This window comes from Colletotrichum gloeosporioides (assembly GCF_011800055.1).
Source record: "Colletotrichum gloeosporioides strain Lc1 chromosome Unknown consensus_38, whole genome shotgun sequence".
NCBI lineage: Eukaryota > Fungi > Ascomycota > Sordariomycetes > Glomerellales > Glomerellaceae > Colletotrichum > Colletotrichum gloeosporioides.
The window spans coordinates 534-108351 of NW_025544683.1; the positions used below are offsets into that span (position 1 = coordinate 534).

Here is a 107818-nt window from a genome sequence, read left to right on the forward strand (position 1 = left end):
CTAACTATAGCCTATAGCCTCTAAATACCTTTATATAGGTGAGGTTATTACGAGCTATAAGAGAAACGTAATATATTCAAAACATAAGCTCAGGCCGTGTTCCCTATATTGTCTACAAACTAGCATAGAGCAAATATATGCGAGTGGCTATCTCATTAAAACTATAGGGTTTCCTAGCAGCTAGATTAGTTTATCTAAGGTTATCTTCTTTAAGTTAGGTGCGTAAGCAAATAGAGCGGCTGTCTAGCAGTTAAGATGAGGATTAAAAAAGGCTCTCCCCTTAAGGATTAATATTACCCATCAGCAAAACTCGCCCATATGTAGGACACTTGTAGCTTCCGACAAGTTCGAGGCAGGTAGGTTTCCTAGGCAGGCAATTGAGGGCTTAAGCAGCCGCCGCGGATAACCACTGCAACCTGTGTTATCTAAGACTCCCGCCAAAGTCAAGTATAAGTAGTAATAATACTCTAAGCCCTGCGACATTAGTAAACAAAATGGCATCGTTTAGTAATGCTCGCTCCTCAAGTGAAAGCTGCTTTCACCTTGTTGCCCTCAGCGACATTGCTACGTAGCACTACTCGCAGCATCAAAAAAGCACAATACAGTTACCTGCCCCAACGTATCCATCTCAGAAACCTAGGGAATTGACAGGCAGTGAAGACCAGGCGACGTTTCCCACTTAATTCCTATTTCAGAATACTTACCTAGGGGGGGGATAACTGTCGAAGATCTACCTGTAGTTTGTGGAGGTGCTCCGCAGTTCTGCATCTAGATTGCCTCGCCGCAATCATCTTCTCCGTCAATTCGAGGTCACGAGTGTGATTCGTATGCCACTTTTTGTGACAAGAAAGCTAAGATACGTCGATGAAGCTCAGCCTTGGTCTGATGCTGGACGCCGCACTTAGCGATGCTTGTCTCTGGCTTCTAAAGGGTATTCGTCACGAGGTATATGCATGAGGAGACTTTCAATTTGAGTCATCCGCGAAGAGGATATGCCAATCTTCTATTCTTAGGAACCACCACGCACACGTTTCGCAAGTAGAGCGTATCATCGCCGAATATTCTAGGCCACGGTAGTTTTGCATCCGTGGTTGAGACTTGATATACTGCCTTCCGCTCGATATGCTCTTCAAGACAAACCGTATCTTCCAGCTTTGCTTTCAATGGAGATGATCATGATGTACCTCTTATATCCATAATATCAGGCGCTTCGACATAGCACGGTCAGGTTTCCCATGCGGCACTAAGTCGTCGAGGCCAAGCACACACCACCCGATGCGAACTCTCGAGCCTCACCATTTTCTTTGAGAAACCAAACTCATCAAGCGATTTCGACTTCGCATTCTTGTCCCCTCAATTCACGTTCCGTCAAGTTACTAGAAACGGTAAGTCTCTAAGGCCCCACTTATCGCCGTGATCCGCAGCTTGCCGGAGCACATGTGGATAGCCGGACCAGGGCATGAAATGACTCCGCAACTTGCCCACAGTGTCGAAAAATTCAGCAAAAATTGAAAGGAGCCAGATCCAGGCTCTTTTGACTCCTCGACGGGGAATTGAACCCCGGTCCCCGGCGATCGTGAAATGACAAGCCGATATCCTCACCACTAGACTATCGAGGATTGTGATCTGATGTCTCGGCCTTGAGGTAAAGGCGCTCAGGTAGGTAGTGTCGCTGCGCGGAACACCCGCTTCTGAGTTGGCTGGCTCCCAGTCTTATACGTGAAACAACACGACGAAGGTTTTCTACCTTTGGTAAGGGACTGCTGTGTTTCCCGTGTCTGCGTGGCCGTATTTTCTGTGCGCAACCATGCGGCCAAGGTCGCACAGAGATGAAGGACGACAACGGAGGCGACGACAATGGTAAAGTTATAACGGTCTTGTAATAGAAGTCGCTATCGCACCAGAAGAATAGGTGGTTAGTTTAATTCCAAATTGTTGGCATTGTTCAATAATCATCCTCACGAGGAGTCATCAAATGTTGCACCACACGGAATCGCATCATCCGTCTCCACCGACAACGGCCTTGGCCAGTCCAGAACATCGACCTGACGAGGCTTCATTGACGTCAGAAGACGAGAATTCCAAATAGAGATCTTTGATTGATAAGATGGGAATGCGTCAAGCGTGTCGTGAGAACCCTTGCGGAAAGTCGGCCCCGAGACCGGAATTCGAAAAAAGCATGCGTTCCGCTCGGAGTTATGTCACTCGGGCGAGCCTCGGTAAGTGGGGTGTGACTTGGCGTGGCCGCCCGGAGACTCGGCGCTTAAGTAATCCAGCACAGCCGGCGCTCCGATTGCGCATTTCTTGGTGGCCGTCCGCTAGAGAACCCTGAGTCGCGCCGCCGCCCGAAAAATTCTGGAATCCACCATCGCAGGGCCAAATCCCGGCAACCATTAGAAATCCAACTGCAGCACAGCTCCAACCGTCCTAGCCTTGCGCTGCAATTCCCACTTGGAAGCAGTCGCCGTCCAGTCAGACGCCGTCTTTGACTCTGATAGATAGTGCGTAGCAGCGAGCAGATATCGTCAACGATAGCCACGAGTTGTAGCTTTGCGAGGAGCTGATTGGGAGAGAGAGCAGAAGCAGAACCCGCCTGGTGTTTCGTTGCGTTGCCCCTCCACTCCCCGAGGACGCCCCTCCCTGAGGTGACCCCCCTTCGCACTGCGTCTCTTTTTTCCTTTTTAAAGATACCCCGCCATTTTGGAGAGGATAGTGCGTGTTCCGAACGCGCATATCACCGCCAAACTGTTCTCTTCAACCCTCAGACGAACACTTCTTCGCTCCAGCGCGACCGGCCTGTCCTTTGCAGCAGCCACTACCACCCTGAAAAAGAACACCGCCAACCCCGTTGATTTTAAAACAACAGCCCGCAGCATGCATTCCAAGGTCGTCAGTAAGTCGTCACCACCGTTGCTGCCGCTCCTACCGTTACCTCTACGGCCCCTCATCTTCCCCCTTCACATCGACTCACGATGGCTTCACTGCATCCATGCTTGCCTGCTACCCTCAATGCAGAGACCCCATGAACTGACAATGCCCTCCTCCGCACAGTCATCGGCTCCGGCCCTGCCGCCCACACCGCCGCCGTCTACCTGGCGCGCGCCGAGCTCAAGCCCGTCCTCTACGAGGGCTTCATGGCCAACGGCATCGCCGCCGGCGGCCAGCTCACCACCACCACCGACGTCGAGAACTTCCCCGGCTTCCCCGAGGGCGTCATGGGCGGCGAGCTCATGGAGAAGATGAAGGCCCAGTCCGCCCGCTTCGGCACCGAGATCATCACCGACACCGTCGCCAACCTCGACCTCTCCTCCCGCCCCTTCAAGTACTCGACCGAGTTCTCCCCCGACGAGACCCACACCGCCGACGCCATCATCCTGGCCACCGGCGCCTCCGCCCGCCGCCTCAACCTCCCCGGTGAGGACAAGTACTGGCAGAACGGCGTCTCCGCCTGCGCCGTCTGCGACGGCGCCGTCCCCATCTTCCGCAACAAGCCCCTCTTCGTCATCGGCGGCGGCGACTCCGCTGCCGAGGAGGCCATGTTCCTCACAAAGTACGCCAGCCACGTCACCGTCCTCGTCCGCCGCGACGTCCTCCGCGCCTCCCAGATCATGGCCAAGCGCCTGCTGGCCCACCCCAAGGTCACCGTCCGCTGGAACTCCGTCGGCTCCGAGATCAAGGGCGGCGCCGACGGCCTCATGAGCCACCTCGTCGTCAAGGACACCGTCACCGGCAAGGAGGAGGAGGTCGAGGCCAACGGCCTGTTCTACGCCATCGGCCACGAGCCCGCTACCACCCTCGTCAAGGGCCAGCTCGAGACCGACGCCGAGGGCTACATCGTCACCAAGCCCGGCACCCCCCTGACTAGCGTCGAGGGTGTCTTCGCTGCCGGCGACGTCCAGGACAAGAGATACAGACAGGCCATTACCAGTGCAGGTGAGCTTTCCCGTCCCTTTCGCCCGCAAAGCCATTGGCTGTTGTTAGGCCGCGTATGTTGTGGAACCCCGACATTTGCTGACATTGATATCGCTTTTAGGCTCCGGCTGCATGGCCGCCCTGGACGCCGAGAAGTTCATCGCCGAGCTCGAGGACGGCGACGTCAAGGACAACAAGCAATGACTTGACCATCATCTTTGAGAGCCACTCTCTGCACATATTCCACTAGAGCCTCTTAGACCATTTTAGACAAGTAGGAGGTAAAAAAAGAAGAAATAGACTTTTATGATTTCACGCGTAACCGAGATTGGAAAGAAAAGGGGTGACATTCTAGATCCCTTCCAAGATCCAGATTCCCGAAGATTGATGAGATGAGATGTTACCCGCTCGGAGCCAGGTCCGAGGCACCGAAGCCGGGACCTCGGAGATATAAGCTGCGTATCCCACCACCCGCACCTCTGATCGAGAGACATTTTTCAACCTAAGGCCGGCCGGGCGTTCCCGGTTCTCGCTGCATGTGGGCGCCGTCCATTGGAGCATGCGTTCTCCAAGAACCCATCATCGGCAGCGGCGGCGACAGACAGACAGGTACCAGGAGGAGGGGGGGTGGTAGTGAAGCTTTTCCCACGTTCACCTTTGACCCTCCCTCCCTCCCTTGCCCCCAATGCGCACCCCTGGACCGCCGTCGTCGCCGTAAAATCCAAGTTGCCATGTCGTCCCAACCTTGCCCACATCCGAGAGCCACCACCACCACCAACACTGCGTGTCCCTGTTGCTTCTGTCTGCCCGCCTGCCTACCCACCCCTCGGACGGCTTTCTGCTCGCTTCGTCCCATAAAAACCAGCTGCCATCAGCAACAGCGGGCAGCAAGCAGCAGCAGCAGCAGCTCTCACCCAGCACCCCCACATGGAGCTTAAAAATACCCCCGAAGTCAGGCCCAGACGCAATGCCAGCGCATGGCTTTACGGAATGTCATTCGCCTATTATTTGTCTGTCGCCTCGCTCGGCCCACGAGGCGGCGGCGGCGCACATCTTCGCCCTGCCCACTTTCCCCCGTCAGCCCGCTTGGCTGCTTCTACTGCTGCTGCTTCTTGCTGCTGATGTGGTTCCTTGCTGCCGGCAGCTAGCTTCATTCTGGGTCCCCGCGTCCCTCCCTCCCCAGTCGTCCCATCGTTGATGTGGTGTTGTGATTGTTGGTGTATCCATACCCAACCCCCGTCCAAGGCATTGACGGCCAGACTGCCAAAAAGAATACACGCAGCTCTGCCCGAAAAGTCGTCCGTGTGCGTGAAGGGTGTGTGTGCGCGCGGGCGCGTGTGTGTACGCCCGTGTCGTGCTATGTGCCTACTTAGTATGTCTTTCGTCCAAGGGCGGGGTAATAGGCAAGCGTATCGTTTCAAAACACGCATCGCCATGATCAGCCCATGTGCCCGTAAAACTCTCTCGTAGGTGTGTATAACTCGTCGTGGGTTGGAGAGAACCATTGCATTCACCTTTCCCATCTCCACCTGGCCGCTAAAAGCTGCCTGCTTCTGGTGCCTTTTAAAGTGTCCGGCTATCCCCCTTTTTCTCAACTGTTTTTGCCCCTCTCTCACACGCCAAACTTGCCCCCTGTCTGTCTCGTGAACAACGCCAACCCCGACGAAAGCTCCATCGAAACTCATATCCTCCGATTCTTGGATGAATTGAAGCCGCGCTCGAGAAGGATCAAGATATCCGCCGCCAGCCCTCCCCGCCCACTATATCGACACGAATTCAACATGCCAAGCAACAAGGGGTACACTTACAAGAGTTCGGGGAGTACCAGCCAGGTAAGAAAGAAAATCTCATCCCGGAAACTCTAATCTCGCGATGCCGAGGCTTCGGAGGATGGAGGTTTCCCATGCTTACAATCAGAGAGACACAGGGCAGCCAACATATCCCCCGCGACGCCGGCGGCTCTTCTTCAAAACAAGACGGATACCACCATCCCAACAGCATGTAAGCTCTTCTACCCCCCTTCAAACGCCTCTCATCACGGCAAACCCACGGTTCCGGCTAGGAAGACGACGAAGCAGCAAAGACTGATGGGCAGGAAATTCGCGCAGAAACGGCTCTTACCATTACGCCAATCCCAACAACGGGGGAAAATATGACGGCAACGGCGGGTCGACGTTCACCTCGGCCAGTGGATACCGGACGTGCTCCGGATACGGAAAGAAGTAAGTGAGATCTTATCTAACGGAGCCTTGTCACTTGAAGAATTTCTTTTTTTGCGGGGGCCGATCACACAGGAGGGGCGCGAGGTCCTTGGATTGGGGGAAGAGGGGGCGTTGGTTTGCTATTTCCGTTTGCCGCCGTGGGGGTTTCTTTTACTTCTTGTTTTCTTTTCTTGGCTTGAATGAGATGAGATGCTGACTTTTTTGGTTTGTCAAGCGTTGGTATGAAATGATTTGATGGTCCAATGAACGGGATGACGGTTCTGATGATGCATATGGGGTTTGGGGGAAATTGGTGTGGCTTTTGCTGGCCTGCTTTTGATTTTTGGTTTGGTGCAATATGGGAGGGCTGCCTGCTTGCTTTCTTTATTCGCATATACCAGGTGCAAAATATGATTTCTACGTTTGATTGGAAGCTATTAGGTCCTCAATTTCAAGTCATTGCGTCGGGTTTTCGCTGGAAGGTAGCTCGTCAGTGTTGGGGCATCTGAGGTTGTCCATACGTTGGTACTCGTTCGGAACCCCTCACTCTCCAGTTTGAGTACGACTCAGTCAGCAAGCTTGCGCGCCTAGCTGACTCCGTGAGTTTCTCACTTCTCGACCACGACTCAAGAATCCTAATGTTCAGTTGAGCCTCGGCCTGGCGTCTTAGCTTGACTTTCAAAAGTCTCCGTCGGCACCTATGTTGCTGTCCCGAGCTCGACATACCAACCTACCCCACGGCTTCAGTGTTCGGTGAGGTTGCCAAGACGTACTGGGATAGCCCTGCCATGCAAACCTCACGATAGCGTCAAGTCCCTGGCGCGGCAGGGTCCTGATAGACGTCACGCGGCCAAAGCTCCCTTATCACAAGCTGCTTGTTGAAGAGCGAGCTTCAACCTCTCAACATGCTTTCTGTTTGGAAAGTGCTCGCTTGTCAAAAAAATGGCGCACCGTTGGCTCTATCAAGCAGAGTTGAAGACAGAAGGTTAGGCGCACGGCCTAATTCGCCGTAGCTTCCCTTTGTTTGCAGCTTCCCCTGCAGCAACAGGAAGCTTCCCTGTCCCAGCAATCTAAGATGCGGGGAGGAAGGCTTGATGGCTTGGGATCCACCTCCTATTTAATTCCCCCGCCTCTCTAGATAGTCACTCCCCTGACTCTCCTCCAACAAGCCACTGACCAGGAAGCAAATCAACCTCACCTCTACACTCACAGACTCAAGAATCTCTGAATAACCTCCAAGATGCCTAGCAACCAGGGATACTCGTATAAGAGCTCCGGCACCAACAGCCAGGTCCGACCTCCTCAATCTCACCTGAGCCGACACGCTGGCTGACTATGACGGGTTCACAGGGCAACCACTACTGCGCCCGCGACTACGGTAGCAGTGCCTCGAACTCGAACTCGTACCACTACTCCAACTCGTAAGTCCCCATTGTCTTGGCCTGGTGGTATCGGGCTGACGTTTGTCGGATCAAATAGTGACGGATCGTACTACTACTCCAACCCCAACGGAAGCACCTACTATAACGACGGCCAGGGCGGCTCGACCTACACCTCGTCCAGCGGCGACAAGTCTTCTTCCGGCTACGGCGGTTCCAGCAAGAAGTGAGGTAGCTGCCGGGATCTCTATGGGCTAGCAGCGGAAGAAGCAGACCTCGGGACGTGTTCGGCAGGCCATGTTGGCCGACGAAGACGGAGTACACAGCTAGATGAGCATGAAATGATAACGCGACACGATTGACGCATGACAACAACTCTTTGTGACATGACATGTCTTGATGTGTTTGGCAAAAGCTGGTTCTGAATCCACGCGAAGAAACAGACTTTGGTTTGGTAGATCATAGTGGTAGAACATTAACTGATGGTATTCCTTTTACCCCAACGCCGCGCATTCACCAATGAGAAACGGTCCGAATCACTTCATTAACCAACACTAGACATCTAGACCAGAAACGACAACTGCACTGACAAAGTCCTTTGGATGCCCGAAAGTATCCGACACACCCGTGCCATTCTTCAAGTAGCAATACTCGCCCGGCGTCTTGATCATAGCCACAGACCGGCAATATCCCCCCTTCGCCACGTCCCCGTTGCCGAGATTGAGGTAATACGCCTGGTTGTGCGCCGCGCACAGTGTCATGCATTCGTCAAACGTCGAGACGTACGCCTTGAGGATGTCGTAGATGCCGGGGTTGCCATAGGCCGCTCCGCCAGGGTAGTTGACCTCGCACAGCTGGCGGAAGATCTGGCCCTGGCCGTTGCTCAGGCCCATGGCCTCGCCCTCGGCATCGAGCGGGGTGAAGGTCGTCGAGTTAATCTTGGGGCATCCGCCGTCGGTGGGGGCGGGGAGAACGCTGCCGGAGGCTTGGGCGGTGGCCGCGGCGGAGGTTGCGGCTGTCGTGGTTGCCGATGGGTTGGAAGACGCGGAGTCGGCGGTTGACGTTGGACTGCTGAAAGTTTAGCTTGGCAAAGATTCGAGCTCGGTTCGACTTGACTTACTCGGATGAGGCGCTGGCCTTCTGGGCTATCAGACCGCCTGCGACGCCGCCGGCGAGTCCTGCAGCCAGGACAATCACCAGGGCAATGACAAGACCCCAGAAGACAGGCACAGAAAGACCGAGAATCCGTCGCTTGCCAATTGGCGGTGGCGGTGGTGATGATGTTGACTCAACTGGCACGGCGTAGAGTTGGCTCTCCAGCCACTTCGCGTCTGAAGTGAGCGTTTGCCCTCCAGGACTCAAAGCTCCTGGGCTCACAACTGAGCTCTGCCCCGCTGGACTCTGAACGTCATGTGTTGTGTATGGGATCGGAGCGTTGGACCAGCGTACTGGCGCCGGCTCGAGACCTGGCTGCTCGTCGAGCAGAGTCTGTTGCTTGCTCTGGGATTTCTCGTCGTCGTTCTTAAGAGTTGTCAGGGATGTTTGCTGCAAAGACTTGGGCGAGTGTGGCGGCGGCGGCGAGGAAGATGTTGGCGAATGTGACTGCCCCTCATCGTCGGGTCCTCTAAGCTGCCGCTGTCGTTGCACCTGTTGTTCATGCTTCTTCTGATGCCATTCGAGTTGCTGCTGGTGGTACTAGGCCTCGCGGTCGTCCATCTTTTTGCGCGCGGAGCAATCTTGGCTCGAGGTACGATCGTTATATGCCGAATTCAAGCCAAGAGCACCCAGCTAAGGGGTTGACTTGCAAACGCAAGGCTGAAGGAATAACTTTTTGAGGATATTGACGTAACAGACAAGTGGTTAAGGCGTCAAGGTGTAGATCTGGGTTGGTTATGAGTCTTAAACAGGGGTCGCCGGGGACGAGACTGGCTCCAACGTCTCCCAGTATCGCAGAATTAAATTACATTTAGGTGCTAGAACGCCGCTTGGCTGGCGCCCGCAGGAGATGCCATGGCCGCGGGATAGCAAGCTCCGTCACGCATCTGCCGAAAGAGAAACGGCAAACGCCGTGGGAACCTGAATGGAGCTTTCTTCTTCCATGTTGGTGCTTACTGCTGCATGAATCTGGCCTGGGCCCAGACCCAATTGAGACTGAGCGAGATTGATCCAGCGATGACTATCGCCTGACAAAGAGAAGCACCGCGTAGCGCACAACGCTCGTTGTGAGCCGCAACCTGGGGCGCCGGCGCGAGTCCATGCAGCTTGGTACGGCCCAAAATGGAGAAGAGTCAGCCCTGGAGGGCGCTAGTGTAAGGGGTTTCCTGGAAAGGACGCCATGAGCCACCTTCAGCGCTTTGAGTGGCTGGATCGTGGTGGTGTCAAGGCAGAGCAGGAGAAGAGCGAAGAGAGGATGCCCGAGTCTGTGGTTCGGAGATACCAGAAACGTGGTTCATGGTGGTCATGATGGTGTCTGTGCCATTTCTGGGAGACCCTGCTGACGAAGTCAGTCATCCGTTGTACGTAGGTCTCGGCCACACACGTTCAATTGGCCCGCGGCTAATATTGAGAGCGATGCCCACTATCATTGAAGCCTCATGTTCATGATGGAATCACCAGAGGCAAAAGATCGCGGCGCGTCAGGCGATGATACGCTTGGCGGACGATAAAGAGGCTGATGCAAGTCGATGTTTGTAAGGTGGATGATTGAGAGAAGACATGTCGGCGGGTAGGGGACGTGCTAGAATTCAGGCATCCGATGAAATGTGATTGGTTGACTCGTAAACTAGTACGTGAATAAATATTATGCAGCGGCACGGCCCTCGGCTTGTGCATAAGCCGCATAAGTGGTTTGTCTGATGGGGCCCCCCTTCCTTCTTTCGGCAATCCTGATGACTTGCTCATGTCCATCTCCCGCCGTCCCGAATCCTCCAGCCTGGAAAGGATCAACCCCAGCTTCCAGATCTTGTCCCGACTTCAAATGCCACCTGAGCGCATGCGCGCATGCCGCTCCTTGGTTTCTAGGCCTTCACCCGTCGTTAGCACCTCGCGGTGGCTTCAGGTCGACCAACGCACCGTCGGCATCGACTTGGATTGTCAGAGCTGGTCCACGCGTTGGTGCCCTCATGTCTCTCTATCTTGACAAGAACAGGCAGCCAGGAATGGCAGGATCATGGCATTTATTGCCAGCGCCAAGGGGTTCGTTACCCTCCCAGCGACTCCTGCCAGCCTTTTCAGGCGACTTGACCATGTCCCCACGATGAGATTTGGCTCCGCGAATCGTCGTTATTTCGTCCGTCAATACCCTGAGGCCTTCCTTCGTCAATGGCCAAGCTCGTGTCTGCCTTGGGTATCCGCCAGCTCATGTGTCGCTGCGTGTCCCGATACCTCGTTGGGGACAAAGTGCCCTTCCGGCTTGCCCCAGTGCGACGGCGTGCTCGTGTAGGGCTGCTGATTGAATCCGGGCTGTTGGCCGTATCCAGGCTGCTGATATCTCGCCTGCGCCGCTCTTGACCTCTTCTTCTCGCGCATGAGCATGAAGGTCAGCGCGCCAACCGCGAGGGCCAACGGCAGACCAACGCCCACCCCGATGCCGGCCGCCGCGCCTGTCGAGATTCCATTCTCTGTAGCCGGACATGTGGAACCGGTCACATCACTTGAGGCCGTACTTGAGCCGCTCGTGCTTCCACTGGTGGCTGACGCTGTTGCCGTCGTTGCGCTATCGGCGAGGTCCGTCGAGAGGGCCACATTCATGACCGCTCTGTATGCTCCAACAGTGAAGTTCTGCTTCGAGCAGTTATCGAGACTGGTGCAGGCGAAGACTTTTGAAGCGCATGCCCACACTGCCGCATGACGATTCGGTGCTGCCAAACCGAGTCAGTCTTCATCTGCCAGGCTTGCGCCTTTGTCGCGACTGAACCTTGAAGAAATCGACTTACTTGCGCCTACAATATCAGTTGTATCGCAATATTTCGGACATCCCGTCTGCTGAAAGTCTTTGTCCGTACACCCACCCCGATACCAAGTTCCTTCAGTTGGCGATAGGCAAAGGCCGTTGGTCATACAATAATGATTATTGAAACAGCATGCGGCAGCTTCGTTGCCCGAGCCCACCGAACAGGCCTGCAGTAGAGGTGCCGACGAACCGCTTGGCCAGTAGCATGTCTGTGTCTGTCCAGCCGCCAAGGACGCCAGCGGGAGCGTTGCGAGAAACCAGCACGACAGTTGCATTTTCACATTGAGTTGGAGAAAGATTCGGGCGACAAGAGAGGGGGGGAGAGAGAATAAGTCAAACCCGGGACGAACACTGATAAATACCAAAGGTACCGCGCGGCGCAGATCACTGCAATGAACCACCGACGTTGCTTTTGCGTTGTACTGCAGCTTCTTGGCGGCTGGACTTACCCCTGTTTCCCGCCTTCCGCAAATGCATACAACACCGGTTGCTCGCGCTCTGGTTCGAAGACTTGCGGTCATACAAAACTGGGGTTGCTCGCCATGGGATTCGCATCCCTGATCGCTCGCCGGCTCATACGACGAATCACGTCGCGATTGTGGCAGCTAGAAGGTTTCAGCAGCACACCGGCGCCCCTCAAATCGTCCCTACAAGGCGAATCGAAGTCGGCGGGACCTCAATCTGCTCCTGTAATTCTGCCTTAAATAAATACGCCAACGAGATGATGCAGAGGTGTGGAGTGGCTTGCTACAAGCTCCCGTTGATGTCTCTCCAACAGCCGATAATGCCGCGGGTAAGGCACACTTTATTTTCAGCCCCCGAGCGCCATCGATGGGGCCAGGGGTCAAGGGGGAATTGCAATGTTCATTTGAGCAATCGTATTTCATATTTTAATCCTCCACTTGTCTACAGCTACGCAGCCTTCTTTACTTTGACTGATTTCCACTCCATGAAGCATGCCGCAATAGCTGCTACCCCTGCCAAAGGGATGGCCGCTGTGAAAGTAACCCTCAAAGCATCATTGTACACCGTCATCATTCTGGGCAACGCGCTTGCAGGAACTACTGTACGGAAAGCTGTGGCACCAGCTCTAAGCACCGCGCGAATGTTGACACCAGGAACCAGATTCTTAGCCGCAGCGCGCAGGAGGTAATTCTGGAACAGCATGTTGCCCACAGAGACGAAGATGGCGCCTCCCAGAGACTGAGAAGCGACGACAGCAGCGGTGCCAACAGAAATGTCATCTGGTGGGAGAACGGCTTGCACCGCAGTCAAGCCCTGCTGGATCGACATGCCAAAGCCTGCAGCCACGAGGATCTCGAAACCTATCCAATAGGCGATCGGTGTGCTCGGAGACAGCAAACGCAGAACGCCACAGCCTGCTGTGCCGATCATGCCGCCCACGACTGCCGGGGGCACGGGATAGCCGACGACCGATACGAAGACCGCTGAGAGCAGGGAGAAGATGCCAATGGTCGCCACGTAGGGTATCATGTCCACGCCGGACATGATGGCATCCTCGCCGCGGATTGCCTGGAACCACAGCGGCAGGAAATACGTATGGATCATGAGCGCGCCGTACGTGGAGAAGGCAGCGACGCAGGATGCCGCGACTGTTCGGTGGGTGATGATGGCCGGGGGGATCAATGCTCCGTCCTGCCTCCACCATTGCCATGCTGCGAAAACGATAGCGGTCGCCCCTGATCCCGACAAGAGGCCGATGATCTTGATGCTCGACCATGCTTGGCCACGGTTGGTAAGTTCGAGGGCCATGAACAGCATCACGCAGGCGCCCAAGAGGAAAATATTGCCGAGGAGGTCGAGCTCCAGAATTCTGTCGAGGAACCTCGGTCTCACGCGAGGGGGCTGTCTGGGATGAAAGAAGACGAGGAAGATGATCATGTTGGCGCCTACGACCGGCAGGTTTACGAAGAAGTTCCATCGCCACGTCTAACGCTTTATCAGTCTCATTTCAGGGAACTAGTTAGATTGGTTGACTTACGACGAGTTCAGTGAAAACACCACCGAGGAGAGGACCAACAGTGGTTCCAATTCCGAACCTGCAGGAAGTCAGCAAACATTGGGTCTTGTGGTGGGGGACGTCTCATACATCAGTCCTACGATGGCTGTGTAAGCCGGTCGCAGTCTCGACGGAATCGCAGTTGCAACTACAACGAAGCTGCCCGTGAGAATGCCAGCGCTTCCAGATCCAGCCACGGCACGGCCGATGATGAGGACCATCGAACTTGGAGATAGGGCGCATATGAGAGATCCGCCAAGGAACATCAGCATGGCCAGAAGGTACGACCATTTGACCGAGAAGAGCACAAAGATTCTGCCAAAAAGAGGCTGGAAAGCGCAAGCCGTGAGAAGATATGCTGAACCGTACCACCCAATATCCGACGTGAACTTGAATTCTGAGGTAATTTGAGGAATTGCCTACTTGTGTCAGCATCGCGTCACCCCAACACAGCCATTCAACTTACAGTCGTGATAATCGTCCTGTGCACCGAGATTATAAACACCACAAGGCAGATACCGATGATGAGGAAAACCAACGGCCACCCTTCAACCCATTCCTCCTTCTCGCAAAATATGTCCGCCGCCAGCACTTGCGAGATTCTCTGCTGTGCTCTGAGTGCCTCTAACCTCCTCACCTGCCGCAGGTAATCCTCCCCGTCATCCTCGTCGATATCCGGCTCAAACGGCCTCGTGAAGCGACTGATCCGCGCCCCAGCCTTTCCAGGATGCCGCTGCTCAGCAACAGGCGTGACGATCGACCCTCTCCTCACCGGCGAGCCCAACGACCCGTTCAGAGACGGATGGCTCGCCAGATGCCGCAGCGATGGCGCAAAGATTGACGAGATGATCGATGCCGTCTCGGAGCGCGGCTCAGAGAAGTTGTTGCCGTCGCTCTGCACGTGCCGCGCCACCTGCACGTCTGACATGGCATGCGAGGGAACCCTCTTCACATTCAGTGGGAACGCACGCTGCTCCGAACAACCAGCGGCGGCGGCGGCTTCCGAGGCGGCCGCCGCCTTGGGCGACATTGGCTGCACGCGCGGTGTTATCCGCAGGGAGCCGTGCCGCTGCGGCAGGGAGGACTTGCGCATCGGAATCGCTGGGGCGTTGGCCAGCGTGACTGACGAGGCGCGGCGGTGGTGCCCGCAGTGTGAGCAGCGGGACACGGTCGAGGTTGCGCTGCCGGTGCTCTTCCTCCGGTCTGCCTTGTCGTCGGGGAGGACTACGACGGTTTCTGATTCTCGGCGGCGGCGGTCCTGGAGCGTGTTTGCTTGGGAGAAGCGGGACATCTTCTCCTCCCAGTCCTCCGTGAGGGATTCAGGAAGAATCTCCTCGTCGTCGTCATCGTCGTCGCCGTGGTCGGAGTAAGACGACGACCGGGACGGTTTTTCGTCGACATCGTCTAGTTCTGGAGATGAGCCGGAAGTGCGGTCGGTACGCTCGTCTGAGTCCTCTGCGATGATGGAGATGCGGGAGCGCTCAGCGCCCAGGAATTCCGAGGACGGACGCTCATCTCTCGACCCCAGAGACGGCCGCCGTAGAGACCCGTCGGGTGACTTGCTGTCGTCGTCGCGGGCCATGGTGGGTGAGTCTTGAGGCTTTCAGCCACTCTAGCAAGAGGAATTTTGCGACGAGACAAGCCTTCTACTTGAGGCGAACCGACGAGTTTTGACTTGGATGACGGATGTCAGTGCTAGATGGTGATATGACAGGTCTGTGGGCGTGGTGGTGTCCTCATCCAGCTTAAAGAAACAGAGGCCCTTCCCCTCCTCCACACACAAGCACACACACACACACACACACACACACACACTCACGTCCCCTCCACAAATCTCACTCGGCAATCGACCTTGTCTCGCCTGTCCGGACGCTAATCGTGACGACCTCATCGTCGGTGGCGCCGCGCGAGGACTGAAGGGAACGTCTTCAGCTGGGCGGGACGGTGTTTGACTTGGTGTCATCGCTTTGGTGGCGTTTTGAGATAAGCACCGGCGTGGGGACGAGATCGTCGTTTGTTTGTCTCGGTTCTTGCCCGGGGTCGGGTTTGTGTGTAAGTCAGGTCGGCATGCAGGTCAGCCGGGGCCGGATGACCCTGCAGACGGCGCGGGTCTTTGGCCTGGTCTGGCCTATCTCTTTTTGCTGCGTAGTTTTTCGATGAGACCCCAAAGTCTTACGGAGTGGTCTCTGATTGGGCGAACGTGGGCCGCAGAGCTAACGGGGGACGAAGCCAGTGGGCGATTTGATGGAGGGATTGGGTTTAGCGTTCACGCGCGGGTGGAGGGGGAGGATGTTTCCGGGAAAGGGTCGAGAACCAGTGGGGAGGAAAACGGACTAGTTGATGTCATTGAGTTGAGGGGACGAACAAAGGAGTCCTCGGGGGAGCTAAGGGATGGTGAGGGGTGACTCGGCGACAGAGGCGCGAGCCGGTGCTGGTGGGTGACTTTGGGAAGGCCAATTGGAAGGACGGGAAGCTGCCTTGGGGTCATTGAGAAAGTTGGAGCTATTCTGGGGTTTGAAGAAGGTGAAACTTGATTGTTGACAGAGAAGAATGGATTGATGGTTGGAATCTGGGGTTGGATGGAGGCTTGGATGTGTAAGTACAGGTTCAGATGCCTCTGAAAGAAACACACGGGTGTAGCCGCTGCGAATGGCTCAAACGAAAATGATTCAACAGATTTGTTACAACACAAAACATGTGTTTTCTTTCTCTTTGGCGGGAAACGAAACATTTTTGCTAGCCAGGTAGCTGCAGGAATGCAAGCAAGGCACCAGGAACGCCGGCTCGATCCGCGTCAAATCGGCTTCGAGCACAAATCATAGCTCTCTGCCGAAGATACACTGGATTCACTTCGACCTTGCGCCGGTTCAGGGTCTAATGCAGGTCGGAATACCTACGAAAACTTCCCCAGGCAATGGCGACAAGACGACGCCGAAGCGCCGTGCGGGAGGCCGATGGGAAGCGTACTCGGACCGGGTTCCCGGACGGTACGCACGCACAAGATCGACGGAAACAGCCGGTTTGCGTCGCAGGGAACGGACGAGATCTGAATGCTATGATGTTGTTCTGCTGCAGAACCGTTGTGCCACCCGAAGTCTTTTCAAGTTTGCCTCGAGAGAACAGAAGTGAGGCTGTGTGGCTGTCCGGCATATCTCGCGAAAAAGGATACGATGAGCCCAAGGCTGCTTATGCGCTGCACACACGGACGCAGAGCGGGAGTGACCGATCCGAAGAGCGGGCACGGTGTCCCAATGTCGCGATTATCCGGGCCGCGCTTATGAAGATCTCGATGCTCGCGTTTCTCCCCAGAGGTTGAAGAATGCGAAGAGTACGCACAACAGGGGGATGCCTGCTGTCGATCAACCCGCCCAGTGGGCGACTGCCGGAGTCCACTCCGGAGCGCTTACTGAGACATATGAGGCGGGAACCTGCTGTCTGCATTTCACTTCGCTGGTTCAAATGTTACTAAGTTTTCGCATGTGAATGCTGATTGTTTGGTAGAACATCGTCTTTCTGGGGTTGGCCATTGCTTGCTTGGTGATGAGGAAGAAACGAAAGCTTGCTGCCAGGGTGGAGGGGGGACGGGACGAGTTGCAAAGGAAAAGGTCGTCCGAACTGGGATTAGGTCGAACTACGGTTCCCTGCCTTTGCTTGGTATTCCGCATATGGTACAAGACATGATTCGAGCCGTCGGACTCTTCAGGTAACCATATCGAGGCGTTGTTGATTATCCATGGGCAGCCTCTGTCAATTCTTGGATAGAAATACACAGGAATCAAGTTAGTCGACATTAGTGAGCCAACATACGAATATTACAGGATTGCTCATTGTCCGGCATGGCCTTGAACATCAAGCCGTTGGCCATCTGCATTGACCATTCCGCCACCCCCACGTCTTCTCCCCGCCACAGAACTCTACCTTGGTGTTTGAAACTTCGTCCGACCTCGAGCTCTGATCTGTCCAGAGCCAGGATTTCCCATGGGTATCACCCGGTTTATACATGCGCTCATCGAAATTACATTTCAGGTCTGAACTGGTGTCGTCGCGTCTCTCGCCGCAGCTGCCGAGAGGGCTGCCTTCTCGCTGGTGCCCGCTTTGGGCTTTTGAGCTGCAGCCCTGCTGCGGCTGGCACTTCTATACGTGTTGATGTAGAACGCCACGAAAAGTAGCAGATAGGAGGTGATGACGATGCAGCCGGTGACAGCCGCAGTGATTTCACCTTCGCAACGGGCGATGTGTGGGAGCCAGGGGTAGTAGACGTCGGCCCAGTGGTCGTAGCAGACGAAGTAGATGAAGCCTGGGTGAAGGGTACACAGTCAGCACCAGAGTTCTCTGATCGTTACGGAATTCATGGACGTGCGACTCACCAAGGTCAAGGACGAATTGCATGATTTGCAGCTTCGTAATCCACTTCTTCCACCACACCTTAACTCCGCGAGCGGCTTGAAAGTAGTACCAGTACATCACCACATGGACAAGCAGATTCAACGAGATAGGGATCCATGAGATGGGCGTGTTGCCGTAAAGCTGGGTGAAGCAGAGGAAGACTGTCGCGGGATGATGGTAGCAGTGGAGGAAGGTGAGGGGCTTCTTCTTCGCCATCAGGAAGACGGTATCGATGAGCTCGTAGTACTTGACGAGGTAATTGACCTATGATTCGATGTTAACCAGGGAATGAGGACTCGAGACCTGGGTTCTGATGACTTACATAGTATAGAGTGACCAACGGTTGTGTGGCGCCAGCGTATGTACAGATGTTGTGGTAAAGGCCATCGCGCCAGAGTTGCGGGACGATTTGCTCGACAATCAGAAGAAGCAATGCTGCGCTCAGAACAGAGAGAAACAGGTTGTGAATCTTGAAGAGGCCGTTGAGTTCGAGAGGCCTTCGTTCCCGCATCACCTCGCGTCCGCCAAAGATGACGACCAAGTACAGCGCGATAATAGCCAGCGTCTCCGTCAAAGTCGAAAGCGGCGTGCTACCGTATGCGTACTCGAACTCGCTGGCCGGATACCCCGCAATCGAGGCAAAAACCTTGTCAAAGACTTTCCATGGCGACAAGATCAGCGACGGCGCGTCTTTGGCGATCGTGATTGTGTGGCTCTTGAAGGTGAGGTTATCCAACGACATGTTGAAGACGACGACAAACCACCGGGGATGTTTGCTAACCGGGAAGGAATCGGGACTGCTAATGGAGTGAGAGAGATGGCAACTTGTCCGTCTGCACACCAAACTCCAAGACGTCTTGGTTTTATTGCTCAGCCATCATCGAACAACTCGAGGCCTTGGTTTCATCTGAAGTTTCCATAAAGGTGACGGCATGCCTCCGCTCTAAAGCGGTTCGCAGACGGGAAACTTGCAGCGACTGGCCTGCTAGTATTCGCAACCTAGCGCCAGGGTGGTGTGGCGGCTTCTTTATTCATGGCAAAGTCGAAATGTTTGCCAAGTCAGCTAATTGTCGACTTTACTGCAGTCTGAATTCGGTTTGGACGATGTAAATGAGTCGGGCCATGCACAATTGACAACGGCCTGCTTCCCACCCCAAGGTTCACCACGGGCGGGTATTCAATGCGCCCTGTCTTTTAGCCTTTGAAGCACAGCCAAGCCGTGAGGGGATATCCCTTCTCTGAACTTTCCGATGGGAGCCGTTGGACGGTCTGATTTGTCGAGGGTGAGCTTGCCGGACAGCCTCTATGCTTGATGGATTACGCCGCGCGCTGGCCCATGCTGAACCATGAGTATCGCTTGCCCGAAGGTGCGCGTTCTAGGAATGGGATCTTCAGTCTCGACCGTGGTCTCGAACGGCTGTTTCACACGACTCCTTGCAACTCAATCGCGATCGACTTGTCAACACTGATTCAGGACATGACTTCATAGCTTCAGAATTATACGACTCTGTTGGAGCTTGGTAGCCAAATGAACTACATCGCCTCGAGAATAAAGCCTGTGTCAAGACTTTGGTGGAGGTTCGCCTCATTTCAATTGAAACCCGAACGTCATTACGATGTTTAAATCGAATGTCCGGAGAACGAGATCAAAGACAAGATCTTGAAGGCACCGTCCCTTGAATGAATTTCTTGAACTTGGAAAGACCCATCTAACACAACATGAGGTCTTTGTCCGCGGAAAACCATAGATACCGCTCAAATCCTATTGGAAACAAAACACTTATCATATTCCCATCGCTGGCTGAAAGTCCGGTTCATGTTGCTGTCTGCAGTTACGGTGAGGGCCTCACACTTTCGACCACCTCACTAAGCGGCAAGGAGCCACAACGAAGGCTATGATAGAGCCTCCAAAGTTATGAACAGCATCACAACAAGGCCATTCCACTGCTTTGCGAACATGTTGTAGTAGTTCGCCTGTGGGGCTCAGGACGGCAACCCTTCTTAAGTGCGTTTGTGAATAAGGTCGTCAACCAATCAACTCAATCCTCGATAGTCTAGTGGTGAGGATATCGGCTTGTCATTCAATGCTCGCCGGGGACCGGGGTTCAATTCCCCGTCGAGGAGTCAGCCAGTCAATTTCATTCTTGAATGGGTTGTTTCAATTTTTGCTGGTTTCTTTTGAGGTGGTGTGGGCGAGTTGCGGAGTCGCGCGCTTCCCGCCCTTATTTAGATCCACCCATGCAGCATCCGGCAAGATGCGGATCCCGGCGGCCAGTGGGGATTCTTGGGCCTGCCGTATCCGGTAAGAGTCTTTGGGAACGGACTTACAATCTAGTGGTTCCAAATGAAGAGCTCTATGTTGGTGTATTGCAATGCGACGTTGAAGGGCAAATGTGAGTGTCAGATAGAAAGAGCCAAGGAATGGCTTTCGAATGGGTGGGGCTTTTTTGCCATGTTTTGCTGTATTGCGTACAAGCACATCCCAATTGCATTTTCCATATGTGGTTGCGCAGCAGCAGTATCAAGTATGAAGACGAAGAAGACGAAGAAGACGAAGAAGACGAAGAAGACGAAGAAGACGAAGAAGACGAAGAAGACGAAGAAGACGAAGAAGACGAAGAAGACGAAGAAGACGAAAAGAAGAAACCGATGACAACGATAATAACGACACTAACTATAGTAGTAATCATAGAGATAATCATGAAGGAATCGTCTTTTCATATAGAAGGCAGTAGTCCGCCCGGTAAGCTAGAAGATTCCGCGCATCTAGAAACCGCCCTTAGTCCAGCCCCGTGAAGCAGATTGAACACACGACATATAGACACGAAAGATAGGAAACCAAATCCAGTAAAAGAGCAGTTTCTTGGGGAAAAGGGTGTTCATAAATGGGGATGGTCGGCGGGCTTGTCGACGTGAAGTTGACACCATATGAGGCAGTCGATATCAATCCAGCCCAGTCATTAGATTGTCCCCACCCGCCTTGGTGATGTGCCCCTGAACATGGCGAATCTTTTCAGAATATTGATCCATAATCGCAGGCAACAAACCTTGAGCTCCCTTAGCAGAATCCATCCTCGGGAACGAGTCCAAAGCTAGTTCGACAGCCTTCCGCATCGAGTCCAGCTGATCCTGGAGCGCTGTCAGGAGAATGTAGATACACACCGGGTTCGCAAGATCATGCACAGCTGTAATGTCGGGCACAGCGGTCGGCGCAAACCCGAGCTCTTTCATGCTGGCGTTTGACAGAAGCGCTGGGTTGATCGCACATATACTGCTCTCGCCAGAGTCCGAATCCGATGACCGCTTCTTCAGGGACGGAAACGCCAGCTCAAGAATGTCAACAAAAACCTCCAGGACCATCGTGGCTGGCGATACAACCATCATGAGAGCCGTCTCGTCTGACATAGAGTCTAGCATGGGCTTGCGGAAGGCGAACTTGGCGCCGCCCATCATCAGCCAGGCGTTGAACTTTGTCACCTTCTGGGTGATTTGCAGCATCTCCTGTATGGCGTTGGAGGCATCGGTCCCAAGCTGCCGGGAGAACACGGCGGCATGCTCCCTTCTCTTTGCGACGAGCTGCTGTTGGAACGCTGAAAGCTGCTCGAGCCGCTTGAGAACGATGACTTCCGGCTTGGCGGCCTTCTTCAATTCGTCAAAGTCATGTTGCAGGGGACAGTCTGCCGAAGGGAAGCAGACGATGCCCATATCCATGCCGTCCCATGCTTCCCAGGGGATCGGTAGTTCGTCCAACGTAGATGGTGAAGCCTGGGAAACTGAATCGATAGGCTGTGATGGAGTGTCTGAGGATAAGGTCGATGGCGGTGTCAGAGCTGGCCCAGGTTCGGGATGGATCGCCGCAAGGGGCTTCTTCGGTGGTCTGCCCGTCTTCAACGCGGGACTGAAGACGCATGCGACGCCTTCGCGGCTGCATTTCTGACATGGCCCGTCGCCTTCTTCCGGACCTCGCAGACAGCGGATCTTCTTAAAGTGGCAGGCATCGCAGGCCTGGCGGATCCCTGTGAAAGGTCCTCGACTTGATTTGGTCATCGATACAGATATAGAGAGCTGAAGTTGCGATCGTTGAGTTTGTATGACATGTTGAGAACGTTACCAGGGTCCAGGAATTAGTCTTACTGTGGCGTCTCCAGTCTTACCTCGATTGGTGAACGGTCAGAAACGTGGGAGCAGGCAGACGACGAAGGATCCGGATCCTTGACGGCGTCGTTGGAGAATCAGTATGTGAACAGCTGGCACCAGCTGCAGTCCTTGGCGATTCCGTCCGAGTTGACGCTCAGCGCTTCTGCCTGTCCATCTTACGATGTTGCTTTCTTTTTCACTCCAGGCTGGAATTTCAGGGTGTTTCATGGTGTCTACAAAGAGGAGTAAGCTCGCCATACCTGTTCGTTCAGGTGCAGGAGTTTCATGTAATTAGGAAGTAAGCTTTGAACAAACGGGAAACGCTTGTTGAGCAAACAGCTATCCCTAACACTTGGCTTTTCACGACATGGATCAAGAGTTGAAAAGGGTTTCGCCCATTTCACGAAGTCATCGGGCTTCTTATAATTGTTGTTATGGCTCGGGAACTCCCCGTTCAATATAACCATAGGAGGCGCGTCACGGCAAAACGAACCCTGCTGCCTGCATGAGAATGTCACTCCACCAACCTGCCGAAACCCGCCGAGATGGTGCAACCCGCCGAGGCGCTCTAGAAAAGAGGTTAATTGTCCCATGTTCTTGACCATCTCTCATATTCAACTAGCCTAGCAGCTATTCCATATATCTAGCCAGGAAACTATGATGGCTGCCCCAGAAACCTTCCACAAACGCAGGATCCTCCTCGTCTCAACCGTCGGCGGCTTCACCCACGCAGCCCCGGTTCTTGAACTTGGCTCCGTCCTTGCGGCACGCGGCCACGAGGTTCATTTCGGCACCAACACGGGTCAAGAACATTGGGCTTCCGCCTACCCATCCATTAGTCGCATCCATAGCTTCGGTCCCGCCCTCCCGGACGATGAGGCGGAGCAGCATTACACCCGCATGAGGCAGTGGCGGCCCAGCGACGGCGTCGGCTCGATCATGCAGTCCAAATACCTCTTCGATTCGTATTGGCCGGACACCTATTTCCACCTACGTGAGATGGTGCTGGATCCGGATACTAGACCAGACATGATCGTTGCCGACTTCTTCGTCGATGCTGCGGCCAAAGATATGATGATCGAGTTTGGCGTGCCCATTGCCATCATGTGGCCGCAGATGCCTTACTTACTGGCCCCGGTGAGCTACATACCCGGTCAGCCAGGCTTCCAAGTCGACTTTACACCGACGTCGGAGAGAGCATCCATCTGGTCGCGCATCAGGAACGAAATGGTGCTGATCTGGGCTCTCCCGCATATCATGGCGTGGACGCGGTGGTTCAAGGAATTGAGGAAGCGGCAGGGCGTCCATCATGCGTTGCCGGTGGCCACAAAACCGAATCACCTTGTCTTCATCAACTCGTTCTTCGGGCTTGAGCCTCCCAAGGACTTGCCGCCTCTGATGCTTCCGGTAGGCCCGATACTCAGCGATGAGTTTGCTGGGCTCGACGATATGTATCTGGATTTCCTCGAGTCTCACAACAAGACTGTGTACATAGCTCTTGGCACCCACATCGTCCTCCCTGACGAGGACTTGGTCAAGCTAATTCGTGGTCTCGTCATGTCATTGGATACGGGGCACATCAACGGCGTGATATGGTCCATGCCAGCAGCTGCCAGGAGACATGCCGATACGACGGCCTCTTTTGAGAGGAAGGGTGGGTCAAATCTGACAGTCGGGAGTATTTTCAACGGAAGTCACTCCGAATTTCTCCTCACAAGCTTTGCGCCGCAGCGAGCCATACTGGAGCACACCAATACCAGAGTCTACCTCACTCACGGAGGTGGCTCCAGCGCGAACGAAGCCCTGTTCCATGGGACGCCCGTTCTTGTCATTGGCTACTTCTTTGACCAGCTCTCCAACAGCGCGCGCTTAGTCGAGGCGGGGGTCGGTCTGGCCATGGACAAGTTCGACTTCACGCCCGAGGGGATGACCAGCCGGATTTGTGCCATCGTAGTCGACCCCGAAGGCAATATTGCCAGAAACGTCGAACGAATGAAGAGGATTGCGCGCGTCGCTTCGCGGAGGAAACACTTCGCTGCTGACATGGTGGAAGAGGTCATCCACGACCACGAGCTACGCTTCAGACGTGGGCAAGAACTCCGGCCCATGCATCTTCAGACCGCGGATATGAGAATGCCAATTTGGAAGGCGAGGAACTGGGACTTGTGGGCTACTTCAGTTTTGTTTGCGACGATGACTGGTACAGCCTGTTTCCTGGGTGTGGGATACATCAGGCGGCTTGACTCTAAGAGCTTCAAACAGGTTATGGAGATGTTGCAAAGGCTCAATGTGAGGTGATAGGATACTTGGACTTGTAGCACCCAATTGATTTCATCAAACCTGATCAGCTAGACGAGGTTGGTGAGACGATCCTTCTCCTGCACAAGGCTCAATTGGCCGTTGATCTGGCGGAATACACGTCTGCCGTGTGCAATCTCTGCAATTCGCAGGGGTATTTGTTACCTGAAATGGCAGAAGTTCCATTCCGAAGTTGCCAATCATAAGCGCTAAGTATGTAAGCTTGGGATTCAGCCACATGTGTAATCCCAGCATCCAGACTGTCGGATTTTGAGCCAGGCAGCTGAATTCCCTTCATTCCAGACTTTTCCCATCTCCTTGACAAAATCGAGGGAGATCTTCCTCCACGCTTCAAAAACGCTGCGGTTTTGTTGAGGCATCACATTTGCGTCGACTTCTGCTATGCGGCGCACAAAATCTCAGCATGGATTCGTCGAACAGCAGCAATGTGATGCTCGGAAAACCTGGTGTAGATCTCAAGACTGCGGCCACGGTTTTCGGTTTACTTGCTCTTGTCTACTATGGCATCGAGATCTCGAAGGCGGTATGGATCGGCCTCACAGGGCCGCTTAGCAAGGTTCCTGGGCCGTGGTTGAACAGATTCACCGCCGTCCCTTGGAAATTGAAGGTCATCACCGGCAAGTCAGGCAAAATGTGCCTCGAATATCCAAAGAAGTACGGTGAAATTGTCAGGATTGGTATGCGTTACTGCCTTCCCTTGGGGAACTTCCAAACACTGACTTTGGCACCAGCACCCAATGTTGTGATGATTTCCAACAAAGAAGCAGTCCACCAAATTGTCGTCGAAAAAGACCTCCGCAAGAGCGCTGCGTACGAAAAGTTCCGCCAGGACAAAGACATCGCGACGATATTTACGATACGAGACCGCGCAGAGTACCGCACCCGGCGACGCCTGCTGTCCCACGGCTTTTCGGTCAGCTACATCAAAGGTCTCGAGCCGATGATGTTGGGCTGCATCAAGGATCTGGAGGAGGTGATTGATGAACGTTGCGTCGCTGCCGCGGGCGGGGAGGCAAAAATCGACATCTGGCATCTCTTTGGATGCTTGACCTCTGATGTCATGAGCGAGACTTCGTTTGGAGGCTCGTTTAAACTGGTGAAGAACGGGGAGCATCCCATTCGTTTGAAGATGTCGCAGAACTTCAGACGCAACGCTGTCGTAAGAAGCCCTTTTTGAACCCGGCTCATTGAATATAGCCCAACTAACTGAGTCAAGTATCAAACACTGCCATTCTTGCGTTGGATCCCCTTCCTGCCAAAGTCGCAAGACCCCGAGCTTAAGAGGCTCGTCGACGAGGTCATCGCGCGAAGGAGAACTTCGCAAGACAAGATCGCGAAGCCTGATATCCTGCAGTTGCTCCTCGACACTCACGACCAGAACCCAGAAGACTTCTCAGACAAGGTAGTCATTGCAGAGATGTTTCTCTTCATGCTGGCTGGTGGCGAGACAGCGGCTACCACGCTGATCTTCGCGTTCATATTCCTCTTGGACGATCCGGTCCGTTACAAGAGGCTGATAGAGGAGATCCGCCAAGTCTTCCCGGACGCAAGCTCGCCAGTGACGAATGAAGAGACGGCGAATCTGCCGTTCCTCAACGCCGTTCTGAAGGAGACTTTGAGGCTCAGAGCACCAGCAGCTTCTGGTGAGGTTCTTATCTGGTGAAGGCTTACAACTGCTTACATCAATTTAGGGTTACAAAGACAAACGGATGAGGATATCGTTCTGGCAGGGCATCTCTTTCCCGCTGGAGTAAGTTGTCTCCCGGCCTAGTCGCTGTTGCTTGGGGTATCTAACGCGACCCAGACTGCCATTACTGCCAACACGTTCCCATTGCACTTGGATGAGAGGGAATGGCCTGACGCCGACGATTTCGTTCCCGAGCGGTGGCTTTCTGATTACAAAGGCATGCCAGCCGCCGAAAAGATGTCTTACTACCCATTCTCTGCGGCGTCTAGGAACTGCATTGGTAAACAGTGAGATATCCCGCGCCTTTTGAGTTCACCGAGAATACTAATGATCGCGTCAGATTTGCGTGGAATGAGATTCGGCTTACGATGGCTTCTCTCCTTAGGAGATATGACTTTTTCTTCGTGCCAGGCCAGTCTCGAGAGACAATGGTTCTGGTAAGCCTGCAGCTCAAGTCGAACAAGTACCTGATTGGTGTCAGGCCGAGAGCTTGGTGCAAGAAAAGGCTCTAGGCAGGAGGCTTAGATACTTTAGGCAGAAAGCTACTAGCTGTAATTCCTCCAAGAAAAAAACACGTCAGTGGATAAGTTCGAATATACTAGACTTGGCTCGTTGTGTGACACTTGACTCTGAGCTTGATGATAATCTCGGTGAGATTGATGGGACGGCAGGCACCCCACCAAGAAAATGGGCACACGCATCCTAGACCCACTTACGTAATGCAACGCGACCGTGGCCAGTCGATTACCTAATCCAGTCCAAGCTCCGAAATTCCATGCTCCGCTGGATTTTTTTTCTTGTCGTCCCCGTTCTTCCGACCATCCAACTCTCCCATCTTTCTTCCACCATGGCCACAGTCAGAGACAGCTTTCTCGACCTCGAAAAGCACCGTCTGCAACTTGAAGACAATATCGCCAAGTTGCAGAAGGCTCTGCAGCACTGGCGACAATGGGACGCGGAGTATGAATCCTTGAAAGAGGAGATCGAGTCTGCTCCCCAACCCGCCAGCTCTGAGCACCTCGCGCGCATCCGCCGGGACTTTGAGGGCGAGGTCGTCGACAAGAAGGAGATAAACGACTTGTTTGGCAGGATTGACCTCAAGCCTGCCGAGCAGATTGTCAATCTTCTGACGCGTCGCATCGACTACGTGTCCAAGAACATCGAGACGCTTGAGAAGCAGCTCGACTCTGCCGAGCAGAAGCACGCCGCCGCCAGCATCGTCAGCAACCCCGACGTGCGCGGCGAAGATGGCCTGCCCATAACAGAGATCATCGAGGAGCTCGACGAGGAAGGCAACATTGTTGCTAGTCGGCTCCAGCGTCCGGGCGACTCCAGTGGGCAGATCAGGGAGATCTTGGAGAAGGCCGGTGTCAAGGATATCCCTGAGGGCAAGACTGAGGGGTCGGAAAAGGTCGAAGCGATCGTCGAGGATGTCACCGACAAGCCTGCGGAGGCTGCACCACCGAAGGAGGAACCTGTTCCTGCCGTCGAGCCGCCCCAGTCTGATCAGAAGGTTGACGATATCGTCCCGGTCAAGAAGACTGTCTCCTTCTCAGAAGACACCAAGCCGGCTTCAGAGCCTCAGATTTCCAGAACCGCCCAGCGCGTCGAAGAAATCATGAAGACGGCCAAGGACCAAGAGGAGATCAGCCGGCAGCCTCCTGTCGTTCCCGAGGGCGAGACCGAGGAAGACGCACTCCTCCGTCGAGAGATGCTCAAGTACGGCATGGAGGAGGTCGGGGCTGTCGTCGCCGAGTTGACGCTCGAGGAAGGCTCTGGCGATGACGACGATGACTGGGAGTACGACTACTCTGACCTTGACGAGGATGAGGAAGAGGACAAGTACGGACGTTCCACCAGCAGTGTCCTCGACGACGGCTACCATCAGCGGATGCTTGAGCTCGAGAAGCGACTTGGTGTCAAGTCTCGCTTTACGGAGAAGGCCGAGGAAGAGGCGGATGACTCTGACAACGAGGATAAGCAAGGCATCGGTCGCATCGTTATCAAACGCGGCGAGCAGCCCAAGGCTTCAGAACCCCCCAAGTCTACGCCTTCCCCGGTGGCTTCCAGCCTGCGAACCTCTTCGCCGACCGAGTCTGACAGCAAGAAGAGCGTTCGCTTCGCCCAAAACCTCGACATCGCTCCTGAGACAACGCCTGCAACATCGACGCCAGCTGTCGCTCCCGAGGCTCCCATTGAGCCCCTCGTCGAGCCCCTTAGCGACATTGTTGAGCGCTCTGGCCCTGCGCAGCAAACAGAAGTCAAGTCTACACGCAAGGCTTCACGCTTCAAGAAGCAAAGAGCGGCCCCGACTGTCGTTGACGATGGCGCTGTTCCCAAGGGCCCGATGGATGTACCTGTCCGTTTCCTCGATCAGGACCGACCCACTGCCCCTACCGGCCCTGAAGGCAAGACGCTCGCCGATGCCATCGTGGAGAAGGAGGCCAACCCAATGGATGATGACGCCTTCGGAGACGACTTTATCGACCAAGACGTTGCCGATGAGTACCACCGCAAGCGGAGGAACTTCATCCAGAAACAGGGTGGTTTCTTGCAGGAAGACACCTCTGTGATCCGGCCACTGGACGAAGCCGACGGCGGTCAGCGTATCAGCAAGTTCAAGGCTGCTCGTCTTTCCAAGCAGTAAACGGCCGGATCTCAACCCAACAGGTACGTGGTGATATTTCCTTTACTCAAACCCCTCCCCAAATGATGATTTAGACATCAAAAATACAGTTATCCCTGTCCGAGATACAAAATATGTGTGGATGTAATCTACCTTCTGATTTGGCATCTTTCTTTGCTCATGAGTGGACTCGTCTTCTGGAAGACTTAACTGACTCAATTCTCAGATACTCTACCAAGTGAATAACTTCCAACATCACACACCCGTCCCATCCATCATCTCAGGTAAGACGATCTTCTTTTTTCCTTCACCCCCTCGTCCCAAATGATGAGTTAGACATCAAAAATACAGTTATCCCTGTCCGAGATACCAAAATACGTGTGGATGTATTCTACTTTCTGATACCACCTTTACTTTCCAATGTTGTTTGCATCAGTCCGTCAGGAATCTTCGCTAATCAACATCACAGATGCCGTGTCAAGTGATTCGTGCGCCGAGTCAGCTCCATGCCCTCTTGTCTGCTTGCTTTTCCGACGCCATCCGTTAGGACATGCGAGGGCGGTTAGAGCGGATAGAAATTGGATTCATAGACCTAATGTCGGGTCTCTTGTCGGCGAGCCTGTGCTCTAAGGATCCCGACGTGCTTTTGCTATCAAACTCTTTACCGTCACCAACTAATCCGTCCAGTTTCTTATCTTCAACAGTGCATGGTCATTGTCCTCTTCCAGGGACGCGTTGTAGCGACGGACCGCTGATTAATCTGACAATTGATGGGCTGCAGCATTCAATCTGCTTCGCCATTACTAGCGGATCCAAGAGGAATGTCACGACACATGGGCTCTCTGACGCCATAACCGTTTGCTTCTGCTCTCCCATGGTTTCGGCGATTCGTTTCACCCCTGACATTTTCTCGTCCCGTAAACTAGTTTTCGTAATGAATATACTCTCAATTCACCAACGCCTATGTATCATGTGTGTGCGTGCCTTTGTTAAATGTCTTCGTCCTCCCTCGCTTTTAAGATAACGGCGCGCCGCTCGTCTAGCTGATCTTGGCGTTGCTGAAGTCCATCTCGGGGTGCTCGGCCTGGAACTTCTTGAGGATGTCGAGCTTCTTCTGCTCCTCGGAGGTCGGCAGGCCCATCTCCTTCTGGCGCTGGTCCCACATCATCTTCTCGACCATGCCGCGCGTCTCGCCGTCGAGGTCCGACAGCTTGCTCGTGTCGGGCTGGATCTTGGACACGTCGATCTTGGGCGCGTCCTTGACCACGTGCGGCCACCACTCCATCTTGTTCACCTTGTCCAGGTGGATCTCGACCGTCTTGGTGCCGTCTGCGGCCGAGGCCAGCGTCCAGGTCGAGTCGTCGACGATGATTGCGTGGGGGAGGTCGCCCTGCGCCCTTCCGCGTCAGTTTCCTTGGTCCTCTGCAGTGAGGATGTGCCTCCCGTGTGGTAATGCGTACCTTAATGATCGGGTCCTGGCCCTTCACGCCGGCGGAGATTGTGTTCTTCTTCAGGTCGATGACGAGGTCCCTGCTCTTGTAGTTGCCGGGCACGCTGAAGGTGACGTCGACGTCGGCGATGGTCTGCTGCCACTTGTACGGCAGCGCGTTCTGCTCCTCGGCCTCCTTGGCGCGGGCGGCGGCCTCCTCGGCGGGGGTGGGTTCTGTGTGGGTTTCCGCGTGGTCAGTCTTGGTTGCTCATGATGTGTCCCGTCGACATTCTTCGCCGTTCTTCAAAAAAGGGGTGAATACATACCAGGTTTGTCGGCCATGGTTGCGGTTTTGCGGTATACAGACGATGGCAAAAGTCGAAGAAGACCCTGGAAAAGCTGACGGAATTCTTGGAGGGGTAGCTTAGCTGCACTGCACCACCATCAACCCCCCATATTACGCCCCCCGGACCGTGCGTTTTCGATCGGGGAGCTCTGGCCAATTAGCATCGCTTAATAAACGTTTCGCTCCCCAATCAGCCTCGCCCTTCAACTTTACAAGCCACCACCGCCGATCTGGGCGCATTTCAATCGTGAATTTGGTTCCTTTCAGGCAGGCGCGGTGCTTGATCTCGTCAACCTCAAATCTCATCGCGACCACGACCCTCCCTCGACCCGCGGTCCTCCGACGAACATCTCAATGCCGCCTTGAGTCAACCACCTCCATCGAACCTTCCCATCCAGATCCGACGGTCTCAAACCTACGACAAACCCCATCCACGAGCATTCACGCCAAAGAACAACCCAACCATGTCCGCCGCCCGCGCCCCCAACGGCGGCGCCGTGCAGACTGACGACTCCGTCTGCCCCGTCTGCAAAACCATGCGCTACCTCAACAAAGACCTCGAGTTCCTCATCAACCCGGAGTGCTACCACCCCATGTGCGCCAACTGCGTCGCCCGCATCTTCTCCGACGGGCCCAACCAGTGCCCCTACGCCGGCTGCCACAAGACGCTCCGCAAAAAGGGCTTCAAGTCCGCTTACTTCGGCGATCTCACCGTCGAGCGCGAGGTCGACATCCGCCGGCGCGTCGCCGCCGTGCTCAACAAGGTCGAGGACGACTTCGAGACCCTCGCCGACTACAACGGCTACCTCGAGTGGGTCGAGACGCTCACCTTCGACCTCATCAGCGGCACCGACGCGGAGAAGAAGGCCGCCGAGGCGCGGCTCATCGAGTGGGAGCTGGCGCACCGCGCCGAGATCGAGCGCAACCGCCGGCTGGCCAAGGAGTCCGAGGCGGAGCGCGTGGCGCGCTTCGAGGCCGAGAAGGACGAGGCGCGGCGCCGCCGCGCCGAGGCCATGGAGGAGGACAAGGCCGAGAAGCAGAAGGAGCAGCGCATGCGCGAGGAGATGCTCGACGGCCTCGCGTCCGGCGACGTCGGCGAGGCCAAGCAGACGCTCAACCGCATCCTGCTCAAGAAGCGCGGCCAGAGCAGGATGACCGCCGCCGCGAGCTCCCTCGCCGAAGCCACCGGCAGCTCCGCGCCGGGCCTGTCCATCCGCGGCCTCAAGAAGGAGAAGAAGCGCGTCGTCGAGGAGAACAAGCCCTACGACCCCTTTGGCGGGCTGCGCCTCGACATGGAGCGGTATGCCCTCGGCCCGCTGGACGAGTACCGCAACCCATGGGTTGACGACGCGCGCAAGAAGGACGAGATTGTGGTTGGCGGGTACAGCGCGGAGGAGTACTTGGGGCGGGCCATGTTCGAGGCGTTCTCGGGCTTGGCTGTGTTTATCGACGACGAGAAGGGGCCGGAGAAGGTCGCTACTGCTGAAGCTGCGGCTGCGGCCGCCACGGGCGTAACAAGCCAGAGGATGGAAGTGGACGACGTTTTCTAGTTTTCGTTGTTTATCGCGACATTTTGGGCAGGCATAGCGATGGCGTTTGGCGGGTATTTGGACAGGATTACTAGAAGGCGGTGACACAAAACAGTACATGCAAAGCAGAGATTCAAAAAGAGTCCTGAGGGAGACAACTCCCCCTTATGCAAAAATTACTTTCTAAAGTCTGCTTACTAGATAATACATTTTTCAAGCTCAGGCCTCGATGATAGTGCCCGGTTTCCACCAGTGACTTCATCCGTTGCCGAGCTTTGTTTTTCGCAAGCCGTCTAAGCACCCACCCTCCGTACAGGCAAACCCAGAATAACGCCTCGCTTGAGATGAGAAACTAGAGAAGGAAATTGCCCCGTCGCATGCAATGATGCTCGTGGCGCGATCTTTGAAACAGTTGGTATTATGTCTGCCAGGGACTTTGCTGAATAGGTCGCGGGAAAACGGACACAGTATCCAGAGAATCCAAACCTCCGCCCATGGCCTGCTGGTTGTGCTGCCAGCCCATGCCTGTCTGGTGGTTCACAAAGGCACCCTGGCGGAAAGGATTCGTGGTCCCTGTTGGTTGTGGAACGAGCGCACCAGAGCTGGTAGCGGGCCGTTGCTGCTGCATTTGCTGCCCGGTAAAGCTTTTGGCGAAGGGGTTGGTGCCAGTCATCATGGGCTGAAGAGGTGCGATGGTCGGGAGTTGCGTTGTCGATTGGCTCGGCTGAGAGCCAAATGGAGAGTTGTTAGGCGCAGGCGCGGTCGGGAACGGTTGTTGCGCTTGAGGTGAAGATCTTGCAAAAGGATTGGTAGATTGCCTGTTAAGATTGGGCTGAGGGCTGGCTGGGCTCGAGAACCCGGTATTAGTAGACATGCCCGTTTGCTGGGCCATCAGCATAGACGCCCGGAACGGATTCGTCATCTGCTGAGCCGAGTTGGGACTCAGCATGCCGGTCGCACCAGTAGGGAAGCTAGCCACGGAGTCCTGCGGTATCGCGCCAAGAGTGCCAGGCTGGAAAGGCTGTTGTGGTTGAGGGGTGAAGCCGCCGAATCCAGCCCCAGTAAAGGCGGGTTGCAGTGGTTGTGGTGCTTGCTGTTGGGGCTGCTGTTGAGGCTGGCCGAATGGGTTTGTGCTCTGCTGCTGCTGAGGTTGCTGCTGGTACGGGTTGGTTCCAAATCCTGTCGGCTGAGGTGCGAATCCGTTCTGCGGCTGCTGCGCTCCAAATCCATTCTGCTGGAAGCCTGTAGGTTGCGGTTGGAATTGGCCGTTGGGGGCAAAGCCGGTCTGCATGGGAATCTGCTGCTGTTGCTGATGTTGTTGCTGATTCGGCGCCATCGTCGTTTGGTTCTGTTCAATCGATTCGAAGAAATCAATAAGATCCGGCGCAGGTCCCTTGGCAGTCTCAGTCTTGGGCTGTGAAAATCCGTTGGTGCTCGGGAACGGGTTGTTCGCTGCTGGCGCGGGTTTGGAATCGAACACAGCACCCGCTGACTTCATGATCGCGCCTCCTCCCTTCTTCTTGGCCTGCTGCTCGGCGATGTACTGCCTTCTGTTGACCTCAAAGTCGGGATCGTGCAGATACTCCTCGAGTTGTCGGCCCAGGTTAACGGGCGCATGCTTCAGCTTGGGAACTTCGACGCGGGTCTGATGCTCAAATTGCCGTGCGACGCTGAGGTATTGCACTACGAAATCCGTCTGCTTGGTGAAGTTGCGGTAGATGGCCATGGCTCGCTCAGCGTCGACCTTTGACATTTCGAAGAAGTTGCCTGGCTAATTAGCAAGCATCTGAGGTGCGCGAAATACAAGACCTACCTAGGATGTTAATCATTCCCTGGTTCAGCGCCTGGAAGAGGGCCAAAAGGTCAAGCACCAGCAGTCTGAAGACGGTGACCGTGATTTCGTTCTCGATTTCGCCTTCGAGTACCTGCTTAAAGTTAACACCCGAACCCAATCGTCTCCAACCGCATAGGACTCACATCGCATTTCAGCAGAGCTGTGATTTGGGTTTGGAGGATTTCCGTCTCCCTCAACAGGCCTTTTTCGACCGTAAGCTTCTCCAACCTCGATTCTTTGGTCCGGACCCAGTCGCATTTCGTTTCGCGAAATGCCTTCGCTCGGGAGCTGAGGTAGCTGGCGTAATGCCGAATGTTCCGACCCTGTGTCTGGGCTATTATGCATTGTTAGCACCGCATCCACCGTCTTCATCGACAGCCTAAAGATCTACATACCGTCCGTAAAGCTGCTGATAGCAAGCGTGTTGGGGTGCCTCGCAAGGAATGACAGTGTGACATCGGGTGAGCCTTCACGGATCATCAGGTGAACGGTGATTAAGCTCTTGAAGACGACGGTCCATGTCGAGTCTCGCAGGCGGAACTGCAGGGCGCGGAAGACCTCCCCAACGCCAGCCTCGCCGGCATGTGTCGCTACGAGGATGTGTTCGATGTATTTGGTCTTGGGTGGCGCGGCCTAGAGGCAATAAAGTCAGCATCGTCATGATCGGGCGAGGCGCGAAGAGCTAGCGGCGTGGAATGACCGTCGCCGCCTCCCTTAACCAACCTTGATCTTGGTGGCCCCCTTGACCGATTTCTCGAAGGAGCTTGACATTTTGTCGGTCAGATCGAAGTGGTTGTTCGTCGCTGTCGGGGACTCGTGGCAGCCGGTGAGCTTGGCGACGAAGGGAAAGCTGAGTTGAGGGTTGCGATCGGACGAAAGTCGCGGAAAAGGAAAACCGTCGATAGGGAACGGCCGTCACGGGCCTCGACAGGGTATCTCGAGCGGGTTAATTGCTCCTTTACAGGAAGATGGATTAACGCGAGATCTGCGCTTCTTAGGGATGCAGACGGGGTCGTGGTCGACGGGCGGGAGAAGTATCGGTGACGGGGCGCGACGGAGGCGGGTTGCAGGCCAGGGAAACCCTCAGCTGGGTGAAATTGGGCCCTGGCAAGCTTCAATGCAGGACGAGTGGTTCGGGCTCCGGGGTAGGACCAACGGCCATGACAGGGCGTTGGAATATCGGAAAGGGACCGCGGAGATGGTGATTAAGGATACAGATTTGGCGATGCAGTTGTCGAGATATGGCGGCGCGCCTGATGGAGCGGAGCGTGGCGAGGAGCTAACGTTGGGTATTCGGGAAATGAGGGCGGGCAGCGTCAGTATCGACGTTGGCCACGTTTGGTCGGGAAGTGGTGGGTTTGGGTGGAGGAGGACGGGCCACGGTCTTGAATTGGGAAAGACGACGGCCGTCGGTTGGTCGGGCTGCTACGTAACCTGGGCTGTGAGCCTGTGAGGGACGGGGGGAGGTGCAAGTGCGTGTTCAAGTCCAGAGGTCAGGTCCAGGTGCGGTGCGCCCAGCGGCCGCGGCCTCTGATTCCTGGGCAGCCCTTCTGCTTTCCCGTCTGCATCGCTACGCCACCGACACTAGGAGGAGTCTTGGTCCCGTCGTCACCTTTCCTTTTCCTACTTGTCTTCTAATTACTTAGGTATCTTCACTCGAGTCGCCTGGAGATGTACATGTCCTTTTCGACTCTACCCAACACCTCTATCGTGGCAGCAGCTGTACCACACGATGGACCATGGGCCTTAGGGGTATCTACCATCCGTAGTACAACAAAGCACGTACCCGGTCATGCCGGTAGCAGTGGTAGGGAACCCTGTCCACGAGTGCCTGTTTTGCGGGCTCGTGATGCTGGCAGTCGGCACCTGTCGCCGTGGCATTCCAACGACGTGGAGGGAAGAGGACTTGCGGTGCATGTGGTGAAGTAAAGTACCTCAGGTAAGGTACGGTAAGGTCAGATCAGGTACGCCATCGGTGGCCCTGGCGTTGCGCTGCGCTGCACTGCGACCTCAACTGCGACACACACCAAGCATCTCCCGCCGCTGAAGAGATTCTCTACCAGTGCGGCGTCCTCTTTAGCGCCGCCTGAGTGTGTGAGGTGGGCCTCAGGACGACCCCGAGGTCCCGTCAAGGCGGCCCCCCATCTAATGGTAATACCTTACTGACACGGACGAACACTGGCAGCTCCGACCTGCCGGGGTGCAGGTTGTTTTTGGGGGGAGAAGTACGGATAGAAAGAGTGTGGGTGGAGATGCCATTGATGCTGTTGCTTGCTTGCTTCTGCCGTTCACAGCTGGTTTCTTCTTCCGATCGGTGTGTCTCGCCCTTCGAATGCCCAGGAAAACACGACCCGAACCGTATTCAGTACCAATCCGAGGATTTGACAGCACATCAGTCAGCCGCCAATGCGAACGCTCCCTCACCAATGAACTAACCACGCTCACAATAATACAGCAGCCCAGGTACGGATACATCAGCGAGCCCCTCACGCTCGGCAGTGCGACAACTCCAACGCCATCCAACGGCACCATGGCCGTTGAAACACCATCAAGAAACATGGGGTTCGCTGGCCACCTCTTCACATGTACCGCATCTTACTTCTCCCCAACATCGGTCTTGTTTGTTTGATTCATAAAAGTCTGGGATATTGCTGGCCACCCGCACAGGGCGTCCTCCCCGTCAGTGTGTATGCACCGACGAGGTCAAATTGCTACTGTACACTGAATGCTCGACTCGTAACTCGCTGGCTTTCACAATCTCGACTTCTCGTCATCCGTGCCTCCCACACCCAAGCCAACCCAGCTCTCCAACAAGAGTAAGCTCCGTCGGCAACGACTGCGAAAGGTAGGAACATCCGATGTGTCGCAAATTGAACCAATCGACCATCTCCGGCCGATATACGGCGGGAAAAACGTAAAAACGCGCCCGACCGCAACTGTGCCCATTATCAGTCAGTCGACACAGACGAGACCTGAGGCGTCACTTGGCGCTGACAGGTCTGTCGGTTACTGCTGCGTGCCAAAAGCCCCCAGAACCCTCGTAGAATCTTCCATTTCGATAAAAATCAGAGTTGCCTTTCATCGCGTCCGATGTTGTAACAAGGTCGTGTCGAACGCCTAGATCATGGCCCCCACCGCCCTCGACACCTTTGCCCTGAAGCCGCCCGAAGGGGAGAGCTTGGATGCCTCGGACAGCGGGAGCTGCATCATATTAAACACGCGCGGCTTTCATCACCTGCAGAATCGTTGTCAGTAAAGTTTCTCGACGCGGTGTGTGCGGTGCGACGCGATACCGGGGGGGCGGACCAAACATACACTTTTTTGAAATGGAAGAATCATAAAGAGGAAAAGAAGAGATTTTTTTGGAGCTCGACGCGAGATTTTTTATACGGGGAGCCTGCCCCGCGCTAATCACTTTTTTTGGTGGGGACCCGCCTCCTGCCTGAGGTGCAACACAGCTGAGCTGCCAAGGTGAAGGTGCACCCTGGCGCGCATTGGTTGCGAAAATGTCGGCTGGGCGGGCTCGGTGGGCTGAGGTGCGATAGCTTCTCATCGATATTCAACGTCACGTTTGACCCGCCCATGATTTTCACTCGCCATGTTGCGCCATTGAGATTTTCTAGCACTGCACTACCAGTCGCAAATACATCTAAATATTGAATTCAGCATCGGCGACTCTCGTCACACCGCTGGACGCCTTCACAGCCCTTTAATATGCTTCGACAGTGCTGTCGCATGAGAGGCCTGGCCAGCCTGCATCCTCGCATATCGCAGTCGCAGTCGCAGTCTGCAACTCGAGGGCTAGCATTGCTCTCAAAGCAGCCATGTTGCACCTCGACTTCCATTCCTCAGCAGACTCGCTTTGAATCAACAGCCAGTCCAAAGGCCAAAGACAGTCACAAGGCTCTCTCGGAGGAATTCAAGACTTGCTGTAAGCGGCAATGCCAATCGATACACAAGTTCCCTGGCTGATACCGAATCGCTCAGTTGCCGCTCCTGACATGTCCGAGCCCGAGACGTGGGGTCAAGTAGGAGCCAAAATCACCGTCAGTGGTTACATCAGTAAACTGCGAAAGGTCAGTAAAAACTTGGCCTTCGCATCTCTGGAACGCGATGGCCGGCGAATAGGCCAGATCGCCGCAAAAGGGCCGGAGGAGGTCAACAAGTTGAGTAAAATACGCCCTCTTAGTGCAGTCCTTGCTTCGGGCACTGTCACTGAGGCTTCAACCACGTCGCATTTCGAGATGGATTTGGAGTCGATAAAGCACCTTGGCTTCTTCCCGCCTCACATCATCATCGGCCCAGACACAGTCTTCTCACCAAAGGATCGCCACCTGCAGTTGCGCTTCCACAAGGACCTGCGCGAAAGATTGCGTTTCCGTGCTCAGCTGAAGTCGACTCTGGCACAGGCCATGGGGGATCGGGACTACATGGACGTTGAGACTCCAATCTTGTTCAAATCGACTTCTGAAGGTGCCAGGGAATTCATCGTGCCAACGCGGAAGGGTCATCTCGCATATGCTCTGCCACAAAGTCCCCAGCAATATAAGCAGGTCTTGATGGCATCTGGCATGTCTGGCTACTACCAATTCGCGCGATGCTTCCGCGATGAAGACCATCGTGCTGACCGCCAGCCCGAATTCACCCAGGTTTGCGTTCTCATCCTGGTCAAAAAGCGATGTGGCTGACTTGTTATGCAGCTTGACATGGAGAAGTCCTTCGCCACGGGAAAGCACATTATGGAAGATGTCGAGTATGTCGTCGGAAGGGCCTGGGAGGCCATGCGAGAGCAGCATGTCATGGAGGTTGGGAAGAAGGGATTCTCACCAGTCAAAAAGTCATCCCTCCAGGTAGTCAGATCTTTTCTCACACGAAAGCTATTCAAAGACTAAGGTGGCCAGGATTGGAAGCAGAGCGTCCAAGACAGTGCAAAGGACGACTCTCAAACACCACTCTACCAAGAATACCCTGCCATTTCGACGCCGTTCATGAGGATGAAGTACGAGGACTGTATGGAACTTTACGGATCCGACAAGCCAGACTTGCGCATACCGAATAGGGTCAGTCTCCAACGTATGCCTGCCTTTTTTTGACTAACACCATCCAGATATGCCGCGTCGATGAGCACCTCGACCGACACTTCATCAGCATGATCAGCGAACTCAAAGACCCTGCTGTCGAAGTATGGAAGTTCAGCCCCCGGGATGACGCCGACAAGCGCCGTGTGTCGAAGGCCGTCCTGAAATTCATGGACGACCTGCCCGCCAGTCTTTCCTCCAAAAACTCACACAGCGCGCCGGTGGCACTGGTGTTCGACAGCAGCAAGCCTCTGAACGGTTTCTCCTCCCTTGGGCCGGCAGGCATCGATAGCATCCTTCCCCATGTCCCGGAGGATTCTGGATTCTCCGACTTACAAAACGGCGACGTTGTCTTCTTCCAAGCGCGCAGGAAGCTGCCTCACGGGGGCGGCTCAACCAAGCTTGGCGAGATCAGAATCGCATTCTACCACGAGGCCGTAAGGACCGGTCTCATCGACCCCGACAATTCCTTCAAGTTTCTCTGGGTCACCGACTTCCCCATGTTTACCCGCACTGAGGAGGGTGATGTCGGCGGCCAGGGAGGTGCCGCAGGCTTCTCTGCCACACACCACCCGTTCACGGCGCCGCACTCGGAAGAAGACTTTGAGCTGCTGTTTAAGGACCCGCTCAAGGCAAAGGCGGACCACTACGACCTCGTGCTCAACGGTGTTGAGCTCGGTGGCGGCAGCAGACGTATCCACGTCGCCGAGATCCAAAAGTTCATCTTTGAACAGATTCTTCAGATGGACCATCACAAGGTCCATGAGTTTTCGCATCTGCTGAAGGCCCTTGCCTCCGGGTGTCCGCCGCACGCCGGCTTCGCTATCGGGTTCGACCGCTTCGTGGCTGTCTTGAGCGGCGCGTCGTCCGTTAGGGATGTCATTGCGTTCCCCAAGAACAACAATGGCATGGACGAGTTCGCGGGCGGCCCCAGCAAGATGACGAAGGATCTGCTGACACCTTACAAATTGCAGCTTTTATTGAAAAAGCATATGCTGAGCGATGACGGTAGTAGTGATCCAGGCCCGGATAAGTTGTTTTAACCTTCCAGTGGATTGCGGACGAGAACTACAGACTTGGCCGTCATTGGTAAACTTGTGAACGAGATATATCTCCAGTCCATATGTAACCCCATTGTGCCCACATTGTACTTGTACTACACCCACTTATAGAAGGGCATGATCAGGAGTTAACATAACATCACACATTACCTCACTCACCAACACATCATCTACAAGTTCAACTGAATAGAAACATGAATCATTTCATCCGATGGGGTACGCTCCTAATAACACAATCTCGAGAACCTTCCATCCAATTTTTCGGCATCGGTATATCCTAGCCATTGCTCACGATCTCTTCCACTGCCCCGCATCCTCCGCTCCCTTTCCCACCGAGTTCAGGGCATTCTGCAGCCCGCCGCCGAGGTTGCCCAACCCGTCGCCGATAGGCCGCCCCGCGCTGCCACCCGCGCTCGTGATGGTGTCCCCAACACCTTTGGTCGCGGCGCCTGTGACGTTGCCGACGGTGCGCGTGACGCCGCCGACGGTGTTGCCCAGCGTCGAGGTGACGAACTTGGCGGCGCCCGTAACGCCGTTGTTCTGGTCGTTGTTTCCGACGGGCATCCTGAGGTGGTGGTGGTCTGTGGAGTTGTAGTGCGGCGTGTGGTGACTCTTCTTATTCGATGATGAACCTGTCCAGGAAGACGAGGATGAGGACGAGTTCGAGTTGGATGTGAGTTTGTTGAGGATGGGGACGTTGGAGAGTTTGCTGTCGTTCTTGTTGTTCGTCATTTAGTTCGATGGCCCGTTGGGGTCTTTTTATTAATTAGTGTAGGCGGGATGATGGGCGCTGCTGGAGGACAGGGGAGATATGCATGATGACGGAGGTGGCTTGATGGGTGGATTTATATACTCGTCTGTATTGCCGCGTTTTGGTAATATCTGAGCTAATGGGCAGAATGCGATGGCAGGCCAGAGAGAGACAGCTCTCGCCCGCAGCGGTGACGTCACACGTCGAGATGGGAAGACCCCTGTCGTGCGCGCGTCCAGTCTGGGGAGGTGTGGCTGATCGCACCTATCAAAGCCTCATCTGCAGTGTTTCTGAAAGAGGGGAAAAGGGATCCCTGGGGGCGGGGAGGTTTCTTGACATCACTGCGCTTCGCGCATTGCATTATTGTTTGAAACAGAGGCATTGTGGTCTGCTGGTTTTTTTGGCTTTTGCATGCTCTGTTCGATTTTGGGGCTGACGACATTGCGTGTGCTAGCCTGATGGAGAAGGTTGCCGAAGGCCCGTGGGATTTCGATTTGCTTGGAGCTTCCTAGTGGGATGGGAAGAAGCCCATGTTTGGATGACGATGAGTAGGTGCAGAGTAAGGTGTTTGGGCGATGCCAGGTCGACGCGTGAGGCTGTGTTGGACACCATCTCGGAAGAGACTGTGATGGCGGGAATCGGTTCTTGACGATAGCATCATGTTGAGGCTGGTAGGTAAGGTTTGCGAAAGAGAACCACATCCATGTTGTTCACTGCACAACGTCTCCAGCCCGGGCAGCAATGCCCGTGACGATGATTCCATGGAGGCCTGCCGAACCTTACACCTTCCTCGGTTGTTCCGTCACAGCGGAGTATGTCTTCTTCTGAGATCGGAGCACCGGCACCGCCCCAGATCCCAAACGGCTTTCGAGTACCAGAGGAGCGGTGCTGACTGGAGCACCTCCCCTGCCTGCCGCCGGCGCCAGCACCGCGCGATCCCCGCAATGGGCCCGATCTGGTTCCACTTTTCGGGTCCGGGACAAGGGTGGCCAGCCCGGTGCCACGAAACTGACTGTCCTCACAGACCCATGTCAGGTACTGTTTGAATCACAGAATTGAGTAAAAAGTCAGAACAGAACAGAACATTTCCTCTGCAAGCGTTGCCCGTTGACGACCAAGCGGGACCCTCAGCGGCAGCTAGTCAGCATTTTGACGCCGCCGCCACGGCCCGCTAGAGCCAACGCCTCCGGGACGATCTTTGGCATGTCGCGGCGCCTCCATTGTTGCGATAAGTCATTTTGGACTTCAGAAGACCGATAGATCATGAATAAGATGTAAAGAACCGCCTCGTTGCTTTGTCTCGGCTCTTAAGTCTGCCTCTGTGCTGATCAAATTGCCGGTGGCTGAACCGGAGCGTAGGCGACAGTGAAGATAACAAGAAAGATAAAACAATCAGCTAGAATTTATCCAGGCTATATGTCCCAGAAGTTTCAAAAACGGTAATTTGCTCGGCCCTTTTCAATGAAGCCTTCCACTCCTCGAGTCAATTCATGTTGTGATGGATATATAAAACTGCACAACGCGCGAACGTGTTCTCAATTCTTCCAACCTTCCCACCTCTAACCTGCAATCATTTTTCACGAGATTAATTTTCATTCAGTCCTTACCACAAAACAACAACAATGCATTTCCAACTCATCGTCATCTCCGCTTTCCTAGCCACGGCCCTAGGCCTGCCTTTCCCGCCCGCCGGCGGCCTAGTCAACATCTCACCGGCCACCAACGTCGACCTCTCTAACCCCGTCTCGTGCGTCGGCATCGCAAACTGCAACGGTGGCCTCGGAAAACCGTCATCTGGGTCATCCGGGTCGCCCCTCGCTTAAGGGGCGATACACTTGTTCATCGAAGCGGAACTTGGTTGGGGACAGCCAAGAGGGGTTCTGTCTAGAACATGGACGGCAAGACGTGAAACAATATGAGAATCGAGGTTTTGGAAGAAGGATTGTGCCATTGCCGCTGCTGGCGGTCGTTTGGGGTTCTGCTCGAGGAGGTGGTTGGTTCTGTCGTGGCTTTGCCATTCGAGGAAACAAAGCGGAGGGTGTCCCTCTCTCAGCACTAGGTTTTCATTTGTTGTTATAAATTTTATGAGAAATTCGAATCGAACCTTTAATTAAATCCGGTTCGAAAATTTAAGAAATCTGTTAGCGAGAGATGAGAGAACATTCAGGCCTCCGTGTTGATACTTCTCATCCTCGCGCCACCGCTGTCATTTACGTGTTGGAGCCATCGAAAGCTATGGAGACTCCTACGATGTTCAAGTTCTCCATTCTCACCATTAATACCGACGGCGAATTATGTGCTCTAGTATGATTCTCCATCATGGGTATCCGGTTTCCGATCAATCCCGGCCATCCAGCATCAAGAAGGGACTCATATTCAAGTCTTTGGCCGAAAAAAGGCAAAGAATGGCATCGAGATAGAATCACGGAGGGACAAGAAGCGAATGAACCGATGTATATGTGGAGTATGATGGCGAGACGGTATCGTTCAGCGCTGCTTACACCACGGCTACGAGTCTGCAGACTTTCTGAGACAAGTGCCCCTCCTTGTCGAAGACACAATGAAGATGACTTATTCAATTTGCTTCTCATTCGATTCGTGGCTTATGGGACATGTAGTCCTGATGCTGGTTATGCAAGTGGTTGAGGATCAGATGTCGTTGAACAGATGTCTGATGAATCGTAATACACTGAGGATCTTCGCGATCTTCAAATGACCTCGACCTGTCTCCCCATTGTGCCGTGTTACAAAAAGGTGGCTTTCCTCCGCTGACTCGGTGATTTTTGCCAAATTCTCACTCTCCTGTCACCTTCTCCCACTGTGTCGCCTATTCCGCCGGCTCTCATGATACCATCATGCCTGCTATGTGGAGAAGTACATAACATACCGAAGCAGCATCGGCGGTGGAAGCTACTGGCCAGCGATGGGATTGGGCATCGGCAAGATGATGCTGGCTAAGTGTCCTCGTTGTCGAAAGGTTCTTGCATATTGACGATACCCCCTCATCGCAGTTTCAGCGAAGATACTCCAGAATCGACCAATGAGAACTTCACGGGTCAAAAGATGTAGTCAGGATAAGCAAGACCACTTACACATCTTCGGGGGTTTCTTCGGTGATCGACAAACCCCATGGGACGGATCGGAGCCGCGCCGCAGGTCACTGCACGAACTCCGCAAGACTCCGCACGCAGGTGTACCCAACACCCAACACGCTGCACCTGCGCGCGCATGCCGTCATGACCCGCATTCTTCTTAGCTCCCTTGCTTGAGCTGCACGGAACAAAGCTCGCGGTAAATCAAAGCTACCCCAGAAGCTGTAGCTCCAACCCCGGACGCTCCTCTTGCCTCAAACCATCAAACCACCTCCTCCCTAGTCTGTGCGGGGAAAGCTCTAGCTACACCGCAGTCAGGCCGCTCAATGCCACGCCGGTGATGTGATCTTTTCTCCTCGTAGGACAACTGACAGTTCCCCGTTGGTCATCACCACTTTCCTCTGCACCTGCTACGACTCCACGACAACATGGCACTGAACGACTGGCTCGATTGGGGGGATTGGAAGGGTATAAGAGGGGAAGAGATGGCGGCCTTCTGTGCATCGTTGATATGGTGGATCGCGGCGCTCGTCGTTCTTTCGCAGTGCATCCGGATGATCAGCTCGCGACAGACGGGACCGATATTGAACGACAAAGGCGCGACGATAGTGAAAGAGCAGAAGCGCAACATGTTCCTCCGCTTACCCATCATCCTCACGGCCGTGGCCGTTCTCGGGCTCTGCGCAGTCGTCAGAGTGGCAGACGTCGGACACCAGTTTGGACGCCAGCTTTCGTCGTACACGGCAACGACCACGACCAGCAGCAACGATGCCCAGTTCACAGTGGCCATGGACTCAGACATCGGCGCTGATCTCATCCCGAACATTTTCGACCCAGAGGCGGTGGACCCCCAGAGTGTCTGCCCCGGTTACACGGCATCCAATGTTCAAGAGACTTCTCACGGGTTCACAGCAGACCTCGACCTCGCCGGGAAGGCTTGCAATGTCTACGGCAACGAGATCGAGGCTCTGAAGCTTGTTGTTGAGTACCAGGCGGCAGACCGGCTTCATGTCGAGATACTGCCGAGGCATATCGGCAAGGACAACTACACGTGGTTCGTCCTGCCTGAGGGACTGATCCCGAAACCTCAAAATGACGGGAAGACTCAGTCGGCTGGTTCGGAAAGCGACCTGGAGTTCAAGTGGGCGAACGCGCCGACTTTTGGCTTTAATGTGACAAGGAAGAGCACTGGAGATGTCCTGTTTACAACCGTGGGCACTAAGCTGGTCTTTGAAGATCAGTTCTTTGAGTTCGCTTCACCTCTTCCGAAGAACTACAATCTTTACGGACTTGGTGAGGTCATCCACGGCTTTCGATTGAACAGGAATCTGACTCGTAAGATGGCTCACCCGAACCCTTGAGGTCATCTGGCTCACATTAATAGGAACTATCTATGCCGCTGACATTGGCGATCCCATCGATGGAAACATTTACGGGTCGCACCCTATATACCTAGACACCCGATACTACAAAGCCGACTCTGATTCCGATGAGCTCATCTACGTTGCTGAGCCCACGGACAAGACTGCGAGTTACAAGTCGTTCACCCATGGTGTCTTTATGAGAAACGCCCATGGCCAAGAAATCCTGCTTCGAGAGTCTAACATTACCTGGAGAGCGCTTGGTGGAACGATTGACCTCTACTTCTACGCTGGTCCCACGGCAGACTCTGTCATTACCTCTTACCAAAAGAGCGCCGTTGGACTCCCTGCCATGCAGCAATACTGGACCCTCGGCTTTCATCAATGCAGATGGGGCTACACGAGCTGGGACAACCTGCAGGAGGTCATCGACGACTTTGCAAAGTTTGAGATTCCACTTGAAACGATCTGGGGTGAGACTTGCGTCGCCAAGGTGTAACAGAGCCATGTGCTAACCTACCATCAGCCGATATCGATTACATGAACCAGTACCGCGACTTCGAAAACGACCAGAACAGTTGGACATATGAAGACGGCGAGAAGTTTCTCGATAAACTCCACAAGAACGGGCAGCACTTCGTTCCGATTGTCGACTCGGCAATTTACTCGCCAAACCCTGATAAGAAAGATGACGCCTACCCAACCTATGATCGAGGGCTTTCCTCAGACGCCTTTGTCCTTAACCCAGACGGCTCACTCTACGTTGGAGCTGTGTGGCCTGGCTACACAGTCTTCCCAGACTGGGTTGGTGCCGTGCTCGGTAAGAGCAAGACGTTTGCTTGGTGGAAGACGGAGCTCGAGACCTGGTTCAAGAAGGTTGCCTTCGATGGCATCTGGATTGACATGTCCGAAGTAGCTTCGTTCTGCGTGGGCAGCTGCGGAAGCAAGAATCTCACCCAGAACCCTGCCCATGTCCCGTTCCAGCTTCCAGGTGAGCCCGGCAACGAAGACTACTCTTACCCTGAAGGCTTCGAGAAGACCAACGCCACCGAGGCCGCGTCCATCTCAGCGCTCTCATCTTCAGCTGAGGCTGCCAAATCCACCGCCGTCAATGACGCAGAGACGACCTCCACGACGACCTCTTACCTTCGCACCACCCCGACCCCCGGCGTCCGCAACGTCAACCACCCGCCGTACGTGATCGACCACATCCACGGCGACCTCGCCGTGCACGCCGTATCCCCCAACGCAACGCATCACGGCGGCTCCGAAGAGTACGACTTCCACAACCTCTTCGGCCACCAGATCCTCAACGCCACCTACCACGCCCTGCTCTCCGTCTTCCCGGGCAAGCGCCCCTTCATCATCGGCCGCTCGACCTTCGCCGGGTCTGGCAAGTGGGCCGGGCACTGGGGCGGCGACAACTACTCGCTCTGGGCGTACATGTTCTTCTCGATCCCGCAGGCGCTGAGCTTCAGCATCTTCGGCTTCCCAATGTTCGGCGTCGACACGTGCGGCTTCGCGGGCAACGCCGACATGGAGCTGTGCGCGCGCTGGATGCAGCTGAGCGCCTTCTTCCCGTTCTACAGGAACCACAACGCCATCGCGGGCATCCCTCAGGAGCCGTACCGCTGGAGCACTGTGGCGGACGCGTCCAAGAAGGCTATGGCCATCCGCTACGCGCTGCTGCCGTACATGTACACTGCCTTTTACAGGGCGCACACTCTGGGTGATACGGTGATGAAGGCACTTGTGTGGGAGTTTGCGGACGAGCCGTGGTTGGCGGATGCGGATAGACAATTCCTGCTTGGGCCGGCTGTGCTTGTTACGCCCTGTCTTGTGCAGGGAGCGACCACGGTTGATGGCGTCTTCCCTGGTGTTGGAAAGGGCACCGTCTGGTATGACTGGTACAACCAATCCGCCATCACTGGAGTTACTTCCGGGCAAAACGTCACCATCGATGCGCCGCTTGGGCATATTCCTGTGTACCTCCGCGGCGGGTACGTTATCCCGACTCAACAGCCTGGCAAGACGACGACGGAAAGCAGGGCCAACCCGTGGGGGCTCTTGGTTGCGCTTGACAGTGAGGGCGGTGCGCAGGGTAATCTTTACGTGGACGATGGCGAGAGCTTAGAGCAGGAGGCTACTCTGACTGTAGAGGTACGTTCTTGAGCTCGCTTTCGTGAAATTGGAAGCTAACAGACGTATAGCTCACCGCCTTGGACGGCGTTCTCAAGGCCAGTCCCTCCGGAAAGTACAAGGACGCTAACCCTCTCGGCAACGTGACAATCATGGGAGTCAAGCGGGACGTTTCGGCCGTGACTCTGAATGATCAGGTTCTTGCAAGTGAGAACTGGTCATTGGACACGGCTTCTCGTGCTCTCAAGATTCACGGATTGCAGTCTTTGACTTCGAAGGGGGCATGGAGCTCCGAGTGGACATTGACCTGGGCTTGATAGAATGCTGGAGAATTACGGGCTATGGTCGCAACCGCGTGGACAGCATATTGGCAGCATCATAGATTCAGACAATTTATCAGATCTCTTTCAGGTTCAATTTTGTGCACATTTTCTTGCTTTCAGGGACCGAAGACGCCCCAGAAGTCTGATTTACAACTCACCGAGCCAGGCTACGGAAGGTTGAATATCCTTCATTTCTCCCACGGCTCTTCGCTCCTGTCACGTACTGCGTCAGGTACCAGCCCGTAAGCACTGTCCGGATCAGAGCTCAACCAGTGCTTCATGTTGGCTAGGTTGCGGCCAGCCAACATATGTATATCGGCTTTGCTATTTTTCTCTTCTGGCTGGCATAGCATGAAGCTGTCAAATCCAAAAACTTATTTATAATGCTCGAAGGAAAAGCAGATTGGGCTCTGGGCGTTGACATCGATTACGGCATAAAACCGCATCTATGCACCTCGTAACAACTGGTATCTTCGAGCCTGGAGCCAAAAAGCGTCCTTGATCTTCCCTAACCACCTTTTTCCAGATCTCGGCCCTATTCGAGAACATGATGTCGTCCGTTGCCCAGAGGGGAGGTCTTTCAGCACCCAAACTGTCTCTGCTGGAGGCTGCAGAAGCCCTGGCTCTGTTCGAGATGAAATTCGGAAGAAGTGAAGTTTTGAAGATACTCTTGTTGTTTCGAGTAATGCAAGACGCTCCTCATCGCTGTTGACCCGACGGATCTAGCGGCGATCTGACTGAGAGCCATCGGCTGGCTGAACTCGAACGTCACTTAAACGGACAGCACCAATAGCGTAAGCGTAAAAGCGAGTTTAGTTTTTTTTTTCTTTTTTGCGGTGAAACTGCCATGCCTTAATGCAGGGTATTGCATGCGCCCATTTACAAATCTGGGGTTCGTCGCATGTTTTCTCGTGGGTACGCAAACCCGCCTAAGACCCACACTACTCAAGCTGACTTTTGGCCTAGCAAGTCATCGACTGGGTATGTGGCGCAATGGCTAGCGTGCGGTCTTCCGGTACTCATTACCAAGTTGGCCGTGGTTGCAGGTTCGAGTCCTGTCATACTCGATTTCTTTTTTCGTTTGGCGGACGGATGAATTTCCGCTTCTTCAAATCATTGACGAAACTTCCATACATTGGAGCAAACTTGTAGTGTTGAGGTTTTTTTTTCTTGTGAATGATGATGATGCAACAAGTTCTTCCAGGCATAATTGAGCCAACCATTGCGTTCTGAATTTGCAGTGTAGTAGCATCGACTTCGACAAACTGCAATCGCAAGTCCTTCCTTTCCAGGCTCATCAATTTTGTCGAAGAACTCCATGATTCATAAACTTTTGGTATCATTAAGCCAAGCGCAGTCGCAAGCCGTACCACGCAGGAAAGCCGTAAAAATGCTCTGTAATACACACCTTCTCCCATACCCTTCCCCATTTGTGAAACCCAGTGCCGCTCCTCTCAGTGACCACCACGCCCACGAAACCTCCTGTTCCCGCGATCGCGCCACTTGCCTCCTCCGCGGCCGTGCCTCCGGTCCCCGTGGCCGCGGTCCTCGTGCATATCCCTCATCCGCTGCTCCCTCTGCATCGGCATCGCCTCGCCGTCCTCGCGCTCGCCGTCCTTCTTCTCGTCCTCGCCCTCAACCTTGACGCTCGGCTTCTCCAGGTCCGTCCTCCAGCGCGGGTGCGCGCCGAACTTGCACCCGGGGCCCTCGGGACAGAAGCCGACGAGGTAGTAGACGCACAGCTTCCGGCGGACGTGTTTCTTGCTGCAGCGCGGGCCCAGCGGGCAGAAGCCCTTGTCGTAGTGCGGGCACGGCGGCAGCTTCGACTGCGGGTCGATGTGCAGGTACAGGCACTCCTCGCCGTTGGAGCAGTAGCCGTTGCGCATGAAGAAGTTGCACTCGGGCATCTTGCGCAGGTTGTACTCGTGCAGGAACTCGCAGCTCTCGCCCTTCTTGCAGAGGCCGCGCAGCCAGTGCTTGCAGACCAGCGAGGGCCCGCCGCCGCCGCCGCCGGAGTTATTGTTGGAAGAGGATGGCGAGGAAGCGTGGCGGTCTGGGCAGGAGGCGCCGAGGGGGCAGTGGCCCGCGAGGAAGGACTTGCATGGCGGGCGGTCGGAGGAGAGCTCGTGGCGGTAGGTCTGGCGGAGGAAGGGGGTGAAGGAGAAGGTCGTCGCTTGCGGGGCGTGGGTGAGGATCTGGTTCGCCTCCGGGCGGGCTACAGCTGCCATTGTTGGAGAGGTGGAGGGAGCTCCGCGGAGCTGTTGGGTGACGCGGGTGAGGTTGTCGCTGGTTTTTACAATGGGAGATGCGATCGGTTTGATTTGTTAATGTCGCGTGGTGGTTTTGTGAGGGTGGAAGTTAGAGTTCAAGGGAGCATAATTGCGTGAAATTCACAGTGATGAAAGTGGGTAGTTGTGGTTGGGTGAACTCTTACGCCTTGCCTGTGGTTTGAGTTGCTTGGTTGAAGATGTAGGAAGGTCAAGCTTGCGATGCGCAAGCGCGCATCGACTCCGAGAAGCTTCCGCGAATCACCCCATAAAATTAGTCAGCAATCACTATGAACCGTCACTCCGGAGCTCTTGTGGGGCTTGCTTGGAAGTTGCACATCTCAGATACCAGCTTCCACGCTCTCACCAACATAGTCAAGCAGACATGGTCAGAATTGGGACGCTTCGCACTGCACATTCAGCATGCAAGCTGTATCATTTCCAATGTGGAACGAAAATTTCATTTGGCCTAGTATGAATCCTCAAACTGGTCGTCCTGGTAGTTGACCGATTCACCACGGCCCCACCGTTGTACTGTTCGGGGATCATCTCGACCTCAAGTTTTGTATATTGACATCGTCCGTCGGCTTGTTGCAACCGTGTTTACAACATGATTTACTTAGACCTGGGCAATCAAGCGTCATCCTCTCCTGATGAGCCGGCTCCGTCGTCCCGCACGGGGGCATCCTTAGGCTTCTGAGCGTACCAGAAGAACATGTTGTAGTAACGGTGCTTGCTGAGGTCCTCCATGTCCTTCTTGACGGTTGCGCACCACACTTGGGAATCTACCTTCGAGATTCCCATTGCTTCAAATGGCTTACCGGCGAATGCCGGTGCCGCCAGACTAATCGCCTGCCGCGAATACTCTCCAATGACACGCTGGAGGCCATCTTTAGGCCAGGTTCCTATAGGAAGCTTTTTTATCTCGCACTGAATGTTCTTGAAACCAGCAGCTTCGAGGTGTGGACGGAGGTCCCGCGCCTTGTGAAAGTCCATGCCAAGATTCTGGAAGGCTTCGACGACGAGCTCGTAGAATGCCTTAAGTTTATCGTCGTCCGCCATAGTGCCATCGTCACAATGGATCTGGCCGTGCAACTCTTGAAACTCGATCCAACCACCGGGTTTCATGTGGCTACACACTTCGTTAGCAGCAGGGTAGCGTCATCTAGTTGCAAAGCTCACTTGTAAGCTTCTTCCAGAACGAAGTCGAGCTTCCTGAGAGCCGGGGCTACGGAACGGAAATGGACAAAGTCGTAATCGTCGCCGTTCAGCCACTCATCCTCGGCATCGTCCACAAAGAACTTCACATTTGGAGGGGCCCAGGAAGGTTGAATGGGTGATAGATCAATCCCCATTACAGATGCACCTGGATAGAGGTCGCCGACTGTCACGTACGAATTAGCGTATGGGCCTTGTGGATCGATTCACCAGGAAATACCTTCGATTGCCCACTTGCCTATGTTGATCTTGTCAGACGTCGAGGAGCACCAGGTTTCTCTTCAACGGAGTGGACTCACCGGTACCGGTACCAATGTCTATAATCTTTTGAGGGTCATCTCCAAGGGGAGCGAGAAACAGACGCCCGTCCTGAATGGGGGAACATCAGCTCTAGAGGCGCAGACGCAGTCAAGCATATGATGAGTCGGTACTAACAAGTAGCTCAAGCATCAGAGTATGCTTCGTGTCCTCACGAGACTGCTCGTCCTCATCATTGGGCATTGGGTAGCGACCGTGTCGAAATCTGTGAAAGCGACGCCCATTCTCGTACTCGTGATCGAGGACACTGGAGGTGAGTGAGGCCGAATCGGCGGAAGATCGGTCCCACTCAACAGGATCAAATTCACTCGGGTCGACGGGCTCATCTGCAGCTTCGATGGCGCCGGCGGGATGCTGAGGAGCCTGAGCGTCAGCAGCGGACATATTTGCGAGTGCTTTGAAGGTCCACGGTTTGCTCTCAAAGATTTGTATCAGAGCCCAAGCGAGGGTATCCCTGTTCTACGGAGGATTAGTTAGTTTGCAACTGCAGCCAATGAGGGGAAACTAGCCTGTTGCGAGATTCTTTGACGGGATTGACACGGCACGGAGTGGAACTATGGTGGGATGGCTCGGGGTAGATATTGGACTTGGTTGAAAGGGCATTCAAGGTTGGAATTGTGCCTCGCCAAAGGTGAGGAGAGATGGTGAGAGGGGAAGGGGGGAAAACATCGTGGGGAATCAAGCCAGTTCGATTGTCTTGCTGTCCTGTCCTGTCATCTTTGCGACCAAACCGACGGGCCCATATAACGACAAGGAGTCTCGGAACGAGAACCAACATCAGGCAATGCTCCAACATGCTGGCCGACACAATTGGTTGCTGGTCAACGACAGGATCGACCGAGATCAGAGATTGGTTGGTGAATCAAACGTAGACAGGGATTGTACTCCGCTTTGGCAGGTCGAGCGACGTTGGACGATTGCCTCGCCAAGTGTGGCATCTGTTTCCGTAGATTACAACTGCAGCGTGTTGGATACGTTTGGGAAGAATAAGCACCGAGCGTTAGAGGAGGCTGGAAGGCTGTATCAAAACAAAGGGGGACTTGGTTCTTGTAGATCGTGAGTGCTTTCTACTTCTCCGCGCGGAGGACGCCAATCGTCGATGCCATGTCTTGAAAGGTCATTTTCACCTCTCTGAAGCTGAGGCACACTCACAATCATCCAACATGCGCCCGGGATGAGCGTGTGATGTTGTGTTTGCCGCTGCATATGTGCACGGGTCCAGTGGTGGGAGGGAGAAAACTTGACAGGGCCGATCCTCGCCAAGGCAGCATCCCACGACGGGTCGGAGGGGTTGGCCGCGGGAAGTCCCTGAACGACCCCTCCCGTTCTTCGGCCGGGCCGTAGGTAGGTAGGTACGTGGGTGACGGGGAGGGGCCATGGACGGCGAGGGACCACGGGCAGGGAAAGTGGGATGGATGTCTGTGAGGACGGGCCGCAACGTACACAGAACACAGGTGCGTACAATAAGTAGTTAACTGCGGTCTCGCTACTACCTATGGAGAGAGATTTGGCGCGTTGCCTGCCTTGGGGAAGACATCATCAATCACTACCTACCTTGGTAGGTAATTTCCTGAATCTCAATCATTTGACTTGGAAGGCACGGATTTTGCAATCACTTTCCCAAAGTGCCTTAGACAAGGTAGTTGCGTTCTCAACAAGACCGTCTTACCTTCCGTCAGTAAGGTAGGTAGGTGCTTCCCCTTCACAGTGTTCAATCCTTCCACTCCTTTTGCCTTTCTTCTAACAGAAGGAATATCCCCATCCACTCCTTCCATCCTCGGTTTGCGGGCACACTGGAGGAAAGAAGGAGCCCTCGCACTTGCCTTAGTGTGGCAGGGGACTTGCAGAAAATGGAAGATAGCTCAGTCGGGCAGGAAAGGGCCCACGTTCTTTTGGCATTCCCACCTCAGGGTTCACTCAGTTCCGTTGACAGTGAACACTACAGCACCTAAGGTACCTTACGGATCCCTAGCTCGCCAAGGCTGCAGAATGACATGCACTTCCGCTTCTTCTTCTTCTTTTCTTTTTCCCTTCCATTGCATCTGGGGCCGGATTCGGCTTCTTCAACCCACCACCACGCAGCTGCCCCTCCCCTCAGAAGCCGTCTCCGCTCCGTTGATGGGTCTTTTCTTTCATACCGTGTCCGACTTTTTTCTGCTCAACAGGACTGACCCCGCACTTCTCGACCGGACTTTGTTTGCTTCATCAAGGCACAAATCCGACCAACGGCTGCCGACCCAGGTCATCAACGCCTATTGTTGTTGCTCTCCCGCCAATCTCTCGCCCGTCCCTTCATCTCTTCTTCGCGCGACGTGGCTGTTCTAGCGCGTTTCTCCCACGTTTCTCGACCTCCCAAGCAGTCCAAAGACTGCCGTTGCCTTGTACCTAGGAAAAAGTCAATTCTATTTTCAAGCATCGCGACCCCTCCAAAACGTCGCATCACTCGCTCCGATGCGGAAGCCAGAGAAGTCAGGAGGATGCCATGCCATGCGTATCGACCCTGACTGACTAGACTTTGCTGGGGTTTTTTTCACTTAGCCATCGCCTGCGCCCAATCATCGGAACCGACTACTGCAAGTTACTTACATACGGAGCACGCCCGCATATCTTCGTACGTACAGCCTACAGAACTGGCAGGGTGCGGCGTGCCCACGCGGGATGAGATGGATGCCCACGGACACACCACGGAGCCATAGAGCCCATCATTGCTCGAGTATTCTCTCTCGGCTTGACATCGTTGATCGACCTGCCTTAGTCAGTATGGGACACCCATGGATCTTCTCTCTTTCTCGTGGGCCGATGCGACCGAGACGGCGAGGCGAAAAAAACCACCCGCTCTGCCTCCACGTATCCAGAGACAAGAGATGGCCCAACATATCACGGGACAACTCAGCATCTCAACGAACAATGCGCCAACAATACTACAATGCATCTTCACCGTCACGCCACGCAGACCGACAGCTATTCATCAATACCCAACTCGACGGCCCTCGGTCAATGACCTCATGCTCCCAAATCGTCGGATTTCCCAGGCCTCAGGGCCGCTTCATGTACAACTATGTGCTGCCAGCGTGGCATGCAGTCACCTGCAACCATCTCCTCCACCCGACCCTCTGTGTCAGTCGGCTGTTTCCATCGTTTGGGTGGGCCCCCGCGCAGCCAAGCTGCCGCTACATGTCTGCTCACTGGACAGTTCCCTGCCACTGAGTCGCATGGCTATGCTACTGGTCAACCCTACGACTGAGACGGCCGTCTATATCTCGTCCACGTACGGATACCTTGTTTGGACTCGCTCGACATGTTTTGCCCAGCCCGGCTTGTTCTGCGCTCGACTTCACCGCCTGAAGACGCTGCTCCTTGCGTGTCCGTGTGTGATTCATTATTTTTACCCAGTTTCCCAGCGCATCAGCTGGGATCTACCCGTTCCAAAGCACCAGATACCGCTGTGCCGCTCAAAGGGTGGACGGATGAGGGTCTCAGTGCATGTCACTCGCCTATCGATCCACAATTTTCACGTCAGTGTGATGAGCACTGTCTGTAACGTTCAACTCAAATTGGCTGTAAAGTACAACAGCCGCTTGCTCGACCGACAAGCTACAGCTGATCCCACGAGGTTGGGAATGCAAACGACAACACAACCAACAGCGTTCGAATACCAGACCAAGCCCGCATTCGCCAGCGCAGAGCTGAAGGTTGCTTTAGAGTTTGGCAATGCAGTGCAGAATTCCTGCTTCTCGGGCAGCTGTGTGTCGTCCCATCTTAGCCTGGAAGGAACCTCGTGGATTCTCCAGGTACGCTTTCTTTTCCCACGACGCCTAGCGCCGACCATTAGCGACGACTTCAAACCAACTGCTGGAGGTCAGACCGCCGCGGCCGCGAATTCTCACCCGGCGGATTCTTCTATTCAGCTTCCCCGTCGAGAAGGGGACGTGCTTGTCAAAAGCCCAAAGCCACAAGCACCTTTCAGAGAACCATCATTTCCCACCGTCGCATTGTGGCTGGTTTGATGTATACCGAGCCTTGTAGGCCTGCATCCCTCGGACATAATTCACCTGCTCCTTTCATCCTCGGATCGTCATAATACGGGGAAACAGGTCGCTGCAAAACTGCTCCTGCTAGATATCCGGGAGACCGGTCCGACTCTTTTGACGCACGCGTGCTGAAGTTGGTCAATTATCTTCGTTCAAGGCCAATTGGACGACCTTCATCGGAGTAAACAGGTCCTTCTGCGCCGGATTTTGACTGGCTGACGTCTAATGAACAGCAAACACTGTATGCACCGAGGGTGCCGTTGCAGTACAGACCACGGCGTATCGTCCAGGATAATTCGTCTCTTGCAGCCGCAGACCCAACAGATTCATTTACATTGGTCGGTGAACAACAGACACGAATTGCGGCTGGCAATCACAGTGTCCACGTCTTGAAGCAGCATCACCAGCACATATCGACACAAACAGGAACACTGGCCAGAGAATGAATGCCTGCTCCCTGCCTACCTCGTCGCGAAGACCTGCATGCACGGCCGGCCAGGCGTGGAGAAATCATTCGGAAGATGCAGAAAAAAGGTGGACGAACAAAAGAAAAGGAAGAGGAGCGAAAGTAGCGGTGCGGCGTGCAGGGATCATTCCTGTTCCCTGCAACCCTGATCGTCAACTGCCGCCAAGGGTCGGCGGTCGTCGCCGACGGCTGGATTCAGACAGAGAAGTTGAGAACAGACTCGCGCCGAACTAACTAGCTCACGGGCAGCAGAATCAGGATGGGCAAGCTAGGCAATCTAAATAACGGTACCAGAAGGACGGCCACGCCCGACCACGAGGCCTTGTAATCTTGTTGCGGCCCTTCTCCCATCATTTTGCCCATCCTGCTCTATTTGTAGCCTGTCTGTGTCTCCCCGGTTTCCGAATCTCTGTCTGGTACACGCCAGCTAGGTGGCACAGGCACAGTGGCACTCTCGTTGCTCGTCCTACGCCTTTCCCGCACATCCTTCTCTTCCTCTCTTCGAGATCTCTCATATATGACTTGACAAAAGTCTCAATACCATCACTCCACCCCTGCAAGCGCAGCGCAACCGCATCTTCTGGAGACGCACCCCCCCATGATTCCTCTTCCACCCCCAGCCCAATTATGTCATGCATCATGGCATCGATGGTATCCTGGACCCTCTTGTAATTTTGATACCCGTCGTCTCCACCGCCTCGGACAAGACCTTAAGTGTATGCTACCCTACCCACGTTCGCTCACCGTCGTATCTTCTTGTCTCTGCTGCACTGTGGTGTCTAGCCAAATATATAGGACAACCTCGATGCTGTTTGGGGCCACAGAGGTTCGCGCTTGCTGCCTGACCGACCAGCTCATTGCTCCAGCATGCAGCTTTGGGTCCAAGTCCTTTCCTTCATATACTGTCCTTACCACCATCCCCTTCTCGCACTAACTCTTTGAGTTGCTTCTCTTCTGTTCAAACTTTTCAGATTGTACGCCATCACGCGGCACTTCATGGCAACGAGAGTCAGAATGAGTTCCTCATCATCGTCGCGCAAGTCGCGCAGAACGACTAGCATCTCGAACGTTATGTACACCAACGCCGTCTACTTCCCCAACGAACGGATCTACCAAGGGGATACGCCTGGCGCGATGAACTACGGGTGTATCAACCACGTGTATTACGCCTTTGCGAACGTGTCGCCGGACGGCGGTGTCTTTGTGAGTCTCTCAAAATTCAGCTCGCATGACAACTGGGCTAACCAGCGGACTGTAGCTCAGCGACGAGTGGGCCGATGCCCGCGCACCAGTTGATGGCGTGCAAGGCGGTCTGGGATCTCTCATGCACCTAAAGCAGAAGCATCCGCACTTGCAGGTTATCTTATCCATCGGCGGCGGTAGTTCGGCAGCAGTCTTCCCCTCGGTCGCCGCGAATACGTTGTACAGAGACAACTTTGCTCGGTCTGCGAGAGGTTTGGTGGACGCATCTGGCTTGGACGGCATTGATAGTAAGTTTTGCCTATTTCTGCAGCGTGAGAGGTGAAGCTCACCACTCTTCGCCAGTCGTCTGGGAGTATCCTTGCGATCCCCAACAAGGCCACCACTTTCTCGCCTTGATAGCAGCCGTTCGCCTTCATATGCCGGAAAGCCACTACCTCCTCACCGCCGCTTTGCCAGCAGGGAGGGCGGTCCTTCAGTACATCGACTTGCGACGGACGGCCGACTACCTCGACTTCATCAACCTGATGGCTTACGACTTTTCAGGCTCGTGGACGCATCGGAGTGGCCACCACGCTCAACTCTACGCACTGAGCAAGGATGAGAGCTCGGGAGCCTCGGCGGTGCAGTATCTCGTCTCTCAGGGGTTCCCCTCGCAGAAGATCCTCCTCGGCATCCCTCTCTACGGACGCAGCTTCCTGCACGCCGCCGGACCGGGACAGAAATTCAAAGGGGTTGGCGGGGACAACGGCACGTTCGACTACAACCAGCTGCCGCGCCGCGGGACGAAGGAGGTGTTGGACAAGAAGCACATTGCAGCTCAATGCGTGGGGGCCGACGGCGGTTTCGTGACGTACGACAACCCCGACACGGTAAAGATGAAGGCGGCTTTCTGCAAATCAAAGAGCTTGGGGGTAATGTGCCTGACCGTAAACTGCAATAAAGGTTACAAAGTCGCTGACAGCGTTCGACAGGGGCTCTTTTACTGGAGCGGACCATTAGATGCCAAGGACAGCTCCCGCAGTCTCATCGCGACTGGTTTCAGGGCTCTGCACAGCTCCTGATCGGGGAGACGTTATCATCTGAGAGTGGCGATCCTACCCTGGATATGACGCCCACGAACGACGGTCTTTTTGTTTTTCCCGCTCTGTATTTCATCTGCATCTCTCCAGCAACAGCAACAGTTCTGCCGACAGACATGCGCATCGGCAATCATCGGCCTGGCGGGCCGAAGCTTCTACAACGACGAAATCCGCATTTGCATGGCGTACGAAGGGGACCAGCAGCAGCATCTGGCGAAGGCGATTTGGCGTTCACTGTCCGAATTTGGGGGCTTTTTTTCTTCTGCATCTTTTGACGTTTCTATTTTTCTCCAATCACGATCGTCCTTGTTCTATTTCATGTTTTTTTTTTTTTTTTTTTTTTTTTNGTCCTTGTTTTTTTTTATTTTTTTTTTTTTTTTTTTTTTTGGATTCCCCAGCATTTCCCCCGGGTGGCACGAATGATGCTTTCTTTTTTCTTTTTTACGAGGGTGCGGAGGCGGGGACCGGAAGGAAGAGGAGGATACCAAAAAAAGAATCTCGGACGGCTGACGATATCCCGCATGGACGCACGAAGATTGGAACAAGGGGCGGTGTAGGGGAAACATTGTTTTGGGCACGGCATCATTGGACTGACTGTTGTCTGTCTCTCTATGTATGTGTGTGTGTATTTCAAATTGGTCGAAAGCTTGGGGAAACAATTGTCTTTGATCATGACTCACAATAGAGGAACGGGAAGGGGGATTGGCTGCGGCGGGGGAAGGGGCGTTATTTTGGATGTTTTGTCCCGTCGGGCGCTTTGTAGACCGCCCTTCCGAATCTATTCCCTCGAGAAAGAGAGAGGTGGTTTCTCGTTTAGCATTCTATCTGGGTTTCACAATTTGACTGCCTGTCTCTGTGGTTCCCCATCGTGAGATTTTATTTTTTGTGTGGTGGGTGATTGGGGCGGGAACACTGCACTGCACCACAGTTGGGTGTGGGGTTCTGTTGTCAGTGTGTCCGGTGCATGTGGTGCTGTGTGCTGCCGGGTAAAGTGAGGTAACCCACGCAGATCCCGCGGAGCAGCAGCTAGAGGAGGGGCAGGCTGGACAGAGTTGTAGGGGCTTGCGGGCTGGGTGGTACGGTGGTGGGGGGTCAAGGTAGGCGGGCTGGGCTCGGAGTGAGCTCCGGGATACGGGAGCGGTTCGATTTGGTGGGTGGTTTACATACACATACACACAATTTGAGGGGTGGTGGTGGTTGCTGATGATGATCATTTGGAATCGGGGTCGGGTGGTTGGTACTGTACTGCAAGCCGACCTTGATTTTGCTCTTGTCTTTTGTCTGGGCGGCCAATGGGATGGAAGATGAGTGGGTGTAAAATGTGCGGATTTGGCATTGCAATTGCGCATGTATCTTTTTTTGGAAGAGAAGACAGAGACAGAGACACTGTTTGGCATGGGATTGTAAATGTTTGTCTGGGGACAATGCGGTTGTTTTTGCCCTGTCACGAGTGGTTGGTGGTGTGGTGTGGTGGGTTGGGTGTAGATCGGTCTGCAGTTGGGGATTTTAGGGGAGGTGATTCCTTGTTTTTCCTGGTGCGGGATCTGGTTAGGCAGGCAGGCGGATGGATTTACACTGGAGTCAGGGCCTTGCATTTCGTTTCTTTGAGAAGGGGGTTGGGGGCGGTAAAAACGGTGATGGGCGATGTACAGCTGAACTAGGTATGCCGATGCGCACGCAGGTTGATCTTTCCCTGGGGTGTGGTGTGTGTGTTGTTCTGGTTTGGTGTGATTTGATTCAGTCGGGATTTTGGAATGGGTGTTGGATGTATTGCATGTCGATCGGGGATGGGGGGACTGATTGGGCTGGGGGTCGAGGTTGGGGGTGTGAGGTTTGTTCCGCTTGCTGGGGTTACATTTTGGGGTATTATTGTTGATTATGTCCATGCGATTCGATGTGTTTGCGGATGGAATGGGGGTCGTGGTTCACTTTGTGATTTTGAGTGGGTGTGATGATGGTAGTAGTGTTAGCTGTTTTGAGGGCGTATTGGATGGGTTGTCACCTCGGCTAGAGGATGATGATGGTGTGCGGCGCACGTGGGAACATGTCACGGGAGCGATAGTCTCTGGAAAAGGTTGGCTGTCGGTGAATGATGGGGTGAGTTGATTACATTACCTGAGGTGAGATGAGGTGAGATGATCCGGGGGGTTGCGGTGAAGGACCTTCCGTCCGGGTCTCTGGAGAGCATTCTAGACTCATGCGGGTGCGACGACGACGATGACGATGCCAGGGCCTTTCCCACGTCGGTGTGTTTGGCATCCGCTTCTTAGACTGGATTGCGAAAGCAAAAGCAAGTAATGAGGCCGGCTAGTCTTCCATGATAGTGCCTTCTTCCGCCTCACATTTCGCCCGGTCCTGCGGGAGGATCAGGGGACGGAGCGGGTTTGAGGCCCCAATATAGAACCCGCACTGGAGGAGACGACACCGTTCTATTTTTTTGAGGCGGTCGTCTTTTGCTCCTCCGAGGCCATCCAGCGGCGCTAGGGCCGCGGTTTGGGCGGCCTACGCCGTTTAGCACGGGGGCCGGAGGGCAGACAATGACTCGGGTTGCGCGTCGGGCGTGCTCCCACGTGGCGGGCGGGCCGCTTAGGCCGTTTCTGGCAGCGATGCTTTTGTTCGCGATTGCGACGGCGTCGCTCGGATTTTGGGGGTTTGTCGGAGGAGGGGAGGTGAAGAATGCGGTGTGTTGGGAGCGGTGGTCGGCCGGCGGCCGATGTTGTCGTGCTCGGGGTGGGGATGCCGATGTGCGGGCTGCTCAAGTGGAGGTGGAGAGGTGACATGACTCGGCTATCGGATTTTGGAGGGGGGTACGGATACGATGCGATGGCATGGAGGGGTAAAATTATGTCATTGGTGCTTGTTGAAGAATGCTTATTTGGATGTTGATTTGGTGTACGTAAGATGGGTTAAATCGTTAGGCAGGTGCTTGTTGGTAGTCGATAGGTGAAGGAAGGTATTGGACAGGGTACACTACAGGGGGCAGGGGTTGGTGTTGTTGGTGGGTGGGTTTGTCTGTTGAAGAATCAAGGCGGGTGGCGGGGACTGACGGCGCATGTGCTGTACATAGTAAGCTCACATGTGAGGATTGACAGGACTCTGGACCGCGGTGCTGACTGTGTTCTTACGTTTTCCGCGGGGAGTTGGTGATCGGAGGGTCGGATCGGGGCGATGACGGTCACCGGCTGCGAGAGGTTGATGTTTGCAAGGTGAGCATGACTTGACGGCGAGTATTTTGTGACGAGTCGTGAAGAGACGGTCAGAAGGCACCTCGAGTAGATAGATGGATGGGTCTGGGCCGGAATCATCGGGTGAGAATGATGCGATGCAGTCGACAGGCTGACGAGTCGTGAACCTAGATGGCTTGTCGTTCGTGTTCCGGCCATCGGCAGTGGCCCGAGTCAACTGGTGGCAGGGTCGGGTAGAGAGTGATGGTGTCCATCTGCCGTCCGATGATGAAGGATTTGGTTGGTTCGTGTTCGTCTGCCACGGCAAGCTTGCAAACCATCGAGCATTATGCGCTGGTCCGGTGTTTTGGATGGTGCTCGAAAGGTCGGGATATCCAGGCGAGACGAGAACTGATGGGAGTTTAGCTTATCTGATGGAATTGATTACTGAGTAAGTTGGGGGTGGGAGGGAAAGGTGTTGCGATTCGTGCTGTGTGGTGTCGTCGTGCTGTAATATATTAGTGGTTAGTTTGCATGAGGCAGGCTGGCTCGTATGCTGGCGAATGAGACACTATCGTGCTACAGTGGAGGATAAATAGTCTGGCCTTAGTTCCACGGTTCTGTTGTCAGCTGCTTGGCAAGGTGAAGTTGGAGGTTCGACGTAGGTTTGAGGGGAAAGTGGCAAAATCAATGTGTTTGGGCTGCCATTATTGTTGGTAGCGACGGTAGGACGACGATGGTCTTGTCATTTCGCTGACGCCTACAGGGTTGACACCTGCCTTCTTGGGGTTCTCGTAAATATTTGGAAAGAGACTACCTCGCCGCAACTTCACCGACTGGTCCCGCAGCTAAAGGGAACAAGGAGCCAAAGAACCTCATCACTTTCTGATATTTCAATTGAGACTCGTAAGCGCGATGTTACACGAAGAAGTCGCCGGTTGCGATTGATTGGATCCTGTATCCGGTGTGCCGCGCTTCTGGCAAGGTCATTTCTCGATTCAGTCTGTAAGAATACTGAGATGTGACGACCACCATGTGTGAGGGTTCGTTTAGTGGTGGTCAAACTGACGGTCCTAATTGGATTATTGCGGCGAACGCGAATGTTGTGCCTCTCTGTATTCGGCCGTCTCTAACAAAGGACCGCGTCGCTGAATCATGCCCTGAAAAGAAGACTTCAATCCGTGTGTGCGTGGTCGACTTGGGCCATGGACAGAAAGCACCAATGGCCCCTGAGCTGTGACCACAGCGCATTCTCGCATCGTTCCAACGATGATGCGCATGCATGATGGCGAAATGTTTGCAAGACGTCGCCCTAAGGTTGTTTCGATGAATCCAATCTTCCCCAGACTTTCGAGGTGGGACGATCCGAAAAAAGAAGCACCGGAGCCGGCTTCGAGAAGCTCGTAGGGCGTCCGGCATGGCTGCCGATTGGCCAGGCGGGTCTTGTCGCAGGATCCCTGCATCCCGTCTTGACACGTGACGGCATCGAGACACGGAGCTCCTTCCAACCTGGCTTCAGGGATTCCGTCAGCTGCAACGATCCGCAACCCTCTGAGCGCAAGAACGCCTTGCAAACCCGCCGACTCTGTTGCTTGTCTCCGCCACTATGAACGGGATTTCAATCGCCGACAAAACATCACTCGATGCAGGTAAACTCCCCAATTGACGGCCCCTGTCAGACTGCAATCTCACCCTCAAGGCAGCCGACTACGACCCTATCGACCACCTGAACCACCTCTTCGCCCACCCCTCGACGGTAACCACGATCGGCCGCGTCTCCGACACGCTACAAGTCCACAAGAATGATCTCGCCGTCGAAATCTCCGAGCTCGAGGTCGCCCAGGCCTACGGGCCCGACTCCAGCCTCGAGCGCATGCAGTCCGCCCAGGCCGAGCTAGCCCAGCTCTTCCGCAAGATCGAGACGGTGCGGTCGCGCGCCATCCAGACCGAGCAGAACATCACCTCCATGACGGCCGACATCAAGCGACTGGATGGCACGAAGCGGAACCTCACCCTGAGTATGACGGCTCTGAAACGGCTCCAGATGCTGACGACCGCATACGAGCAACTACGCGGCCTGGCCAAGACGAGACAATACAGGGAATGCGCGAGTCTGCTGCAGGCCGTGCTGCAGCTTATGAAGCACTTCAACAGCTACAGGAGTATCGAGCAGATTGCCACCCTCAGCAGAGGCGTCTCGGAACTGCAGCGAGAGCTGCTGGAACAGGTCTGCGAGGACTTTGAGATTGCATTTGCCAAGGGGGAGGTCGCTCAGAGGAGGGGCACGCTGGTCGAGGCTTGCTTGGTAATGGACGCCTTGGGCGATATGGCGCGGTCGCGGTTGATGAACTGGTACGTCAACACGGAGCTGCGCGAGTACCGCCAGGTGTTCAGGGGCAATGACGAAGCTGGAAACCTCGACAACATCGGCCGGCGATACGCGTGGTTCAAGCGCATGCTGAAGACGCACGAAGAGGAGCACGCTGTGATATTCCCGCCCCACTGGCGTGCAAATGAAATGCTCGCCATGGCCTTCTGCGACGGAACGCGAGACGACTTCAAGGGAATCCTCGAGAGGAGCATGCGGAGGACAGATGGCCAGAAGATTGACGTCAACCTGCTGCTCAGCTGCCTCCAAGAGACACTAGACTTTGAACAGGGCTTGGAGAAGCGCTTTGCTGGCGATCCGAGAGCCAGTATCGATACGCTGAGCTCGGCTGATGACAGGGCGTCGAACTTCCACGGCTCCATCTCTGCTGCCTTCGAGCCCTACTTGAGCTTGTGGGTCGAATCTCAAGACAAGCAGCTTGCAGTCATGATACCGAAATACCGCACTGTACCCCTTATTCCCGAAGACGAAGAGTTTTCTCGGCAAGCTGTCATGGCGTCTGCGATTGAGCTCTTCCACTTCTACAGGCTAACCCTGTCGCAATGCGCCAAGCTTTCAACGAGCGACAGGTTGCTTGACCTGGCCAAGACTCTGGCGAAATACCTAGACGAGTATGCACAGCAAGTTCTCCTGCACATTCTGCAAAGAGCAGGTCCACAGGGACCACCAATCCAAGACGTCATTCTGGTTCTAAACACCGCCGACTTTTGGTCCACAAACACCACACAGTTGGAGGAGAGCATCAAGAAGCGCATCGACAACAACCTAGCTGACAAGGTCGATTTCTCGTCCCAGGCCGACGCCTTCCTTGGCGTCGCCAGTGCTGCTGTCTTAACGCTTGTCCGCAACGTCGAGATTGCCTGCGAGGGCGCCTGGCGCGAGATGAGAAATACTAATTGGAGTACCATGGAGAGTGTAGGCGATCAGAGCTCGTATGTTGGTGAGCTGCTGTCCTCAGTAAACGGAAAGACCGAGGAGATCCTGGCCATCGTGGAGAAGGGGCAGTACGCGAGAGCGTTCTGCGACAACCTTGTCGACCACCTCGTTACCGCCTACATTAGCAACATTGTCCAATGCCGGCCTGTTTCCGAGGTTGGCGCTGAACAGGTGAGAGCACCGCCTTCAATACCAGTAGTTGTTACTAACACGTGCTAGATGCTCCTCGACAAGTACGTCTTCACGAAAGCGTTCGAAAACCTCTTATCGTTCCACAACAAGGACACCGGACCGCACGCCGCGCCAGCAGGCTACGTCAAACGCGTCAATCAGACCATGAACCGTATCGATCCGCTCCTCAAGACCCTCCAGGTCCGCCCGTCGCCCCCAGAAGGTCTGGTACAGGCCTACCTCATCCACATCGGCGACCGCTCCGACACCAACTTCAAAAAGATCCTCGAGCTCAAGGGCGTGCGCAAGGGAGAACAGGGCCACCTCGTCGAGCTCTTCGCTATACACCGCGAGGGCAACCTCAGCGACAAGCTCGTCGCGCAGAGCCCGCTGCTCACGCCACTCATGGCGACGACGGGGCTCGGCAGCTCGGGGCTGGGGGTCATCGGTGGCGCAGGGGCGGGCGCGAGCGCGCTGGGGCTGACGAGCGCTGCGGGCAGCAGCGTCATACCCGGGCTACAGACCAAGTTCGACGCGACGTCACTGGGCGAGAAGCTGCTGAGCGCGACGAGGGATTTGGGGCAGGGCGCGGGCGGGCCGGCGACGATGAATGAGAACTTGAAGAACTTTGGCAAGTTCTTTAGGAGGGACATTGGCGGGTTCGGGGCAAGGTTTGGGAAGAGGGACGGGAGTGCTGATGATGCGCAGCGGTGATCATGTGTCGAAGGTGTTGGGGTTTGAATATAGAACGAATAGATGGGTGTTCGCGGCGCCTGCTCGCGGTGCATTCGTGAAGATGTTTTCAGGCCTTATTTGGACTGGAATATAAAACCGATAGTTAATAACTATTGGATCACGGCCGACAGATTGAAATCTTCAAGTCTTTCTACCAGGATGAATAAGACGGCTATGGCTTCGTCCTGGCTAGTTCTGCTACTGCTGGCTTTCCATGGTCTGTTGGGTTGTCTTCAATGCGATTCGGCTAGTCCCTATCGTTGTCCGGCGTATTGTTACGAATGAAGAGTAGAAAATGACCGGCGACAGGCGGTGATGGCTGTGGCTATGACTGTCGATCTCGGATGGAGTGCTGCGATGAGGTTGCGGCTGGTTATGTCATAAACAAGCGTTGGTTAAGACCAGTTGCATTGCAACAAAGGCATCGGGATCATTGGGTCTTTGCTGTCTTGTTTGTTGGTATCGATGCTTGGGAGGCTTATACATCTTGGATTGGCTGACCTCATACCTGACTGCAGGAAGGATTCCGGCATAAGCACTCAATTGGGAGTCTTGAGGACGATCCGGAATGAATGTAGTTTGCCACTCGAGCGACGCTGTTCACACTCGTTTCGATGTCGATCAGTAGTATTTCAAGAGGTTCTGGTTGATGGGTGTTGAGCTCTCAACACCAATGCGTCTGTTCCCGAGTTGAGATTTCTCAACATATCCAGATTTCTCAGCCAGGGGATCTATGCGTTTCAAAGAATAAGGGCCTGTTTGCTTCTTGCGCCAAAGTTATTTCCGTATGTTTAGTAGGAATACTTCCCCGTCAGAGAAGACGGACGCAGGCGAATCAAAACGGTCGGTCGTTTACGGAGAAAGGCCGGCCTTGATTGCTAAGCTTTCAAATTAGCCTGAGAAGTTTCAAGCGATGCTCAGGCTTTGAGTGGCGCAGTGACCAGGCGAATCATTCTGTTTCTTCGTAGCTTCTTTGCGAGCTCAGCTCACATGGTCCAATATATAGTCTGCGTACTGCTCAACGCAAGAAACGGCACGGCCGTTTTCGCGCTCTTCGTCAGAGAAGCAGTTCAGGTTATAAGTAGGCCGGTTGTCAGACTTCTTGAACTTCTCAGCTCAAATAATTTTTTCTAAAACGAATATTGCGTGTTTTTCCCATAAGAAACTGGCTCCGTCGTTCTTCACCAAAACTCGATCCGTGAGATGTCAACAAACATGACGGGCTTTCTTTTCGTCATCTCTTGTCTTTGCGGCTGGTTACTTCTGTCGCTAGGGTATTCGGTCCCCGTCTTGGTCCACGAGGTCGGTGCTCCTGGATTTTGTATATTATCGAAAGCGTCCATGCCCAAAGGTGTACAGAAGGATGTGATTGGAACGAACACGGGTCCTTTGCAACCCATGCTTTGGCGGAAGCACAGAACATGGTACAAGGAAAATTTATAGCAACGCTATTATATTATATTAACCCTGAGCGCTAAGAAAGGCTAGACCAGAGGAAGTATGGTAGAGCTGTCGTCTTTACTAAGGACTATCTACATGAGACCGGCGACCCTGAGGGAAGCCTCTCTTTCATCCACTCACTCAGACTCGTCTTCCATCTCTCGTCTTCTCGACCAGCCACAACGGCCTCCACGTTTGGCGTATCAGTGTGCTTTCTTCCGTCAAACAGCGCATCAATCTCTTCAAGGGTCTTTCCCAAGACCTCCACCCAGTACCACCAGATGAAGGCGAAGAAGAGCACATTCCATCCACCGTTCATGATATACACCCAGTAACCTACGGCGTCGATGGCGATAGGATAGGCGAAATTGCCGGCAATGCCAACAACGCAGATAATGAAGCTGAACATGCTCATGCCCTTGGCCCTGATACGGAAATATAGCATTTGAGCCGGCATCAGAAAGAGAATGGGGATCCATCCGAAGGCATACGATATCGAGAACAGAAATACCGCAAAAACCGTCGCCCAGATTCCGGGGGTATACGTGGTGTCGCCGTAAAACTTGGTCAGGACGCCTAGCAAGATGAGGGCAACGGTCACTCCCGCCGTGCTGATCATTGCGGCTGACTTTGCCCCCTTTTTGTCCGTGTAGTAGCTTCCGCAAATTGATACAACCAGAGATGCGCCGTTCAACCCAACATTCTGTGTTTGTCAGAATCTCCAGTCTAAGACTTCTGGTTGTGAGAGAGCAACCTACCACGAGAAGCTGGGTCCCTTCGTCATTGACGCCCGCGTGGCTCAGCATCTTCCCCACATTGTACATGAAAACGATGTTGCCAGTCAGCATGGATATCAGCGCGCATGACGCTGTAATAATGAGTCTCTTCCTCGCCCCGCGGTTGCGGACTGCTTCCTTGCAGGTCATGGGATCCCGTTCGTACCCGATCGTCTCGCAAATCTGTCGGAACTGCAGCCGGACCAGCTCATCCGTCGTGTCTCCCCCAGCATTCACCTGCGCGAGAACCAGTATCGCGTCGTATGCGCGTCCCTGATCGACCAGCCAGCGCGGGCTCTCCGGCAGCCACGGCAGCAATGATATGCAGAGCAGCCCCCACGCCCCTTGCACCAGACTCGGCAGCCTCCACGCCCAGCTGCTGCTGATCTTGAACGATCCGTACGCCACGCCCGCGGCAGTCAGAGCGCCGATGTAGAAGCAGTCGTCGAAGAGCGCGAGGCCCCACGCGCGCTGGTCCCATGGGAGTGTCTCGGCGAGGTATGCGGAACCGGATATCACGGAGGCGGTGGTCCCGAAGCCGATAATGACTCGGGCGGTGCAAAACATGGCGATGTGCTGTGATGACGCTTGTAATATGGCTGCGATGACTGTAATCATGGCGGACCAAAATAGTCCGAACCGTCGGCTGTAGGTATCTGTCACCCATCCCCAGCAAACACACTCCGCACAGTTAACATTATGTTCTCAAAACTCCGAGTCTCAACACACGAGAGGTGGGGGATGCGCTCTCTTCTCATCGCAGGCGTTGTCTTTGCAAGTTGAGGTCGACTTACGGATAAGCACCCTCCGATATAATTAGTGGCTATATTCAACGAGCGAGTGGCGGTGGTCAGCTTGAAATAGTCGGTGTACTGCGGCAGGATATTCATGCCACCCATCATCGCCCCGTCGTAACCTTGCATCTACAAAAACGTTAGAGCATGGCGACAGATGAGCATCGTGCGGGTGTTCTCCTCACAGCAGCTGTGAGTAGCACGCAGGCCAGCAGCAGATATGTCATGCCCGGTTTCGATTTTGGTTGCCATGTCGGCGCCTGGAAAGGGAGAATACTTCCTTTCACGAAGAACTGGCGAAACGGCAGCGGCATGCCTCTGACGGCAACGCACGAGAAGGTGTTTGTTTATGTTGGTGACCGGGGCATGCTACTTTAGGAAACTTGCCTATCTCAGAGTTGAATCGCGATTGTCCAAAACCATCATGAGAGAGGCGGACCGATTGTGCGAATGTATGTATAGTTCTGGAAGCAGCATGACTCGTCGCCGGGATTTTGACTTCGTGAGTCCCCTCACCATGGAACCTTGAGCTTGCGACAGCCAAGATGAGATTGAAACAGAAGGGCGTGAACACCACGGAAGCCCCGATGAAAGTTTTCTGCCGGATTTCCCGTTCCAAAAACGTCATGACCTAGACCGAGATTAGCAGAACATCCGGGAATAGCGCTGGTAATCAGATAACGGAGTCGTACTTCCGCCTAGTCAGTATCTTTGAGATCCTTCCCAGATTTTGACTTTAGGTCCAGGCTCCCACTGGAAACCAAATAGACTTTGTTGCCGTCTTCCCCATTAGAGGTTGCTGGCAGCCCCGGCTGAGTGACAGCTCCAAGAATTCGTAGAAAAGGGGAAATCAAGGAGGACCCAGGCTTTCTAGGGCGAAAGATGGTTAGGGGCGTTCTTATCGATTCATTCCAGAACGTGATTGCCGATTCACTTGTGAAGTTGGGTTTACTGGTCTTCTAATATAGACCGAAAGCAAGAAAGCGAGCATAATACGCCCATCCAATATGTAAGGCTTTATCTCCCTATAAAAAATATGTGGTCTTGAGGACATTCAATTTTTCAAAAGACCCAATTAGCGTAAGTGCTCATCGCGGTTTGGCTTCGGGAGTCAGGCTTCCTTTTTTCGCTCTCGGAGTTTACGTCCTTTGAGCGAAGTCTTGTTCTCATCTTTTCACCACGCTCGCATGGGTATATAACTCGAGATTCAATAACGGAAGATGGCTAGAGACGGCAGGCGGCTTCATGGTCGGTTAATAAGACTTGAATGGCTAGATTTTGTCAAGGCACGTCAGCTCAACAAAGTGATCGGGGATCTTCCAATTCCTCACAAGCTCTTACATTGCCTGTTGTCTCTTTCCCGACGGAATTGAGAGAGCTTATATGCGCCTTCGACATAATCTTCCCGCGAAATGGCATCGACCAAGCCACATGCATGATCAATCGTCACTTGACAAGGGTTGCCTTCATAATGCCCCCTTTGGCAAAGCTGTTTCGAAGCAAGTGAATCTTTACTGGAGTCGTGTCTTTTCAGAATAAGTATTTCGGCGATGGTACGCATAAAATATTGCCTTCCGCGCTTGCTCATTTGTAGCAATCCTGCCAGCCCTCTTCTCCATCAGTTGCTCCATCGGTAATTGCTACTGTTATTGAAGTACTCCAACATGTATACGGCCAAGTCGCAAGGCAATAATTCCATCAGGTTGAGAGCGTACCGTCCTCAAACATGTCACTTGCTCCAGATCAAACATTTGAACATAGAGTTCAATGGATCATCATGGTGTGGCAATCCTCGGTTAGATTAGAGTCAAGAGTTTCCGCTCAGTCTATCTTTCATACATCAGGTAGTCGGCTTTGGAACTTGAGCTTGCTTGTCGTCATGTATTTAAATAAACGACTTCGACTCTATGAACCAGGGGAAACCAACAATAGCAGCAGAGTGCCTCTGTGGTTGCTTGGCGAGCTTATACACTCTGTAATGTTGCAACAGAAACCTGCTATGAGGATAACCATCGCTTCTTTAATGCTATGAATGTCATCCTTCTTGATTTGTCACCTTCTTGGCCGTATGTGATGTCTTCGTAAGTAATACTGCAATACTGACAAGGAGCTGGCTTGAATCCATGCATCTCACTCACTTCTGACGTCCGACTACTAACCTAGTATGTATCAAAGACTCATCTTATCCATGAACGCCGAATGGGCAAAGAAACGAATCCATCCCTCCTTTTGGATTCCCAAGACTAGCGTCGATTGTCAATTAAGGATTACAAGGACGATGGCATATGATTTTATACCAAGAGATCTCCCGGGACAGCTGGCTCAAAAAAGGCAGCATGAGATCCATTGCTTCTTCCCGGTCAGTCCATTGTATATACACCAGGCAGTTGACATTGCAGTTGAAGCGTGCCTCATGTTAACGCTGTGCGTCTACAAATGGTTCTTAACACATGGAGCAGGCAAAAGCCATCAATCAAGGCCGCGGATCCCATAGCCGTACCGACCGAGGGGATGACATACGGCGCGCTCCAAAGGGGGATAACTTGAAAGAGGAAGTCTCAAATTTACCTAGAGTCCGCAAACAGTTAAAGAAATCATCTCTTCCAAGAAAATCGTAGTAACCACGAATGAGGGCGAAGCCCTCAATTGTCAATCATTTCGAGTCTGCTCTTCTGAAATGCCGCAACTGGAATTCCCAGTGATGATGCAAGTTCTGGGGTGTCTTAATCCCAGTTCACCGCAGCTAACTGTAAGCTTTGTTCACTATTAGCTCTCATTTCCTTCGTTGTATACGATGTTTCGAGTGTAATACTGTGACATCTACAACGAGATGCCCTAAACTCTTGTCTCTCATCTCTGCTGTCGGCATCCTGATTAAGGCACGACCGGAAACCAAATATTCTCCCAGAAAACTGGGCTCAGGCATGGTAGGAGGAGTTGATTGCCGACGAGTTTCCAGGAACAAAGAAGGTCTCAACATATGTGTCCAGTGGCCAAAAACATGTACCGTTGTCGGACAATGAATGGTCGAAATATGGATACATATCTTCAGGGCTTCTAGCTCATAAGCAGCAGCCAATGTGCGAGAATGTGTTCTCCTCTCAGCAATTCCGCGGCACTTAAGATGCTCTCGTGCTGGCTTTCTGTGCTATCCCGGCACCTACTCCATCCATCGACGCCGATTCTTGGCTTTCCACCCCGTATTCACGGAGTCATGTTCAATACACGGGGACTTACAGCAGTTTAAGGGCCACAGCTGGCGATAGCAATAACGTCTACGGAACTTCCCTTTTGAACTAGTGAGCTGCAGATAGTTCTCTGAAACCAGAAAGATGCTGGCAATGATCATTCCTGCGGCAGGTTGCTGATAGAGGACAAAATTGAAGGGTTTTTCAAGAAGGCCCGCCTCTGCCTTTCAAGTCCTCATAGATTTGATCATAAAAGCCAGGTACAGTCTCCTTCAACACAACATCCCCGGCCACAGATGAGGGCTGTCATCAAGACCATGTCAACGATTCTCAGTGTAGGTAGGCAATTCAGAAACCCGAGACCTGACTGGCTGATCTCTCTTCAGTGCATCTTTTGCCGCGGACATGTCTATAGAATTTGTATCTCTGTTCCGGCCAAGTCGCGAGGGTATATGTTTTGAATACTCTGCGAATGCCAGAAGCTTAAGAAATGTAAGAATTACAAAGCCTCTCGTGATATCTTTGGCAGTATGGGAAAATACTCCGCACATTTTTGGCCCGTCGCTTCAAAGAAAGCTCGTCCCCCATGTCGTGCTGATTGAGTACCGCCTTCGTAGAACGCCTCACCGTGATCCCTGTCATTAAGGTACACTTCCTCAGGCACATATATTTAATGATGAAATCCCATGCTGAGAAGAAGCCACAAGCCATTATGAAAACCAGACCATGGTCATTAGGGGGTTCCACCAACTGACGACCAATTCGGTGAGACCCAGGGGGATATTGGGACTGTCCATGGTGGTGGTCTGGAAGGTTGGGATTACAAACCATCCATCTCCACCATTGGTCTCCGCGTATTCCTCCGTACTAGATCAAGGCGGACAGAACCCGTGGAAGTCGATTTGCTTTCTCTGCGAAAAGGTACTTTTGAAGAGAGTATAATTTGCGATGTGGTAGAGTGAAAAGACGTAGGCTAGTGAGCTCTGTTACTACTCAAGAGCAGAAAGAAATCCTCCGATTCTTGTCTTGTCGTAACTTTTTTCAAGCTTTCAGGTTCTTCTTATATGATTCATCACAAGACGCCTATTGAGCATGAAACCTGTTTACCTGTCCAAGTCACTGGGGTGACACTTTTGGATTTTTCTTATATAAAAAGGGTATCCGGTCCGCAAAAATGAGAACTTGGGCAAATTTGCGAGCTTTGGCGCACACTTGTTTCCTTACTAGGACCAATAGATGTGGCAATGTCATTCAGACCAAGGCAAAATTGACCGTCACCATTGTGGCGAATTCGCACTCTCTCCTTCACTCCTCTTTCTCGTCTCTTCTGTCATATTACAGTGGAATATCACTTCAACAGCTGTCGATTAACAGAAAATCGTTGCTAGCAAAGAGAGAGAGGTTCAACCACACGCAGGAGGAAGGTTCGACGCGAAGACAAGAACGGGATCCCGAAATTTCTACGAGGCGCTCAATTTGTGGCCTCTGAGCTGTACCAACTCTGCAACATGTATGAATTCGTTCCTCAGCTTCAGATGAGTCCGTCGATAGCCACATGCACAGAGAGGTATATCATGTGGATTCTGATCATTAGCCAGGAAAAGAATTGATTAAAGCTTCGATCAAATTTGACGATTCTCTTGTGAGATAACGTTGGTAATGTTCGTAATTCAGAACCGTGTTGCTGCCGCTACCTATCACAATCTATTCCCAAAACCCAACTCTGAGCGAATAAGTCTTGGTTCGTGTTGCACAGATACCAGCAAGACAACAGGAACACCGACCTGGGAATTCAAGACAGCTAAGATGAGTCAGATGGAAAACCATAATCTCATGCTCGGAGCATGCTCCTAGGAATGAAGATATTCATTGAGTCACAAACCAACACCACCACTACGATACCCTGCACCAATCCATCCATATAAATAATCACCAAATCGCGCATGACTAGAACAGCCAACACCCGCTTGCAGCTGCACAACGCCCCTTTCAGCCTCTGAAGAGATCCAAATTCTGCAGCCCGCAAGACGTGGCCGTGGCGGACGCGAGACAGCTCACGCCGGTCTCCACTCCAAGGCATCATTCTGCTTGGACACGTCATATCAGCATACGAAGATTCGCCAGAAAAGCACGTTGAATCTCGACTAGTGATTTGATTTCGCGGCTGAAAATAGCGTGCCAGTCACATAATTGGTCCGCGGGAAGCCGCTTCATGGCCAGAATGGCGAAGAATTTGTTCCCGAGGTTCGAGGGCGCTTACTTCTCGCAGCTCGGATTGGTGATAAACCCCACAATCGGTCTCGCGGGTCTGCAAGTTCACACCGAGAGGCCTGATCAGGTCAGGTACACCGAGCAGATGTGAGTACCACTCAGTCCAGTTCGAGTGATCCCATATCCGCGCGAGAAGAGCGCGACCAGGACTGGCCTCCGGAAACCTGAAGCAAGAGACTCAGATGTATACACACGTTCAAATGCAATATTTCCGGCCATGTAGACTTCTCCATTGCTATCATGACTATTCTATAATTCCCAAACATCAATCGTGATACTGTTTTCCTTACGAGCGGGGTTCGTTATTCATATCCTTTGTGTGTGCAAAATATACTGGGAGAGTGGCGTTCAGACGCGAACCGGCGAAAGTCATAGGAATGCCGATATAAACAAGATCCCTCCTCTCACCAGAGAGAAGTTGATGCTAGCATGCCCCCTAAACAGCCGTGCGCTCCGACTTCCACACGTTGCTCTGCGCGTCCTCGGGCACGGCGATGAAGTCCTGGCTGTCGCCGCCGCTGCTGGTGTCGCTGCCGTCCAACGAGCCGTCGTACGAACTCGTCTGCCACGCGGACAGCTCGTCCACGCGGCGGATGCCCATCATCCACGAGACCAGACCGCGCGGCACCCAGCGGCCGACGAAGCCGTAGACGTTGGCGCCGAGGCCGACGCGCACGGTGCTGCTGGTGATGGAGCCGTCGATCACGTCGAAGACGGCGTTGTGCAGGTGCCGCAGGTTGCTGCCCTTGAGCCCGCGGATGCGGCCGGCCGAGATGGCGGAGGTGCTCTGGACGACGAAGTTGCGGCCGTAGGCGTGGCGCGCGTTGTCGGGCCACATGAGGGTCTCGGTGGCTTCGGCATCGATGCCCGGGGCGCCTCCGTCCATGAGCGCCCGCTGGGAGGGGTGGGCGCCCTTGGAGGGCTGGAAGCCGGAGAAGTCGAAGGTGCCGAGCTGGACGTGGGTGACGGGGATGCCGAGGGGTCGCAGCTCGGCTGTCAGGACCTCGGTGAAGGCGGAGAGGGCGGAGGAGACGGTGGCCTCGGGGGCGTGGAAGGGCGGGTTGATGGAGGAGATGATGGACGGGGTGAAGACCAGGACCTTGGGCGGGGTCCACTTCTCGCCCGGGGGGCACAGGCGGCTCGTGAGGAGGGGTAAGAAGGCCTGGATCGTGAGGATGGGGTGCAGGAGGTGGGTGTTGAAGAGGTCGGCAAAGCTCGACGGCGGGATGGTCGCAATCGGCGAGGTCTGGTAGTTTAGGGAGGGGATGAGGATGACGGATTTGAGCTGGAGGAAGTTTGATTTCGTGTTGGGCGCGGGAGTGTGGGGGGAATGCAGGTACTGGGCGAAGCTGTCGATAGCCGCACCGGCTCTGGGAGGCTGCTGCCCGTTAGCACCCGAAGAGTGTCACAAAAACGAGCAAACTTACATCAGTTGTGTCGATAGTGAGGGGCAGGATATCCGGCCTCTTCAGGTTCTGCACCATGTGCTCGTCCTCCTCGGCATTGCACACGATGTAGACGATAAAGCCTCTACGCTCGAAATCCAGAGATAACGACTTCGTCAAGGGCAGCGATGGCGAGCCGGCGATAACGACGACCTCTTGCCTGCCTCCATTTCTCGCACGCTTCGCACGTCGTACCTTGCGGTTGTATCTTCTGTTGTACTGCTGGTATGAGACCACACCAATGACGGCGACGAAGGCACCAGTCAAGATCTTGTGCTTCGATACCCAATCCGTCACCTTTTCAAATCGGGTGAGGGCTATCACTTCGATCGGGCTGCTGTGGACGGGGGGTTGCGGCCGCAGAGCATCGGGGACCCATTCTGCCGTTGCGAGCGTCTCCTTCAGGGCATCGGCAGCCTTCTCGACGTGAGGGTTGACGATGCTGGCGAAGTCGTCGGTGTATTTGCGAATGTGGTTGGGCAGCGAGGACAGCTGGAGAGCGGCGATGGCGTCAGTAACGGGGATCTAGATGATGGCTCGTGTGATCACAAGCTCGAGCGGATTGCTACTCACGACGTCCAGGAACTGCTGGTCGTCCGCCGACATTTTGGGCGGCGTCTGGTCACGATGTACCGGGGGGGCCACTGGAAGCGAGATTTCGGTCGGAGGGGTTGGGTATGAAGGAAGCTTCGTATCTGGCGGTGAAAGTCTTTCTCTTTTTGAGATAGCTGGGGGATATGTCGGCGGATGGAGCTTTTTCCTCGCGGGTCGGCAAAAAAATGGTCAAGGGTGTTCGACTGGACTGTTCGTTCCGCGTAGATGGTGGGGAAGCCTCCGCTGCCCAAGGTGGAGTTTCACTGGCCGCCTGCCTCAGTCTACTGAGGCCCTCCCGCCAGTGCTCACCGAGGGGTCCGGGCTTGATCCGGGCGCCGGAGCTGATTGGTCGGCCGAGTTCAGCGCAGAAGCCCCCTCCTCGGTGCTATCTAAGGTTTGTTTTGTTTCTCCGAATTCAACGTCACCACCCTTTCCGGCGCATGAACCTCCCATTTCCTGAGCCCATGCTCGACTCCACGGTGCCCCTTTTGAGCCGTCTTCGTGCACGGCTGTCAAGGGCGGCCAGATGACAGGAGGACAGGAAGCCTTGACCAGGTGCTTGACTTCGTATATTCATCAGCTGAAAGCATCAACGTTGCAACGGGCATTGTTCAGTTCTCATTGACGTTGATTTAATGCTTTGCTGCTTGACAGCATCATATCGCGCAGAATCTGCCCTGGGCGACTGTGTGGTCAAATATCCCCGCTGAAGATGCGATTGTTGGAGAAGACGATGTAGTGGCTTTGCTTTCGCGTCGTATCCCATCCCAGTGCCACAAGAGGGTCATATAAAGCCCAACGTTCCACAAAACTCCTTCACATCTCCCTTCGGTCCTCAAATACTAGCTGAAACATTTCACATCTAGCTCATGTTCCGACGTTGAGAATAGTCTTTTCTCGACTGAAATTCACCATTCCGGGCCCAAGGCGGCCCGAGTTGGGCCTTCTGTACCTGCTTTCTCGCTCCTTGACGATCACCAACTTGCTTTATCTGGAAAGTTGCCCAATGTGAGCGATGATGGTTTGAGGGGATCGAGGGGCTCTTGTTCTTTCGGCTTCTTTCTGATGACCCGGTCACTGGTCTCGTCGCCTGGTTTGCGAGAACACGTTGTTCATTGATTTCTTGTTACACGACACATGCCTTCTGGAAGTTCAGAGTGAGCGGTATCGACGGAATGATGTTTTTTTGACCTAGTCGACTTTGGTTTCAGCAACCATGGTACTCTTGGATAATGGAAGAGCGTTGACTAAAGAGGCCCCGATCCAGACCATCCAGTCTTTCAGCCTGCTTCTGTAACATGACCGGATCCACGAGCCAATAAAATGCTTTCCGTTTTCATTGTTTACGATCAAAGACTCTTCTTGCCCCTGTTGGTTGTTTCTGTATGATTTCAGGGTACGGTCGACGACAACCGAGGCGCCAGGCTAAGAAAGCAAATCTTCCGCGTAGAACAGCACACTTACAACGCAATAGAGGTCAAAGGAAGGCATTTTAACTGAGACCTAGTCCTGAGCGTCGATTATAAAGGAAGAGACCAAACGGAAGTAGAAGGAGGGAGGGCCTCGAGTTACATATGGAGTTCTCAACAAAGCTTGAGCAAGATTATCACGGGAGCCACTGCTTCTAATATGGGGGAGGTCGTTTGAGTCCTCCTCGCGCTGGTTGGATTCAATAAGACCACGGGGCCAAAGGTCAGGAGCGCTGGAGGCAAGAGGTTCTCACCTGCCCATGCACCTGCCTTCTCCCGTCTACCTCTACGACCTGCTGCCTGAGGTAGCCTACCCACGCCCGCCCTCAGGTACTCGAACAGAATTATCACTGTCCCTTCCATCAACAGCCCGTGGTCTAGTGGGGTTACTAGGCGCATCAATTGATGCGAGTTCTCGAACGTCTCACGCCACGGGTGCGCAAGTTCGAGTCCCACTCTGGTCAACCATTAGTGGGGTTCTTGCTCTGCCGCCGTTAGAAAAATCCATAGCATCGTTACACCTGAGGCTGGTAAGAGTCTCCTATGGATTTTCATAGGACCCTTCTGGGTCCGAACTTTTTGATTTTTTATTGATTTTCATTTTGTGACTTTTGTGGTGACGATGTGCGTGAGAGCTGTCAGCCAGGGGCGAGTCCAGCCGTGTGACAATTTTCAATTATGCTCCTTCTATTAGACTGTGGCAGGTAGTGTTTAGATCTGAGATCAACCTGTATTTTATTACCAGGACGTTGCTTGTGACGATGTGCGCTTCCTAACCTGCTGTCGCTGGCGACAGGAGAGCCATTGATGTGACCCCCATCACGAAGGCAAAAGCTTTCCCTGCGTAAATGTTTTGGCGACCTTAAAAACCTGCACCGCCTACCACGTTCTCCAATGCCGAAGCAAGAATCGTCGCTGCGAGCCCAATCATGAGCTTCCCAGAGCTCCTTACGACGTCTCCATATCCTAGGGGGGACATCAGCAAGTCGTCGTGTCCCAGTCCCGCACATGCACAAGGAGCATCATCACAGCTATCCGCCGTCGTCGCTGGTGGATATATATACGGATGGATACTCGGAGAGAGCTTGAAAATACCTCATCACTCACCACGAGCCTAACACACTCGGTGTACCTTTGCATTACCACGAACAAGCTCGGCCTGATAAGCGTGGGATTAAACCAGCGCATTGCCAAAACGGTCGCCCCGGATTGTGCCCGATTGTGTTTCCAGAAACATATCTACGTCCTATTGGACGTCTTTATGTAGCCGCAAGTTCCGGGCGTCAGGTACGGCGTGCTCAACATCCCCCGCGTGATCCCGCGACACTCGTCTATGAGCCAAAACAGGGTGAGGCAAGGCGGCGATCACCAAGGAGCATGTGGCGACATACTCTATAAAGCCTTTCACAGTGGTACGTCTGCTCTCTGCCAACCCCAAATCCAACGGCTGGCATGATCAGTGACAACCCTGACGGCAAAATCTCTGGGCCACGTGCAGCTTTTTCCCCCGAGCATTCACCAGCCTCAACCCCCAAATGGCGCGTCTCGTCACTTTCCATCACTGTTCTCATATTATTCGCATGCCAAATCAACACCTAATCAGACTGGGTCTCTCATTATTGATTTTCACCGCACAGAGAGAGTATCACTGATTCAGTCTTCCACAGAGCACAGTTGCATCCTCACCAAGTCACGTTCGCTTTAGCTGAGGTAGCCCACCCAGGCTGTCAATCAGTATGATTTAACCAGCAGAAGGGTAGCTGAAGATTTCCACGCAATTTATAAGGCATTGTTATGAAATGGCATGCCGTAGAAACGACGTATGATCCTGTATGTGTCTCGTGATTAAATCGATGAACGGCGCGAGCAAGCCTCATCTATAAGTAAGAAGAGGCAACAGCCTTCTAGCCCAGAATCAAGACGCAGACTAAGCAAGGCACGAGGAAGAGAACAATTATTGCTTTTGCTTCCGCTACCCCATTGTCAGGTCAAGCTGTCCACATAAGAAGGAGTCAGCAAACGAGACTGAAGCACAGAAGGTCAACCATGCACACCTTTAACCTAACATCGCACCCCTTTCTCGCCGTCACTGAAGCATTACCAGAGAATACAACCAACCCAGACGTGCTGCCGCTCTCGTACAGAGTGTGAATATACACTTGTTGCAGGAACCAGCCTCACCTTCGCCTACACATGCAGAAGGGCAACGCCGTCGACCACCAAGAGAATTGGACCAACAGAAAGAGGTAGCCTCGAAGATCCACGCAGTTCATATATACTCTCATTATACGATGAGTGCCGCAGCAACAACTTGGGACAGCTCTACGCACGCCGAGCGTGCTCCAGACGGCGAGCAAGCTTCTGAAATTGAGTAGGAAGAGGAAAAGGATTTCTGCTCTGGGCTCAAACCAAATGACGCCAAAACACCACCAGAAGCGCGAACAAAATCTTCGGTGTGCTGGCACATTTCACATGAAAAGGGGATATCAGCAAACAAGACTGGAGCATGGAAGGCCGACCATATCCACCATTGCCTCTCGTCGTCACTCGAGTATGAGCAGAGAATACAAACAAGCCAGACACGGCGCGTTCCTCTGCCATAGACCACGTCCTGGAGCACACGATACTGTACTTTATCGTCACGCGGCTAAGACGAAGCAGGTGCAAATTGCTACGAGTGGAATGGTTCGGCTATTGGTGTTAGAGTCTTTCTCATGGGGACTAACATCACCCCCTTTTAAGCAATCCCCAAAACACTGAAGAAGGATCCTAGAAACCTTCACCAAAGACCTATATAATCAATGCATCTTGCATCAGATCTTAGAAGCGAGAAGCTGCAAATGTAAGATCTCGATGGCTTGTACTCCTTATCATCTCCAGCCCAAGACCACCTCAACCCCGCCATGATGACGAGCTGGCGGGCTGGGGCATCTCTCCACACACACGCCGCAGACATCAATCGGTATTCTCTACGGCAACGACGTATAGACGGGCACAAACAGAGGAGGGAAAGGGTGAGTTTAGAAGATAGATGATGGAGGAGCAGTAACATATGAAGCTGGTCTTGGTGACAGAGCGTAGGATAGACAATCCGAAGTTACAATTCCAGAAGTGCCAGATCAAAATGGAAGTTGATCGAGCAAATTACCCTCTGGCGAATATCTTCAATTCTGTCCGGCCGGAAGATATATCCCCTTTATTGCATGTCACTGATGCAGGCAACATCTTTCCCGATGGGACGAGATGGAGGCATAACACCCTCTCCCAATATTTGAGATCGCACACTTCCTCAGCGAGTACCAGCCACATCATGCAGCAACCTCACCACCGCCCTTCACACATCACACACAAATCCTCCCTCTTCGTGACTCAAACCAACACTTCACCCTCACCCTCCAGAGCGCATCTCCAAACATTCAATGAAGCGTAATGTGTCCTACCCAACCCACCGCCCCGGACCATTCCAACCCCCTGGGACCTCGCACATGCAAATCTCGGCAGCATCCGCCCTTTCCCTTCCCAGGGGGGTCCCCAAATAGGCATTCCGTCATCTCGCCTATCCTCCAGACCGACATGGCATTTGACGTGGTGAAATTGTTCAAAAAAGGCAAGCCAGCCAGCCCCGGAGCAAAGCACAGGCGGTGGGACAGCAACACGAGTCGGACATCGCGACGATGCGTTGCAATCCGGTCCCAATCCAGCCAGCGCAGAGAGCATTCTAGCCCGTTTGCCCCCCTCTGATGCATGTCAGGAGATAAAAACACAAGCTTCAAAAGGCCTCGACATATTAAACCTGGTCCCCGTTCCCCTTACGTTAGTGTTCGCAGCCCAGCGCGAACAGTAGAATGATGATGTGCAAACGTCAAGCCCGACCTTGGAAGAGTGCCGGATTACCCGCCTCAGTAAGGGGGAATGGGAAGGCGGGAGAAAAATAGACGTTGCGCCTCGCAACGATGCAAGAATAAATTCGGGAAGCAACTTTGCTTTTTCTTGAATAAATCCAATCCCCCCAAGGCAGAACCAGCCCGTTGCCGGCTCGCCGTGAGCCCAGATGCGTGGCACCCGCGGAAGCCTTTCCTGGGATTTTAGAGCGACTCAGAAGTAGGCGGAAGCGGAGATGAAAACCCGATTCGACCGCCGATGCAATCGCTGCCGAGACCACCCCAAAAAAACAGAGGGCTGGGGGCGTCTTCGGCTGGCCATGGCGACTGTGACCTTTGATGCACCTCTTCATACCCATCGTGATCTACCGGGGAGGAAAGCAACGGCCGAGTCGTTGAAAGAGGCGAAAAGCCCACTTGCGCTCTTTCGCTGTTGGCTGGAGAGTCGAACACGAAGGTTTCGGTCTTTTGATCACACGTTCTGCTCCTGAGTCGTTACAGCAGACGCCCCTTGTGATAAGGCTATCAGTGGCCTCTTTCTGTACGTTCAATCCACTCTGTCACTCCGCTTCAATCTCAATCACCCCCATCCCATGCGCCTTGAGTGTCAGGCACAGCGCCGAAATAGCGACAGATGTTCCCCCTTGTTCGACGGCCGTAAGGCATCGCGCAATCGGAGAATTAGGGCGGAGAGCTGCCTCGTGGTTTGCAGGAGATTGAGACGGCCACGCGCGATTGCGACGGGCCCCAGGGAGCCAATTGGCCCACGAGTTTCCAAGGTCTTGACACAAGAGGTGGAGGACTCGCATTTACCTGCTTGAAATGGGCCGTATCTCGCAACGAGAGGAGGCAAGCTGTTCGCGCGCGAAATCTTGTTTTGCGTGCAGGTGCAGGCTTACGGTGGGGGAAACCGGGTGTGCGTCTGTGGCTTGCAGATGCGAGAGTGCAAATCTGCCCAATCCAGCCGCAGAGGCCACCGGTGCTGACCGGTTTGGGGGGCAGCCGTGTCTGTCGCGTGGAGGAAACGAGGTAACGCGTAAAGTGGTTTTATTATTCGTTGCATTTGCACGCTTGTTGGTGCTTTGGTAGCATTATGCTTCGTTCGCCCTCGTCGAAGCCGTTCTATTAGTGGCTGCAGTTGGGTTGGCGCGCAACTCAATTGAGGAATGTATTGTGCTGGTTGACCGACTAGTTCCAATCTCCATCCGAGATCTCGAGGGGAGACCCCTGGCAATATTGGACAGCTGGCAGACATGACAATCAAACTGCCTGCTTGCAGCAGAAGCATGTGCTTGTGTGTCTCTCGGTTGTTGATGTTGCGATGTTTGCGACGCAGCGTGGAGTTGATGTTAGGACGAACGGACGCAACGCACGTCCAGGACGCGATATGTCGGTCAGCTATTATCAACACGTCTGATGGGATGTTCATGTCTCGGTCGGCGCTGCTGCGCTGATATCACCAATCTCGACGACACCTGCGGAACCCCAACCAACCAGCCCCCTAAGAGTAGCCTGCTTCAGCAAACATGTCCGAGCCAAGTTCCATCATCCATGTCTGTGCGGGATGGCATCAGGATGTCTTGCTTCCAGACGCTGGGACATCGGCCGTCCGGTGAGCGACTGGTGGGTGAAGTGATTGAACTGGCACGGATGGGGACGATGATAGGACCTCTCGTCAGCGCCGTCATGTTTGTATTTCGAAACACGCCGTTATTCCAGCAATGATCTAGAAATAACGCGTGCAAGACGCGATCTGCTGGCTGGCGTCAGCGTCGCAACCCGCGCTCTAGAGCCGATCCTGGCTGGAGGCGACGAACTCCTGCGCATCTTGTGCCCTTTTGAGGCATTCAGCTGCAATCCCAAGTGCCGCAAATGCACACTTGTCCTGCTGATTGCTCCGTTGCAGCCGCCGAGGCAAATTCGCCCAGGCCGCTGGCCCGACAAAAGACTGCGCAATGGTGTTACAGGCCCGGCTGACACCCTCTACGAGGACCCGGAATAGGCAGGCCGGTCGGCGCATCCGGTGTCCCGTCTGTGGGGGATGTGTCGGGGTGCGGTGGGTCGTCCGCTGCTGCAGGATTCGGGCCCTGGGGAAACAATCATGAAGACATGGAGCCAACAGGCAAGACTCCTTCAATCATGTTTCCGGTGGGCAGGCGAGGGCTTTGGATCTCCAAATGAGCCTCAAACTGATTCCCAGAACAATACCACAAGCCGAGGAAATCCGAGAAGCCGGTTGCTGAGTGCATTCGGTGGGTGCTCAGGCCAGCTCGTGATAGCTTCTGTGGGGAGCGTAAGGACCGGGGCGGCAGATTTCTCAAGCCGTAAGTCATGATGACGAGCATAGGGGTTATTTTTTCTGCGCTGACCCGTAGCGAGTGGCACGGCGCTGACGAACTTGTACTGGAATCCGAGACGGCGCCCGTATCCACGATTAAAGTGCCCTCGAATGTTTCTGCCAGATTGGCAAAATCTCCTCTGTTCCACAAGAATCCACTGCCGTATATCCCCCAGGACGGCAGCATGTGCCTGTTGCTCGGACGTTCGCAGTGACAATCCGTTTCCTGGGTTCTTTAATGACGGCATGTTTGTCGCCAGACTGGGACATTGAGAAAAGCATCGGCCAGGTGTCAAGAATTGATGATGGCCATCAAGCTCGCGGACATCCGCCCGTCAAAAAGTGAGGTGGCTGGACGCTCAAGGCTGAAATTGAGCGAGGCGCCGATCGTTTGCCCGTTCGGTAACCGTAGATGGGACGACGTCAGCACGGTGCAGGCCTCATCTACCGTTTCCGTGGTGAAGGAGAAGCCGCGATAGATGGCCTTCCCCAACATCGGCTTGGAATTATAGCATGGAACGCCACGCCACGGCTGACATGGGCAACGGCGCCGGTTACGAACAGCGTTCGTTCGGTCAGGAATCGGAAGCGCACCTCGCCTGCTGAGCAGCAGGCGCAGCTCTCCTAAGGAAAGCCCCGATGCACCCTGATCCTGGAGAATAGCTCCAAGAAGCTCCGAAAAAGCTCCAATGAAATCCCATGGTTGGCAGGTCCATCAATTGCGTTCGGTCGGCATGGCGTTTCCACGACGGAGCTGTTCTCCCCGACGACAAGCCGCAGGTTCTCCACTGCCATTCCTATCCTTGGAACAAAACCAATAGGTAGACGGCCGGCTGCGTGAACCGCTCAGGTTCGCTTGGCGTGGCTTCTTCGAACTTCGGAAGCTAGGCAAGACGTGGGCTGAAGGTATGCAGCTTCGCGTCATGACACGAACTTCGCGGCCAGGCTTCTGCAGCTCGCCAAGGGCAACGCTTCCGCGCAGCCAATCTGTGATATCCGCGGCCCGAGCTGGGGTGAGATCCAGGGCTCCGAGACCTTGAAAGCTGCAGTTCCTGTGTGGCCAAGATGATATCGCGCGGTTCGTCAGCAATCACGAATTTGAATGTCGCAACATTGACTGATCATCCATCGGCGATGGGATGCTGCGATTGATGTTGCTAGGGTCGATTGGCTAGTGACAGGCGAGGGGATACAGGCCTAACCCGTCAAGAAAGTTACTTTGATAGGTGTCCGAGCGGCTGACGGCGTGTCTGATTCGGGGCATTTGGAGAACCACCAGGGGTTGCCTTTGGGCCGCGATCTGGGCCTCTAGCAGTTGTGTAGCGCGTTGTTTGTGCCTGAAGTAGAGTTGGTGATTGATGATCATTGCAGATGCCACGCGACGGTGCTACCAGATCTGCCATAGTTGGAATATTCGTTGCTGTATCGTAATCACGTTGCCGTGCCCTGTCTTAGACAATATGATGTGGCCTTGTTAGCTTCGATCGAAATCCAGCCGTGCTCGACGGCTATGTTGACGTTCTAGAGCACAGCAAGTATTTATACGCCATTCTTCAGAGCTCAAACAGAGCGCGTCGAAACATACGGCGATGGTTCAAGTGGCAGGTCTTCATAGATCGCGGCGGCTGTTGACGCGAACCTACCGACGAGACGCTTTCAGCTTCCCCGCGAGCACGAATCGGGTGTGGATACGACGTTGTGTCGCTGCGCAGTTGCAGCGGCGAAATCGTTTCCTGGAAAAGGCCAGTCATGAAACACAGACAAGGCATGGAAGAGTTGCATTGGCGAGTGCGACCGTCGCCATTGGAACCAACTGGCAGACGAATTGAGTTTACACGGCCTCACACCATAGGCTCGCGTGAGTGAAGGCGGTGCTACGGCATGATTCGATATAGAGTGCCTGACGGTCCGGTTTCGCGCTGCTCTTCCCGTTTTTGGCGGAATCGCAGACACCGTGAGCTCCGAATAAACTGTGTGCTTTGGCAGCGGACGCAGCGTCAATTGGCAATTGGGCGACAGGCGCCGCGTGAAGGCTGTTGAGGAGATGATGGGATGGCAGGTGGCCTGTGTGCGGCTATTCCCTCGGTTCCGTCAACGGCGGCCCAACGCTTGGGACGTTGGCTGCACCTGTCGACGGCCATTACCGACATAGCCTTTGCCTGAGGTTAAATAGCAGCGGGCGTGCAATATACGGCGTTCCAACGCAACGCCAACACATATGACCTCTGTGCCGTTATTCAGGGTTCAATTGGCTCAACTGGAAGCACAATCAAACCCCTAATGCGGATACCGGAGCTCTGTGTTCGCGGACAGCACTCCAGGCCCACCCGGGTCGCTGGTCCGTCGGGCGGCGTATTCGCAGGTGTGATATGATGGTAATGGGAGTAATAGCGGCCATCTTAAGAGTTCGGGGGCCCGAGCTGGAGGTTTCGTTCTCGGAAAATCTTTCTTTTTCGCAGGGCCAGGCCATGTGCTGGACATGAACCCTTGCAGAGACGGCTGGGCGGGATATTGTGACAGACGGTGCAGCGGCAAGGGGAGAAAATTGAGGTGCAAAAATCTCTTCATAACGGGCCAACCCGATTTGTTGCGGACGGGGTTGCACAAAGGGTCCGGAAGTGAGGGAAAAGCTGCTTGGCTGGCACCGGGGAGAACATCGTCTTCAGAGCTCCAGAAGAGGAGGCGTTTTGCTGGGACAGGGTCTGCAGCAGTGCAAAGGGGTTGGGGCGACTGGCGACAGGAGACGGAAACCGTCAGTGTCTTGGGATGAACTGCAGGGCGCCCATTCCACCGTACGAGTTCCGACCCGACGTGATGGCAGCTTCCGCGCCTTGAGATAGACAGACGTCCGTGTGCTGGAAGGTGGCCAGTTGCTTGCAGCGAATTGTAGGGAAGTTGCCTGTTGCTGGTAGAAAGCTCTTCAACCGGAGCTGCCCAACTGACGATGCATCTTCACTTTTCACAACGCAAGAGACACACGAGACACTGTACCAATGCAGAGGATAAGGTTTGCATTACTAAGGCGGAACATGCCAGGATCGCGCATGGCAAGCACACGGCGTGCACAAGATCTGGCGCTAATCCCGGTCGGGACAAGGGGGGCTCGGCCGATTGGGTGGAACTGGAGACGGGATCGGAATTTTCAACCTTCCTTAGCGTCATGAGCCTCGTGTCTTTTGTGCGGGTTGTTCTGGTTGTGCAGCGTAGTGGGGCCCCTTTCCGTGCCGGGGCGCCGGCCTGTGGCTGAAGATGCACCGTGTCGGGACGGTGGTGGAGCACCCGATCACAGTCATGTGGGGTCGTCCCGTTTGGCAGCTGCAACCACTTGCAACTTGCAAGCATCTCTCTTGCCTTCCAAAAAACCTTCTAGACGACTCCACGAGGGTCCTCATCCCCCTGCATTCATTCAGAATCTCCCAATTCTCGTTTCGTACGCCTCGCCGTCCCCGAGACCCCATCTCCGAGCTCCTCTGTGGGTGCTCGACCGGAGCAAAAGGACACGCCAAAAAACCATCGAGCCAACCCCGTCACGTCTATTTGTGAAGCGAAGCTCCAAATTTGCCGTGTCTGTTGAGACTATTGATTTCCTACCATACCATGTACGACGACATCTGGCAACGCCCCCTCAAGAATGTCAGCGATCCCTTTCCTCTCGGATGGAATGGCCCGTCAGGGTCTGAGACAAGGCAAGCACCTAGGCAAGCCCGCCGTTCTCCCCCGGCCGAGAATTTGCGCGCCAATGGAGGCTTGCCGACTGACCGCTGGAAAATCGGTTGTTGGGAGAAGCAAAACCGCAATTCCGGCCTGCTGAGCCGTGCCGCCACCAAATGTTCGCCTTACGGCAACCAAGCCGTGTCTCTGCTCCGCCGCTCGGTACCGCTGGCGACAATAGCGGTCAAATGCTCGCAACGACGCCTAAGGTGCCAATCCAACCACTTATCAAGGGACATGTCGACAACTTGATGCACCTGCTGGGTTTGGCCAAGCCGACTGTCTATCAGGGGTTTTAATGCAGCCTGCCAAACGTCATGGGGTTGCACTTTGGCCTAGACAGCGGCTGGCATTGACTCAACCCAGGCGACATCCGCATGCCTTAGTCAGACACCGAGTGACGTCCGCAAACACCAACCATCGCCACCATTCTCCCCGCAGACCCTGCGGTGCACAGGCAAACCACCTACACGCATACCGCTGCATCAATAGTTTGTCGGTGCGAGTCCCCACGGACAGACCGCTACGTTCCAGCCATCAGAGTCTTTTGATGCTCAACGGCTGAGTGGACAACGTTGCGGCAACATTTGGGTCCGGGGGGTTGGGGAGGATCTCACGGAGGAGCCTCGGGCCCCCCAACGGCAGTCACAACGGCGGTCAAAACACTGCAGATGCGGTAAGAGAGAGGGGAAGAGAAAAAAAACCACAGTCTTGGCATCAAGGGACTCAGTGCGGAGGCTCTGCAAAAAAATCTGCACGCGTTGCCGTTGAGACGAATTACCTGATGGGTCGAGGAAGAGGAGCAAGAGTGAAGAATTTTTTGATATTGGAGCTTCACGATGCACTTGAGCCGCAGCTGCCGCGGGCCGTCAAAGCCATTGACAAATCACATCGAGGCAGATGGCGAGCAAGAAAAAAGCTAAATGGTGTCGCGAAGCGGCAGACCGGGTACGAAATCGCGGGGCCGACAAGGGTTTCTCGACGGGTTCCCAATTTTTGGCGTCGTGCAGATGGCTGCAGTAGCAGCAGCAAGCTGTGTGGTCCATTCTGGCCACCTCCGAAGCTTCGGGCCACGACGCACGCGCTCGCGTGAGGTCATTCCAACGAGTCATCTTGGCCAAGCCCCGCGCCGTTACTTGCAGCAGCTTCTGGGCCAACGTCTGACTTTGGTTGATTGAGGCCAGGGACTGCTTGCTGGCGTCGTGATCATCGCCGAGGCTTGCGGATACAACCCGTCAGAGAGTGAGAAATCGTGCGGCATACGGCTCTCATGAGAGGGGCTGGAGGGGTGGCTGAAAAAACGGAGTCGTGATCAGATTCTTTCTGCGGTCGCCGACGAGGTGCAGGCGGACAGCGACTGGCGGTGATGGCAATATCGACGACAAATGGCTTCGACAGCCTGCATGAGGAAAATTCTGAATGCATTGTCGCCTAGGAGCCTATGACTCTGTAATGCCGCGTCCTCCAAGCCGGTCATTATCTTTGCGGCAAGTTGTGTGTGTGGCTGAAGTCGAAGGTTCAATACACAATCTTAACGCCATAGCTGCTATACAGTTACTACCTCGGATTAACGACCAACATACAAGACATCTGGTGCTTCAAACAGACAACAATGAGACCACTACCCAAGCTTCGAGGGGGCTTCCTGAAATTCAGGGTCCAGGCCTTCGCAAACGGGTCCAACGCCCCGGTTTGAGGCTTCAAAAACTTGTAGTTCATGATGGATATCGAACAGTCTCCACTGCGGGGGGAGCTTTAGAGGAAACGCTCCCGGACAAGCGTCGCTGGTGTGGCAGACGCGTTGAAATCTCCAAAAGGCTCCACAGTTGCATGAGGGCGTGGAGTGCGAAAAGACAGACTTACGCTGGTTCGCAAAACGTCACCGCCATCGAGAACGAGACGCATGCAACCACTTTGGTCCTACATGTACCTACATCCTGCATGCAGAAATGGAGAGAATCCAGCCCCGGTCACGCGAAAGGAAGAAAAAAAAAAGGACGACGCGAATGGAGTCAAGTTGAGAGGTTTATGCGAGGTCGAAGTTTTCTTTCAACCTCTCGCCTTCTGGGGCTGGGGAACACGGTCTGTTCCGCCGAGCCACGTCGACGGTTCGAAACCAAAGTCGGTGCGAGTCTTCGGAGACACGCAACGCGCTCTTGCATGCTGCAGATCATGGCTTGGACCAACTCCGGCCGTTCGACCAAAGATAATGGCACCTGCTGATCAATAATGATACGCCCGGCGGTTCGATTGCGTGCCTTGACGCTCTTTCACACATCCCCAGTTGGCCTAATCTAGCTGAAGACGTGCAGGAGGCATATTGCTTGATTTACCGTTGTCCAATTGGTCCCTCCAGATAGATGATTGGCAGCACGACAGCGTCACCATCTTGGGGAGAGGAGGGGTCGATGTTCCACGGACCCGGCGCTCCGGTCGTCGTGCCGAGGATCGCCGCCCGTCGCCCGTCGCGTGTGAGAAAGAGGGGCGTCGCTGAAGAGTCGCCAGTCGCGTATCGTGCGCGCGCGTCGTCGTCGGGTTCTCCAATCTGGGGATGCAGATGCGGGGACCCATCAAAACCTCGAACGAGCCGGCGCACACCCCCCGGGAGAAGGGCGTCGAGTGTAGAAAGAAATGATGCCGACATCTGGCGCCAAAATCCACAACCAACACCACCACATCTCCCTCCTGCCTTGCTTTAGCCGCATGCGACGAGGTGTACGGGCTCACGACTGCCTATCTACTATCTACGCAAACCCGGGCTCGCTGGAATCCCCGGACAAGGGCCTTCCCGGGCTACCGAATAGCGCGAGTGGAAGGGCATGGAGGGGGACGAGAAATGGTGTGGGGTCGGGGAACGGCAGAGCATGGCCGGAGCCAGCTGGACCAGCGTATCTTGACACTTCTTTTTCGCGGTCCGCAAGCGAGTGGGATTCTTGGAATCCGGTCTACGAGCAATGGAGGTTCGTGGTCCAATTGACGCTTCGCTGGGCTTATCAGTTGCGCGGGCGTGGGCTGGTGGTTGGGTGCTACCTTGCCAGTTGGCAGCTGGTTCGGGGAAATACTTGCATGTTCCTTGATTTTTGGGGAGGTTTTCAGTTTTCAGTTTGGGCTGTCTGGAATGGTGGTGTACGGAGGCCGGCGCTGGTTCGCGACGTTCCTGAGCTGAAGGCGGGGGTAGGGGGCCATACTTTGAGTAGCGCTGCTAACTTACTTAGTAGAGGGGGTAGCCATCTGCCAGGGATATCTGAAGGTGTGGTGGTGGTGGTGGTGGACGATGACGATTTTCGTATGACAGCGAACGGGGTGAGGGGTAAGTGGGTGGTACTGTGTGAACGCACGCAAGCCTTCAAGGAAGAGGTCTCTGGGGGATTTGGAGTAGGCGCGCTTCTTACTCGTCCAGCCTCCCTGCAATCACCAGCCAGCCAGCCGGCCTACCGACCAAGATTTGTGTCGAGCCTGCTTTGGCTCCTGCAACTGTCGCTGCAACTGCAACTGCTGCGTTGGCAGAAGGCAGGCAGCAAAGCAGGTTCACGGCGAGACGGGGTTTCGAAAGCTTGGTGGGTGTGACGGCTCCATTGGCAGCCGAAGCAAGCTTGAAGCCTCCACGGCCAAAGGGCCGAGGCCAGGACGGCAGCGACCGTTTTTGGAGGCCGTGGGATGGATGCTACCGGGTGGGGCCAGATCCGGGGAAGGGCGAGGGAGTCATGTTGAGGCTTAACGATGGCGAGCCTTCGATATTTGCCGCTGTGGCGATGTGGCGCCAGGTATCTTGATGCTGTGGACGGACATGACTCCGGGGAGCCTTTGCACTCGAGATGGACTGAGTAGGGGCAGGGGCAAATCCGGGGAGTGTTGCGTCTGTTCCTAGCATTTGATGACAATTACAGGAACGTCTGTCTAACTAGTACGGCGCGACCGCGTTGAGGGGTTCATTAAGGATACCAACCGCGTAAAGTGGTCGAGACGGGACTACGTTATTCTCCAACGCAAGCGCCTCTTTTCATTTATTGAACCCAAGAATGGAAATGGCAATCCTTTCAGCGGCTTTTTTTTTTTTTTTTTTTTTTTTTTTTTTTTTGGGGGGGGGTCTNGGCTTTTTTTTTTTTTTTTTTTTTTTTTTTCCTGTCTGTGGGAAGGTCATGTGGGCTGGAGCACTGACCTTTGTTCGTCTGATGTATCAGGTGGGAAAGGCTTTTCTTTCATTTGACAAGCGCTCTAGACAAGGACAAAGCGGGAAGGAAGGAAAGTTGGTGTTTCTCGAAACGCTTTGAATCATAGTTGTCCGATTGACTACGTCAACCGACTAATCAAGCAGCTGCTTGAGTCGTTGAAGAGAGATTTGAGATTCGAGTGTGAGTGTTCCATTCAAAGAGAAATAAAAACGTGGCCTGAGTCGGGAGAGGCGCAGATGTGCAAATGAACTTCCCACCCCGGTGCTCCTTTTTGTCTGAGGAGGCCCAGTTTGTCGGCGCCGGTGGGACGGAACCGCGGGTCAGGGGTGTGGGTTTGCCGTGTTGGTTTGGGGCGAGCCTCCGTACAGGGGTCGCTCTCCAGAGAATGTCTCGATAATTGCCGTTGCATTCATCACCGATGGCATCGATGCAATTACGTGGGAATCTCGGACCGTTTGATGACGGTGTTGATGCGGCACTGGTAATTGCGGTTTTGCGGTGGGAATTCTATTTTCTTTCCGTTGGCGGTCGAGAGAAGACTGCCCGGAGCACGTCCCCCTCGCCCCCTTCTGGGTACGGTCTGTAACCGTTTTAGGCTGGTGGTTTTGCTCCCGCTGGGGTGCAAGACGATTGTTGCCGCCGCCTCCTTTTAGCTGGGACGGAGTATATGCCGGACTCGGAGGCAATGCTCTGGTCTAGATCATCGCATGATTGTGTGAGGGAGTGATGCTTCAGCGTGGTTTTGACAAGCGCCGCCGTCTTTTTCCTTCTTTGACAGCATGTTCTCGGGGGAGAGAGGTACCTGGCTGAGGATTGGGAATGAGAGAAGCTCGAATCTACGGCATGCTGCGCATGGGTTCATAGGAGACCGTGAACGCGGCAATGGCGTTTGATGCGGTTGCTTGCTTAGACGCCTGCATCAGTTCCAATGTCTCGTCCGTAGCCGCCGCCGTACGTTGGGCGGCAGCGATGTTTTGGAGTGTCAATTGGATTTATTTGGTGAGGTGGGATGACGGGATATGCATGCGCGGGGCCGAACGGGGCGTTTAAATCGGATGACTGAGGTGGTGTTCGCAGTGCTGCACTTTTCTCTTGTGAGACATTCAATACTTGATACGCGCCAGCGGATGATGGCAGCCCTTCCTTTTTTTCCTCGCCGTCGATGAGATTTCGCATCTCGATGGGACATCATACCCCGAGAATGGACCATGTTGCCGATGCGCGGGCTGCAGAAAGCAAAGAAGGCAGGCAGGTCTCAGCTCTGAGACTTGAAGCGGTGACCGGGGTGTGGTGCTCATAAGGCGACGACGCAAATCCCGCGCGCGTGGCCATTGGGGAAGAAGCAAAGAGGGGCACAGGGGGGATTGGGTAATCTGGTGCCGTTCGCTGTGTATGTCTTTTCTTTTTGCTTCATTGGGTCTCGCAAGCTTTTGGAGCTATGAGCGGCTCGTGTCTTGCGCGGCTACGGGAAGATGGTCACTACTGCAGAGGAGCTTGACGGTGGTGATGCACGGCGCAGGGTGCGGTGGCGGAACGGGTAGAGGGAGGGACAGATACTGGATACGGCGTCCCCCACGCGGGACACGGCGTGCAAGGCAGCAGCTAAATGGATCAGGCTAGGTGATTAGACGCAGTTAAACTAGATGGAAAGGACGGACGGAAGCCATGGGATTTAGTCTGCGGTGGCTTTCCCCGCTGCTTGTTCCTGGCGGATGATGCGTGTGTGTATTTTTGGGGGAGGAGGATTTGGTGGTTCGCGATGATAGATGTGGCTTGCTTCAGGCTTCAGGGGGAGCGCGAGCCCGTTGGTTGTTGGGTACACTAGAAGGGGGGAAGGACCGTTTTGGCGCGTCTGACGTGCGGAATGGCCTGCTTCTAACGGAACGAACACGCGCGTGAAAGGGGAGGGAGCGAACCAACCGATCGCGATCTTCTTTTTCCTCCTGGCGCTTGTGTGGCGCGGCGGCGGATCGACGAGGGCGTGTGTGTGCAAGTAAGTGTGTGTGTGTGTGCCTGACGATGCGTGCCGGATATCCAGATGATTGAAAACGGCATAGATAGGTGGCGTTGGGGTTGCTGTCGGTTGGGCCGGGGCGGGGCGGACTATCGTCGTCGAGCGAGCTGAGCCATGCGGCTATGAAGAGGTTCACTTTACTTGCGCGTCTTGGCGGCGATGGGGCCGTTGGGAGTTTGGTCTGTGTTAGAGGGAGGGAGGGAAGGGTTTGACGGTGAAGTGACGTTGTGTAAAAGTCCGCATATGCGGGTGAATGAGTAGTTTTGTAGCATCGTGTTACCCGTAAGCTAACCCCCTCAGGTGGTGTAAGAAAACACACTCCCACGATCTCGACGCGGAGATCTGGGATACGATGCAGGCCAAGTGGGCTTTTTGGAGTTGTGCGAAAATACTTGGTTTCTTGCCTGCTGCCCTCGGGGAATGGATCGATCGGCTTGGCGCTAAGGAGGCACGTATGGAACACGGGGGAATTTCAGAGACTTGGATTGCGTCGTTGTTGTCTGGTGGATGAACGCCTTTTTTTTCTTTCTTGGGTGGGCGGCGAGGAGAGGGATCCTCAGTTACATGCGCATTTTTGCATCACCTTACTCTTTTCTTTTTCCGGTGATGCTGGGCCAGGTAGGGTTGGCTCGAGCTGTTGCAGTGCAGTTCCATCTCGCTTGAAGCAGGCACTGGCACCGGCCTCCGGGTCTGGACGTTAAGGGGAAGGGGGGGGACTGGACAGGCACAATTGGCGATTGGGATTGGGATTGGGACTGGATTGGATCTGCATGACGGGATTTCCGTGGTATTGCGAATATTACATACGAATGCGTTTATAAGAAGTGAGGTTAAACAGAAAGGAGACATGCACGCACGTACACGAAAAGGCACTGTCGTGTGTGGGAAGTGGTTCCTCCTTTCCTTTTTAATGAACGTCGCGGTTTGGGGGGGATTACTCTGCAGTTCAAGTTCGTGTTGGTGTCTTGTGATTGGTCCCGTCGCGCGTCCGTGGGAAACGGCGTTCCGGGTTCGGTTCGGTCGCCCTCGTGCTCGGGACCGGGATGTCGGAGAAGGTCGAGCGTTCAGGCATTAGGGGGGCAGTGATTGGACGAGGGAGGGTGGGAAGATTGACGACCGTTCCCGGCTGGCTCCTGGAACTTTGGGGTTGATGAGCACTTTGGATTCAGTGAAGGCTGACTGGGATGTCATTCGATGGGCCGAGAGACTCCTCGTTGACTTGTGGATGAGGGTACCGGGAGAGAGATGCGATTTGCCAAAAGGAATGGTTGACGACCGTTTGGCGTTTTCATGCTGGGGGGTTCTCTCCTTCGGTTGGGAAAAATTGTCTTTGCCCTATGGAGTTGCAGGCATTTGGGTGTGCTATTTTGATATGCCCGCTGGAATTAGTCTTCGCTTGAGCCGCTGCCCCCTAACGTGCCAGCATTGAACAGACTCATCTTGGAGACATGAGAAAAAGGGATCACGATCTGGGCTTCCGCACATCTTAATTGCCTTGTCTTTAATTCAAGAGACGCTGGAATCGTTCATCACCGATGGGAAAGGGGACAGACACAGAAAAGGAGAAGGTACCCGAAAAGTACCTAGCGCGGGTGGACACCGGCCCAAGTCATGCCTTGCGAGGTCATGCGAGGTACTTGGATGGGTACCTTTGGGAAGGGCATTGTCGATTGCAATTGGGGACCGGTGGACGATGGAATCCACTCCGACGTAAGCGGCCCAGCCGGTCGTGATTCTTGTGTACGGACCGGGGATAGGGTTGCCGACTGGGCAAGCTGGCTGGCTGGTGGTCCATGTCCTCATTTTTTTTTTTCTTTCTTGGGAGGAATTGTTGCGGCATTGGAGATTCCTTGTCCAATGCGAGATGGTTTCCTGTTGCTTGCATTGCATACGCAAGTACTGTGCATGTGAGGAGAAGGGAAACGAGCCAGCCAGGTTTGGGGAAATTTAGTTGGTTCCTTGGGTGTTGCGTGCTTTCTTGTTTCGCGAGGCGCGATGGGGGACGATGATCTGGCGTAGGTCTTGCAGGGCCAATTTACTCAAGATGGCCCAATTGACTTTCGAATACGGTTTGAAGAGGACACGCCAGGACTTGCGCAAGTCAGATTTCGCTTAACCACTGAATGTTCAGATTCAAGGGCCGCCTTACAGATGAAAACTATTGAGAGTCTTTCCGGCACCTGGCATGGCAATTGACTCCACACAACCCTGTGAATCCTCAAAATCCTCAATCCTCGAATGCCAATGCCAATGCCAATGCCACCACAATCCCCTTTCCGATGCGTCCGGCTTGGAGGGGCTGAAGTTACAGACACGTACGGATGATATTGAAGAGGCGAACTATTACGACTACGCTCGACTCAATTGGGTTTCAACGCGACCTCAACGCGGTCGCCGAAACTGGAAAATCGAACGGCTCACTTTGCCCTCCAGATGGCCGTGCGTTTGCCGGAAAGATCTGATGGTCGTCGGGCTGTTTGATGATGAGATGACGATCCATAGCGATGATACCGGACACTTGGCCCCGCCAAGGTGCGCCAGTCGCTGGTATCTGAAGCAGGATGCCCTAGGCTCCAGCAATTGCAACCTCAGAAAAGGAGCCGTGGTGGTCGTTCACTGTTCAATCTGAAGCCGAGCCGGTGTGGTGGTGGTGGTGGTACGGTCGACCCTGCGCCTGGCGTGCGCCTGCGGTAAGTGTGGGCGGCGCACGGAAGGTACCATTTTTACCACATGCGCAGGAGAACACGCATGACCCTCCACCCCATTTACGACGGTCTCGTTTGGTAAAGGCGTCCGAGGGACGTGTGGTTTTCGCGTTTGCGTGTGTGATGTTGAGTTTCTGGAAGTTTTGATGGACGCATGCAGTATTGGCACGCAAAGTAGCAAAGTAGCATGGGGACGGGGGCCCGGTTGCAGGTCACGGGCGTTGGGCTCTTGACTCTTGCCCCTGCGCGAGTGACGATCCCGTCATTTTGCGTTGGTAGGCTGTTTTTTTTATTTTATTTGATGATGAAGGTGACGGACGAAGCTCAATCCTCAGGCTCCACGAGGTCAGGTCAGGTCTTTGTGGGCGGCCTCGATGGAGACCTGCATCTCGCATTTTTCATGCAAGAAACAAGCTTGCACAGGTATTGGATGGCTGCACAACTGCTGGTCTGGTTGGCGACGAGGCATCTGTCGTTGAAGCACGCTCAGTGGCCCGAGGGCCGCAAGGGGTGGGGGCCCGCCCACCGTTTGCTCTGCCAGTGCTCTCTGCCAGTGGAGGAACATCCTGTGGCTTGTGCAGGGGACGCTGGAGCTTCTAGAAGGACGGCCGCTGAATGGATGACGGTCGGTGCGCCGCTGCTGACGGGACGCGACACCTGCAGACGGTCGGCCCAATTGCAGCTCTCGGATTTACGTCCTGGGTGGAGGCCCGTCCCGGAGAGGCCCGGACGGCATCGACCTTTTTCTTGTGGCCCAAGATGTTCGCTGACGGATGGAATAACAACAAACAAACACCAAGAGCTGAATTCGAATTGCGAATAACAAATAACAATAATACGGGCCTCGTCGACCACGACCGCCTGCCTGCCTGCCTGCCCTTCTCGGTGGCGATGCTATCAGACAGTGGTGAATTGCGATGACGGTTTACGCATATATCAATCGGTGGAGGGCGCCGTGGGAAGAATCAGGCCAAGGAGACGGGAAATGCATCCAATGTCGCTCGCCGTTGAATACTGAGTACGCTCTCCACCGTCATATCCGCCTGCTTATGTCATTTCATTGGGATATTCTCTGCATGCCCCCCCAATATCCAAGCCACAGTTACATGACTGTGTGTCGTCCCTCCCGCTCTACTCTGCAGATTCTCCACGATTAAACGCACGCCCACGGAGAGGAGGCACCTCGTACGGAGACCGAATCTGCATCATCGTCATCCATCACTTAATGTCGCCAAACTGCCCCAAGATCCACGTCCACGGTCCCCCGATATCCACTACAGAGGAACCTCACGCTTCCAGAAGGACAAGGCGCACACACACACACCAAAAATCACCCCCTGCACCGCGTCGTGGCCAATCCCAGCCGGCGCCTGGCTTCCCGTCAATCCCTGCTCCAGACTCCGAACACCACCCAAACCGCGACCACCACACGCACACGCTCACGCTCACGCTTCTTATTACACCTTCCTCCAACCTTGCACGCAAACACGACCATTACACGCAAAACCGGCCGCCCTGGACCTTGACCACTCTCACCACCACCACCAAGGACGCAGAATCTCCACCATTGCTCAAATCCACACAGCATATCCGCCCTTTTGCACACTACTACCACCAGCTCGGGAGCATCTTACATATTCTGTACACGCATTCCCCGAAGCAAGCATAAGCCGCCTGCCTTTGTTCATCAGATCAGTCAGCATATATCGGACAGGCACCCCGCCAATCATTACTCGCCAGTGCGACTCTCCGGCCGCGTCCCCTGCCTTGGCCAAGTCCTGACAGCCAACCAACCAGAAGGCCGCAGAGCCCCTGGGCGAAAGAACGAACGCTGAACCGTCTCGTCGACGAACCGCTAAAACCATCCGCGACAAAGGGCAATCAGCAACATCAGTTCGAGCCGGGGGTCGGAAAGGAAACGCTCAGCCCAGCCACCATCGTTTTTTCTTTCACTTACCTCGACGACCGGCTCCAGGCTTCGTCGTGGCCGCCGTCGACGCTGACAGCAGCACTTTTGCAGGCTGTTGGCGCATCGGTTCCACTGGAGGTGTCGTCGTTGGGCCACTCTCAGCAGTCTCTGTCACCCCCGCTCCACGCCGGTGATCCCGTTCGACGTCTCGCCTCGTGTCTCGTCATTCTTTCTCGCAGCCGGCCCGCCGTTTAGCCACAGAGTCTGACGCCTCCGTGGTCCGCTAAATCGGACGCCATCTACATAGTAATAGGGGATTTCCTTACTTCTGAAGCTCTACGTACCGTATCACGTCTTCCTTTTCCTTTTGACCCTGGCGGTGGAACACGCTACTGCCAGTGATACACACAAAGACATTTATCAATCTGCGAGTCCTGCCAACGTAGCGACGCGGGTGGCATCATCTGCGGCGTGGCATATCGAGGCTAGGCACAGATACAATCCCAACAGGCACAAGGCACAACGGCCCATCGGTTCGAATAGTGCAGTACGGATACCTATCCAAGAACAAGACACCGGCCGGGCTGCTGCACAAAAGCGGTCATTGTGTCGTAAGAGCTGTTGCAGTCAGTCTCCTCAGGCGTCTTGGGGGGGTGCATCTGCTGGCTCCTGCTCCTGCCTTGTCCTGTCTGCCTCCGGCGTCAGGTCCACGGTGCCAAACGGTTCCGTACCTCCTAACGTACTTGCGCAGTAGCACTTCACCAGCCGCAGCCAATCGACGGCCGGCTCGCGTCTGCTGTAAGGTCCCACCCTGCAAGTCCGCCATCCACTCTCGGCGCGCGCTCGACAGGCATTATCTTAGCTGCTGCTTTCGCTCTCACACTGGACACTGGACGGCGACAGCTGGAAACCGACATTTCGCTAGCTAGGGCAGACAATCAATTGTGTGTGTGTGAGTACTGATACTGAGAAGTGCTTGCCTGCCTGCTGCTGTCCGCTGAGTCTGCTCACTGCCTGTCTGCCTCGTTCGCTGGCATCCGAAGACTGCAGAACAATACCATAGGTAACCTCGTGGGAAAAGAGGGCGAAACTGCGCATCTCCCGTCCATCTCACTCACATCACATCGCTCACTCAGCCTGCTTCTGTCGCTCCTGCTGCACTTGCAGGGCACATCTGCAAGGAAAAGAGGGCCGGCTCTGCAAGTAAAGTGCGGCAGCAGCTTGGCCGTCCACTCAGCGCACTCACTGAAGCTGCAGCACTCTTAGCAGCTGCTTCAGCACATCCGGTACGTACCTTTCCCTCTACAGGTTCCCAAGCACCCTGGCACCCTGGGTCGCGTCCGCGTCGCCGGCCGCCCAATTGCCAGCTGCCAGTCCCCAGCAGCATTGCTCCAAGCCCCATCCCCCATGCCCGCCGCCCGGCTCAAGCCTGGTTCGAGCTTGTCCCTTGTCCCTGCCCTGCCCTTGCCTGTCCTGTCCTGTCCTGTCCTTCCTGTCATCCACCTTGCACCCGCACCTGCACCTGCACTTGCACTTGCCAGCCCAGCCCAGGAAAGCACCACACGGTACACCCCCTCCCCTCCCCTTCCCCCCCTCTCCTTCCACTCTTTCCCACGCAAGTCACAGAAAAGGTACCTCTCCAGGTCGCTCCTTCCCACTCTCTCCTAGACCAAAAAGGCCAAAGCTGCAAGTACCTTTTTATTGGAACCGAGGAAGGGGGGGACCTTGCCTTACAATGGAGACTGCAGACTGGGAACTGAACTGGGACTGGGGGGACAGACTCGTCCCTCTCTCTCTCTCTCTTACCGGCGGGCTCTCTCTCTCACACACACACCCGTACCCACGTCGTAAGGTACCTTACTCCTCCTCCTCGCTGAGCGTCGGTGGTGCGGTGCTTGGTTAAAACACCTTCGTTCTCTTCCAATCCTTTTTCATCTCCTCCTCCGCTCTCCAACCCTTTACCTACCCTCTCCTCCCCCCTTCCTTCCTCCCCTTCGACTCTCCCCATCCATTCATTCCCTCTCCGAAGCCAACCCTTCCTGACCTCTTTACTCGCCGAAAACGACTAAAGGGTCTTTCCATTCTCTAACTCAATCCCCCCTCCCAGAGAATAGGAAAAAAGAGGAAGGAAGGAGAGACTTAATCTGGCGACTGTCCTCCCTCCAAAAAGAAGTTTCGACATCACCAAATCAACCTCTCCCTTCAACACCACCAATCGAGTGCTTCTTCTCCGACGAGGACAAGTACCCCAACCCAACCAACCAGCAGTTAGGACGACCAGCTTCTCCTACACGCAATCCCCCCCATCCCGCCTCCGCTCTCCTCCGCCAAGGTCATTCAAAAGGGTTCACTTGACGACCAACCGCTTGGAGCTGCAATTCTGCAAAGAAGTCCGCAAGACGAAACGCCAGAGCAAGAGACCGGATTGAACGACAGAAAGAGACATCAATAGTGCAGAAGGCCTTGACTGGTATTTTCTACACTTCTTTTTTTGCATCCCAATCCACCGACGTCCCTCCCGTTCCGCCCCTTCGCCTCGCCCTTCACTCGACACCAGTCCCACGCCCATCTGCGCTGCGACTAGACACCCCCTGAAGAATTCCTCGCTCTCGACCCGAGGAACTCGACTCAGTCCCGACAACGACACGACTCTCATCGGCCCTCCGACGACTGCTCCCTCTCGTTCCGCCGGCCTCCCCATCCGCCCTCATTCCATCTCCGATCCCCTGCGATCAAGGAATTGAAGGTCCCAAAGCTCCGCAGAAGCTGCCAGATACGATTCGCTTCGTCACCTGGCCCAATCGTCGCTAACGGAAAACACCACACCTCTCACGAGTTGTCGACCGTCAACGAAAGTCATTATACATGACCCCGTCCGGATTATAGGAGACGTTTTCTCTTTTTTTCCTTTGGGCATCGTCTGTGAAGGTACGTTTTGGTGAATGCTGCAATTTCGCAACTTGACATGAATGCAATGTGGACTCGGGATGATCGACTCGACGACGACTACGGCCTGGTCTGATGACGGGATGAACTCTCGTCTCCATCTCCAAAACCCTGCCCAAGCTTCTTCCCATCTAGCACCGAGCACCCTTTCCTTTCTCCGATGAGTCGGACGAACTGGTTCTGAACTCTACTTACCCTTCTGCCTCTCCCTTACCGCTACTATCCCATTTTTTGACCCACGGAGAAACCTCCCCACATTCATATACCAACCTTCTGAGGAGAGGATCGCTCGTGGGACACGTTCACTCGGAGCTCCCCCGTCCAACCCTCAGGAATTGTCTCATTTCCTCTCGTCTCGACAACCTTCATCTTCCCACTGTGGCGGTAAGCCTCGCCATCACACTGAGCACCTGTTTCCCCCCAGTTCCTCAACCTGCCCTCTCGTCACCCCCTTCCTCCCCTTCAATCCTCTCCCGCCTAGCCCCAGACAAAACTCGCCAATCTGGTCGATGCCTCCATCTCCCGCCGTGCCAACCCGTCTCCACCACGCAATTGTCGAATCAGCGCTCGTGGGCTTTTGGCCGAGATCTGCCCTTTGGATCGCCAGCTGCGAATTTAACAGCCCGCAACCGCCTGGACTGCGCCCGTCACCAGTCAACGATAGCTGCCTGTCTCACAACATCTGCTGCTCTAGGCTCTCTTGAGCGCCTGAAATCGTCCAAAGGAACCACCGGGCTAACCAAGAATTGCCTGTTTTCTAGAGCCCTCCAGTCGACCTCTTCTTTAAACGGCCAGTCACCCGGCCACTTTTCCGTCCGTCATCCCGTACGCAGGAACTCGGTCTCGCATCATTTCGGCTTCACTTCCAGCCACAGTCACTCTTTTGCCGGACCCTGTTCATCTTCACCACGCTCCTTCTAATACTAATATTCTAATCCTTCGGTCGCATCATTCCACACTCTTTCCCTGCGCAGCCGACTTTTGAGTTTTTTCTTTTTTTTTTGCTCGTTTCCGTATCTCCGACCACCAAAAAAGCTTCCTGGAGAACTTAATAGTCACTCTTTCCCAAATCGGAACTTCGACCCCGTCATCCTCCAACCCCCTTACAACCGCCCTCGACTCACTTCTCGATTCATAATGGCGTACTACCAGCAACAACAACAGCAGGCCGATCCCACCTACTTCACAGAGGGCAACGAGCAACCCGAAAGGCCACGGATGGGAACCCGCGATGCTGCTAAGATGATTGCCAGGCAACGGCAGGAGATTATCGCCAGCGAGCTTTCCCGCATTGCCGGTGATGAGTACTTGGAGGACATCATGAAGCACATGAGGCACATGGAGGTAAGACGAGGCGGACCCCAGTCAATGGGCTCTGTTGCTAACAATGGCCCAGGATGAGACGATGCCCGACGCCAACCTCATCGACATGCAGCGTGAGATTCAATGGTACATGAGACCCTACCTCATCGACTTTCTCATCGAGGCCCATGCCGCCTTCGCCCTCCTCCCCGAGACTCTCTTCCTCACCGTCAACCTGCTCGACCGGTACTGCTCCAAGCGTGTGGTGTACAAGCAACATTACCAACTTGTTGGATGTGCTGCTCTGTTGATCGCTGCCAAGTACGGAGATAAGAAGGACCGTGTGCCCCAGATCCATGAGCTTAACAACATGTGCTGCGGCCTCTACGATGCTGGCATGTTCACCCAGATGGAGATGCACGTCCTCAACACCCTCGAGTGGACCATCGGCCACCCCACCGTCGACTTCTTCACCCAGCTCATCGTCGCTGAGGAGCACGACAAGGTTGAGGTCGAGCACATGGCTGCCTACATCTGCGAGATCGCCCTGTACCACCGCGACTTCGTGTCTACCAAGCCCTCCATCATGGCCCGTTCCTCTCTGGCTCTGGCTAGAGCGATCCTTGGCGAGCCCGAGGTCAACGACGGAGAGTGGGACCACGTTGAGAACGTCACCCTCCTGACTCTGTCCCAGCACCTCCACAGCCCCTCCGTCGCTCTGGCAAGAAAGTACTCCTCGCCTCACCTCTCCGGCGTCTCCAAGAAGCTGGCGTCCTTCATGGCTCACCAGGCCAACATCGCCCGCGCCCAGTCCGGCCCTCCGAGTCCGCCTTCTGAGTCAACAAAACAGGCCAGCATCTACAGCACCCCGCACAAAGGCCATGGAGCCGTCCAAGGAGTCGCCGACGGCTACATGACCCCGCCCATCACTCCTGACGGCGCCGCCTACGCAGCTGTCCAGAAGGACGCCTACGCGATGCCTCCTAGATGCCCGGTCACCCCCACCCCTCAACCGAATACGGCGGCATTTGCCCAACAACAAGTACAACAGCAATACGCCCCGTTTACTCAAAACACAACAGGTCACAACATGGCCTAAACCGATTTCGAGTTTGATCGGGACTTGTGCATGCACCAGTCCCAAGCGGATACCCACCAGCGTCCAACGCTACGATACGGGCAATCGAAGCTTTCCCCTCATTACACCCGTGGCAGGGCATTTAAGCGTGTCCAGGAAGTGAAAAAGGAAAAAAAGATTGTTTGCATGCGGCATTCAGAATGGTTTTTTTTCTTTCATCAGCACGTCATGGCATCGAGCGATTTGATTTTTTTTTCTTTTTTGCAACAAAGTCCATTTTTCACTCAGCAGAAGTGTCCCAAAAAAAGGAATACGGATCATACCCAACCCCCGAAGAAGTTTTTTTTTTCCAGCATTCAGCGGATTTTTATTACACAACACCCGAAGAGTTTTACGTTCGCGAGAAGGTCACCCCAGGAAGGGTGAAGGATTGGGAAGCAGCAGTCTCCGTTTGCAGTTGGAGGTAGTCTTGGGAGACGAGAGATTCGACACCCGACCTTCAATGATGCGAAAGGATGGTCAAAAACGAAGGTCAGATTGCAGAGGTCTCGGGAAGAGACTCGACCGAAAGAAACTTCTCGACGGGAGCAAAAAAAGTGAGGTGGTTTTTATTTTCGACGGAACGCGAGGCCTTGGGCGACTTTTTCAACCGCATGGAAGAGAAAGGCGTCTTGGGGCCCGGTTCAAAGATGGGACGATACACACACGAACCTCTTGGCCGGTACTTTTCGCGACTGGGGGAACACCATTTCCGAGATGTTGGATCGGTCTGCCTCGCGCTCTTTACTCCGTTGGAGGCCAGATATCCCCTAATTGGGCCGACAATGGACACGAGTTTTCGGGGGCGGATTGGGTTCACTTGTTTTTCTGGAGAGAGGCTGGGACAGTTTCTCCATCTCATCGCAGGAGGAAGAATTTCTGGATGAATTGGGGACGGTTTGGGACGACAGTAATCACGTCGTCCTGGGACCAGCCGGGGTGAGAGCCCTCGAGACTTTCGTATACCCGCATTTGCACTCCCTCCCTGTGTAAGGTAGTTGTACAAAGGCACAAAAAAAGAGTAAAAATTCTCTGCACCGACTCAAACCTGTCTTTTCTCCGCCGTGATTCCTTGCCTCACCGTGATTTACGTGATGACTTTTCGTCTGCGGGCCATTGGCTTCTGGCGGTGTCGGTGTCGCGCGCACAAGGGAAGTGATCGTCTTGGTGGCCCAAAAGTCCACATGGGAAATGATGGTCGTGGGTTACGCGAGCATGGGGTCCTGGTCCTGGGCGTGGTGTCTAATCATAGGCTGTGGTTGCATTGCCGCGGGCCGGGGGGGACGGATGGGTGCAGCAGATGGGACCGAATGGGGAATATGACGGATTGTCTTCTTCTGTGTATCATGTCACGCGCGGTCCATTCGAGCTGTAGATTTTGTTCTGAATGTATTTTCATCTTTCGTCCTTGGATTTTGGCAGATGGGGTTGTGGACGGGTGAGGGATACATCCTTGATACGGCGGTTTTTCGTCTGAGCTTGTGAGAGGGAGGGAAAGCTGGGATGAGATGGGATGATGGTGGGGTAGGTACCGTGGGTTTGCAAGGGTGGGGGAGGGAGGTTAGACGGGATTGGGATTAGGGGGGATTGGATGACTGGGATGTGGTGTTGGTGGGGCTGGGCTGGGGGAGGGATGGGGAGAGTGCTGGTTTATGCGGCTGGTGGTTGGTGATTGTTCCTTTTGGTAGGTGGATGGGTTTTGCTCAGAAAGGGATGGGTTTCGGGGTTTGGGCGAGGAGAGGTGAAGTGAAGTGAGGTGTGCTGGGTGAAGTGCGTTGGAGCCCACGATGGGTTCGCATGGACGTGGGGCTCGAGGGCGGAGATGATGGACGGGGGACGCGGGAGGAGTGTACCCGGCATGCATTGAAGGTTATGCGGATGCGTTGGCCGTGGCGAGGGGTTGCGGTTCATGTAGGGGGCCCCTTTGCGGCTGGATTTTGGCCGGTGAGGGGAGGTGAAGTGTGTTGGTGCTCCCTTTGTGGGTTTGGAGGTGGTTGGGTATATGTGTGTGTGTTTGTCGGTGAGTCACTTGTGGTGAGGTGGACATTTGGCTTGCTTATGCGGTGAAGCCAGGAAGAGGGATATGGATGACGGGGGCGGTGGGTTTGGTTTGATGGGGGGTCAAAGCGAGTTGGGTGAATGGGAGAGGCCGTGGAGGGTGCTGGGATGTTCGATGTTTGGACGACGCGTCCCGAGATGGGAAGCGCGGGATCAGAGGCGATGGTTCGTCTGATCTTATGAGATGCGGCTTCATGCTATAGCCCCAACCTTGATTGTGGACGAAGGGGTCTTCCTTGAGGGAGCGTGGATGGGATTGCGCCGTGTGGGTTTAAGGGGGTGTCCTGGTGAGGGTTTGGACAGCGCATGTTGGAAGCTGGGATTTGGTGGTGGAAGGCGATTGGGGGATGATGGGCTTTTGGGATCGAGATTTTGGGGGAATTGGATCTTGATGCGGTGGGGGTTTCGGTAGATGTGGTGGCGATGAGGCTGGTGAATGGATGGGAGTTGAGTTTTGCATAGTTTATCTGGCGGGGAATTCGAGGCTCTTTGGTTGAATAACGAGGATTCCGGATTTAAGTCTGTTAAACTGTCAATTCTGTCTGCTTTCGTGACGGCATCGTCGCAATGTTCTTGGCCATCATGTCCTCGCTGGTTTAGACTCCCGTATACATAAGGCTGAAAGCATCAAGGTCGGAGGCCATTAAATTTTCTTCCGCGGATGAGCATGAGCTTTGCAGAGGTTCAGGTGAAGGCTCCGGCTACCCCCTGGCGGAGGAGGTGAGGGTCTTGAGCGGCACTAGAGGTCTTTACCTTAGACCAAGAGTCTTGGGAATCGTTGGTCGTTAGTGTAGTAAATCTAAGCTGATGAATGTTGTGGGTTGATCTCTTATAAGAGCCGCGGAAACTCGGAACGAGGCAAAAAAGCATCCCAATTTCCAACCACGCAGATTGTTCAACTGCTAACTCATCGGGTGTTCATTGCCCCAGGGGGAATGTCCAACGTGGCGGCTGGGACGCAGCCAGAGGCCCCAAAGGTACGATGAAGGCGACCTTGTGTCGGTCGCCGTATGTTGATTCAAGCGGAGTATACCCTGAGGGCGGGAACGGCGCAAAGAGGAGTTTGTTGGAGGTTGGTATCAAGTTCTTCTCTTTTTTCATCTTTGCTGCCCCTTCAGGGTGCGCGGATGGGACGACCAACGTCCACAACACGCAGCTAGATACGCAATGCTTTTGCTTGTTGGGGTTGAACTCATCTAATGGTCCATGAAAGGCGGTCGTACGAGGGGTCTCTGCTCCTACGTGTGTCATTATATTACCCCAGATGCTCAGCGACCTAGTTTGGAATCATTGATCATTGCCCTCGCTTCGACGTCTGCGTCGAAGCCCGGCGTAGAGATTCTCTACCGCGCGGGCGTGGCGAAGACAACACGGCATCAGGAGTCTGTCTCTGGGACTGCAGTGAACGTTGACTGTGTTGTCCCTTGTTGTCTTCGCCGCTGGCAGAGTATGTGGGCTGTGTTGGGTGCTGGTCAGGCGAGACTGGCAATGTGCTCCGGGACAGGCCTACTACTCATGGGCGAATCGATTGCTTGAAACTTCAAAAGGTTGAAAAAGTTCTTTCATTTGCTTTTGCAAATCTCGGAGGAACCCCCCGAAACAGGCATTTATCAAGAAATATGATTTCTGGGCCTCTCCCCTGAGGGCTGATATGCTATGCTTTGGTTGTATATTCACCTTTTGAGAGAACGTCGTTTAAGGGGGGCGTTCTGTGTTCTGGTGTGGCTTAAAATATATTTAGAGAAGTCCACACTGGAGAAGAGGATGCTGGGAGAGCAATAGGCGTTGTAGAAAGATTTTGGGCTTCGAGAATTGAAGACTTGAACTTGGATTCGTCTCGTTCATGGGATAATGAAGCCAAAAACAGTGTCCCTAGGCTTGTCCCATGAACAGAAGAACGGCATGTATTTGATGTTTATCTATTCTCTGCTCATACTTCAATAACGACGGGACAGGCAGGGGGAAATGGAATGGTGGGCTCTTTTTTTCTGTGACTCCTTAGTCGGCCTGTCTCTGTGTTTAGGCGAAGTGGGCGTAGAAGAGTATGTCGTACTCAAAGACTCGGGGCATCTCCACGTCCACCTAACCTGAAATCATTGGACGATTAGATGTACAGGATTCATTGATTTTTTTAATTTTTTTTAAGTAT

The 107818-nt window shown here is 54.3% G+C and overlaps 24 protein-coding genes across 24 annotated transcripts; 12 read left to right on the forward strand and 12 right to left on the reverse strand.

Moving 5' to 3' along the window:
• Positions 1-2787: 2787 nt before the first annotated feature.
• GCG54_00013530 (Thioredoxin reductase) lies at positions 2788-4116 on the forward strand (the record flags this gene model as incomplete). Its single annotated transcript, XM_045413382.1, has 3 exons — positions 2788-2893; positions 3052-3933; positions 4034-4116. Coding segments are annotated over 3 exons (1071 nt in total), but the record flags the coding sequence as incomplete, so codon positions are not given.
• Positions 4117-7353: 3237 nt separating this feature from the next.
• Positions 7354-7722, forward strand: GCG54_00013531 (uncharacterized protein; the record flags this gene model as incomplete). The annotated part of the gene is made up of 3 exons (XM_045413383.1): positions 7354-7404; positions 7464-7534; positions 7593-7722. 3 exons carry the CDS (start codon positions 7354-7356, stop codon positions 7720-7722), a joined length of 252 nt encoding a protein of 83 aa, XP_045265017.1.
• Positions 7723-8046: 324 nt separating this feature from the next.
• On the reverse strand, positions 8047-9187 carry GCG54_00013532 (uncharacterized protein; the record flags this gene model as incomplete). Its single annotated transcript, XM_045413384.1, has 2 exons — positions 8047-8560; positions 8613-9187. Coding segments are annotated over 2 exons (1089 nt in total), but the record flags the coding sequence as incomplete, so codon positions are not given.
• A 1623-nt stretch (positions 9188-10810) lies between these two features.
• GCG54_00013533 (uncharacterized protein) lies at positions 10811-11242 on the reverse strand (the record flags this gene model as incomplete). The annotated part of the gene is made up of 1 exon (XM_045413385.1): positions 10811-11242. One exon carries the CDS (start codon positions 11240-11242, stop codon positions 10811-10813), a length of 432 nt encoding a protein of 143 aa, XP_045265019.1.
• A 1114-nt stretch (positions 11243-12356) lies between these two features.
• Positions 12357-15046, reverse strand: GCG54_00013534 (Efflux pump roqT; the record flags this gene model as incomplete). Its single annotated transcript, XM_045413386.1, has 4 exons — positions 12357-13394; positions 13447-13504; positions 13555-13883; positions 13931-15046. 4 exons carry the CDS (start codon positions 15044-15046, stop codon positions 12357-12359), a joined length of 2541 nt encoding a protein of 846 aa, XP_045265020.1.
• Positions 15047-17486: 2440 nt separating this feature from the next.
• Positions 17487-18592, reverse strand: GCG54_00013535 (Elongation of fatty acids protein 2; the record flags this gene model as incomplete). Its single annotated transcript, XM_045413387.1, has 3 exons — positions 17487-17761; positions 17832-18114; positions 18173-18592. The coding sequence occupies 3 exons, from the start codon at positions 18590-18592 to the stop codon at positions 17487-17489; spliced, it is 978 nt and encodes a 325-aa protein (XP_045265021.1).
• A 2201-nt stretch (positions 18593-20793) lies between these two features.
• On the reverse strand, positions 20794-21897 carry GCG54_00013536 (Transcription factor ACEII; the record flags this gene model as incomplete). Its single annotated transcript, XM_045413388.1, has 1 exon — positions 20794-21897. One exon carries the CDS (start codon positions 21895-21897, stop codon positions 20794-20796), a length of 1104 nt encoding a protein of 367 aa, XP_045265022.1.
• A 750-nt stretch (positions 21898-22647) lies between these two features.
• GCG54_00013537 (uncharacterized protein) lies at positions 22648-24285 on the forward strand (the record flags this gene model as incomplete). Its single annotated transcript, XM_045413389.1, has 1 exon — positions 22648-24285. One exon carries the CDS (start codon positions 22648-22650, stop codon positions 24283-24285), a length of 1638 nt encoding a protein of 545 aa, XP_045265023.1.
• A 424-nt stretch (positions 24286-24709) lies between these two features.
• Positions 24710-26505, forward strand: GCG54_00013538 (Cytochrome P450 monooxygenase FUS8; the record flags this gene model as incomplete). Its single annotated transcript, XM_045413390.1, has 6 exons — positions 24710-24983; positions 25038-25465; positions 25523-25949; positions 25998-26056; positions 26111-26280; positions 26334-26505. 6 exons carry the CDS (start codon positions 24710-24712, stop codon positions 26503-26505), a joined length of 1530 nt encoding a protein of 509 aa, XP_045265024.1.
• A 335-nt stretch (positions 26506-26840) lies between these two features.
• GCG54_00013539 (uncharacterized protein) lies at positions 26841-28640 on the forward strand (the record flags this gene model as incomplete). Its single annotated transcript, XM_045413391.1, has 1 exon — positions 26841-28640. One exon carries the CDS (start codon positions 26841-26843, stop codon positions 28638-28640), a length of 1800 nt encoding a protein of 599 aa, XP_045265025.1.
• Positions 28641-29658: 1018 nt separating this feature from the next.
• Positions 29659-30390, reverse strand: GCG54_00013540 (Nuclear movement protein nudC; the record flags this gene model as incomplete). The annotated part of the gene is made up of 3 exons (XM_045413392.1): positions 29659-30009; positions 30080-30315; positions 30375-30390. The coding sequence occupies 3 exons, from the start codon at positions 30388-30390 to the stop codon at positions 29659-29661; spliced, it is 603 nt and encodes a 200-aa protein (XP_045265026.1).
• A 468-nt stretch (positions 30391-30858) lies between these two features.
• GCG54_00013541 (RNA polymerase II transcription factor B subunit 3) lies at positions 30859-31944 on the forward strand (the record flags this gene model as incomplete). The annotated part of the gene is made up of 1 exon (XM_045413393.1): positions 30859-31944. One exon carries the CDS (start codon positions 30859-30861, stop codon positions 31942-31944), a length of 1086 nt encoding a protein of 361 aa, XP_045265027.1.
• A 397-nt stretch (positions 31945-32341) lies between these two features.
• GCG54_00013542 (ENTH domain-containing protein C19F8.03c) lies at positions 32342-34528 on the reverse strand (the record flags this gene model as incomplete). The annotated part of the gene is made up of 5 exons (XM_045413394.1): positions 32342-33690; positions 33737-33848; positions 33901-34091; positions 34153-34390; positions 34481-34528. The coding sequence occupies 5 exons, from the start codon at positions 34526-34528 to the stop codon at positions 32342-32344; spliced, it is 1938 nt and encodes a 645-aa protein (XP_045265028.1).
• Positions 34529-37698: 3170 nt separating this feature from the next.
• GCG54_00013543 (Aspartate--tRNA ligase) lies at positions 37699-39878 on the forward strand (the record flags this gene model as incomplete). Its single annotated transcript, XM_045413395.1, has 4 exons — positions 37699-38406; positions 38458-38607; positions 38659-38817; positions 38865-39878. The coding sequence occupies 4 exons, from the start codon at positions 37699-37701 to the stop codon at positions 39876-39878; spliced, it is 2031 nt and encodes a 676-aa protein (XP_045265029.1).
• A 306-nt stretch (positions 39879-40184) lies between these two features.
• GCG54_00013544 (uncharacterized protein) lies at positions 40185-40628 on the reverse strand (the record flags this gene model as incomplete). The annotated part of the gene is made up of 1 exon (XM_045413396.1): positions 40185-40628. One exon carries the CDS (start codon positions 40626-40628, stop codon positions 40185-40187), a length of 444 nt encoding a protein of 147 aa, XP_045265030.1.
• Positions 40629-44167: 3539 nt separating this feature from the next.
• GCG54_00013545 (Alpha-glucosidase) lies at positions 44168-47621 on the forward strand (the record flags this gene model as incomplete). Its single annotated transcript, XM_045413397.1, has 5 exons — positions 44168-45074; positions 45124-45573; positions 45627-47260; positions 47311-47446; positions 47503-47621. The coding sequence occupies 5 exons, from the start codon at positions 44168-44170 to the stop codon at positions 47619-47621; spliced, it is 3246 nt and encodes a 1081-aa protein (XP_045265031.1).
• A 1395-nt stretch (positions 47622-49016) lies between these two features.
• GCG54_00013546 (mRNA 3'-end-processing protein YTH1) lies at positions 49017-49790 on the reverse strand (the record flags this gene model as incomplete). Its single annotated transcript, XM_045413398.1, has 1 exon — positions 49017-49790. One exon carries the CDS (start codon positions 49788-49790, stop codon positions 49017-49019), a length of 774 nt encoding a protein of 257 aa, XP_045265032.1.
• Positions 49791-50462: 672 nt separating this feature from the next.
• GCG54_00013547 (Secondary metabolism regulator laeA) lies at positions 50463-51824 on the reverse strand (the record flags this gene model as incomplete). Its single annotated transcript, XM_045413399.1, has 4 exons — positions 50463-50961; positions 51012-51213; positions 51347-51416; positions 51483-51824. Coding segments are annotated over 4 exons (1113 nt in total), but the record flags the coding sequence as incomplete, so codon positions are not given.
• Positions 51825-56876: 5052 nt separating this feature from the next.
• Positions 56877-58126, forward strand: GCG54_00013548 (Endochitinase B1; the record flags this gene model as incomplete). Its single annotated transcript, XM_045413400.1, has 3 exons — positions 56877-57065; positions 57121-57352; positions 57408-58126. 3 exons carry the CDS (start codon positions 56877-56879, stop codon positions 58124-58126), a joined length of 1140 nt encoding a protein of 379 aa, XP_045265034.1.
• Positions 58127-62914: 4788 nt separating this feature from the next.
• GCG54_00013549 (Vacuolar protein sorting-associated protein 53) lies at positions 62915-65518 on the forward strand (the record flags this gene model as incomplete). Its single annotated transcript, XM_045413401.1, has 3 exons — positions 62915-62957; positions 62988-64804; positions 64853-65518. The coding sequence occupies 3 exons, from the start codon at positions 62915-62917 to the stop codon at positions 65516-65518; spliced, it is 2526 nt and encodes an 841-aa protein (XP_045265035.1).
• A 1549-nt stretch (positions 65519-67067) lies between these two features.
• Positions 67068-68863, reverse strand: GCG54_00013550 (putative polyol transporter 6; the record flags this gene model as incomplete). Its single annotated transcript, XM_045413402.1, has 4 exons — positions 67068-67682; positions 67738-68436; positions 68550-68678; positions 68735-68863. The coding sequence occupies 4 exons, from the start codon at positions 68861-68863 to the stop codon at positions 67068-67070; spliced, it is 1572 nt and encodes a 523-aa protein (XP_045265036.1).
• Positions 68864-74444: 5581 nt separating this feature from the next.
• On the reverse strand, positions 74445-76059 carry GCG54_00013551 (uncharacterized protein; the record flags this gene model as incomplete). The annotated part of the gene is made up of 3 exons (XM_045413403.1): positions 74445-75386; positions 75436-75978; positions 76027-76059. The coding sequence occupies 3 exons, from the start codon at positions 76057-76059 to the stop codon at positions 74445-74447; spliced, it is 1518 nt and encodes a 505-aa protein (XP_045265037.1).
• Positions 76060-82972: 6913 nt separating this feature from the next.
• Positions 82973-83399, forward strand: GCG54_00013552 (uncharacterized protein; the record flags this gene model as incomplete). Its single annotated transcript, XM_045413404.1, has 2 exons — positions 82973-83085; positions 83144-83399. The coding sequence occupies 2 exons, from the start codon at positions 82973-82975 to the stop codon at positions 83397-83399; spliced, it is 369 nt and encodes a 122-aa protein (XP_045265038.1).
• An 18930-nt stretch (positions 83400-102329) lies between these two features.
• GCG54_00013553 (G1/S-specific cyclin CCN1) lies at positions 102330-103593 on the forward strand (the record flags this gene model as incomplete). Its single annotated transcript, XM_045413405.1, has 2 exons — positions 102330-102536; positions 102589-103593. 2 exons carry the CDS (start codon positions 102330-102332, stop codon positions 103591-103593), a joined length of 1212 nt encoding a protein of 403 aa, XP_045265039.1.
• Between the last annotated feature and the right edge of the window lie 4225 nt (positions 103594-107818).